Source organism: Cebidichthys violaceus, unplaced genomic scaffold (genome assembly GCF_023349555.1).
Source record: "Cebidichthys violaceus isolate CVI_PGR_0920_01 unplaced genomic scaffold, fCebVio1.0.p SCAF_62, whole genome shotgun sequence".
NCBI classification, from domain to species: Eukaryota; Metazoa; Chordata; class Actinopteri; order Perciformes; family Stichaeidae; genus Cebidichthys; species Cebidichthys violaceus.
The window spans coordinates 995,001-1,099,735 of NW_027176839.1; the positions used below are offsets into that span (position 1 = coordinate 995,001).

At 40.5% G+C, this 104,735-nt stretch overlaps 6 protein-coding genes, 1 long non-coding RNA gene and 1 pseudogene across 11 annotated transcripts in view; 5 read left to right on the forward strand and 3 right to left on the reverse strand.

The window, feature by feature from the left end:
- LOC137890172 (multiple epidermal growth factor-like domains protein 9) overlaps positions 1 to 1,512 on the forward strand; it is a 43,205-nt gene extending 41,693 nt beyond the window's left edge. The window contains exon 6 of the mRNA XM_068734305.1: positions 1 to 1,512. This exon is cut by the window's left edge and continues 544 nt beyond it. The gene's annotated coding sequence lies outside the window, so the exon portion shown is untranslated.
- A 1,873-nt stretch (positions 1,513 to 3,385) lies between these two features.
- LOC137890168 (lymphotoxin-alpha-like) lies at positions 3,386 to 9,301 on the forward strand. The gene is made up of 4 exons (XM_068734302.1): positions 3,386 to 3,755; positions 5,112 to 5,142; positions 5,247 to 5,306; positions 6,895 to 9,301. Exons 1-4 carry the CDS (start codon positions 3,537 to 3,539, stop codon positions 7,311 to 7,313), a joined length of 729 nt encoding a protein of 242 aa, XP_068590403.1. The 5' UTR covers positions 3,386 to 3,536; the 3' UTR covers positions 7,314 to 9,301.
- A 12,222-nt stretch (positions 9,302 to 21,523) lies between these two features.
- LOC137890138 (uncharacterized) lies at positions 21,524 to 29,376 on the reverse strand. The gene is made up of 4 exons (XR_011105269.1): positions 29,318 to 29,376; positions 22,321 to 22,458; positions 21,880 to 21,968; positions 21,524 to 21,616 (listed from the first exon to the last, which is right to left on the reverse strand). It is a non-coding gene; the product is annotated as an uncharacterized lncRNA (long non-coding RNA).
- Positions 29,377 to 29,739: 363 nt separating this feature from the next.
- On the forward strand, positions 29,740 to 30,850 carry LOC137890152 (uncharacterized; annotated as a pseudogene).
- Positions 30,851 to 31,792: 942 nt separating this feature from the next.
- Positions 31,793 to 53,628, reverse strand: LOC137890142 (endophilin-B2-like). Of its 3 annotated transcripts, XM_068734264.1 has the most exons (11): positions 53,496 to 53,628; positions 52,682 to 52,823; positions 47,650 to 47,778; positions 46,727 to 46,860; positions 44,771 to 44,863; positions 42,348 to 42,410; positions 40,559 to 40,582; positions 39,343 to 39,432; positions 37,696 to 37,796; positions 35,150 to 35,348; positions 31,793 to 33,710 (listed from the first exon to the last, which is right to left on the reverse strand). In XM_068734264.1, exons 1-11 carry the CDS (start codon positions 53,556 to 53,558, stop codon positions 33,603 to 33,605), a joined length of 1,146 nt encoding a protein of 381 aa, XP_068590365.1. In that variant the 5' UTR covers positions 53,559 to 53,628; the 3' UTR covers positions 31,793 to 33,602. The 3 variants fall into 3 exon arrangements, with proteins under 3 accessions (XP_068590365.1, XP_068590366.1, XP_068590367.1); XM_068734265.1 differs by lacking the exon at positions 40,559 to 40,582; XM_068734266.1 differs by lacking the exons at positions 40,559 to 40,582; positions 42,348 to 42,410.
- Positions 53,629 to 55,753: 2,125 nt separating this feature from the next.
- Positions 55,754 to 64,108, forward strand: dph7 (diphthamide biosynthesis 7). Its single transcript, XM_068734278.1, has 10 exons — positions 55,754 to 55,795; positions 56,138 to 56,310; positions 56,714 to 56,847; positions 56,928 to 57,015; positions 57,904 to 57,998; positions 58,387 to 58,547; positions 61,394 to 61,466; positions 61,546 to 61,611; positions 61,772 to 61,944; positions 63,024 to 64,108. Exons 2-10 carry the CDS (start codon positions 56,179 to 56,181, stop codon positions 63,431 to 63,433), a joined length of 1,332 nt encoding a protein of 443 aa, XP_068590379.1. The 5' UTR covers positions 55,754 to 55,795; positions 56,138 to 56,178; the 3' UTR covers positions 63,434 to 64,108.
- A 171-nt stretch (positions 64,109 to 64,279) lies between these two features.
- mrpl41 (mitochondrial ribosomal protein L41) lies at positions 64,280 to 65,623 on the reverse strand. The gene is made up of 2 exons (XM_068734279.1): positions 65,572 to 65,623; positions 64,280 to 64,892 (listed from the first exon to the last, which is right to left on the reverse strand). The coding sequence occupies exon 2, from the start codon at positions 64,866 to 64,868 to the stop codon at positions 64,461 to 64,463; it is 408 nt and encodes a 135-aa protein (XP_068590380.1). The 5' UTR covers positions 64,869 to 64,892; positions 65,572 to 65,623; the 3' UTR covers positions 64,280 to 64,460.
- Positions 65,624 to 66,012: 389 nt separating this feature from the next.
- Positions 66,013 to 104,371, forward strand: pnpla7b (patatin-like phospholipase domain containing 7b). 3 transcript variants are annotated; one of them, XM_068734261.1, is made up of 35 exons: positions 66,013 to 66,060; positions 67,018 to 67,058; positions 67,589 to 67,663; positions 71,702 to 71,789; positions 72,212 to 72,288; positions 72,928 to 73,022; positions 73,556 to 73,696; positions 74,159 to 74,318; positions 74,491 to 74,571; positions 75,089 to 75,217; positions 76,252 to 76,332; positions 76,965 to 77,085; positions 77,170 to 77,250; positions 80,154 to 80,233; positions 80,974 to 81,123; positions 81,355 to 81,432; positions 84,063 to 84,268; positions 84,370 to 84,501; positions 85,705 to 85,828; positions 85,937 to 86,126; positions 86,841 to 86,990; positions 88,813 to 88,876; positions 89,143 to 89,311; positions 90,434 to 90,616; positions 90,697 to 90,815; positions 93,188 to 93,344; positions 93,532 to 93,648; positions 94,064 to 94,133; positions 94,504 to 94,620; positions 96,092 to 96,240; positions 96,461 to 96,613; positions 96,705 to 96,821; positions 101,014 to 101,098; positions 101,251 to 101,381; positions 101,520 to 104,371. In XM_068734261.1, the coding sequence occupies exons 2-35, from the start codon at positions 67,020 to 67,022 to the stop codon at positions 101,583 to 101,585; spliced, it is 3,975 nt and encodes a 1,324-aa protein (XP_068590362.1). In that variant the 5' UTR covers positions 66,013 to 66,060; positions 67,018 to 67,019; the 3' UTR covers positions 101,586 to 104,371. The 3 variants fall into 3 exon arrangements, with proteins under 3 accessions (XP_068590362.1, XP_068590363.1, XP_068590364.1); XM_068734262.1 differs by having other exon boundaries at positions 76,965 to 77,076; XM_068734263.1 differs by lacking the exon at positions 77,170 to 77,250.
- The last annotated feature ends 364 nt before the right edge of the window (positions 104,372 to 104,735 follow it).

Sequence of the window (104,735 nt, forward strand, 5' to 3'; positions counted from 1 at the left end):
AACTTTACCGATGACACAAAGCTGCTGGAAAGTACCAAATCCAAAGCTCCTTCATGTATGCCTGCTTGTTGTTACCCCGCTGGTCCGCGGCACTTCACAACAGAGTGAGATCTAGCAGATTCGATCAAAGATATGGAAAAGAGATGCAGAGTTTCCACTTGAAACGTGTTCCCTGTTTGATATGATTTAGTGTGGAATGGGTGATCAGTGAAAAGGGTCCAAAGAAAAACAGTGTTTGGTTGAGTTGTGGCTGCAGAGAGCACTGGTGTGCAGATCAGTTAGGTAATTGGCATGGCGTAACGCCTGTTGGTTGAAACAATGATCCTGACACTGGTTAGAGGACTTACAGGAGCCAAGCATTTCAGATATTTTTTTAAATGGACTCTTGACTGTTTAAGTTATAACTGGATCACATGAACAGTGATCTAAAACTGAGACAATGATTGTTATTTAATTAATTTTTATTCTGTTCTTATTTATTGGTTGACGTTTCATTCTTGGGAGAAATGCTGCACATGTACGGTGTGTTTATTCATGGTGTTTGATCTTATGTGCTGTTGAATGGTAATTTGAATTGCCCAATATGTTTCCATGTATAGTTTGTGTGTTTCGGAGAGAATCATGGGGGAAGATGAAGGGTGCTGGCACAGAGCATTTTAATGACCTCATCTTTTGTTTATAGCTTCCTGTCTTTTGTTAAAGTGTGCCAGCTCACCTGCGTATCTACGAGGAGTGTTTCTTTTGACGCAACTGCCGTTTAAAATGTCTTCGCCACCTAGCACATGGTAGTGACTCAGGCTGGGCTCACATAAACCACCATAATCTGCTTGGGATCTTATCTGCTCTTTGCTACCAGCCTCGACAAAAAGTTGAACAAAGCATTTGAAAAATGTTTCACATTTATGTAGATGCGAGTTCTGTGTTTAAAACATAAACAGTATTCTAGTATTCATACTGTTGTTTTGGAGTGAAACCAGCCTGCACATGGTCCTCATCCGACTGGTCATTGTTATCACCTACAATCCAGTTACATCAGCTGAAATGGCAAGCGGCTTTAAAGTTGATGTGCTTCAACGCGTCACACCCGATCCTGGACACAGGTCCCATGTTTTCTGTGTTGTTTAGGCTACCATTGGTTGGGTGCACTTCATTTTACCACGGATATGAGTAAAGCTAATTACTGAACTAACTCCTCAGGTACTGGCTCTTTCCCTAATGTGATCACTGTAAATATGATTATTGTACAGATGAATGTGAATAGTAGCACTATTATTGTACAGGTAGAATACTGTGTGTACACTGTCACTCAACAAGCTCCCACCTTTCACTCTCCAGGGTGTGATTCTGATCCACAGCTTTTTGTATTTTTATTTCTTTTTCTCAGTAAACTTTGCCATATACGCAGCTGCGGGACTAACATGCATCCCTAGAACTCAAAACAAAGAATAAAATTATGTAAATAATACCCCAAAATCAGAGGTCAACTCTCAAATAAAAATGGTTTTAACTGTTGTCTTTGTGTTTCTCACTTCCAAACCATAAATCACTGCCACATTTTAAAGTTCCCCTCCAGATACTAATACTAATGTAAAAAATACTCTGCTCAGAATAATAATAATACAAGTCTGATGTGGGGGGTTTTTCAACGTAAAAAGTTCAATCTTGGACCTTGATAACTTCGAGTTAGATGTGATGTCACAAATCCTGCTGGATAGCAGACTTCTAGGGTCCAACTCTGCACATACATCATTCTGTACGGTGAAGCTCACACATGCAAGTAACAATAAGCGAAACACATTTTAATGATCAATGATGTATTAATTATTCTGCCTCACCTATTGGATCTGCAGATGACTCATTTATACCGTGTTACCTCTCTTTTTTGCATTTGCTGCAGCAGTGTGAGCACTGCTAATGCCTCTGAAACATCCTGGCTGTTACACTTCCCTCGATCTCCCATTCAGAGTGCAGCTGCTGTGTTTTTTTAATGCATTTTTTGTTTAGATACCTGAAAAAGGTCTGTGTTTAACATATGCTTAAGATACTTTAACCTTTTGTTCTACGATATAAAATAGGTCAGTAAATAGCTCACCCAACTGCAGTCTGCTCCATCCACCGATTGACGCCTGCCGATCTCGTAACGCACAAACGCACTCTTGTTGCTGTACATGCAGTGATGAAAAAGGAGGGATCTTTAACACTTTTCTTATTAATATTTATGGCAATTTCTGTTTCCAAAGTGGTCTGAATTATCTGGCCACTTGCACAACTATGCTGGAGGAATATTTGCTAATTTTACTATTTTTTTTGGGACTTGCCAAGAAGTCATGTGAATTTGAGAATGACAGGTGTTATAGAAGTGGACACTTCTTTCTACATAATGTAAATTGATTTTATAGAGATGCATTAATACATTTTATTTAAAATATAAGAAAAAAAAGATCAGTCATAAATGCCCTGTATGACTTGAAGAGACCGGCTGATAATTTCTTTTCAAAAGCCCAGAATCTTTTATTTTTTTTTAAATATCTCAAACTTTGTGTCATATGGGTCTATGTCCGCCCTAACGTTCTCATGGGAGGTTGTTCTATGTACCACTACCACTACTACTACTACTACTATGCTACAGAAATCTAATCTAATCGAGTAAATGTTCTTCTGTTGACCTGATATTCAGTTCAGAGTATTGAAGACTACAGTTACAAAACATTGTTGGGGATCCTCGATTCAAGATCAGTAATGCTGTAGGTAATTCCTACCTATGTACTGTATGTAATGTAACTTCAAAATAGTAACATCAGACATCTGTAGCCCCCTTTTAGGAGGTAGGAGTGAAAATGAGTCCTCAACATTTGTTGTGTTATGGTTTTAGAATGATGAACTCCCCCAAAAAAATCTTTAACAGGGAGAAAAGAGGAAGAAACCTTAGAGAGCAACAGAGGAGGATCCTCCATCAGGATGGACAGAAGTGTGATAGATTTCATGTGTACAGAATTAACAACATTTCAGAGTTACAACACATTCAATGCATATGACAGAACCACGCAGGAGGCAAGATCATGGCCCAGGTATAACCAGGATCCACGGAAAAACCTGCGGAAAAAAATAGTCAGCCCTGTCTCCTAAAAATGATGTTACCATTCAACAAAACCACCAGAAGGGAAACATATTTCGTCGTGGATTTGTTTTTGATGTAACACAAATGAGAAGATCACAGGATCTTCACCCCAGGAGACTGCTGTGAATGGAGGTAAAAAGGTGTGAACTGTTTGCAGCGTCTGATCTGCCTTTACAGACAAAAATTAATCCGAAACCTATTCGAGTGGGAGTATGAAGGTGTGTTCACCATAATCCTGTAGTGTTTGTAGCCTCCGGAAAGGTAACCTCACAAAGAGGAAGTTCGTGTTTGGGTCACAACACTGAGTGAAACTCGGTAAAATACTTCTACCAATGCACTGGATTTCACGTGGGCGACACCACGCTCATAAATAGAGATGGAAGCCGGCGGCTGATCCGTCAACCGGGACACCGTCTGCATGGAGGAAGAGGGCTGCTACAGCTGCTGCTGCAGCGGAGGGGAAGCAGGACTACACCGGCAGGACGTGTTGATAGAACTTCTCCGCCAGAAAGAGACGCGACATCGGCGAACGGCTCAGCTTTTAGCCGTAGCGCTCATACTGCTGCTTTCGGGAGCTCTGGCTCTGCTCGTCCCGGTTGTGTTCGGAGGGCGAGGCCAGCAGCGAGCGAACAGCCAGGTAACTCTGAACGTTCCATACCTGAACCATGCTTCAGCTAACAGGCGCTGCTGGGACTAGTGTTGTTTAGGAATTACTGACGTTTCTGTCCAATCATAAATGACTAGTTTATTTAAGTAACACAAAGGTATCTATATCTTTTGAATGTTCTACTCTTAATGAAAAATGTCATGCTAATAATAACGTTGGGATATTTTGACCGTAGTTCTAATTCTATACGCTTTATAAATAGGTCAATGTGCATTTCATGTTGGAGTGTTTGCCAAAGTTGCCAAGTCAACTAAAATAAGCCGTAGGCTCGTTTATAACGTTTCTTTTTCAGCGCCTGCGCATTATAGCAAAGTAGGTGGTCCCGCCGCTATATTTCCTACTGGCCGTGTTAAGTCAATGACCACAGTCTGCATGCTAACTCATGTAGTCTACCAATGCCCTCAACCAATCATGCTAAAATAGACACTCAGATTACAGTAACATTCTCTAACAGTAACAAATAATAGTTTCAGAAAGAAAACGCAATTAGCATTTTTATCACAACTGTCCACTTTTTTCTTTTCAGCAAACTATGTGTAAATTCCATTCTCACATTTCTTGCCTAAAGGCCACAGGGGAAAATCTAAAAAATTAAATCTCTATTCATAAAGTCTCTATTACATCGGATTGGCTGTGTATTTGCTGTCTTGTACATGACATAACTTGCAACTGAAGGACTTGAATCACTCACTCTAGACGGGCCTTCTGTGCGGAGTTTGCATGTTTGAAAGATCCCCCTGTGTCAGCGTGGGTTCTCTCCGGCTTCCTCCCACAGTCCAAAGACATACAGCTTTGTTTAATCTGCCCTGCAATGGTCTGGCGGTGAACCCTGCCTTCACCAAAATGTCAGCTGGGATCAGCTCCAGCCCGAAGAGGATCATGATCATATTTGATAAATACATGATTTCATCACGATATGATTTAATTAAAAGATTAATTATCATATTGAAATATTGCCCAGCCCTAGGGTGAAGTCAATCGGATGAATGGTTGTGGAGAGAATCAAAGGACAGACAAAATGATGCCTCATCATGTAGCCTTTTGTGTGCTCTGATAATGGACCTAGAGAAAGTTTCTTTATTACTTAGAACCACGTCATGTCTCAGGCACAGCTTGTGTTTACTGAGCAGTATCATTTACTGTATGTTTAAATCCTTTGTTTTCATAAATATTGTCATATAATAATATTATAATACTACTGTTCTGCTACTACAATGTCTTAGCAACATTTAAATGAACTGTGTTAAAATATTGTAATATACTGTATAATTAGCAATAGCAGTTGGGGTCAGTTCTTATTTTATAATTGTGTTTGTTTCCTTACAGCCGATGATGCAGCCTTACAAGCATTCATCAGGTAAACATCTTGTTCAATGTTCTATGTTGATTTCTGGTCAGGAAAGATAAAAGGTGCAAATCATCCATCGACGTGTTGAACAACACTTTTAATCTCTCTTGTAGGGGTCAGCGTCGAACAGCAGCAACAGAAAGACTTCAAGAATCCAAGTGCCATGCTAACAGGTAAACCATGGAGCCAGGTCACTGTTCTTTCCTAGAGAGTTACTAATGGTTCCTCACTGCGGTTACACCGGCTAACCTATACATGCCAATTATGACTTCATTAGAATAAGAACAACAGTTGTGCGGTAAACACATGCAAACAGTTTTAACATATACAACATAGATTGCAGTAGTCTATAAAACTTTTGTTGGTGTTACATAACATATAAACTATATGAATTTAGAAATCATAATACTGTAATATGAACTTTGTAATTCTACTATAGAGACTGTACTAAGCATGTTTTGCTTTTCACCAAAAGCTGATAAACAGAGGCAGTATTGGGGCAAACAAAGCAGACAGATCATAATAGTAAGACAGTAAGCGATAGTGAAGGAGTGACTAGAATGGTAGAGCTGGAGGAAGAAAGGTAGAAGCACTTTATGGGTTGCATCTTGCAGAACTTGGGTTCTGAAAGTCCCTGGTTTAGACAGCTGCGATGGATTCACTTATATCAAGAGTGTCTGCAGGTTTTCATTTGAACCAACATTCTGCCACCTTCTATGTGAATGACTAATCAGAGCAGATGGTAAATGTAGTATTTCCCAGTAGGTTCTATAACGACATTGAAAGCTGGTCTCTGCTGTCTGTGCTTTTATATACCAGGATGCAGAAAGAAAAATACAACTGTATACCTTCTGAATTTAAGTTTCTTTCTTACACTTCAACAAAGTCAAGCTTAATTGGCTTGTTAACTCATCGTAAAACACACCTCATTCTAACCGGACAGAAACAAATTAAAAGTCACAAAACCTGTTTTGGTTAGTCTATCCACTTTTCAGTAAAAATAAATCTGTAATTCACCAAGTAAGGTGTTAAAATATGGCCTGTCTACACACTGTTTTTCCGCTGCTGTATCGCTCTCTCTCTGTAAAACTTTTATGCATTGCAACACACATGCATCTAGCTCTCTTGGGGTTGTCATCGATGACAGTATCCAACAAAACAAAAACTGCCCACTTTGATATTCATTACAGCAGAATCATTCTGTTTCTGTTGGCCTAGGAGGGCAATTTGAGCAAAGTCAGTGTTTGATCTCAGCAGGTCAGATTCTGGAGGTTCCCCGCTGCAGCTACAGCCTAAAGCCGCCTCTCTATAGCTCAATACTGCTGAACTTAGAAGTCAGCCACAAAACTGTAAAATCTACAAAAATCTTCATCCATGACTTAGTCTGCACTCATATTTTTGGGATTCCAATTTCGGTGTTGGAAAAGTAACACGAGCAAAGAGAAACAAGCAAGTGTTTGAGCGGCATTGCACCCCACAGCTACCAAAGCTGAAATAGCACACTGTAGTTCTTCCTCCCACCATCGCTGTCACTGGATGAAGGAAGAACAAAAGATTTTGCAGCTGCACCCCAGAAACATTGAGAACATGGGCAAGAAGAGCCATTTTCACACTTTATCCCTAACTCAGATAGATAGAGATAAGGTTGAAAATAAACCCTGCCTTTCCCTTAAAAAATGTGACAAATTTCATGTTATGTAGAAATGATATGGAAGCAGGAACACTTCTAACCTTATTTTATCCCTCTGCTCTCATCCTTAGCTCCTAAAGGCGATAACGTTATTGGGAAATATCTTGAATGGGAGAGTGAGGATGGAAATGCTTTCTGTCATGGAGGTTTCAATTACTCCAGTGGGAACCTTTCCGTGCCCAGGAACGGTATCTACAGAGTCTTCCTGCAGATCACTTATGAGAGCAAGGACAACCTTAAGTGTGATGATGAGCTGAGACTCACCAACTCTGTGTTTCTTATCTGGGATGCCTACAATATCAATGTGCCTCTCCTGTCTTCAGTGGACTCGGTGAGTTGCAGTATGGAACAGTGGAGTAAAACCCTCTACACGGCCGGCTTGTTCTCCCTAGAGGCTAACGGCCGACTACGCGTGAAGTCATCCCACCCGGACCTTATTGTGAAGTCAGAATACAAGGTGTTCTTCGGTGCTGAACTTCTGCCTCAGTAGTCAGCTAGAATCCCCTGATTCTGATCTTGAATTTGTTTGCAAGTTCAACTCCATGGAAATTTGAGGGTAGTTCCCATTGTAGTTTTATGGTTTCCTTTAACTATTACGGCTCATGAAAAATCTAAACCCACTGTTGAATTAGCAACATTACTTGTATCTGCTCGACTATAGGTTTGCTTTATCTCATTGAAGTTATAAGCTGCTTAGTTTTTATGTCGTTATTATCAGCTCACAGAGACATACTAATGGCTTAAAGCTTAAAGGCAATATTGGAGAAACCTAAGAGTACACTAGATTTTGAAAGTGTCCAATGTAAAAACCCAGCCCAGTGTTGCAAACTGTTTTCCAATGAAGGTAGCTAGCAGTACTAGCCCCAAAAGTCGCTAAATCTAGCAAGATTATTGCCAAGTCGGCAATACTGACACCTCCCTCGAAAGCCCCTCCCCCCAAATTATCATTATGAACATCAACAACTAACATTACATTACAGTCATTTAGCAGACTTTTTCATAGCAATTTTGTGGTTACGTGTCTTGCTCAAGGACACCTCGACATGTGACTAGCGGAGCCGGAGATCGAACCGCCGATCCTCTGATTGAAGGACGGCCCTGCTCTCCACTTAGCCACAGTCGCCCACTAACCACTAACATAGCTATTAGTAATACTCACAGCTGTCAAGCTAGCAGCTTGTGGAGATCTCTGGTGACGTGCACGGGCAAGTGCTACTTGCCAAACTCGAGACCTAAAAAAGGGGTAGTATTTCAAAACCAAAGTGGGGGGTCTCAAAAGTTTGAGTTTTAGGGTGCTTTTCATAGACAGTATAAAATATGGACCAAGTCTCCGTGACGTCATCCATAGGTTTCTGAAGAGTCATTGAGAAGCTAAAGTGGGTGTCTCCGACTGTCGCCATCTTGGCAGTGACAACTCATGGCTAATCCAAAAAAGGGCAAGGAGATGAATTGTCAGTGGAGCTGAGGCGGCCCAGGTGACACAGCAGGGCAGACTATAGCAGCTAGCTACCTGGTACGGCACCCACCTGTCACTCAAAGAGGCCAAGCCCTCAAATTAAGCCTAACTTTAAGCCTTTATGTAATTTAAACAGGTGAGTTACATAGAAATTCACCTCGTACAGTTCTACACTTCTAACATGGGGGTCTATGGGGATTGACTTGCTTTTGGAGCCAGCCTCAAGTGGCCATTTGAAGATCTGCAGTTGTAGGCACTTCCGAGTTGGCTTCATTTAGCCGCTTGGTGCTTTCACACTTGTAGATGTATTCATTCGGTCTGGACCAAGAGACAAAAATTATACATTTTAGTTCTGGTCTGGTTCCAGTTCACACTGACGTTTTACAAGCAAACCAAGAGGAGTAAACATGACGTTATACAGACTGACAAGTGACTTGTCGATTGGACAGTTTTAGCAATAGTCATCCTGCATCATCAGGACCCACGTAGGGAATTATTAGTATTATTAGAGTCCAACTGGATGTTATGCATTTGACAAAAGCTCCCAGTTGACTGGTGCGAACGTCGGGGAGTGCACAGACTGGATAGCTGTTTCACACTTTTTAATGGACTTAATTAACTGACCAAGTACACAGAGTTGGATATAGGCATAGAAGTTTTAACAGCTTTTAGTCCGGGAAAAGACCTTTGCTGACAAGCAATCATGTACGTGTTGATTTGCATAAATAGATGATATACTGACATGAACCTGTGTGAATCTCTGACATAAGCTAATATTATATCAGTTTTCATGCATTCATTTTTTGCCCCTGCTTGAGTATTTCTTTTAGACACAACGTGAGACACCACTGTGATCTTAAACTATTATTTGACTTTTCGTTGCATTGAGCAAAGCCCAATGGGCGTCCTGAACCCAGTGATGAGCGCAGCTCAAAGCGGTTGTGTCCATGGTTGTGTCGCAATTATGGATGTATAAAGGAAAATATAAAGGATTTATTGGTGTAGCTGTATTGTTATCCGGATGGAATATATATATATATATATATATATATATATATATATATATATATAAGGAAGGCTTGAAGAGTAAACAGTGCAGTTACCGGCAGACGCACAAGCCCATTCCACCTAATTACTTTTTTTATAGTTTGAACATGTTATGGTTTATTTAGTAATAAAGAGATAAAATGCAGAACTACTTTCGCCACTGTAACTAGATTAAAGTAGATGCAATGTGCGAACTAGCACAGTACGATCAGCTCTGTCTGAAAGGTGAGGTCACAACTGGCTGCATGTCTGACTTGAGATGCTTGAGCAATGTCAGAATAGTTGCTGTAGATCTGCTGATGGATTTAAAAGGGATCATTACACTACTGCTGTATTGATGAATTTGGCTTCTGTGCCCGATGTAAGCTGACATATGGAAATGGATTTCTCTGTTATTTATCACATGCAAGGTGCTGTTGATCAAGTATGCTTACATAGGCACATTTAACAAGGGTAAAGATGTGTTTTTGATTAATCATTTAGTTCATTGGTTCATTGGCACTGTGTACTCTAAGTTGGTGCTATGCAAATTGACATTTTCCTGCTTTGACAGACATATTATTTGTGATCATTCATGTTTGTATGTGTGTTGTAAAAGAGAAGTTAAAAATAAAAACGTAAATGACAAAACACCAATCTTTTTCCTTCATTGGGATGTTTTTGATTTTTCTTGAGACATCTCCCAAATGCTTCTCTCACTAGCTCAATAACTCAATTTGGGGATTTTTGCCGCCCTCAGGCTCTGTAACGAATGAATAAAGGAATATTTCTGTAACAATGAGTGGAGATTGTTTCTTCCCAAAAGCCAAACGGCTCTAGAGTTAAAGGAGAAGCGACACATGAGTCTGAGAAACTGGGAAATATATTGTATGGCTTCCTAATGTTCTTGTCCTGACAAAGCTGTGAACAAACACAGAGGGATGATTTATTGTTTAGTAGCACCTGCTGTGAAATAACCGTTGTCATTATAATCATAAATCACTGTGACTCATCAACCTGGTTACAACCATAATATTGTTGTAGAATGGCTTCCTTTAGGCATGCCATGAGCATTTAGTCATCAACATATTCATGTGGCATAAGGTTTGGAATGTTGCTCTTACTTTGCTCTCCCTATTCTGGTTGCTGATTAACCATTGTCTTAGTCATAGGATGTTCCTCAGGATATTTCAATACTTCAGGAAGTTTTGTCAATTTAGAGTGATTTACAGTAATATTACGTGTCTTTGTTTTCATTACATTACATTGCTCTGGATACGTTAAACCCTTGAGGAATAAATAAAGATTTGGTTTAAAATAATTTCTCGAATGAATATTAATATAATTTATATTTAAACCTAATCTAATTTTCTGAATTAATTATTTATGGTATTATTATCATTGAGATATCTGGTTATGTTGTTTCTTACACTGTGGTTGTCCATGAGAGGGCACTTCACTGAGATTTTTTTAAATGTCCACTGGATCATGACCCTTGTCCATTGATGGACTAAGGAAAAGTAAAAAAATAAATCTTAACTTCTATGGAGAGGCTACTATTCTGATCAACTTAAATGAGACTTTGTTAATCATAATTAATAATGTTAAGGTTTTCTTCTGATGGCAGGAACATCTCATTTAGGTGTGTCTAAAGCTTCAAGAAAAAGGTTTTTGAACATAAGCATGGCATTACATGTTTCTGATTGGCTGGCATTAAAGGACACTCCAGCAATTTAATATTGCACTTCCATGAAGCCGCAGAACTCACATGGGTCAAAATAAAAAAGAATGGTCAAAATCAAAGACCCAGAAGGCAAGACATCCTGACTTTTAGTCCCTGATATGGGACAACCTCTAAAAACAGCTTCTTTTGTTGGACCCTACATGATTGGTACATGCCTTTGTGCCCCCCTATACCCCCAGTTTATAACTTATTTATAACACATTAGAAATGTGCCATGTCCAAGCCCAAGTTGATCCAGCTGGTCAGAGTAGCACATCACTCTCTGGAATAATGACCACATGCACAGGCACCCCCCAGGGATGTGTTTTATCATCTTTATTGTTTATTTTATACACCAACAATTAGCACGTTCCCTAATAGATTTCCTGAATACACTAAATATGTTACAAGTACAGTGGGGACTTCTGTGATTGTGTTTTGATGAAATATCTTGTGATTGTGCTGCAAACTAATTTCCCCACAATGACAAATAAAGTATTTATCTATCTATTCTATCTCCTTGGTTTTGGTTATGTTCAGGAGTAGGTGGTTCCCTCTGCACCCCTCAGTGAAGCCCCTGTACTCAACTCCCATCCACCTTTGATACACCTAACTACTGCAGAGCCATCCAAGAATTTACGCAGATGACCGGAGTGTGGGTTGTACTAAACGTCTGAGGTGTATAAAGGAACAGAAGAGGCTACAGGATGGTGGCCTGCGGTGCTCTCGTGTTGCTCATCACCGTGTCAGACACTCAGTTCTACAGCAACACAGACTGCGGCCTGCATCCCGTGAAGCTTCTCACTCAGGTACTGGGGCTGGTTGTTGAAGGCAAAAAGCATGCTCCTTATTAAAGTGTCTGTTCATGTGTAACACTGGTGAAGGGCCCCTTTACACTTGCATATCATACAACCTGAATAATAGTCAAGTGATGTAACAACTGCTCTAAATCAGTGAGCAAGGAAGCATTCTTTCCTCTCTGCTACATGGTGTTATGTATGTAGGGCATACAGCAGGAAGTTTGTGGGCTACACCTCTGGGTCCTTATTTGTGTTCCTAATCTCTTGCAGTTTAAGATTTTTGATTTCCCTACTGTAAAGCGCTAATGCAAAGATGTACATTTGGTCTTGTTTTTTCACAAGATTGTGTGAAGGTAATTAATAGTATATTTGCAGTAACACAAATCATTATTAATTGGAAACATCTAAAAAGTTAGCAACAGATAAAAGATTTGGAGCATCTTCCTTAAACATGGGCCCATTAAGATAGGAGAGAGGGCAGAGTGACAAGATTGCAATGATATTTAAAGAGCAACACCCAAGGACAGATTGTCTCGAGGAATACAGGCAGAGAGTTGATTGGCAAGATTTGGTGATGCTGGAATTTGTGAATGAAAGGAACTTTGACAGCAAGAAAGCATAGGTGAGAGGAAGGATAACAACTGGGGAAACAGAGGAATGGAGGCAAAATATCTTCACTATTAGTAAGCATGTACATTTAATCTCACAAACTGAATGTGATTAGTGCTGCAGGACAACATGGGTTATTTAGTGCACAGCAAGTAACTTGAATAACAGATGTAGTGTAATAAGGCTAATTTGATCTGTGGCACTTAAGTGGGTTTGATAAGGAAAGGTTCCAGAGTAAGCAGTGCAGTTACTGGCAGACACACAAATCTGGCCTACGCCCACACACTGCTGCTGTCATGATAACATTTTATTGTTTGTCTCAACATGTTATGGTTATCAAGAAATAAAGATTAAAATACAGAACTACTTTAACCACTGCAAAGGACAAACAGTTTTTTGTACAGTTTTAAGTTAAGTTATTGGTGTCAATAGCCATGCTTCGAGTGATGCTGGAAAATGTTGTGTTCAACTGTTCTGCTCAAAATGATTCATAATCATTTAATCATTTAATTTTATGTCCTACGAGAAGTGTGTAGTTGACCCACACATGGTGTTAAAATGAAGGGCTAACTAATATCATTTTTTCAAGTCAGGAAACTGTAAATGTGTACTCTCAATTCATTGAAGTTATATAATATTAAAGTTATATTATTATTATTATATTGATATTATAATTACCATTGTTGTGAAACTAGCCCATGAAATAGAATGTGCCAGCAATGTAAACTAGACACAAGTTCAGAATTTTGAAAAAATATTTAAATATATATATATATTTTTTATACCTAGAGATCATCTTGCGAAGGGATCACACCAGCAGCAAAGCAAAATAGAGCCTGGGGTGTAAATGGTGAGGGACCACAACCATCTTCAGACTCAACCTTCATTTTGATATCCCCTTCACACTGGTCAAAGGTGTGCTCACCTTTGTACATGCAGTGAAAAGCTGCAGGAGAAGAACGAAAACGGGCTAGTGCACTTGTCAGCACAGATTTCCCACACCGCAACCAGGAATATGTCTTTTCAACATGCGTCCAGTGCAACTAACTGGAAGAACATCAGCTACTGGTGAGGAAAAGCAGAGACTTTTCTTCATCCTCCTTTCTGTGTTTCACTGAGAGATACTGTGTGTGGAGCGGACCAACCTGCATACAGGCACAAATGAAAGCTCTGTAAACCTGTTGTGAGGAAATCAAAGCAGTGGACCAGTAAAGCTATGGAGGATCTTCAGGCGTGCTTGGACTGTACAGACTGGGATGTCAGAACTGCTACCAACAGTCTGGATGAGCACACAGAGGTTGTGACGTCATACATCAGCTGTGCACCATCATGCACCAGGGTGAGTTATAACAATAACAATACATTTCATTTGCATAACGCTTTAAAAGGTACTCAAAGGCACATTACATGGTCAAAACAGAAACAATAAAAGCAATAACAATACAAACAAAATAGATGACATAACAGTAAGGAACAGTACAAAAACATACATTACTAACTAAATAAGTAAAGAATATTAACTAAGTAAAAAAAGTAAAAATCCACAATAACTAAAATATAACTGTAACTAAAAATATTATATTTACAGACAGAATATTTTTCATTGCAGTGTATTTATATTGCACAGATTTGTAGTGTTGTGTGGTCCACTGGGAGCACAGCTGGTTGTGCAGCCTGACAGCGGCAGGAAGGAAGGATCTGCGGTACCTCTCCTTCACACACCGGGGGTGAATCAGCCGGTGGCTGAAGGAGCTGCACAGAGCTGCCAGCGTGTCCCACATGGGGTGGGAGGTGTTGTTCATCAGGGATGATAGCTTAGCCATCATCCTCCTGTCTCCCACCATTTCCACCGTATCCAGTGGACACCCCAACACACTGCTGGCCTTCTTGACAAGTTTGTTCAGTCTCTTCCCGTCAGCTGCCGAGATGCTGCTGCCCCAGCAGACCACTCCATAAAAAATGGCTGATGCCACCACAGAGTCAAAGAAGGTCTTCAGGAGTGCTCCCTGCACACCAAAAGCTTGTCCCTCAGAAGCAAAGGCTGGATGGTGTTGAAGGCAATGGAGAAATCAAAAAACATGACTATCACACTGCTCCCAGCCTTTTCCAGGTGAGAAAGCTGGTCTGCGCTGGACTTGAGGAGCCGTCTGAACCGAATTCTGGCTTAGTGTGGACGCTCATTTCAAATGGAAACGGAGTAGTGTGCACATGGCCAAAGAGTAAGTTCAGATCATTCACCCACTTTTGGTCCCCCGTAGTCTGTTGATTGGGCCCTTTGTGGCCAGCAGTGGCGGGCCGTGCATTTTATACCTGGGACTTCAGTGCTGTCATACTACAGTTGAACTATCTCCTAATAACCTCATTATGACACCACAGCTACGGGTTATTATTAGTTTTGTGTAAAAGCTGCATATTCACATAACACTGCAACATTTGACATGTGAAATAAAATGTTACATGAAGCTCAACACCTACAAAACATGAACTGCTGAGTGCAGATACATGAATCCGTGCATGACGGGACGCTGCGTCATTAACGGACAATGCATATAGTTAAAATCAATGTAATTAACACAATGACAAAAACAAACTCATAAGAACCAGTCACATATATTTATATGACAACAAAAGCATGACACATCAATCCAGCAAACCTGCAGCGGATCCATGCATTCCACCCACACAAGAGCACAAGCCATTCAAATATTATTCATAAAAACGAAACAATAGACAAATGAACAGTAGTAACATTACTGCAGATGTAAAAAAACAAACGCAGTTTGTCACTTACCGAATGCTGTTCACTTAAAGACAAAGTCCATCCTCTTTTCTTTGTTGACAAAGAGTTTATTCCCACGGTTGTACAGTACATCGTTTCAGTTCCAGCAAGAAGTCCTTCTCGATTCATGGACGCCAGTGATGACAGTCGAGCCAACCCAGTTGTATTCCACCTCCGCCGGCGCACCCACGTAGCGTAGCATAGCTCCAAACACCAAGACGCTCATTTAAAATGAAACACATTCACAGCCGTAAAATGTGCAACGCTTCTCCGACAGGATCACCGTTCATACAAATCCTTTTCCTGGCTGAGTCAGGGCTGCTAGCTGTGGGGTTGACTGACTATTTCTTATGATGTCCAGTTTTTCCTGAAATGTCCTTCTTGAGAAAGGCGTTGTCAGTAACTCCGCCACTAAATCTGTTTCTCCTCCTCCTTCAGCCATTGAGTGTTAAAAAAACCAAAGCTAGGTAAAAAAAATAAATAAACTACACCAAGCAAAACCCTAAAAATGTCATAATTTCTTCCATATCTTTCAATTTGAATTCTTACTACTCCAACAAACCTCTTCTCCTTAAGTTTCACATTCGTCACGCGCTCGCCCACTGACCAATCACGGCGCACGCTGCACCTTTCTACAGAGCTGACCTTAATACTGAGCTGCAAGTTAATGATGACTTATCATTAACAGGCAGGTTAATTGTAGGCCAGCTAGCAGGCTCTGGCACGTCAAAGAATACGACCAACATGTCAAACTAAAGATCTGATTGGTTGAAGACAATGACAATCAACAATATCGTCCCAATTTACTTAAACTGCAGAGGCATTCACTTGTGAGTCTGAAGGCCTTGGGCCTCTCTTCTTACCTAGATACAGCATAGAGGCTAAATCTGATTGGATAAAAGCTCTATATAAAACAAGCTGCGCTGGAAGCAAAGCTACAGAGGAAGACAGTAGCTGTGCAATGAGAAAATCAGCTAATGGGAAAAATAATTAATTAATATACAATATATGTATTAAAATACATGTAGTGTGTTTATGAAAAATTATTAAATTATAAAATAGCTATAAATTTGTGATTCTGTTTAGGCCAGCAGAGAAGGCCTTGAAGGCCCTGACAGCCCACCACTGGTGGCCAAACATCACCTTGAGGCCCTTCCAGACCCCGCTAATGTTATTCTGCTGAAGCTGGTTCTCCATCTTCGTCCTGTTGACTTTTTTCCCTTCCCTAATCTTCCTCCTCAGCTCCCTCTGCACAGTCTTCAGCTCCTCCTTGTTTCCTGATCTAAAATCCCTCTTCTTCTCCTTGAGGAGGGCCTTTATTTCAGGAGTGATCCAAGGTTTGCTGTTGGAAAAACACCGTACAGTCCAGGTGGGAACGGTGTTCTTAACACAGAAGTTAATGTAGTCTGTTATGCAGTGAGTGAGACTGTCAATGTCCTCCCCATGGGCATCACTGCATACTTCCCACACAGTAGAGTCAAAACAGTCTTTCAGAGCCTCCCCGGCTTCCTCGGAGCATCTTTTTACTGTGTGAGTCACAGCTGGCTGCCTTTGTACAAGAGGTTTCTACACAGGCAGGAGGTGCACCAGGTTGTGGTCAGATCTTCCCAGGGGAGGGAGAGGTGATGAAGTGTATGCCTCCTTGGTGTTGGCATAGAAGAGATCCAGTGCAGTTTTGAAAGTGACAGAGAATGTCTGAGGTGGTGGGGGAGAGAGTTCCAGAGGGAGGGGGCAGCAATGGAGAAGGCCCTGTCCCCCCAGGTCCGATGCTTGGACAAAGTAGGGGAGGTAAGGGGGATGGCATCGGTGGATCTGAGGTTGCGTTTGGGAGCGTGTCGATGTAGAAGGTCCGAAAGGTATGAAGGGGCGAGATTATGAAGGGCTTTGTATGTAATGAGGAGAATCTTGAACTGGATTCTTTGCTGTATGGGGAGCCAGTGGAGGTTTTGAAGGACTGGGGTGATGTGATCTCTGGTGGAGTGGGAGAGCAGATGGGCAGCTGAGTTCTGAATGTATTGTAGTTTGTTGATGATTTTGGTGGATGAGCTGTACAGGATGCTGTTGCAGTAGTCCTGTCGAGAGGTGATGAAGGCGTGGTGAGTGTTGCAGCGGCTGTGGAGGAAAAGGAAGGACGTAGACAGGCAATGTTTTTGAGCATTTTTTGTGATGTGATTGACGTGGCGTTCAAAGAAGAGGGTTTGATCAAAAATGAATTCAAGGTTACGGACATGTGTGGAAGCAGGAATAGTGGTGCCATCGATGCAGAGGGAGAAAATGTGGTGGGATTTTTTAGTGATTTGGGGCCGATGATGAGGATTTTAGATTTGTCACTGTTGAGTTTGAGAAAGTTGGCTTGCATCCAGGTTTTTATATCTGTGAGGCAGTTGGTGATGTTGGAGTGGGTGGTGAGGGTGATGGATTTGGTGGAGATGTAAAGCTGGGTGTCATCAGCATAGTAGTGGAAATGGAGACCATAAGTATGATGTCGCCATGGGGGAGCAGGTAGAGGATGAAGAGGAGGGGAGCGAGTACTAAACCTCGGGGGACACCTGAGAGATTGGGCCTGTGTCAGACTTAAATTTATTGATTATGAACTGAACTGTTCGGTCGGAGAGGTATGATTTGAACCAGGAGAGGGCTGTGCCAGTAATGTGGAGGGAGGACTCCAGACGGGAGAGGAGGATGGAATGGTTGATGGTGTCGAAGGCTGCACTGAGGTCAAGTAGTATCAGGATGTTAAGAGAGTTAACCTGTTTGGACAGATACTGTATGCTAACAGGAGCACAGAACAAAACAGAGTGTGGTTGTGAAACCATCAAGTATTTATTTTATGTTGGTAGTGTACCATTTGTTTTTGCTCGGATCAAATTTTTATATTCTCTAAATAATGATTTACTATTATACTTGCTGATGTTACATTTTATTTCCTTATACCTCCTCCTGTCGTCTGATGACCATCAGTCATTGGTGACATTGATCAGGGCATTTTCTGTACTGTGATGAGATCTGAATCCAGATTTAAATGGTTCATACAGTTGGTTTGAGTCCAGGTGGGTTTTTAGTTGGTGAGCAACAGTACCTTCCAGTATTTTAGACAGAAAAGGGAGATTGAAGATGGGTCTGTCGTTGTTGTGGATGTCAGGGTCAAGGCCAGGCTTTTTGAGGATGGGTGTGACTGAGGCTAGTTTGAGGGCGGGAGAGACAGAACCAGTCGACAGGGAGGAGTTGATGATATAGAGGAGGAGCGGGCGGAGGGCCAGGAGACAAGCCAAGACTAAAGTGGAAGGGATAGGGTCCAGGTCACCGGTCAAAGTCCATAACAACGACAACCCCTGGTTCACAGCTAAACTCAGACAGCTGAGGTTGCAAAAGGAACAGGCATTTAGGAGAGGGGACAGGGACAGGTTTAAAGAGTCAAAATACAGGTCTAGCAAAGCAGTGAGAGATGCTAAATGACTGCATTTTGAGAAACTGCAACACCAGCTCTCAGCAAGTGACTCTGTTTCTGTCTGGAGAGGCCCATGACCCCATCCACCAGCTCCAAACCACCAGGTCACCCTCCCTCAGCTCAGCAGGGGCCCGGGCCTCACCACTAAGTCTCTTTGTTATTCCTGCATCGCTCTTTTCTGTTCTTAATGTAGCAACGAAGCCTCTCCCAGCTGTTAGCAGACTTGTAATACCGGTAGCTAGCGGGCTGTACCCAGCATGCCGTTCGGCGGTGTAATTTAATAAATGTACAATTATTAGTGTTACAACTTGTTTATGTGTCACAAACTGTTGTCGTGGTGTTTTGCCCTGTTAAAGAGCGTTAGTTGTGGGTTATTAATTGTTGTGTTATAAAGTTAAAACCATGACACCACCCTCATTGGACCTCTGGTGGGCATAATTCCACCTACAGGTGGGAGATCGACCATCTGGTGACCTGATGCTGATTTAACAACTTGGAGCTCAATTCTGTAAAGCAGGGGTCTCAAACTGTCGGCCCCCCTCCCCCCTCCCTACATAATGCCAAAAATATCATATTATCCAGCCCGCAAAATATTTGTTTTCTTATTATTGTTTGCAGACCCCTTCTCAGCTGATGTGGAGAGCGTCCCTAGTATGTTGCAAATGGAACTTATTGACGTGCAGTGCAACAGTGATCTAAAAGCAGAGAGGCTCAAGAAAAACCAGACATGACTGGACAATTCATGAAAGAATTAGCTTCCCTGACCTGACAAAAATGTTCAGTCGGGTAATGTGCCTTTTTGGAAGCACATACATGTGTGAGAAACTTTTCTTGACTATGAACTTAAATGCACTATAAATGCAAGTACAGGTCCAGGGTTTCAACTGTGACCTCGATCAGGGCAAATGTGGCTCAGCTGTGTGAGCAGAAGCGCTGCCAGGTGTCTGGCAAGAAATAGAATAAAGTACAAATGTATTCACGGATTGCATTTGTTGTTTCAGTGCAATTTTTCAGTAAGTTATATAAAAAATGAGGCAAAAGATATTTGCACTGTTAGAAATTAATATAAAATGTATAGAAACTGCTGGTTGCATTTTCTTTCTTGTAGTGTTTAAGCGTTGAAGTGGCCCTCCTATAAAATGGCAATATCAGCAGTGGCCCCAAGCCAAGTTGAGTTTGAGACCCCTGCTCTAACATTTACCCAAATAGTTTAAGAAGCCTTTATTAAACAAACTATCAATTCCATTGTTCACCATTATTTAGGATCTTTTCTTGCACAGATACCCAACTGCCATTTGAGTTTTGGTTCACATATTTCATGAAGTCAACCTGTTTCAGGATTGTACAGATAAGAAGGTGATGCAACAAATGCAAACCAGCGTACAAAGCCATGTACATTCCTCTGCGTTACATCATGTTGGTGTCTTTGATGAGAACAACTGACTGTACAATACAAAAAATGTATTTACTAACACACCCCGGCAATTAAATCATTAAACTCACTAAACTGCACTGACTTTCATTTTTCATTTTACATACCACACTGTAAATACCTGAAATAGTGGAGCTAAGTACAAAAGGTGTAGGTGGCAAGTGAAACCTAGTGATCGGGATCACTGATAGGATTCTCATGTTAAGAGCAGGCACATGCACTTGGTAAGTAATGTCATGATCATGATGCAGTGCTCAGTAACAACTTATAGGGCCCTATGAAACAAAATGAATAACAATTCATTTTTAGCATTGCACTATTTTTTTTCTTGTCAAAGATTGTGCTTCAATACAGTTGAAAAGCAAAACATGGCCATATATAAAACCAAAACATAGCAACATAGAGCCCTAAACCTAGCAACTGATCTTGAGTTAAGCAGAGTTAAGCTGGTTTCTTTTACAGTAATGTGAAAGTTGTTAAATTTGGATTTGATCATCTGAGAGAGATTAACAGTCATCGAGTTTACATATCTCTGTCTCCCTGCTTATTTCTCTGTCTTTGGCAAGCAGAGAGTAAAAAAATTAGTAGGAATATAGCTAATGTTGCTATACAACACAAAGAATAGCTCTCAGAAAAACATAAAACTACAGAGACCTGAAGCATTAACTTCCTCAGTAGCTGGTACAATGATCTGGCCGTTGGTGGGTGAAGAGCCGGTGTACTGCAGAGGTGAGGAACTGATGAATGACAAGTGTGTGAGCTGAGGGAGGTGATGAAGCCATTGCAGACAGGTGTGTAGATAGACTGGGCCCAGGTTGATGGCAGGACACACAAAGAAAAGGCAAGGACATGGAAGACAAGTGGAGGAGGAACCAGAGATGGGGACTTGGACGCTTACAAGTCAAATCTCTGTGTTTGTGAGGTTAGAGTGGTTGTTGTTAAATTGCAGTATATTATAAACTGTCATCAGCTGAAGACCCAGTGTAATTATACAGTTACAGTTAGTAAATACAGTAATTTATTTTTTAATTGTGTGTTCTTTTTAAATTGCATCGATCATATACCAAAAAAATCAATGCTGATACTGTATGCTAATAGATAACAGAGTGATACAGTATATGCTTTGAATTCCTGACACAAAGCTTTGCAGTGTTCTAAGCAGACCAGATGGCATACAGCAGATGAAAGAACGTTCATTACAACCAAAAGAGACTTGAGACTTGACCTGGAAGAGCGTCTCTAAGATAAGATAAGCAGGGACGCTCACCATGGCCGTGACAAAGATGGTAACAACAAAAAGCCTATTGAAGCATATTGCAGCATTTCTGATTTATTTCTCTGATTGAGATATATATATATATATATATATATATATATATATATATATATATATATATATATATATATATACATACACTGTAAAGAAGCACAATTCAGGCAATCAAAAATAACCCTTCTTTTTGTTGTAATGGAATCTTTGTTTATGCAAAATAAATAACATCTCCTTGATGTCCTGTACACTGAAAGAGAATATGAGAAAAAAGAAAAATGTGTTTATGTTATATATTTAATTACACACAGACAACAGTGATGAGGTTAAATCAGCATTGTTTTTGTTACTCAAAATCACAGACATTTTCTATACCTATTCAACAGATGTGAACTGAGTTCTCTGTGCTGTTGCAATGACTTGTTGTAACTATTAGTGATATTAGGATCTTAAAACATTTTCTGTAATACAAAACAGTACATGTGGCTGGCATATGCAGTTACATTGACTTACCATATACTTCCGAATGAGATGTCCATCATCTTCCTAAAGTGGGATGCCTAGAGGATGGCAGCCCTTTAAGGGTTGAAAGCACTTGTCACCTGTATAAAAAGAGTTACAGTTGTTGAAATATCCCTCAAAACATCAATAATTACAAAAAATGTCTAGAATATATATCGGACCTTAAAAAATACACTGACTTCATTATACATTCTCTTAATGGACTGCTCTCTTTAACTAAAGAACGTTACTAAATTGTGACTTTATTTTCATGAAATGTCAGAGGTCTGAATGTGTAGAGAGATAGCACTATTTTAAATTCTATTCTAAATCTAAATAATCCAGGCTGTTCTTGAGGTCTTCAAACTGAGACTCTATTCTACTATGTACATTTCATGAAGTTGCTCCAGAGAATATGAATATTTGTATACAACATTGTGTACACATATTTACCTCTTGCAAGATTGCCAGATGTTTGGCTAGTTTCTGGACAGAAACACCCCCTTCTTCTGGAAAACGGATGTTTTCTGCAAACTGCACCATGAAGGTGGTTTCAAGTAGAATTGTGATGCGCTGGAATTCTGCATGTATCTGTTTTACACAAAAAAAATCGGAAGACAAAGAGCACTGTGTAAAGATACATTCACAAATTGACCTCCTGATTAACCAAGACAGTCTTTGATAGCATGGATATTGGTGTACAGTGTGTTCAAGTCAAACATATTCCTATTAATCTAAGGTAAATGGGCAAAATCAGAACTGGAGGCTGTGTGGTTATTTAAACATGGTTAGTGACCGTTTGGCCTCAGGAACATGCTAATCTTTGATTACATAAAGCCACAGTAAAGCTAACAAAATCGTTTAATTTAATGTAACTTATAATGTAGGGCAGTGTATCTCATATTAAGCAGAGTAACTAATTAGCTGCTACCATAAATTGAAAAGATACTAACAGAAACAGTAAATGGTTCAGCCTTAACTTTAACATTAATTATAGACACCCACAATTTGAACAAGGTCTGCGACCCTACTACTTTTACTTATAGTTATTCTCATAAAGCACAGCCTGGTGATTACTTTCACTTTACTGAAGTCTGCTTCTCGTGAACACAGACTTAAGACTTACACAAAGTGAGTTGCTGTTGCTCTGTCTGCCACTCAGCTCATTGTGTTGACTGAATGGCAGCTAGCTGCTGCAATATAACGTTAACTTTACCGTGTCAGGGCTGCCATTCAGTTTAAGTTACATTATGAGCGACTGTAACATTAACCCTTTGCTGTCTGACTCTGAGAGCATCTTCAACACCATTTACTAACGTGATTTCACATTCTGCCATACTGAAAAAATTTGAAAACATACTTTCAACCAGTCAGGAATATACAGTTGGCAATCAGCATAGCCAGTCTACAACTCATTAAGTAGTCCATTACATTTTCATGTTAGTGTAACTGAGCGTCCTGGGTTCGTGTATGAGGGGCACTTATAAGTCAGGAATAAGCGGAGTTGGGAGACCAAACATCTTGTTCAGTCCACGGCTTCTCTCTCTTTATTTTTTTGTTGCCCACGTGGGAGTTGTTTTTCCTCTACGGCAACCCTGAAGGGACATATCTCCAATACAGAACAATAAACATGAGACAGTCTGTTACATACGTCCTCCCCTCAATTAGAAACGTCCCCGTTTCGTAACTAGCAAACACATATACAATTACACAAAATCCCAAATCAACAAGAAAAAACAACAAATGACCATAGCTAACAGGAGTACACCAAACTATAAATGGCACCCGAAATAGCAAGGTGAACAACCCACCAACAGTCAAAACAGAACATAGTCTTGGAAGTGCGATGAGGGCCGCACCACACGACCCCCGCGGGACCGTACAGGGTCAGGCTCTGCCACACCCCCTCCAAGGCCAGTGTCCAACTGTCCTAGCACATGCTGCCCCCCCCCCCCCAAGCGAGGCTGAGAAGTCCCCACTTCAGAAGGGGCCGGGAGGGAGGGTGATGTGTCAGTGACAGCCAGTGATGGTAGGGGCAGAGTGTACCGTTTCAGTCTATCATGGTGAACCACCTGGGCCCGGTCCAGCGGGTCAAGTGGGTTGACAATCCGGTATGTCAAGGCCGCCTCACCGCCTGAAGCCAGCGCCTGCTCGACCCTGTAGGGGCCCTTCCAGTGAGGCGCCAGTTTAGTGCGACTGTCGGGTTGTTAAGCCACACTAACGCGCCCTCTCCATAAGGACGATGGCAAACATCCTCATCATGATACAGTTTCTGTCTCTCATGAGCTTCTGTAGCATGAAGCCTCGCTGCACTAAAGGCTCTTTCCAGCCTCCCCACCAGGGATGGCACATATTCCGGCAGGACTCCAGAGCCCTGAGATTTCTCACCTCTGTTAGGAATGAGAACATCAGCTGGAACACGTGCCTCGCGTCCGTGCATGAGGAAGAAAGGGGTAAAATGAGTGCTAGCATGTCTGGATGTGTTGTAGGCAAATGCCACCTGCTTCACATAATCATCCCATTCACCTCCATGTGAGAGCAGCATCTTCGCCAGCTGATCAATCAGAGTCCGGTTATGACGCTCCACCATACCGTCAGATTTGGGGTTGTAGGCGGTAGTGTGTGTCTTCTTGATACCTAACAACTTGCAGAGGCTCTGAATCACCTCTGCCTCAAATTGTCGGCCTTGGTCGCTGTGCAGGACTTCCGGGACCCCATGCACTAGCACATAGTCATCAAACAGGCAGTGAGCCACTGTGTGAGCAGTCTGATTGGGTAGCGCATACATGTTAACAAATTTAGTGAAATAGTCATCCACCACTAATATATATCTGTTCCCCCGTGAAGTTACAGGCAGCTCGAGGATATTTGCAGCCACCCGCTGTAGAGGGCGACTAGCCTGGGACCCTCCCATGGGAGCCCTCTGCCTGGGAACTGGGGCCCTGTGGGTTTGGCAGGCTCTGCACTGCTCACACCATTGTCTAATGTCTCTCAACATGAAGGGCCAATAGTAGGTCTGTCTGGCCTTCTCCCAAACTCGCTCTGCGGAAAAGTGTGCAGCAGTTGGGCCACCATGCAGCTGCTGAAGAAGCTCTGGCACCAGAGATGAGGGGATCACCACCTGAACGTGTCTCTCCCCTGCCGGAGAGAGTATAGTCCTGCACAACAAACCATCAATGACTGACAGATGGTTGAATTCAGTCCATAGTTTCCTGAGGCAGAGTGAGGACCCCCTCAGGTGTCTGCGAGGTGGTCTCACTGCGTTTCGCTCCAACCAACTCAACACCGCCCCAATTTCCGGGTCCTCACGTTGCAACCGCTGCAGCTCAGAGTCACTGTGGCAGAGAGAATATGCCGGCCGCCGTTCCATGAGCGTCTCCTCATCCCCTGGCAGCTCTGATTCGACCACCGATCCTGCAGCACACACATCCGACGGCGAGCCCGCCTGGTCTCTGGCGTCCGAAGACGCAGGCCGGCGAGACAAGGCATCCGCATTTTTGTGGCGTGAACCATCTTTGTGAATAATGGTCCAGTTGAATGGGTCGAGCTCCAAAACCCACCGGCCCCTTCGTCCTGTAGGATCGTTGTCAATGGCCATTTTTCTGAGCCCCAGCAGCGGGCGATGATCCGAGATGATGGTGAATGCAGAGAGGCCCACATAGTGTTTAAATTCACGCACGGCCCATACTACGGCCCAGAGCTCCCTGTCGAAAGTGGACCATCTTTTCTGGGTGTGCGTAAGAGCCTGGCTGACATAAGCTACGACTCGTTCGGGCCCCTCCACCTGTTGAGCCAGTACTGCACCAACCGAGTCTTTGGAAGCATCCGTGTATATCTTGAATGAGAGTGCGAAGTTGGGTAGTGTCACCACAGGAGCGGAGGTGAGCACCTGCTTGAAAAACGTGAAAGCTGTTTCACACTCTGCATCCCATTTGAAAGGCACGTTTTTGCCTGCCAGGTGGTTCAGCGGTGCAGCATACTGGGAAAAATTCCTCACAAACCTCCTGTAGTATGAGCACAGGCCCACAAAGGCTCTGACTTCAGATGAGTTGCAGGGAGTTGGCCAGTTTCTCACCTTTTCGGTATTGCGGGGGTCAGGCTGGAGCCCCTGTCTGGAGACCACGTGGCCTAAGAACACCACATGGTCCCGGGCCAAGTGGCATTTTCTGTGATTGAGTTTCAGACCCGCACCCTGTATTCTGGAAAGGATCTCCCCCAGGTGGGCCAGGTGGTCTTCAAAGGTGCGACTATAAATCAGGATATCGTCCAAATAGACCATGCAGATGTGCCAAGGCAGACCCCGCAGGATCAGCTCCATCATGCGTTGAAAGGTGGCAGGAGAGTTGGTCAGGCCCATGGGCATGGCGCGCCACTGGTACAAGCCCCTGCCTGTTGTGAAGGCCGTTTTTTCACAATCCTCCTCGGCCATTTCCACTTGCCAGTAGCCATTTGAAAAGTCAAGTGTGCTGAACCACATTGAGCCAGCCAGGGCATCCAGGCTGTCATCTACCCGTGGAAGTGGGTGGGAATCCTTGATTGTCACAGCATTAAGGCGCCGATAGTCAATGCAAAACCTCCATTGTCCCCCTTTCTTTTTAACCAGCACCACCGGTGACGCCCAGGGGCTGCAGCTCTCCTCCACTAGCCCATCAGCCAATAGAGCAGCCACCTGCCGTTCTATCTCTGACCGCTTCTCCGGAGACGCCTGATAGGCGCGCTGCTTAATGGGATGATGGTCACCAGTCTTAATGTGGTGTTTAATGCGCGTGCACCTGTCTGTATTCCCCTCCGTCGGGCTGAACACATCACCGAATCTCTGTAGCAGCTCAGACAGTTTTGCTTTCTGTTGCTCTGTAATTGGTGAATCCTCCAGTGTGATGGGGAGAGCAGCAGGCTGTGGCTGAACTGACTCCACTTCTGGGGAATGAATGAGTGGCATAATATCAGACTTTTCAAGTGGGTAGAACTCACCCATGTGCAACCCCTGCTTGAGCTCCACAGTCTTCCCTGTGGGATTGAGGACACGAGCCACAGTCACGCCATCCTTAACGGTGGTGACTGTGTGGGCAACCACTAGTCCAGTCGTTTCTGGGATGTTAGGCTCCAGGTAGCCCTCAAACTCTCTCGCAGGCAAGCCACAAGTGCTAGGCGAGAGCACATTCATTGGCACCAGGGCCTCGCTCAGAGGGGGAATAGTCATAACTCCAGCCAGGGACACGTTACAGCATTCAGGGACTAATTCTCCACCCCGCAACAGGGGCACTGTAGCGTCCCATAACTGCAGCACACCCCGTCCCCAGTCCGGTAGTGCATGGTTCTTGGCTAGGAAGTCCAGACCCAGTAGGACTGTTTGAGTGGACTCTCGCAGGACATGAAATGTGTGTTGCCAACAGGTGGGGCCTAAGCGGAAAGTCGCCACAATAGTGCCCAAAGTATCCAACATCTGTCCATTAACTGCACGCGAGTCGATATAGTTCTTTTTCAGTGTTCGGTTTCGCAGGGCAGGGACTGACGTACGAAAGTCGGCACTAATCAATGACACAGTCGCTCCTGAGTCAACCAATATTGACACTTCAGTGCCTTCAACCACCCCTCTAACGTAGGAGGTAGGGTGGTCCACACTGTCCATCTCAGCAATATTCTCAGATATCGGCGACTGTGAGGAGCCCTCAAGCGGTGTAGCTGGTATCAGGGCCTCGACACCAGCTACTGACCGTTTCCCTGACGATCCTGTTGCTGTGGCAGGAAAGGCACGCTGCGCCTCCTTGGCTCCTCCTCTTGCCGGGCCCGCCACCCAGGACTGGGGCTCCTGCCTCCAGGCCGCCTGGGAGGGGGCGACATCCCTGCATCCTGATGCAGGCTACGTGATTGATAGTCTCTCTGAGGCCAGACAGGCCTGCGGTCAGGAGAGCGGCCCCGGGGCACCTTCGACTGACAGCCCATCTCTCCACAGGTGCAGCTACAACGTCCTCCCGAGGGCGAGCGGGACCCCTGTCCCCTCTGGTTGGAACTACAGGTCGTCAGCCTCCGATTCTCCTCAGAAATATCCTTTATCTCCCTCCTCATAAAAGACATCTCCTCTGTCAGTGTCGACTGATAATACCCTGCAGAAAGCAGTCGATAAACTGACTGCACAGACACACTGTCCCCGAGTCTATGGGTGGCCATATTGTTACTCACACGGTCTCTCTGCAGAGCCTCCCTGGCATTTTCGCACCGTTCCGCGATAATCAGAGCCTCCTCCAGGTCGGTGGCGCCCTGCTCTAGGCATTTGGATCTCAAAGCCGCATCCAAACCGGCAAGGAAGCGTCGAAACTTCTCCTCCCGCTGCGCTATGGTCCCATAGTCCGGGAACGCCTCCAAGACCAGTCGGCTCACGTCGGCGGCATATACCTCCAAGCTCTCGACCGGAGCACGCACGCGAGCACCCAGGCTGGCTCTGAAGCGATCCATAAACTGTCTCTGTCCAAACGCCACGCCGAGTCTTTCTTTAACAGCAGCATAATCCGACTTAACTGCGTCCGGAAGGCTGTCCCACAGTAGAAAAGCCGACTTGCTCAAGCGGGTGGGCAGAAGTCTCACCAGTTCATCTCCGTAATCGCCGCCGCTCCCCACTGACGCTCTGACGGCAACCTCCAGCTGTCTCACCCAGCCGAGAAAACTCTGGCTACCGTCGCCAGAAAACGGAGCAGGCAGGTCCACATGGAAATCCCTGCAGGCCGATCGTCTGCCGAACAGCCCTGAGCTGGGCTTCAACGGGTCTTCATCTCCAACCCACATCCTGTACTTGAACCAGCGGCGCTTTTCTCTTTGAAGTGCCGCGGAATTAGCCTGCTAGCTAAACTGAGACAGCTAAGCTAAGCTAAGAAAGTGCACACTCACAGTCGCCGAAGTGTAAAATAGTCGTAGCGGTCTGTAGTCGGTGCATAAGAACCACCGCTGCCACCAATGTAACCGAGCGTCCTGGGTTCGTGTATGAGGGGCACTTATAAGTCAGGAATAAGCGGAGTCGGGAGACCAAACATCTCGTTCAGTCCACGGCTTCTCTCTCTTTATTTTATTTTTATTTTTTTGTTGCCCACGCGGGAGTTGTTTTTCCTCTACGGCAACCCTGAAGGGACATATCTCCAATACAGAACAATAAACATGAAACAGTCTGTTACATTAGTGAAGTCCACAAGCTACTAAAACAGCCTATAAGCTACTAAAATTGAATTCACCTAGCATCCCACTTGAGAGCAATATCATGTTAGCTTAATGTTAACATACTTATCACCTTCACATTATGTTACTACATAACTAAGCTAGCTGTTGTAACGTTAGCTAAAGTAGCAAACACACAATTGATAGTGTTAGCTAAATTATGTTTTCTATCAAACACTGTTTTAAAGTGTAAAAAACAGTTTTAGAACAAATATAACACATATATGGTTATAAATTGCTTACTTACCGAAAACGTAGAACTGTGGACAGACGGCACTGCAGGAGCTTCTAACAGAAATCCCCCAGAGCGAAACAAATCCCCGCCTTCAGAATTTGAATTTCTAGCACGTCTGCCCATGCGCAGACAGGAAGCGTGTGGAAATTAAATCGTACATATTTCGTTCTCATTACTTTTAACTGAATGGAATTAACTCATTTTAAATGAGCGAAGTACATGTTGAGATTAATTTAAAAAGATACGTAGGATTCAATTACACATTAAAATCGATGAAATAAACTAGATTAAGACATGTAACATTTACAGGGGGGCCGAATCATTTTTTTCAGTGTACGTAACAATAGTTTATTTGAGGATTTTCAGTCAGGATTTAGAAAGCATCATAGCACAGAGACAGCTCTGGTAAAAATAGCGAATGACCTTCTAATTGCATGAGACAAAGGACTTGTCTGTTTTCTTGTCTTGTTAGACCTTAGTGCTGCGTTCGACACCATTGACCATCACATCCTGTTACAGAGACTAGAACATTATATTGGTACTAAACTGGTTTAAGTCAGATTGATCTCAGTTTGTATTTGTAAACAATGAAACCTCGATGAAGACCAACGTTATGGAGTTCCACAAGGTTCTGTATTTGGACCAATCTTGTTCACCTTAAATATGCTTCCTTTAGGCAATATTATCAGAAAACACTCTATAAACTTTCATTGTTATGCAGATGATACTCAATTGTATTTATCGATCAAACCAGATGAAACCAACCAGCTCACTAGACTTCAAGTATGTCTTAAGGACATATAAACCTGGATGACCTGCAACTAATGTTAAACTCAGACAAAACTGAAGTTATTCTACTAGGCCCACATCTCAGAAATCAATTATCTAGTGATATAGTTTCTCCAGATGGCATTGTACTGGCATCCAGCAGCACCGTAAAGAATCTCGGAGTTATCTTTCATGTGGATTTGTTTTTTAATTAACTCCCAGATAAAACTAATTTCAAGGAATGCCTTTTTTCACCAACGTAACATTTCAAAAATCAAACACATCCTCTTTTAAAGCGATGCAGAAAAATCAGTTCATGCATTTGTTACTTCTAGACTAGATTACTGCAATTCCTTATTATCAGGCTGCTCTAATAAGTCTCCTAAATCTCTCCAGTTGATTCAGAATGCTGCACAACGTGTACTAACAAAAATTAAGAAAAGAGATCATATTACTTCTCTGCACTGGCTCCCTGTAAAATCTAGAATAGAATTTAAAATCCTTATCCTCACCTATAAAGCCCTAATTGGTCAGGCACCATCATATCTTAAGCGGCTTATAGTACAATATTATCCTACTAGAGAGCTACGCTCCCTAAATTCAGGATTACTTGTGGTTCCTAGAGCCTTAAAAAGTAGGATGGGAGCAGACACACTCACCACATTTAAGAGTAGGCTTAAGACTTTCCTTTTTGATAGTGCTTATAGGCTGGGTCAGGTTTATAGTTATGGCTGGCTCAGGTTTGCCTTGGACCAGCCCCTAGATAAGCTGCTATAAGCCTAGACTGTTGGAGGACTTCCTAGGATACACTGAGCTTCTCTCTCCTCTTCTTCATCTCTTTTTGTATGAATTCATGTCCCATTAATGCTCATTACTAATTTTGCAAATTTGTTATTTAGCGATACAAATAAAATTGAATTGAATGGAACATTTTAGTCTTGACTAATGCGGAGAACTGATTGATATTGCCATGCCTAGATCCACACTGCTATCATGGCTAAAAACATGGGGTACAGTGCCTAAGGTGGACGATACAGGTGGACCAGAAGTTGCAATTCCAAGGTTTGGCCATAACAAAAGTTGGCTTCAAAGCCTGGTGCACTTCCTGGGGGCATAGGCAATGGCCAGTATATCTAGGGTTCCATTGAAGCGGATATCTGGAAAATGGGTCAAAGATACCCGGACCAAGACGATACCAGATGGATTCCGAGAATGTATTTTGGCCAAACCTTTCCACCTCTTTTGCTCTCATATGCAAATATGATTGGTCAGTACTATTGCCTACAAATTCTGTATTCATATTCAGAATCTGTTCTAGAGATTAGTGGCACCCTAATGTAACAATGACGATCACCACCACATTATAGAGTAATGTGTTCTTGTGGATTTTTTCCCACTAAATGTGAACGTTCAATCAACCTTCTTCAAAACGTTCACTTTTGAACGTCTTTTCACTGGTGACCATAGTCGTTTATTAAGCGTCTTTTCAATGGAAAATGGGAAGGTTTAGATTGAAGAGTTTGAACGTTAAAAAACAGAGGTTTAGCAGTAGATAGATGGATGGATGTGTGTGTGTGTGTGTGCATGTTTGTGTCCAAACAAAATGAGTGCATTTTGGTGCACTTCCTTAAAGCACTTCTGCATTGGCTTCAGCTTTCAACCCTGGTGGTTTGTGTATTTATGGTGTACATTAGCTGTGAAAAAGACCACGAATTCAAATAAATCTTACATTTCATTCATTCAGCATGGTTAAGCAACAGGCAATACATATTTTGACAAAGTATATAATAATAATACAAGATGAGGTAAACAGAGTTACAACAGAATAAATAAAAAAAAAAAAACATTTTTGAAAAGAATTCCTCCACAATCTGTGAAATGAGCACAAGACTAGAGCAGGAAACATGACAGACTACATTCATCTGCCAATCAGAATTATTAGACGTCACTCCCACACAATGTTTTGCGTCAGGTTAATTTCACTTCTCTTTTACTGGCAGATTTTTTGCATTTTCAAAGATTGTGCTCATTTTACAAAAACTCACAATGCTGGTAAAAAAAAAGAAAAGAAAAAAAAAAGAGAGTGCATGCATGTACTACATGTTGGATGTGAGAGAGCACATTATCTTTTGTGGAAACATATTGGTGCTCCAGTTCTGCTACAAACAGACTTAGCTACATCATAACCTCGTATACACACGCTCATGTCCAACAGGACAGGTTACTAGCTGTAGCACATGCAGCACGAAGACTCAAGACACTTTGAATTATTGACATACAGAACAGCGTAAATTCAAAAAACAATTGAAGGCAAACCAAAATCACACAAACAAGCACACGATTAAAAGGAGTTGCAGTCTTGCATGCTGTTAAGTGTTCTCTGGACATTTTGTCGTTGTGAAAAGCACATTCTCATCATTTTAAGGCAGTTAGGACAGGAGTGTTTATGTGTATTTGCTGCACAGGTGTTCATATTGTTCAAAGGGACATCTTCAGTGCCGAGGAAAGTCTGGGAAAGTCTAATCAAGACAAGTGAATGACATGAATTAATCAAGCAAAGTTCCATCCTACTCTCCTTAAAAAGTTATTGTCACTTTGAATAACACTTGAGTTACATTCCTTTATTAGCAGTTAAGGCAAATCTGCTTCCCAAGATTTGAGGATGATTGAACGATAAAGCATCGATGAAAAACTTGATTTGCTGTTTTATAGTTATTGTTCTTTAGGAAGCTAATGTTTGTCATATTTAATGGATAAGAAAGATACAACACATAAGAAATGCAATTATGTTCATGTAGTATTGGAAGACTATGGAAGGGGAACCTGCAGCAAAACTAGGAAGCAGCCACATCTTTCATTTGTATTAATATGTGTCAGCACAACATAATGGTGTTTGTCATGATGTGGTCACACTGATCCGTTGTCTGTTAGTTTATTTTCACTTCTTCTTCCTCAATGAGGAGGAGCTGTCGTACAGAGATAAACTGTACTGACCTGACTTAATTGAAGGACAAGGCTTCATCACTCTTTGATCGGGAAAACCAAGGAGGCATGGTTATTGCATGCTTGTGTTATCCATATGGTTGTCTTCTAAAGACACTATGAAGACAATAAAGACACTTTTTAAAAACAAATCAGATCAACAACACACATTTGATGGAAATACCTCTGCAGACAATGTGGAAGGTCTACCTGAACCATTGGGATGCACAACAATAAATAAGTAATAAATAGGAAAAGAAAACATAATCCACCAACCATATCTAAAAATAATATTAACCATTCATGGGGATTTTCCTGCACTCATTGTAACAATGTCTCCATTATCACTTCTGTCAGTGTCATGTGAATATAGTTCAGTGGGATCTGAGGAGCACACAGCTGAGTGTGTGTTTAAAGTAACACTTTTACTAATGCTTACTGTGGAGGAATGCTATGGAAAGTTACAGGTTAGTGGAAGAGTGTGAAATATAATGAAGCGAATGAAAAATCCTCATGGCTTCAGTAGTTATCAATGGACGTGTGTTCTTTAGCTGAGAAGCTCCAGGTACGTGACAGGCACTTTTCCTTTTTGGTTTCCTCTCTCTCCAATCAGCCAGTCAGAGTCCATTCCCGGCACTGTGTAAACTGTAATGAGCTGCAACACAGAGTACATGGACATTTTTAAGTCAAACATTCAAATCGGAGTCTCTATTTGCACACGGGTGAGAATAGCCACATGGCTGCTATGCGGCTAATTACACCAGGCCCCCCTCATCCCCTGCCTCCTGGTGTTATAAAGAGCGAACAGAGTGCATGCGGGCTTTGTGGTGGATGAAGAGGACAAACAGAAGACTTTCACTCAGCAGACTGGGGTTTGTGTCCTGTGAGAAGCCTATTTTTACACTTAGCTGACTTATTATCTCCACCAGGACAATCATGTGATTGCTCGCATGTGTGCACATGAGTGAGTGACCTGTGTGTCTGTCCGAAGCTTATCTCACATTCTGCTGCAGCAAACCACATTATTTTCTGGGTGGCCAGTTATGACTGCAGGCTCCAGGACCTCTCGTGTTTTTGCGGTGGATCACACTTTCTCAAAACACCTTTTATTGACAACATATGTCATGTATATATAGTATGTATTGACGTATGTAACTATTGCTTAGCAAATGACAGACTGAACCGAGCACGGACTACAACAGAGCCAGTGTCTTCTCATGTCGGTAGGAGGAGAGCTAGTTAGCTGTTAGCAGACGATGGACAGCCTGCGGTCCTGCAGTGTGTTTGGCTAACAGAGCTAATAGGGTTAATACAGTTAACTGAGCTGACAGCTAACTGACCTAAACACACAGCGGGACTGACAGTTCCTATTCTGAGAAAGTTTCAAACAGTCAACATGAAGCTGCAGTTTAACTGCAGTTTAGCTGCCAGTACAATACAGGCAGCTGCATTGATTCAAATGAGAGATGTGCGAGTGAAAAAACGCGTCTGACAGCTGGTTTCTATCATACAATCAAATATTACAGCAGTTTTTGTTGCAGATGCACCTTGAGGAGATCTGCACTCTACGGAGTACACCTTTCTAAGTATCTCCAGTTGTCCATCACGTTTGGTTAGGTTTAGGCAAGAAAAATATGTGGCTAGTTTTAGGCAACAAAACGATGTGCTAATAGCATTGCTGTAGTCATAATAACAGAGGTAAAGGAGGCTTCAGAACATTAAACAATTAAAAAACAATTAGGGCAAGAATTTTACATAACAAAACAACGGCCTGGAAAAGGTGGGGGTATTTGAGGTCATGATTCTTAAAATGTTCTTGAGTGTCCCTGGGTCATCAGGGACACTGCTGACTTAACCCGGGGTTTCTAACAGAGGGAGCCACATCAAGTAAAGACCGACTCCACTATCATAAGAAAAGCTGTTTACAATTAGAAAATAAAACATTAACCTTCAAGGAAAAGGCCCGACGCATTACTTGAATCAGGAAATTCCACAGTGAGGCTAGTCTTTAGACTTAGACCTCGAGCAATTTCTGGCCAATGGCCAATAGCCATTATTCAACTCACCAGCAGCAGGTTGATGATGAAACCTTACCTCATCTGCTAAAAGTGAGAGCTCACTGGAGTCAGCAGCATCGTAATCGTAAAGGACTTTGGCCTTGCGGGTTCCCGTAGCTGGTGCCTGAACTTCCTCAATCTTCAGTGTGTCTGTCTCCACAGGGCTGCTAAGGCCTTCTGATGCAGAGCCGGCGGTAGCTATGGAGTGAGTGTTCAGTGCAAATGCATTGGGAAGCCTGAGGGAAAGCAGGCAGATGATGCAGTGATGATTAGAACATGCATATAAAATACAAACATACAAAAGTAACACAAAAACAGTATTAGCACACAACTGGAAACCAAATATACCATGAGTTATACTCTCCACTGGAATACATGACAAATCATGATTTGTCATGTATTAGTAAAACGGATCCAAAGACAAAGCTCTTTATGACTACAGTCGAACACAATTAGAGCCTTATCTAAACTGTGAGGGCGTCTCAAGCCCACCTGCTATTTTGGTTTATGGCTGTACAGCAGCACAAACAATGTGGAATATGGATCAGAGGGTGTGGTGATTAATAAACACTCTCAGCCAATCAAATCACTGGTCTTATAGCTCTCATACAACTAAGACAAATCAAAGTGAAGTATGAAAAGAACAAGTCAACAAATGGAAAGATGGGGACACACAGGAGCACACATGTTGTCTTTTTTTTCTTTTCTTTTTTTTACAGTTAATTAGTAAAATCAGATGGAAATAAGTAATACAAATTTGTCTGGTTAAGCTGTTGATCATTGATCGCTGAATTAATTCCTCGCTCAATTCAAGTAATAAAGAAATCTCATGATGTCAATTGTCGCATCATATTGTAAAATGTTATAACAGCAGTGTTTGCACTTTAATGCATTTCAAGAATAAAACAAGAAAAAAATTCAGTTCATAAATAGTTTGTCTACATTTTTAAAAGGGCCAGTGTGCAACATTTAGGTGGATCTATAGGTAGAAATGGATTAGAATATTAACTATTAAAATAAAATACATAAAATGTATTTTTGTTTCCTTAGATGAGTCATTTATATTTACATAAGGATTTCTACAGTAACCAGGAAAGTAGTGGAGTAATGTTGCACCAGAAGCAGATGTGGTTATGAGACATCTAAAAATGTTCCCCCCAAAAAACCAACAACTCTATATGTACTGCCTCATCTGAATGAACCTCCCACGTAACCAACACATGTGGCCAAAGTAAATTTCACGGTCTGGAAAATACCAATTTGCAACATTTACTAATTTAAATTCAAAATGGATTTAGGAAGCATTGGAAAGCAAGCACATGTGTGGGTCAGAACATATACACAAAGAGAAAGATCATTGGCATCAGCACACAAAAAGACAAGCCATACTCACACGTCCTCATCAGAACTGAGGGCATGAGACAATGAAAGTGATTCATCATGACTTGACCAAAAATAACACAACCAGCCAGGCATCCATAAGACCTAATTAGAACTGAGGACAAATCCATGGTGTTTTTTTTAATCCTGTATTTAAAACAATCCATTTATCAAATACAAGTATTTCTGGAGCATTAAACAAAGAATAACTTAATTCCTAATGGAATATATTACGTATGCATCTACATGCCTTTTCACAATATGTAATATGAGGATTGAGATGCAATGTTTTCTTTAGCAAGTTGATAATCAAGAAATAACAGATCATTTAAAAATACTAAATTACAAAATGCATATTGTTCCTTGAAGAATCTTATTCAATATAGCATGAGTACACTATATACACTGAAGTCATTCATCTGATTCAGAAAAATTACTATCATTAAATCATTTCAATGCTATTCCTGCTCTGCCTGTTGTTACAAAATTCAAAAGATTATAAAAAAATATATAATAAAATCATAGAGTAATAATGCGGTGCCACTTTAAAACTTCACTAGAGGACTTGAATCAGATGGGGTTAAACACATAGTGCATGTGAAAGTTCTATTATTCTTGTATCAGCAAAAAAGGATGCAGCCTACAACTGCAGATAGCGAATAGCAAGAAATCAAAATAGTAAATATCAAAATAACCAGCAGCCACAGTGAGCTAGACAGATGAAGAGCAGCAGGCAACAGATGCCCGGTGCATTCTGGGTGAACTCAAACGGTGAAAACACCTTTCACCGTGGCATTTCAGTGGAACAGAAAAGCACTCAAGCTGTACTCAGTACACCCATGAATGGATAATATTACTTTTAGATATGGTTGGTGGATTTACGTTATCCCAACACAGAAATTCTGACGCTGAAAATAACTGCAACCAATGTCCCAGGAATGCACCAACTTAGTGCATCTTTGGTTAATCTATATTCTTGATTGATCACATTGTTAATGCTGATTAATCAATCCCTAATCGTTAACATGTTTCGGGTCGGCATACAGCTTGTGCACTTACAGACCTGCAACTTGTAGATACGAAACACTGTTATTTAGTCATTTGATACCATTACACAGCAGAAGTTAGCTTATTTTCCCTGCGTACTGTTTGAAGTACAGAAGGCGCAGTGAAACTTAACCACTTCATCTCTCATCTTCTCACCTTCCCAGCTCTTTCTGTAGTTCTTGCATGTGGAAATGACACTGCTTATAGTAAGCTGCTTGGGCCTCAACAAACTCATGCAGGCAGCGCAAGTGGTTCACCTGCAGATAAGCAACAACACATCATTGTTAAAGGAACATCTCAAGCTCATCTCCATGAAGAAGTACTCAGATCCTTTACTTCCAGGGGACATACGATGAAGAACTCACTTGTTAAGTGCTTGCATCTGTGGCTACAACTCATTCAGTGTATTATAGGCTGCCTGGATCAGAAAACATGTGATCCAACAATCCATTCATATGTGGCTCTCCTTCCTATGGCACATGCAGCCTCATTTGAATATCCCGCCCACAGCTTGAGAACTACAAGGGTGAACCATATTGTTTTTACAAGCCAATCAGCTAACACGGAGGGTCTCAGACTGAGGGTGAATACAAGTATAGTCAGACGTATGAGAAAATAGTTTAAAAAGTGTTTTGAACATCAAAACATGTAAACATAATCTAGTAGAAAGACAAAATACAAGTATGAACCTGAAACTGAGTGTGATATGTCCCCTTTAAATAGAAGTAGTACCACAATGAGAAAAATACACCTCAAGCGAAAGGTGTCGTATACTCTACATACTTTATTATTTATACTGATGCATTCATATGTAGGTAGCCTACGGTATTACTTTTGTGTTTGGTCTTAGTGGAGCTAATTTGAAGTATTCTATATACTGTGTAAATACTGTATTTCATTACGTCCTAACCTTATTTTCTTAAGACAAGGGAAACGTGTCACTGCAGTAAGAATACTGTATTGAACCAGTTTTTATCTTCAAATCAGCTTGTTTAAAAAATGCTGTAAAAAGAAGAGGCTGCAGCTTGAAACAAGGAAAAAAAGGAGGCGCACAAGAATCATAAAAAAATAAATAAATAAATACCTGAAATAGCTTATTCTTACACCGTGAGAAAATAAGGACTTGATTAAAGACTAAAACGACTTGATTAGGAGATTTTGTGCACTGGTCAATGTATGTCACAGTGTAACTTGTAACTATAGTGTGAAAACCATTTTAGGACTTATTTGGCATTTAATTATCAAATTCAAAAGAATAACCTTTTTGAAGAGTGCAGGATTATGGTTTGAATCAAAATTGTTCATGATCAGTAATACATTTATTTTATTAAGGTGTGTTCTTGTTAACAGATCAATTTGCCCTCTTTTTATATCATCACTAGTCAATCTAAAAATTTAAGTTTTTCCAGCTTAAACACGGCAATGTTTACTGCACTACACTGTAAAATAGCTCTACAGAGTGTTTTACTGGGTTTTTGCGATTCAAATTGCGTTATTTACTGTCTCAACTTAATCTCACAGACTGCTAAAATTGTAAATACTATTATTCAATTTTACAGTTTAAAATAAACCCAATCAAATAGTGACTTCACTGCAAACTTTTGAAAACAACTTTGAAGGACGTGTTTTATTTTAACGTCCCACAGGTAAAAAGAAAAGCAAAGCTAGAAATGAAAAGAGAGAGAGAGAGAGAGAGAGAGAGAGAGAGAGAGAGAGAGAGAGAGAGAGAGAGAGAGAGAGAGAGAGAGAGAGAGAGAGAGAGACACACTGATAGAAGTAGTAGAGGGTGTATGGCTGACCTACATGTGTACTACTGATGCCCTCCAAAAGCAGCCGTGTAACCTCTGCCTGGCGGTCAAACTCTGTTTGGGCCACTCGGAGCTCATGTTCAGCCTGAAACAACAAGAAGAGTATTAGTGACACATTTCCTTCATGTCCCTCGGGATTACTTGAATCTGGAGACGTGCTAAAAAATGACTGGTAATGAGTAATGATAAGCCTGGTGATTTAACTGTTATATAGGCCAGGAAGTCTCAAGTGTTTTCATGGCCCAGAACCCTCAGGAGAGACACATTTATGTAATATACCAGGGACGTGCGGTCAGGGGAGGCAGGTGAGGCAGAGCCTCACCTGTCATCATGAAAAGTAAAAAACAAATAATGCTAAAATAAAATACATATTAATATTTCTCTACTGATCTGTGCTATAAATGTAATTTCTGTATGATTCCAATCATTTCAAGCATTTTTATAATCAAAATCGTTGAATTAGCGCATGTCCTGTTCAAACAGAGAGGAGACAGTGATTGCGCAATCCCTCACTAACTGGGTTGAGTGCGTGCCTTTTGCTTTCTCATTGTTTGTCACCACTGTAATATTTGTAGACACTTTTATTATATGTCCTTTCTTTCCATAGAATAGGTACTGTATTTCACGTATGTGTAGAACCTATTTAGTGTTGCTGATCTGACAGAAACCGCAGTGAAAAAGCACACAGGGGAGGCAGACACTACTCTAACTCAAAGAAGAGGGCGTGCTAGAGCCCACGGGTCGGGTTTATGCTTGTTCTGTCATTGCTCTTCTTCTACGCTTTTCTTCTTCTTATATTTTGCTTTGACCACAGAAATGTAAGATTATATATCCAAGCTTAAAAATGTCTCAAAAAACAAGGAAATATGACCAAATCAACAGCAATTCAACGTCGGACAGGTAAAGTGACCTTTTATGTGTTTGTTGTTCTCTTTATACATCCGTGGTTGTTACAGATTATCGCGGAATCTCACGATTTTTGCGGGTGGTGCCCGCGAGCGCTCCGCTTCTGAAACGCTCCCGGTGGGGCAGGTCGGTGGGGCAGATTGCGGCGCACACGCTCCCGGTGGAATCAAATACGTACCTTACCTATGTGTGTGTAAATAATGCTGATATTAAAAACAACCAGTAGTCAATGTGCAAGCTGCCAATCGAATGGTGATTTAAGCTACACTATTGGGTTCCAACAACCACAACATTGCCATACTTACTTTTTCCACTTCCTCACTCCAAAGCTGAGAGGCCAAAGCATTCAGCAAAAGAAGCAGAGAGAAATATGCAGTAAGTTATTACAAGGATTTCCCAGAAGACCTTCACTAGTGTGATGTACAACTATGCCTAACCTCATTACTAAATGCAAAAGCCATTGTTTAAGACCTCCTCTCAGTAGTGGAAGGAGTAAAACTTTGGAGAACGGATTTTCTTGGTTAAGGCTGGGTCAATGTCGGAAAAAATGAGTTTTGCTCGAACCAATCACTAACATATGCAACTGCTGGACACTGTTTCCTTTTTCTGTCCGTGCATTCTTGAGCTTGAGACAGAATCTATGTTGGTTTTGTAATTTGATTCTGACCATTTCAGACATCTTTGTTTGGCAGGCTTAGTTCCTAGGAATGACTTCCTATTTTGTGATGTGCATTCCAAGTTGAACTCTAGTCAGTGCTGACTCAGTTTTGGAAGTTCCCATCCTAGTTCCAAATGCCCTGTGGAATGTTAAAAATGTATTTGTTTGAAATAACGTGCTAATTGACATCTGAATCAGTATCGATTCATCGTAGTTTTTTTTTTTTTATAGGTTACCTCCCAAATCCCAAAAAGCCCATCAAATAAGGAAAAGTAACCTCACATTATTCATTATACACCAATATTAGTTATAATGCTATCCTCAGACAGATAGAGTGTGTGTGTGTGCGTGTGTGTGTGTGTGTTATTGTATTTTAAATGTTAGCGTAGACTACAGTCTATTTATTTATTCATTCATTTGTTTATAGGGCTACATATGAGCAGATTTGTTTTATGGGCTATTGCTGTAATCAATTTGATGTGATTAGTGCACATTTTGTAGCCATTTTGATTTCAATAAAAAGTCAAATTGTTGCCCTCGTCTCTCATTAGACAATAATAGCGGCGTGAAAGTGCCGAATTCATTCTTGACAAAGTTTATTCCTTTTTTGAAAAGATGGCCAAAATGACAGGGAAAATCCAACAGACATGGAACATGGCTTTCGATTAGAGCTACTCCAATATATCGGAAAATATTAGCTCACTGCAGATATGTTGGTTTTGGTATATATGTCGGCCAATAAGTAACGAGTAACGAAATGCTGAAGCAGTTTTGAAGTAATTTAGAAACAGTGTCAACAAGGTGATTTTTACACTGTAAAATGTGCCGCTCAGTATTTTGGCCAATTTTCGACAGAAGTCGACTTTGCATTTATGTTTCCAGACACACAGTTTCTCACTAGCTTCTCTCTTAGCTAAACACACCACTTTTGTGTTCTGGATCACTTCTTAATATCTCTTATGGCTCTGATGCTCCGCCACAAGTAGTGCACTGAACAACGACAAAATAATTTGTCTGAAAAATACTGAGCATAGGCATCAATGAGAAGTTCCTAAGGACAATGTGGTGCCAGTGTGTTTTGTTGTTGTTGCCTTGAGTCTAAACTTACTACAACTGCCACTCTCTGCAAAGGAGCAGAGGAAGCACACATTCATAACATATTTCATTTAACACTTGAAACACACTGCTTTTCAGGCTTAGTACGTATACTTGAACATTGCATTAAGAACCACAATGAAGAGCCATAATAAAAAGGTATGTGATTTTCCCACCCACTCCAGGTGGCCTTCCACAGCCAATGACCTCATTTTCAGAATCTCAGTTTTAAAGCACTCGGTTTCTGACTGAACGGTGCGTACACAGAACCTGATAAGGTTCCATTATTTTTAAGAGATGAGAATGTCCAGCTTTGTTTAGTGAAATAATTGTCTCCTTACCGCAGAGGCACTGGCAGAAAGCACATAGTTTCGGGGTCTGGTCTCCTGAAAATCTGGTGCCATCTACGGAAACAGTGAGTCTTATTTAACATTTATACTACGTAGCAACCATACTCCAAAACACACTGTGTATGAAGAGTGCAGACACAACAATCAGAAAGCACAGCAGATATAAAACCATGAGGTTACACTTTAAGCTACACAACAGCACTTATCACTGTGAAATGGTCAATTACTGATAGCTCGAACTCATGTAGCCCATATATTGATCAGGTAAACACATTATCTGCTTTACACCAAGTTTGAAATCCCCAAAAACAATAACTACACACAGTTATCTACATTAGATAAGACATTCAAAACTAAAAAAGCATGTGTGTGTTGTTTTCTAAACTCTGATAATTGAGTATGGTATTTCAATGGCAGTCCCCTGCACCCAGAATGCACCTGTAACCAATTAGATCACTGAGAAAGCTTAAACCCTATAAATAGGATTCAGCTTTGCTCTTTGGTAAAGTCTTTGTGTATGATTCTGTTATGAGTTTATGAGTATGAGAACAAACACATAGCGTTTGTGTTCATATTCTATATATTTACAACATGCTACAAATGGAAATGCCAAAGACGCTATACAAAAGTGTTTTATACTCAGCACAGTGTGCAGTTGGCCTGTGGTATGTATTTGGTGTTTGAGTGTAAAGTTGTGATGAAGTGTTTGCTTTTGCAAGAGATGTATTGGAGATATTTTGTATTTTGTGCTTATTTGGATTTTGGGTGACAAATTTTCAGAAATTGTGAGTTTGCAATTGCATAAAACCAAAGAGAGGTGATGCAACACAACCGTATCTAAACATCCAGCACCACTGAAACTAGTGACTAATCTGTCCACTTCACTGACCTGACTAATCCACTGTAGATAGGAGTCGTTAATATTACAAGCTTTAAGCAGTAGTTTATCATGCGCATGCTAACATGCATACAGGTGGCAAAAGTCTGACATTGTCAGTCAACAAAATGTGTGACTTTTTTCACACTGAAAACAAAAGTTCTGATAAAAGTCAGACTTTCATTTTGTTGAACAGTTAAATAAAAAAAAGCAGAGTGAAAGCACAATCACTCACAGAACAAAGTGAAATGGGGAAAGAACTTTATAAATTAGGATTTCTATTTCAGGACTATGACTTAATTTGTACTCAAGCAGTAGAAACAAAGTTGCATAATTCACAACAGTCAGACTTAAGCACAAAGTCGTTGGGCTTCTAGCTGACAGTGCTGCACAACCACCTGCTGGCAAAACACAATATCATGTTGTCAGTTTGAAAACTGGTTCTTGGTCTAACGGATTTGTACCCATTTTCCAGAGAAAAAAGGAAGAATTTGTTTTGGTACAAGGCCACATTTCTATTATTCTACAAGTCCACTAATTCTTGAGTAGTAATGCCCTAATGAATGGAGTACTGTTGTCAATCTGTATTTAACAACATAGTTCTATTTTTAACAAAATGTCACATTCAGTCCAAAACATGAGCATTAATCAGAAGGAGGCTGAATCTTGAAAACGTCCAATGTAAAAAAAAAAAAAAAAAAAAAAAAAAAAAAAGGATCGCCATTGTCTTTTTCCTTTGTCTGTCTCCTATGGCCCGTCATTAACAATGGGTTTTGCCATCAAGGTTTAATTTAATCTAAGATTAGTTATTTTCAGAGTCCAGCAAAACTAGATTTAAAGATGAGTGAATCTAGATGTTATTAAGCACAGTGCTTTTACACAATTCAAAACTCATCTCTGTTTAGTAAATCATAATTTAAAACAAAATGAAATAGTGTTTACTCAATATGGATATAATATGGAGATGCTTGCTTATCCAAAATAAAATACATCAATTTGCGTGCTGTTGGGGCCTACTGAGTTAGTTTTGTTGTGATGCAAGAGTTCCATAAACCATTAGACCCCTAGTGACTTGTTAAAAAACGATTAACTATTTAAAACTATTACAATAGAATCTCACAAGCCCAATATTTTGCTAAATTTGTTCAATGGTTGCTGTTCATTTCCCATCATATTGTTGAATATGCCACGGTTTCACAGTTTCAAGCTTTCTCTGCAAAGAGTCAACTTTGAGTCAAACTTGTTTTTCCAGTCCATTGCTTAGCTTTTTTTTTTTCTTTTTTTTTTTAAACCAATGATTAATAGTTTATTGTCACCAATTACTGAATGGCACGAAAAATGTACTCAAAGCAAATGAGACAGGAAAAACTGCCCAATGTGTGCATCCTACTGAAAGTCTTTAAAATTATGTAATACTCACTTCACCATCGCACTGCAAAGGTTACGAATACACAGACAGTTAGTCATGGTCAATGCCAGCACCACCAACAGTTTTGTTACATTGTGGCTGTGGGTTGGGAGGCACAACAGGACTCACCGCAGCCTTGGCCTCAGCCACCTTGGCCTTCTTCAGACGGGTTTTACAGGCATCCAGGTCCAAGCGAAGATTCTCCAGAAGACGTCTTTCTTTCTGAAATACAGACAATGACCCAGGGAGAAGCTGAGCTCAGAGCATCCACGACCACGTAATTCACAGCAATATTAGCAGGCTATAACGGCCACAGGCTTCCAAAGATGTTCAGAACAAAGTATCATGCAAGAGTTAAGCAGCCATGCTGACCTCTGGTGGTTAAGTTAACATTTTATTGAGAAAAGGCTTGAATTCTTATTCTTTTCACTTGTGGGCTGTAAACTGTTAAATTCAATATTTAAGCATATTGCAGGTTGTGTTTTAACCACAACTTCTAAACCTCTAAAGTGGATTTACACTTTCTACATGCTCTGTAGCTACGTCATAAATCATTAACACATTAAAAAAATCTACACTCTTGTCTTCACACTCTGCTCGATCAGAAGCACCTTTGTAAATGTATAAAAACAAAACCCCTGCTCCCCTATATGGCCCACACTCAATCTTAAACCAAATAAATTCCCAGGCACGTGAGGTGTTCACGTCAGAATGGCATTAAAGTTGAAATGTCATTATATTCAAGATAATTAATTCGGTCTTGTCAGAGGGTGAAATACCATCTTCATGGAGAAAAGTAACTATATCCATGATACCAAAACCTAAACAAAGATAAGTTGGACTGTACAAACTATAGACCAGTAAGTGTACTAACTCCAGACTACAAACTTCCCTCCTGCTTAAAAGAATAGAAAAGGTTATGGCTCAAATTATGAATCTCAAATTATGAACCTCCTAGCTACATAGGAAAAACATAAATGTAGATTGTAGTCACATTTTGCTACATAGAAAAAATACAAAAAAACCCTATATTATATAAGGAGGGTGGAGGATGAGTTAAGAAGTCTCAAAGCCAGAGGAAATAACCCTGGTGGACTAAGGACTTTCCAGGAGCTTAAAGACAGATTCAGTTAAAGACCATTTTATATACTAACAAATAAAAGCAAAAACTAAAAAATAACAAAAATGTGACAGTAGAAAATGAGCTAGTCCAGATTTTTAACAGAGAACATAAAGAACATTTTAATAAGTACATTTCTAATCTATACTTAAGCCTTCATCAACTTAATAACGACAATAAATTGAGCATTAAAACAAAATGGGAAACAGAGGGTAATCTGTCAATCTCACAAGAGAAGTAGGAGGATATATTGAGACAACAGTGGAAAACAACAAGCTCTCCTTCTTGAAGAAACTTACAGTAACATATCATTGTCATGTATTTTAGAGTTGTCCTTCAGTGGCTTCATTTTGGACTAAAATCATCCTGGAAACTGTCTTCTTAACTCAAATATTTTTTGAGCTGAAGGACCTGATTAAACTGGTGCAATTTGTTGAGAATACTATTTGTGGCTTGTAAGAAATCACTACTAAGAAATAGCTAGTGTTGAAAAATGGATTGACATGGTTTATAATATTTATGAAGAGGAGAGAATTACTTTTACCTTGAGAACCCATACATTTGCTGTAGTGATGTACAGATTACAGTTATAACCACAGGCATGAGCTTAGTCTGCGGATAGGACGGGTAACCAATACATGCAATTAATAGCGAATGCGGTGGGTTAAATAATATAATAAAAAATTACTTTAGGTACCGCCCAAGTTAAGTCTTTGTGTGGGAATCACAGCCTATTTGTAATATGTCATCACTCTTACACGTACCCTACAGAGGCTGCTAGAGAGGAAGTGTCCAAGTGCAGGTCTAATTCCTTTGTGTGGGTGACAGGTGGATAAAACTGAGCCTTGACTACTGCTGCCACAGAACAGTCTGCAGGACAGTCAGCTTTGTACTAAAACATCAAATGAAATGATGACTTCAAGATTTCTACCGTTAGTAGAGTTGATGTAGTGTTTCACACTCACTGAAATGGTCCTCCAGTCTCCTTCCAGAAAATTCCTGAGCGGAGTGAGAAAGCTTATAGCTGACGTCTGGAGGAACTCCCTCTCTGCTGCTCCTAATCTTCTCTCACATTCCCCCACCTCGATCAAAGTACTCCCTGCAAGAAACAGATTAGATCAATTCACCACAAAGTGTTCTTTTCAAATTTCACTCTTCTCCCAGGCCTCAAAATGTCTTCTGCAGGTGCAGTATAGGTATAGATACTCTATGAGACAAGGCCCTGAAGTAGCACCTGGCTACCTTACCTCAACTACTTCTTCTGTCTGTAGCACACATCTGATGTGCTACGACCGTCAAACGACTCAACACTATGTTACGCAACTACTTTGTGTTGCACCTCTGACTTTGATACGTACAATCAGAATCAGCTTTATTGGCCATTTTGATTATTTTTTAAAGTTTGGTACTTGTTACAGTTTAACACTACGATACTGATCTTAAAATGATTTGTCAATATAATGGTTGTTTTTAGAAACATTGTTTCCCACAGTCATGTGACACAGGCCAGCTAAATATGTCAGGGCTGTTTTGGCACAAACATTGCACAAACGTAGTGAAAACATTTGGAAGTGATGCAGCCACCCAAAATTTTATTCTTTTTAAATTTTATTTTCAATATTTTTTCAAAGGAAACATGTAATTTATGACATCTTCTGGCAGACAACAACAAAGCTGATGCATGTGCAAAGGGGATATGGAGCGATTGACAGGCGGCCAAATTATATCTTACCTTGATGAAAATTACGCATTTCTCTGGGTTTGAAAATTGTTGTAAACATTTGGGATAATACAAGTACACAACTTCACAAAACATACAACATGGGTCTACTCCTATCAAGACATTGTAATGCATCAAAATATACATTATACCTGGATGCATACTTACCATATGGAGTTCCAGGACCAAACTCCTTTGATGCATCCAGCATATATTGACCCAGCAGCTCTCCATTGGTAATTCTGGATGGTGCCTTCCTGTCCAACTTTTCATAGAGAAACTCTTCGATTCTGGCACCTACAGAGAAAGTCAAGAAGAGTTTAATATATAGCACAGCAGTGAAAGAAAGAAACTTTTAGTTAATTTATCACTCATGTTGATTCAATAAGAACTATACACATACATAATAACTTATGTGTCATGTCTATGGTTGTGAATGTTTAGTCCTGATGAGCAGGTGTCACCTTGCATGGTAGCCCCTGTCATCAGTGTATGAATGGATGAATGATGACATGTAATGTTAAAGAACTTTGAGTGGTCAGAAGACTAGAAAAGAGAAATACAAGTACAGGTCAGTTACCATTGTCTACTCCTCAGTGGAGTGTTAGAACGCAGCTCTGCTCTATGAAATTGTTTTGAATTCATGGCTTATTTTTTTACACATGTATAAATATAATATAATATAATAGTTGAGTCTGAGCCACTCCTGGACCCCTGCAGACAGGACATAAACTCTGATAAACATACTGCTCAGCAGGGCAGAGAGACAGAATTACAGGGTGACTGGTGAAGATAATGTAGTAGAGCCTCTAGCAAGATAAACACCTGGTTGTTTTTCTCAGGAACCAATGGACATAGAAAACAGAGCTAAAAGGAGGCACAATTTGGACTTCTTTCCACCGGGGTCCGGTCCATAAAACAAGCTAAAAAGTGGGGCTGAAAGTCCAAAACGTGACTTGAATGAACCTAATAAATCAGGCTAAAGCAGTACCACGAAATCAGACTAATTCGAGGCAGGTTCAAGCAGTCAAAATGATAGAGCGTGCACAGTGCACACTATTCTTACGCAACAGATGATGTGGAACACTGTGATTACTCTATAGAAATCACATCAAATAAGATGACAGTAATTATAGATCTAGATATGCTAGAAAAGCTATGTCCATTGGCATGGTTGGGCGATCTGAACGGGTTCAAATGTAATAATATATAATTAAATCTTGGGCACAAAAGTCCCTTTTACAGTTTTGTAAATATTGACGTATGTAAGTGTGCACACGATGTTTAGCAATGGAAATACAGGAGAGTGCAACGGATTGTCAAGCTATGCAATGGCATCAACCACCAGACATCATGAAGGCAACCTAACAAACTGTATTTCCAGATCTGTGAGCCAGTAGTGACTAGGTAGAATACATAAGCAAGGGGCCCAGTATTTACTGGCAAACTATATACATGGCTTCTAGCACCCAGTGAACAGAAGTGACCATATCTGAACCACGGAGGAGTGACGTAGAGACGCCGTATAACGGCTCTTGTATCGGTAGCGACGTCAAAAGTTTACATACACTTGTAAAGAACATAATGTCATGGCTCTCTTGAGTTTCCCCGTTATTTCTACCACTCTGATTTTTCTCTGATAGAGTGATTGGAACAGATACTTCTTTGTCACAAAAAACATTCATGAAGTTTGGTTCTTTCATGACTTTATTATGGGTTAACAGAAAAAGTGATCAAATCTGCTGGGTCAAAAATATACATACAGCAGTGCTAATATTTGGTTACATGTCCCTTGGCCATTTTCACTTCAATTAGGCGCTTTTGGTAGCCATCCACAAGCTTCTCGTTGAATCTTTGACCACTCCTCTTGACAGAATTGGTGCAGTTCAGTTAAATTTGATGGCTTTCTGACATGGACTTGTTTCTTCAGCATTGTCCACATGTTCTCAATGGGATTTAAGTCAGGACTTTGGGAAGGCCATTCTAAAACCCTAATTCTAGCCTGATTTAGCCATTCCATTACCACTTTTGATGTGCGTTTGGGGTCACTGTCCTGTTGGAACACCCAACTGCGCCCAAGACCCAACCTTCGGGCTGATGATTTTAGGTTATCTTAAAGAATTTGAAGGTAATCCTCCTTCTTCATTATCCCATTTACTCTCTGTAAAGCACCAGTTCCATTGGCAGCAAAACAGCCCCACAGCATAATACTACCACCACCGTGCTTGACGGTAGGCATGGTGTTCTTGGGGTTAAAGGCCTCACCTTTTCTCCTCCAAACATATTGCTGGGCATTGTGGCCAAACAGCTCGATTTTTGTTTCGTCTGACCACAGAACTTTCCTCCAGAAGGTCTTATCTTTGTCCATGCGATCAGCAGCAAACTTCAGTCGAGCCTTAAGGTGCCACTTTTGGAGCAAGGGCTTCCTTCTTGCACGGCAGCCTCTCAGTCCATGGAGATGCAAAACACGCTTGACTGTGGACACTGACACCTGTGTTCCAGCAGCTTCTAATTCTTGGCAGATCTGCTTTTTGGTGGTTCTCGGTTGACTCTTTACCCTCCTGACCAATTTTCTCTCAGCAGCAGGTGATAGCTTGCGTTTTCTTCCTGATCGTGGCAGTGACAAAACAGTGCCATGCACTTTATACTTACAAACAATTGTTTGCACTGTTGCTCTTGGGACCTGCAGCTGCTTTGAAATGGCTCCAAGTGACTTTCCTGACTTGTTCAAGTCAATGATTCGCTTTTTCAGATCCATGCTGAGCTCCTTTGACTTTCCCATTGTAGCGTTTGTGGGCGTTTGTATCCAATGGCCTCAGAGAAGTCACCAGTTGTAGTCACTCATAATCACTCACAAGAAGTTAAGAGGCCATGCTATGAAGCTCATTTCATTGACACAACTTTCTAAGTCACCAAAATTGCTAATTCATGTTGCTGTATGTATATTTTTGACCCAGCAGATTTTGTCACTTTTTCTGTTAACCCATAATAAAGTCATGAAAGAACCAAACTTCATGAATGTTTTTTGTGACAAAGAAGTATCTGTTCCAATCACTCTATCAGAGAAAAATCAGAGTTGTAGAAATAACTGGAAACTCAAGAGAGCCATGACATTATGTTCTTTACAAGTGTATGTAAACTTTTGACCACAACTGTATATACACACACACACACACACACACACACACACACACACACACACACACACACACACACACACACACACACACACACACACACACACACACACACATATATAAAAAACATATTTTGCAGCCAACTTAAATCGTAATACCAAAATGTGCTGGCTTGGTCCTGTTAATGTTCATCAATTACTTCTCTGTCCTAATAATTCAAAAGGCATGAAGGGTTTCCACAGCACGCACTAAGATAGGGAGGCAGAATACTTACCAGTGTGATCAACTGTAGCATGGAGAATCAAAAAGTCACACGTTAGAGCTCCCTATTTTCCAGAGTCATTGCTAATACATATGAGGTGCTTATTCAGAGAAAATTATTATTTTTGCAGTCTTTATTTTATTAAGTTAAGGATCATAACAGGGGTTAAGTGGTTTTAACTACAAATTTATTAGCATTTCATTTTTTGTTACATTTGCAGGATGGCCCCATTTTAAAAGGTACCCTGTAGAGTTTTTGGCCACTAGTGCCGCTACGGAGCAATATTTCTTATGGCTGGGGTCCCCCGTTTTGTTTGTATTGTGACCCACATGAGAACGCACATTCACACTCCATGTTGGTTTACAAGAAGACCTCACAGGGCATCTTTAAACTCTGCTGACAATATCAGTGACGTTTGAAAAAAAGTTGACTTCACAATTGTATCTATAAGAAACATTTACAGTTTGGGAAAAAGCTAAAACTTGTCAAATAAAACAGATACAGGTGAGGGCTTCAGTTGAACAACAGGTGTTTAGGGTGATCCATTTATGTGGAGTAAATCACTCTTTTTGTGTTATAAATGTGCATTGCAGACGGGATGCAGAACCTACCCCATAATAACTGTATTTCTGGTACATTTCAGGTTCAGAATGTTCCTGAACAGACTGACACAATTTCTAGCTTATGGGTCAAAACATGCAATTCCACCAGTGTGGTCCTTTCAGCATTATATGTTTGACGTAAGTATTGAACTGCCTCTTCTACTATTACTATTATTGTATAGTCTAATTGTATAATTGATTTAATTACACTGATGGCAAAAAGAAATGCAGCATTCATTGGGTACTGAGAGTTCATCAAAATCACAATAAAACGTGGACAGGACAGAGAAACAGCTGTGTTGATCATTCTGCACTGTTTGATAACAGCTGATATGTAATCCAGGTCCAACAAGATGTTTCATTTCTCCATCAGTCCAGCTCAGCATTACTTTGTTGGACTTTATATTGTATTATTGTTTCATTATTGATAGAATGAACTGGTTTAATTGTGTTTTGTATTACATGGCAAATATCTGACAATGTATCTCTTCTTAATAAAATCAATAACCTTGGCTAAGAGAATATGGTAATACTTAATAATAACCATCATTAATAAATGGTAAAATTGATAACTTATTAAACTTGTTAATCGTTAGTTTACGGTTAACAAAATAAAAAATAAAAATCCATGAAGTTTATTCATTATTAGTAATGCTATAATTTGTTATTTCATCATTATTTTTGTAATGTATTGTATTGTATCATCAGAGACAATGACAACTACGATCCAATTACTATAGTAAACTATTTATAAACAGTTTATTGTTAAACAAATTATAATATTGTATATACTACAATAAGTATTTGTTAATGTTTACCAAATTCTTTGTAAACTTTTAAGAAACTGTTTATAAAATACCTTTGAACAATGAAAGCAACCATTAACCACTGCCAAAGTATTAACTGTGTATCTGAATAATGTTTATAGGTGCTGAATAAAGTATTTATTTACTTTTTCACAAGGTATTATAATCATCAGTCACAATTAGCCATTCAAAAAAATATAATGTTTATAGATACAAACTATTAACAAATTGTTACAAATATAGGGTCCATCTATTTATGTAATGTTTGAAGATGTTTTACAAACAATGTATTTGGTAATTATTAACCAATACTTTCTACAGTGTAGGAAATGTGTGCAACTGTAAAGTGTTAAAATAAGACCCATTGTAAACAGAATTGAAGGCAGTAGTTACTTGGGTTGGGCTGCAGCAGGGCCTCAGTCTGTCTGTAGATCTTCTCCGTCCACAGCTTGGTGCAGTCTGCACGGCTCATCAGGTTCTCAAAGTGAGCGTCCAGTTCCGTTTTCTCCGCCTGGCCCAGCTTCTCCTCTGTGAACTGAGGCACAGCACGCACCATGTGTACAGAGGCTCAACCAATTATATTATCAGAAACATCTACGGGGAACCACCGCAATAGCATGACGTAATGGAGGTTCCGGTTCACGACCTGGTCACACCTGGTTCTGTCTGTCTGTCTCTCTCTCTCTCTCCCTCCCTCTCTGCCTCTCTCTCCATCTCTCCCTCCATCTCTCTCTCTCTACCTCTCTCCCTCCCTCTGTCTCTCTCCCTCCGTCTCTCTCTCTCTCTCAAACTTGTCCGGATGAAAACAAGTTAATACATGTACGATTACAATTTGCTCTTTCAACAGAGTGACTGGTGCTCTATCCTGGCCCTAAATAAATATAACGTTACATGAACAAAATCACACGGCCATATAGGCTATTGATAGCATTTCGACTGCGCTATGATTACAATGTGACGTTAGGCCTTAACTTTAGCTACGTAGTAGTTAACGAACTGCTAGATGAATACCAAGCATGCGTTCCTACTTGCTACCTTCTAAGTAACGTTACGTTAGCTCGGCAATGCGCTATACTGCGAGCTAAGACAAGATGCGGTCACGTTACCGGTAGCCAGTAACGCCAGTAACAGCTGGCTGTCAACATGGAGTAAAGTGTCAGCCATGGCGTCAGCCGAACCGCAGCACTCTGCACGAGGATGTTGTTACCTGGACAGCTCGCGTGAAAAACACTCCAGCACCGGAGGCTAATTTCTTCACGTTGAAATCCATTCTGTTTGTATCCGTTAGCTAGCGATGTTACACTCGAAGCAGACTAGCTTACTCTACACCAGCGGCTGGACTGTATGGCTCACAGCAAAAATCACGTGACCATTACCACCTCGTTACGTCAAACATATAGCCATCTGACAAAAATATTTAAAAGCACAAAATTGGACGAATTGGACTAACAATGGCAAGTGTCTATAATATAATAACATTGATGATGACAGCAGTGACTTCACTTAGGCTTTGTCAGCTGTTTCACTAAGGTATTGTATTTCCTTCTTTTCCATTAATGCAATACCAAAAGTTGGCCAGCCGATGCCGGCATTTTGCAAAATTTCCATTTTCAAAGTTTTTTTATTTTGTTTTATTTTAACTGGTTCTCAACCTGGGAGGCAAGTTAAGTTATGCGGGTGTCCACATCGTTTTGGAGAAGAAGAAAAATAAAACAACATATTAGAAATCTAGAAACTCAAAGGATTTAAGAACCCCTGCTCTAGTGGTGCAATGGTGAAGCGTGCAAAGGGTGCTGGAATGATTAATGTAACAGGTTGGTTCATATGCATGAGGTATCAGAATCAGAATCAGCTTTATTGGCCGCGTATGCAGACAAGGAATTTGCTCTCCACGTACATACACAGAATTTAGAAACAAACAGGAAAATAATTTAAATATATAAAAAATAAAAACAAAAAATAAAGTAGAACAGAGGTAGGCATACATATATAATCATACAAATATATATCCAATAGTATATATATATATATATATATATATATATATATATATATATATATATATATATATCCCCAATAGTATATATATATATATATATATACACATATACACATATATATATATCCAATAGTATATATATATATATATATATATATATATATATATATATATATATATATACATATACACATATATATATATATATATATACATATATATATATACATACATATATATATATATATACATATACACACACACACACACACACACACACACACACACACACACACACACATATATATATGAACATAACCCTATACAACAATACAACAGTGTCAATGGAATTAAGGTGATAGTGCAGAATGGAGGTCGTATGTCTGATTAATTGTTCATCAGAGTGACAGCCAGTGGAAATAAGCTGTTCCTGTGTCTGGTGGTTTTGGCATACAGTGCTCTGTAGCGCCTACCAGAGGGGAGGAGTTGGAACAGCTTGTGTCCAGGATGTGATGGGTCTGCAGTCATCTTTTCTGCCCGTTTCCTGACTCTGGAGGTGTACAAGTCCAGGATGGAGGGCAAGCTGGAACCAATGATTCTCTCTGCAGACCTCACATTGTGTGGATGGATTTGTATGTGACAGTGATTATATGTGTATGTTAAAAAACAGAATAGACTGGAAGACTGCAGTGTAGCACTGGATGAGCAGCTCTTGGTGCAGGGTGAATTTCCTGAGCTGGCAATATGACAATATTCAAAACTTTCACCCATATACAACTATGTAGTTACACATTTCAAGGCAGTTTACACTCTTGATTGTAAATACATTTGCAAAAACATTTGCTCCTTGGGGACTAATAAAGATCAACCGCTGGCATCAACACAATAATAAAAAATAGACTGATATGTTGTTACACACTGAGGCCACAGGAGGCCAGAGTATATCCATGACTATAACCACCATTCTCATACATCCCATCATATTTACCGTGAGTCAAGGTAGTGGCATGAGCAATATTGTTAAAACAGAAAACATATGAAGACAGACTGAGGACATACCTGTTACCACTAGAAAGTAGTATTATGATTTGGCGGACGTGACCAACACCAATATAATACACTACCATACAGTTCCGGTAAATACCTTCAGAATAAAACAAGCCAAAGCTAACGGAAGTGTAGTAGTTGGATGGTGCCTTTTGTAATGTATTGACTATGAATGCATGTAGTACTTTTGTTGTGATACCTGCAACCACAAACATTATTTTAGCTATCTCTGTAGCTATCTCTGTAGCTGTAACGAGTCGGTATTCAAGACTACGTTATCGATCCAAGCACGTGATGAACCATACACTGTATGTGTGTTAAACTGGCGAGCCGATTCGCCCCAGGCACATACTCTAGTTTCCGATTTATTGTTGCTGTTTCGCAGTGGTCCCTGAATGCACCCTTTCGCCCAGCGGTGACGTAACGACGCATACACTCGTCGGGTCGGGTCTGGCTCCCATGTGAGTTTTGTTGATACTGATTTGTTCTGTGGGTATTCCGTGTTAAAACATGTATCAGCGGAACGCTGGCCATGTTATTCACTCGTTGAATATCAGTTCACTATCTGTAGAGTCTAACTGTTCACAGTTTGGTCTCTGTGAGACTGCAGTAAATTGTAGGTTGCTAGCTAACTGCCAAAGAGATTATTTAGTTAGCTCAGATAGCCTACTGGAAGTTAGCTAAATTTAGATGCTATTACTTAAAGTCCAACGTACGAACTACTTAATAGACTTGAGTCTATACATTGAGTTTACTTTTGATTTTACAGTCCTGGCGTAACGGGACATCATTTTGTTTTTTAGTTATTGCACTAGTACAGTGACGTAATGCAAAGCAGGCGGTCATGGCTTGGAAATCGAAGACCCGCAATCTACAGGTGGTGGACACGGAGCTGAGTGCTGACACGGTGGAGTGGTGTCCTGTTGCATCGAGCCACGACATCCTGGCCTGCGGGACATATCAGATACAAAAAGGGGTGAGATTACATCCGAACAGTCCCGGTACATTCCATTACCTGTCGTTTAAACAGAACCCCAACGACACTTCTATGCTATCTGACCTGTTTTCATGCAGGTGCACCCTGTAATATCCTGGAGCACCCTGTAATCTCCTGGTGCACCCTGTAATCTCCTGGTGCACCCTTCCAGGTGAACCCTGTAATCTCCAGGTGCACCCTGTAATCTCCACAGGGTGCACCTTGTAATCTCCTGGTGCACCCTGTTATCTCCAGGTGCACCCTGGATTAATTGTGCAGCCTGAGTTCTTTGTGACTTAAATGTATGCAGCAGAAACGGGTACATACCGGGGCAGCAGTCTGTCATGCTCCTCTTGGTGTCTGACTGTTGACTAATTATGTCCCTTTTACCTACTTCCTGTAGGCAGGGGAAGAGGATGCCCCCCCAAACCGGACTGGTCGTTTGTATCTTTTTGAATTTCGGCGGGAGGGATCCATGAGCCCTCCTCTTACTGAGCTACAGCGCATTGACACAGCGGCCATTTTAGATTTGAAATGGTAAGAAATCAGGTTTGACCAGTGTGGCTTTTGATGTAACTGTCTGCTTAGTTCTGGTTAATTCTTTTGCATGTTCTCAGGTGTCATGTGCCACTGTCAGGGGGGGCCGTGCTGGGAATGGCAGCTGCCACTGGAGAGCTGCAGCTGTACACACTGTCAGACAGTCAGGTGAGAAATGTGGCATCAGAGGAATCGCAGCAAGTGAGGTCTAATATTTTTTGGTATATAGTTGATGTTAGTGTACAGAATCAGTATGTAAAGTTTTTGACAGGACACATGATCGTTGAATATATCAGCCTCTAAGATCAACACTGGTGGAAGACCGTCTTTTCAACCACAGTACTAAGTCCAAATGTGCCGTTTTCTTATAAGCAAAGAGCATAATTCGAACCAAACTCAGTTATAATACCGATGTGGCATTGCCTGCAGGTGATTTTTTAAATCCTTTCTCATTTATTTTATTATGCAACTTTTAAAGTACATTAAACTGCCAAAGTGTCGGAAATGTGGTATCAAAATAAATTGCATTGCCTTTAAGTCTTTAAGTTAAATGGCCAAACACCAAATTAGATGCTTGAGTGCCCTTGTATCTTACATAAAACGAACATACACAGTGGTGGCCAAAAAAGCTGAAACATTTTACTATAGAAACACAGTGTAATTGCAGTCGAATACAACAGTGTCATTTTGAATTGCTATTTTTCAAGCTGTAGTCTTTGGTTTGTGCTGGACTGCATTATGTTCTGAAGACTAAAGAGTTTGTTCTGGATGGACAAAGGCCTTATAACATACTACTGTCCAATTAAACACTGGACACAGTGTCAACAACATGGAACATGATAAGCTCTCACAGCTGCTGTGCTGTTACTGCTTCCGTCTGTTGGAGACAAGGACAAGCCCAAGTGAACCAAGACATGCTGAAGCTGTTCACTTCACTGCTGATGTAAAATGATGTGGCTGGGCACTGACAAGTGTGTTAGTCTGTTACTATGTATTATAAGACTTAGTGTGATGTGGAAGTCTGTGCGGTCATTAATGAATGTGTGTATCCAATAGGAAGGAGGCCATAGACTGCACCCTCTGTGCTGTGTGGAGGTGGGAGCAGAGCGATTGGCTCTGTCGTTAGACTGGTCCACTGGAAGAATGGACAGGTAACAAACTCGCCATGGTCCAGGTCCCGAGCCCCTGCATCTCTGTTTTTCCTTATAATGGTTTATGTCAAATATTGTACAAAAAACCCTGTTCAGTGTTGCCAGATTGGGCAGTTTTCTGTTGAATGACCGATGACCATCAAAAGCAAATGTTGATTCAGCTTACTAAATCAACTTTATTCCTATTTTTATTATTATTGAATCATATCTCTGTGACTAAAGACTCTATCCATATGAATGTTACATTGTCATTAACATTATGTACGCACATAAAACCCTCGTCTAAAAATGCCAAAAATTGGGCTACTTTTATGACATATGAGTGTATTGGAGGCTCTGGTTGGGCTACTTTTTGTCAACATTGGTCATGTCCCACTCTTTGTGTCAGCAGCAGTGATGTGCGGGTGGTGTGCAGTGACTCTGCAGGCTGCGTCAGTGTGCTCTCCCTGGCTGAAGGCGCTCTGACGGCTCTGTCACAGTGGAAGGCCCATAACTTTGAGGCCTGGATCTCAGCCTTCTCCTACTGGGACACACAGCTGGTTTACTCTGGTAACATTCCTTTAAATCATTAATCTGCCACATTTTTAATAAATACTTGCAGGTCTGTCCCTGACCTCTTAGGAGCCCCAAGCTGAACATTTCTTTTCTTTTTCTTGTGGCTGTCAACCTGCCTAGATTAAATTAGGATGGTTCTATGTTTGGAATAAAAACAGTAACTGTGTTATGGAGGTGCATAGGTACTCCATACCTTAAAGTTAGTGTTGGTAATGTTGGGAAACTAGCAATTCAATTTATTTTGTATTGCCCAAAATCACAAATCACTAATTCTCCTCAGAGAGCTTTACAATCTGTACACATACGACATCCTCTGTCCCAGGACCCTCACATCAGAACAGGAAGAACTCTCCCCAAAAAAAAAACATTCAAGGGGATAAAAAAAGGAAGAAACCTTAGAGAGCAACAGAGGAGGGTCCTCCATCAGGATGGACAGAAGTGTGATAGATGTCATGTGTACAGAATGAACAACATAACAGTTACACATTCAATGCATATGACAGAAATTATTCATATAATGAGAGTAGTAAGTATAATAATGATGGAAAAATGACAGCTACTAATAATAACAGCAGCAGTGGATATAGTATAATAATAATAATAATAATAATAATTAAAGCTGCAAGCAGCGATGGACAGGTCCTCGTACCTTTGCGCACGTCGGGGATCTTGCGAGACCTTGGCTTACGCGGCCGAGAATGTCTGCGACCATCGGACAACGCGACCAAGAGTAAGATGTTTTTTTCCTGCTTGGAGTATTTGACCCTGGAAATTTTGCATTGCAAATAGTCCATCACTTCCTGTAACCACTGTGTGGCGCTAAACAACGTGCATCTACATGCATTATGTTGCTCTATATCAAGTGTAGACAACATCATGTAAATGTCATGTGAATCGGATATTGTTTGTCAAATAACGCTGATTTCCTTTCCCCATTAGGTGGCGCTTTGACTTAGATGGAAAATTGGCTTGTAGACATCCTCAGGCCATGATTGTTATCAAGTATGGCAAGTTTGGGACAGATTTGAGCAAGTCCGGTGGAGATACATCAACTTGCTGTTTCATGGGGAGTCACGTAAAATGGCCGCCACACCACGGCTACACCATTCAATCAAACGTAAAGCTTTTGATAACTTTTAATCACAAAGGTCTTTAGATTGTACTGACCAAATTTGAAATGGATCTGAAAAATTCCCTAGGAGGAGTTTATTAAAGTATAGCGCGTAGAAATGGTCAAAAATTAAGGGAAAATTCACTCAAAGAGCAAAATAGCCGACTTCCACTACGGTTTTTCGAGCAGTCTCAAGAGACTTTTTTTGAAGTCTCCATGTGATACATGTGCCTACAAAATGTCATACATCTAGGTGTAACGTACCACCAAGGTTGTTGCATGAAAACTCATGAGTTTGATAAGTTTTCATTATAAACGTCTTAAGATCGTGCTGAAGCCGATCGCATAAATACTGTAGGAGGACTTTGTGAAAATACAAAGCCTGAAAATGGGGAAAAATGGCCAAAAAGAGCTAACTACTGTAGTGTCCCTTAGTGGCTGAAGGAAATTAAAATGTGAGGGTACATTACAGGCTGCTATGTGGGCATTTGTTTCAAATTTTGTGATAAGCACAATGGTTTTAAAGTTAGATTGATTGATGTACAAAGCCACGCCCCTTATAAGTTCATTGGTCCATCTCTTCTTAACACGATAAGTTATCAACACGTTTTTTTATGACATCGATTCAATAATGATCCACATCAAATTTGGTAGCAATCGGACGCAGCGTTTAGTAGCGGTGCGCTTCAAATTTAGAGTGCATTGATTGTAGAGCAGATGGAGCTGAATATATGTGTCAAATTTCACGTTAATCGGACATGTGGGGTGATGGCTGTGGCCTGTGAAACTGTAGGGGGCGCTATTGAGCCATTTTGTCATATATGAGCATGCAACCCATAAAATCTCAATAATAATAAAGCCCTGAAAAATGCGATTTTAGGGGAGAAATAATAACAATTCTTTGGATTTCAATAGGGCCTAATAAAAGCAGCAATGGTATCAGTAATAGTAATGTGACTACTAATAATAAAGATAGTAGCGGTAGGTGTCAGCAAGACCAGGTTCCAGATATAACCACGATCAATGGAAACCTGTGAGGAGAGAAAGCCCAAAGACTCCGGGGAAGAAGCAAAGTCAGTAATGAGCATTAATGGGCCATGAATTCATACAGAAGGAGAGAGAGAAGAGGAGAGAGGAGCTCAGTGTATCCTAGGAAGTCCCCCGGCAGTCTAGGCCTATAGCAGTTTATCTAGGGCTGGACTAAGGAGAACCTGAGCGAGCCATAATTATAAGCCTGAGCCGGCCCTAACTATAAACCTGAGCCGGCAAGAGTGTGCTAGATTTAAAAAATGATCCAACCGAAAAACCAAACTTTTTCAATGAAAGTAGCTAGCAGCACTATCTCTGAAAGTTGCTAAATCTAGAAAGAAAGTTGCAAAGTCAGCAACACTGACAGCTTGTCCCTTCAGGCTTCCCTCCAAAGCCCCTCCCCTAAATTATCATTATGAACATAAACAACCAACATGGCTACTGTTAGTACTCAGAGCTGTGAAGCTAGCAGCTTGGAAAAGTCCGGTGACACACAATGTAGACAAAGGTAGCTTGTCCAATTTTTGCATCTGGGTCTAATGAAATGATTTGACCTGTGACAGCCACAAATACCGCATTTCTTTGTTTGTCAGAGCATTTGATTCATTGATTGCTGTTGGGATTGTAAAGAGAATTTAAGAAGTCTGTCTGTCTGTCTGTCTGTCTGTCTGTCTGTCTGTCTGTGTGTCTGTGTCAACAGGTGGTGATGACTGCAAACTCAAAGGCTGGGATCTCAGGGTTGGTCCCTCTTGCCCGACCTTCACCAGTAAAAGGTAGTGTCACCAGCAATCTTTTGGTCTGTCCGTTCAGGCGAAGCACACTGACAAGTTCTGGTCTGTTGTTCTCTTGAAGACACTCAATGGGTGTGTGCAGTATACACAGCAACCCCCACCGGGAGCACATCTTGGCTACAGGCAGGTAAATATCGCAGTGACCTCTCTATGGAAAAGTGGTGTTGAGTGAGAATGGCCTTTGACTTCCACGTTTTTGCTCTTCTTGTCTTGAACAATCAGCTGGCTCAGTCTTTCAGTCATGTGACTGTCTGCCCATCTTGTGTTCTGGCCATCTGTGTTTGCAGCTATGATGAGCAGGTTTTGCTGTGGGATGGCAGGAACATGCGACATCCTCTCAGTGAAAGTCCAGTGGGTGGTGGAGTGTGGAGGCTGAAGTGGCATCCGACCGATCAGCACCTGCTGCTGGCAGCCTGCATGCACAATGACTTCCACATCCTTCACTGCCAGCAGGCACTAGGTGAGTATGAAGGAGGAAACACTATGAACTCTGGTTTTTATTGTTGGTTCGTCATTCAGTTAGTTAACCCAGGTACCAAGCTTTAGTTTGGCCTCCTGATTCATAAAATGTAATGACACCAGGGCAAAAACAGTTCATCAGACAGAAAATTAACTGGCAGTTAATCGATAAATCATTTCAGGGATTTTTCAAACAAAAATGCCAAACATTCTCTGGTTTCAGCTTCTCAAATGTGAGGATTAGCTGTTTTTCTTTGTCATATACAATAGTTTACTGAATAGCTTTTGGCTTTAGCTATTTCTACAAACTGGGAATGTTGTTGTTCACAGCATTTGATCATGACAATGATAATTTCTTGCTGCCATAAGTGACTTTTTGATTGGAAATTACTGTGAAATGTAAGTATTCATGGGGGAACAAAGGACTGTTGGAACTTCATTCATCATGCCTCCATGACTTTGGGTCACTTATAAAAAGCGGATGATAGTTATGCTTGAAGTAACTTTAGTAAAATGAGAGCGACAAGAGTGAGTCACATTGCCCTGGAACTTGAAAGAGTAACTGGACACAGGCTTTGTCAGACCCCAAAAGCAGTTTAGCATTGCAGTCCTCCATCTTCATTACTGAATACGTTGGGATCCAGGAGCTGGTAGACATGTTAGTTGGCCTGAGTTATTGTTGTATGAATGAAATGGATCCCGTAAGGACCAGGATGCACCTGTACGAAAACTTTGACCCAGGCATGCGTACGTACGTTATGGAGATGCAGATGGTGAGGCGCTCAATTAAAACCAGACCGTAGAAATGAAATGTAAGAGGTATCATACATATAATTCCACTTTATCATAAACATTCAAACCAGCAGTAATATTTGTGCTAATAAGCCATTACTATTTCATAAACAACTTTCAATTGTAAATCAACTCAAATCTCAAATCAAATTCAGCTCAAGTGTATGAAAGGTTTTATAAATCTGAATATTTTGGATTCTATGAACTGTTTAATAAATAAGAGCAATTTATGATTCTGCCCATAAGAGTTGTTGTCTGAAACATCAATGTTTTTCTGTCTTTGTCCAGAGGGCGGTGGAGGAGCGTGTCCGGTCCTAGCCTCCTACATCCTGCACAACTCCCTGGCGTACGGAGCCGACTGGTCCCGGCTGTCCCTGGAGGAACCGGCTCCCTGCTCTCCTGTTGCTGCAGAACCAAAGCAAAGCCTCGCAGAGAGTGGAGGTCACTTGAGGATTCAGTATGAATCTCCCACCGCCAGCTTTGACACTTCCCTGGAGGATGATGCAGGACGATACATCCCAGAGGGCATTGCAGCGCCCCATTTCTCCCCTACTGCAGGCCCTGCCCCGATTCCTAATGAGGATGCCCATTCACTGTCTTATGTGCTGGCAAGCTGCTCCTTCTATGACCATATGCTGCATGTGTGGCGCTGGGACTGGACTCCAGATCAGGTTCAACTGGAATCAGAGCCATGCTGACCAGGCTGGAGCACTGGCACTATAGAAATATACCAAGTTCTGCAGAATGTATAGCCCAACAAATAGTCCCCAGACTTATCACAGAATATGCAATTAGGAAAACCTTATATTTTCTTAATGACTCTTTATTTGTATAAGCTTGTATTTAAACAAATTGCTTACAATCCTCACTGTTAGCAGAAAGATCAATACCACCATTTTCCCACAAACTTTTTCTTTATTATAGCCGTTTTAAGCACTTTGTGACCGTGTTAAGGAAAATTGTTCTCAAAAACAACTTGCTTGACTCCATGCAATGTGTGAATTGGTCCTCAAAAGGAAATTCTCTTAATTTGCACCCTTCTACCTTTTATAAGGACGATGGGCTCCTGGATTTAGTTCAGCATTGATGACAATGTGGATGGGTTGATGCTTGATGATTTAACCCAGATTAGCAGGTTGAAGGCTCCCTAGTAATGAACCTCATCCATCCATCCATCCATCCATCCATCCATCCATCCATCCATACCCCTTTTTGTAAAGAGTGTTCTGCCAGCATATGTGGTGATCTTCACCTCATGATTTTGTAAACTTTATCACAGTAGTAGAACTACATTTAAAATAGCCACTTGAATTGCTGGTTACATTCATTACACTTCCTGACCAATAAAGCTACATTATCAAGTTCTACGTTCACTGTGTCTTAACTTGGAGTCATGTCTTTAAAATCAAAGGGCTTTGAGAAAAATTAACTACTATATGGTAGTATAAGAGAATGTGAAGAATAACTATGAATAGCCTCAGGACAGTGTTGAGTTGTTACCTATACTTAATAACCTTTACAATTACTAATGCACAACTACAGCATAGATCATAGACCCTTACCATTTATTTTGCCAGATGATGAAGTAACAGAAAAGTCAATCACTTGTAGGAACAAATATTTTTCTAAATATAACAGTCCCATTTGTGACATTATCATCCACTTTAGTCTGCAGCTTTCAGTCTACCCAGCAGTCTTTGCAAATACATAACACTGAGTCCATCTTTAGCGCACATAGTTCTTGGGATAAAGCTTGAAGAGCTTCCCCTCCTGTTTGGGCTCAAAACCATATTTCTCCAGCTGTCCTTTGCTGAAAGTGCCCTCTTCAAAGTCTTTCTTGATCTGAGGGGCCACCACGTCAGCAAACACACTTCGTGCTGTGAGTGGAGGCTCTGTTCCTCGAGGAGAGCGATATGACACATAGGGTTTCAGTTTAAAGCCCTCCAGGTTAGGCACCACAAACTCTGGAATCATGGTCCGTATGGACAGAAACTTTCTGCTGGAGAGCCTCAGTCCAGTGGGCCTGGCGCCTCTGCCTTTATTATGAGTCCTTGATCCCCGCTTGCTGGTGAACTCAGCCATCCTGTCTGCTCCTCTGACCAGACCCCTCATCAACGTGGATAACACACCCATCGTGCCACAGCGTTCAGAGAAACCCTGTGGAGAAGAAATGACTGTTAACACAGTTAACGCATACATGTGTAAACACACCGATTCTGCCACCACCACGGTTGTCATTTTATTTTTCAAAACTGACGAATTATGTATATCCTTGTATGAACGTGGGGATACAGTATGACAACCAGGGAATCATGGGTGTCCAGAAAAGCAATCATCTTCTGACACGCGTACATTAACGTTATCTCAGTTTGTTTGATAACACTTACCCTTACTGAAACAATTAAGACTGTTAGCGTTAACGTTACCTGTTATTAACGCATTGATCGTCATGTAGTCAAATGTGTTCAGGTGATGAAAACCTGCGTAACAATTCTGATTTAACGTTAGCTAACGTTAGGTAAGAGGACCTGTAACCTATTGCTGCTTGTAACAAAATAATTTCCCCTCGCGGGATCAATAAAGTATGTATGTATGTATGTATGTATGTATGTATGTATGTATGTATCTAGCTATCAACTGAAAGCTTTGTTTTATCAGTTAGCTCATTACGTTAGCTAGCTAACGTTAGCTACATAACGATAACTTACGAGCCTGCTAACGCTGTTATATCACCTGCTTGCAAGCTAACTAACATTTGACGTTACTAAAATAGTCGTTATAGTTAAAAAAATTGCCCATAAGTTCATTCATTGTCACAAAATTGAACTCCTCTCACCTTGAGTTCGCTGTTGGTCCGATGAGAGCAATGTGCCGAACTGTCCAAGGAAACGCTCAGTGATTGGCCGAAAGGCAAAACCAACCACCAATTACAATCAGAGATACTAGTATCTAGACTGTTACTGATGGAGGTATGTCAAGTTAGCCATAGCTACGTAGTACACAAATTAATTCCTCTTCAAAATAAATGTTTAAAAGGCACAATTAGTATGCGCAAAGCAAGTATATATCTAGTTCTGTGGTAATGTTAAGCAGAACTATAGCTATAATATGTACCACTGAAGAGTAAAATCTAGCTATTAAATTGCACCGTACATCCTCTTTAAACACAGTCCACAATGCCTTCATCACGTCTGGGTCATCTAGATTTTCGTCAATACGGATTTTACTTTGAAAGCCCTTACAGGATATTGAGATTGTTTTACCACACAGGCTTAACACTCTTCTCAGGCATGTAGCAATAGACACAAACTTTGATACAAGAAAGGTACGTGGGAAAATTGTTTGGTCGGTTCAGTCAAAAGGGGTAAACGTCAGTTATATTGCTGAAGCTTTATTTATTTATTTGTATTTGTTGTCATTGCATACTTGTTTGTTTGTTCAGTTTTTCGCTTGCATTGTTGCGGACTGCCCCCGCGGACATGTGTCTGAGAATGAACGGTAACGTTACGTTAGCTATAACAAAGTTACATTTATGTTAACTAATTGTGGAATTGCATGTTGGCTCTCTTCGTACTGTTAACGTGTTAGCTATCAGTAAATATCAAACTATAGAAGTGTGAGTTATTTTGCTTTATCACTACGTCAAGCAGGAATATGATGCTCCGTGTTGTCGCCAAACTCATTAAATATGTGGCTCTGGTGCTCTCCTGCAAACGCACTCACGTCGACCAAAATAGGATAAGACTATTACTAAAATCCACTTTTCATTTCGGCATATATAATTCACAAAGCACTAACAAAAACATCTTCCATATTTGATGGAGTGTGGCTCAAGAAGACCCGGGACACATGCAAAGTCAACAAGTGTCTGGTAAACAAACTAAACATGACAGCCGACATCTTTCCTCTCGTCCCCTGAACGACCTGTGCACCGTTTTGCAGACTTGTGTGGCAGCCTGTTGGTAGAGCTCAGCTGTGAGTGAGTGGAGAGCCAGTGTCTGGTTACGAGCATTGAGCTTGTGACCTCTGTTTCTGGAGCGGAGCAGCTGATCTTTACCCCAGATTCTCTGTGCAGCAATGCATCAGGGTCCAGGGTTCGAGTCCCGGGCTATTTTGATCTCAAAGCTTCATCAAAATATAATTCCAGAATAGCAACAAATCATCTTAAGTTAAATGCGCATTAATTTCCCTTGTGAAATGAATGAATGTCTGTAGTTTAAATTCTTTCATTTCACTGTTATAGATTGTGTTGTTTTATTGCTGCATTATCTTTTTTGAACAGAAATGGAAGACAACGGTAAAGAGAAGAGCTGCAGTATACCGGTATGTTGTTCCTATTCATTGCACTTCTTTGGCCTAATGTTAAGATCAGTGTCCCATGCAAATACCAAAGGCCAGGCACAGAGACTCTATACTTGTTTAGTCTTTGTTTGTTGTTGTTTTGGTCTTTTTGTAGTTCTTTTTTTGTCTGGTTGTTTTGACCCTTTTTTTCATTTTGCATCTCTTAGTAGTTGTTTTGTGTATCTTTGTAGTAATTTTTGTGTCTCTGTGGTTGTTTTTCCTCTTTTCTTAGTCGTTTTGAGACTCTTTATAGTTCTTATATCTCTTTGAGGTCATTTTTAATCTCTCGAGTGTCTTTTGAGTGACAGGTGAATGCCAGGGGTGCCCCTGACACATTGGGCCCCTGGGCCTGTGCCTGTAGACCCAATATTCCATCCATGCATGTCTTTGTCCTCAGCGAGACATTTAGGCAAACGATTGTCACAATTTAACAGTTTTTACAACTGCTCTGATTGATCCCATGTCCAGTTGATTTCATTCTCTCAGTGTTGTTCCTGTTCTTGATGTTTCAGAGCTTGGTTCCGTTCGGTACTGAGATCGGGGCCAAGATGACGCAGCTTGTCGCGGAGAGGACAGAGGCCAACATGGTAACCACCAACAGTCAATCTCTGACTCCAGAGGTTTGACTGCGACTTTGGGCCTCATTCATTAACTGTTCTTAGGGAGACACACTGGGTGAATACGGTAAAAAACAGTGAACTAATATATATCACCATGAAACGTCCCCAGTTGATTACTTACATTAAGACAATTATTTATTGTATTATACGTTTTCTGAAAATGTTGTTTAAATATGCAAATGAGGCATTGTCTTATCATAAATGTTTTAATTTGCATACATATCCTGAACAGATTTCTGAGCATTGGATAAAGCCAGGTTCAAACATCTTCTTTCATTTTGTTGACAAAGTAGATTCAATTGTTTTGTTCAGGGAATTTTTGATATCTCTCCTTATCACTGCATGAATCAGGAAATACTGTCAACAGTCATAAAATCCATTTTCTTCTTGTTTTTAGTAATACAATGTTATATAAAACAGGCTGTGAATGATATGTGAACAATCCCCTTCAGAATATTGACAAGAATGAGACACTCTGGTGTATTTACATTACATTACAGTCATTTAGCAGACGCTTTTATCCAAAGCGACTTACAATAAGTGTATTCAACATAGGTATTCAAGAGAACTACTAGTCACCAGAAGTCATAAGTGCATCTCCTTGTTTACACAAGCATCTAAGAGCATGAACCAGAGCAAAAGAGCTACTACAGTGGATATTTCTGGCTCAGAGTCTGAGAAAAAAAAATATTTTGAGAAAACGGCCTTTAGAGATATATATTTTAAAATGTCATACATATTGAAGACACTACATGTGAATCAGATACAAAAACATGTAACTAATAGACATCACCATGAAATCACTGACATTAAGACAAAATGTGTTAAACAAATAATGACACAATGCACATGCATCAGAAGTGGTGGAAATGTGTACGTTTTATGGGTCTTGTGCATGGGTGTGCCAAGATGGCTCAATAGTGTCCCCACACATTTTTAAAGTTGCTGTACCCACCCCATTTCATGTAAATTTGGGAGGCAGAGTTACAGAAAAGTGTCTTGGAGATATACCCTAAACCAGAGGTATTCAATTAAAGTCCAACGAGGTCCAGTTAGAGAGAATTTCCTAATCAAAGGTCTGACATCACAGTAATGTCTAACTTGCTTGCTGATTTAGTCCTTTATATATTGAAGTAGCCCAACAGTTGTATTAATGTCTGTATGTAATCAACAACTGGCTGTCATTTCAAATATAAAAAGTTAAATTGAATAATATCTCAACAATATTTATTGTCCGATTTCAAATTTAAATCGATGAATTATAAATAATAAATACTCTAATAATAAAGAAATGTTCTTCTTTTGTTAAATAAGGGCTGGAAAAAATAAAATAAGTGTCACTCTTAAAATATAGTACTTCTTTTTAGAAAAAATTATTTCTCTGAATTGTCCTGCAGCTTAAATTTTTTTTTTAATAGAAACATTGCTGTCTACGCACCAGAGTTAGGCAAGAGGCTATTTTTCATCTGTAGTCAAGACAGATGTTACAAAGTAAACCTAAAAACAGAATATAAGATTACATTTACAAAGTTATACAATGTTGACAGTTTACAATGGGTTAAAATTCCTATAATTCAGATGTGAAGTGATTCTGATCATATTGGACTGGAGATTTATTTTTCTGTGACTTCATTTCAGATGTGAGTGGGTGCGTTTGCTCAAAAGAATTGTGCTTTGTCTCGTAGTGGCGCTTCACATTACCGCTTTTAATAATCGTCACGGTCTCTGAACATATGAGACACACTGGTTTTAAACTGCCTGTGGGAAGAATGAACATGTAAGAGTCTGTCCATTCTTGGTTAAAGACTCTGGCCTCTCTGGTCTCTCTGACCACTTTTCTCTTTTTGGAGAACGTCATGTGAAATAACTTCTCTGACTCCCATATTATTCTCAGACTACTCGTTCTCTCTCCCCGTCGCGCCCGTGTGTCTAAATCTCACTGGAGTTGGGAAGTTTATCAGAATACGCATATTTGATTGGCTGAGTAGCATCACGTGACGTAATTTACAACACATGTAATTGGTCGGTGTGTTTCCTGAACCGCTGAACGAGTGCCGTAAAGGCTGGAAAAGCTGCACCGGTTAAAATAGAAGTGCTCCGTCAAAATTTAATAATTCACAATTATCTATCGGTTTTAGGTCCAGGTACGGATACAACGGCGCCTGGTTTGATCACTACAATCTTAAGACCTTTGCAATGCTACATTTTGAAGCCTTTTAATTTTCATGGAAATATGATGCCGTGAAAAACATCTCTGCCATGAAACAGGAGTTCTTGCAACTTGAGCAGAGCGGAGCACTTGCGGGCACCACCAGCGAAAATCGTGAGATTCCGCGATAATCTGTGTAACAACCACGGATGTATAAAGAGAACAACAAATGCATAAAAGGTTGCTTTACCTGGTCGACGTTGAATTGCTGTTGATTTGGTCATATTTCCCTGTTTTTTGAGACATTTTTAAGCTTGGATATATAATCTTACATTTTTGTGGTCAAAGCAAAATATAAGAAGAAGAAGAGAAGTGTAGAAGAAGAGCAACGACAGAACAAGCATAAACCCGACCTGTGGGCTCTCGCACGCGAGTGTGCTTTTTTCACTCTGTCAGATCAGCAACACTAAATATGTTCTACACAGATGTGAAATACAGTACCTATTATATGTAAAGAAAGGACATACAATAAAAGTGTCTACAAATATTACAGTGGTGACAAACAATGAGAAAGCAAAAGGCACGCTCTCAACCCAGTTTGTGAGGGATTGCGCAATCTGAGGTGAGGCACAGCTCGTTGCTGCCTCACCTCACGTGTCTCCTCTCTGTTTGAACAGGACATGCGCTAATTCAGCGATTTTGATTATAAAAATGCTTGAAATGATTGGAATCATACAGAAATTACATTTATCGCACAGATCAGTAGAGAAATATTAATATTTATTTTATTTTTAGCAATATTTGTTTTTTTGGTGACATGATGGCTCTGCCTCACCTGCCTCCCCTGGCCGCACATCCCTGGCTGGATTAGAGTCCAGACCTGAAGACATCGACAAGCAAATTGACTCATAGTCATAGCAACACCTACTGGCAACTGGAAAATTATATTTTTTATACTTTTACATACTCCTCCTAGCAGGTAGGCCAGTTCCACCTCAAGTGTTGTCAGGTAAGCCTTAGGACCTTCACTAAGCTGTGTTACAAAGCTTTTGCGTTTTTGGTGAATGGCGTTGCCATGGTAGTGTAGCGAATTTAGGTGTTTTGCAAAAAACTAATTGTTCGTACTCCACTCTGCACAGTTGCATCTTTTTCATATTTTACACGTTTGAGAGTCCCAGCCTGAAGACATCTACAGGCCCATTTTGCATCAATTCTACAGTTGTATAATATTATAGGATTTAAATGACAATATTTTGATCATTATTCATATTTAAAAATAAATATTTTTGTTATTCTATAAAGCATTATAATCTTTAAAAAACACTAACACTTAAAAAACTGAATGAGAAATAGCATCCCATACATCTTTGTTTTATTCTATATTCACTACTGATTCTTCTAAATATGACAGCTCATTTGGTGTTCACCCCTTGCAGAAGTACCTTCACTTCTTCTAAAGTATTTAAGTTTTTTTTACATAGTATTAGTACTAATCATTTATTTTGGTCCAAGTGATCGGTAAGGGTAGCTGGTTAAGTCAGCATCAATGTTTTATAACCCACTTCCACTCCTCGCTGATTGGTTGGGATGGCTCTTGGTATGACAGACCCTCCACGCCAACAAATTGAAGACCAAAATTTAGGAAGATATTGGTGAATGAGGCCCGTTTTTGCATGAATGTAATTAAATGCATCTTGAAGTGCAGTGGAGAAAAGGATGAACTGGTAACACATGAATGACTCCGGTGTTCCTGCTCTTGTCATTCAGCACATTACATGTGGATTGATATTTTAGAGTTGTTTCTTTTAAAGAACTGAGTAGAGCTCATTTTAATGTGTTGTATGTTTTTCTTCCAGTGGACAGCTGTGCTGATTGGAGCGGCGACAGTTGTTTCTATCATTGGAGTTGTTGTGTTCCTTCTTTACAGAAGATACAAACTGTCAAGTCAGTGCCTTGCACACTGTGTAAACTGTTCTGTTTCAGAGTACATTAGTATCTAAAATGATGCAGTATATAAAGATGTGCAAAATACACCCAAATACTCAGTTAACATATTAATATGGGTTGTGTCAGAGTGACTGTTACGATGATGTTTTTATCATATATCAGAGACAATATAAATGTCGTTCACAGTTCATATAAGCATGCATTTTAAGGGTTAAGTCTAAACTGTTTTTTATCTTTATTTTTGTATTCACTGTATCAATAATTTTACTGTTTGTCCTATTCAAAAAAGAAACCAAGTTGTCACTGAATTAGTTATTCTCAGGGATTAAAAGCAGGGGGATCTAACTTGACAGATGTACTGCATCAGTTCATACAGGAGGTTGCAAATGGTTTTACAGAAGATGTATGGTATGTTTCAGAGGAGGCCGGCGCTCCACACTATCGCTTTAGGAAGAGAGACAAGGTGATGTTCTACGGGCGAAAGATCATGAGAAAGGTAGGTGCCTTCTTCAGCATGCTACTCGGTGTTGCTCCTTTTGCAGACATTTTACACACTTTGCAGAGGGCCACGTCTATCATTGACTCTTCAGTCACAATTATTGTAAACCAATAAGGTTGTTTAAAGCTACAGATTTAAAGCCAAGATAACCATTGTCACTGTAGTACATGAGATAGATCATCTATTAAAAAAAAAAAAGTTCTGTCCTCTGTTTCCTTAAGCTTATAATCACAGTTTATCATCTCAAATCTATGCAATATTGATTCTGGCACCCAACAACACATTTTGGAAGTGTAACTTTAGCCCACTACTCTGAGGTGATTTGTGCTTGCCTCCCGTCTTTCTTTCTTGTTTTGCCTCCTGCTAACACCGTGACATAATCATGACGTCTGCTGTAAAAGGTTATATTGTAACAGCAAAATAATTCAATTTTTTTTTTTGTAACAATTGTCTTTATTGTCTTTAATTCTGCAAGTTCAATAGACTAAATATCCCTCTCTGCTGCTGATGTTTTCATTACATTTTAACTGATACTTTGTTGGTATCTTTCTTTGTTGGACGTGTTGGACAGACGAACGGACAGAAAGAGGCAATTTACTACAAACATGACAAATCCCCAAACCTTTCCTGTTGCAGGTTCAGACGTTGTCCTCAGCCCCCGCCTCTACTTCAAACTCAGCTTCCCGTCAGAGAGTGAGGAAGAGGACCAAAGTCCTGTCTATAGCTCGCAAGTGCGTCTCTTTTTCAGCATGTGGTGTAGACAGATAGTCTATAAGCTGACAGTTGAAAGTTCATTCTTCAACTTAGGAACAGTTGTTTGATAAAATATTATTATATTATTTTGTCAAAGAAGATAAGTTGGTATTTTAAGATACAAAGGAACAGGGACAAATACATAGTCAGAGCCAGTCTCCACTAAATATTGGATATTTTTTCAATAATATACAATATGTAAACCCTTGTTAATGTCATTCAGAATTTCCTTTAAAAACAGAAATAAACCAACATAAATATATTGATGAGAAAGATTTGTAATATGAATGCACAGAGGTGTTGTGTTTTAGAAAAGAGGTAAGTTTCAGTTTAAATGATAGAAACTTGGTTTAGAGAGCTGCAACTCAAAATAATACATTTTTGCAGTATGAAGAATAACTTTTTCACGTGTGTGTGTGTGTGTGTGTGTGTGTGTGTGTGTGTGTGTGTGTGTGTGTGTGTGTGTGCGCGCGCGCACATGCACATGCACATGCGTGTGTGTTTGTTTAAGGATCCTGCGCATCCGGAGGGAGCCCCCCACCCTGCAGCCTAAAGAGCCTCCTCCCTGTCTACTGGAGGCTGACCTGACTGAGTTTGATGTGAAGAACTCCCATCTGCCATCTGAGGTGCTGTACATGCTGAAAAATGTCAGGTAAGTAAAATGTCTGATGCTTCATTTCCATCTTCCACATGAACAGGAGCACAGTTTCTATGCAGTCCCATTGGGACATATAGATGTAATGAATGCCAGTGTACTGAAATGGGATTTTCAGTGCTGAAAAGATCAGTCAATTAGTCAACTGTCTTGAAAATCCATTAATCGTTTAAGTCATTTTTCAAACAAAAATACTAAACTGCTTAAAGTATAGTCGTTTTTTAGGATTCACATCACCCTTCTTTCTCCACACACCATAGTATCTAGATTTGAAATTGAATCGGTGCATATATAGCACATCTATGTTGTCGGAATCATAATTGGGTTTGTTTTATCTTAGATATGATACAGTTAAACTAGAATTTCCATAGTGTGACATACTGTGACTATTGTCTCAATGTGGTTATTATCATTAGAAGTAATATAACTACTTTGTATGTGCACATGTCTTGTAACCAGGGTGCTCGGCCACTTCGAGAAGCCTCTTTTCCTGGAGCTGTGTCGTCACATGGTGCTGATCCCGCTGCATCAGGGAGAGGCGCTCTTCCGACCGGGTGACACCGACGACAGTATTTACGTGGTTCAAGATGGCCGCCTGGAGCTGTGCATCCATGAGAGTGTAAGACCAGAGGGTGGACCACAACACCTACTGCTTCACAGAATATTTCACACTCAGCGATCAATTAGTACATGTGTTCTTTGCTGTTTTGTGTTGATTAGTGAGGAACCCTTACCTGTGTTGCTGTGACTACTCTCTCATGTTGAGATGTGACTGTATTTTCTTACTGCAGGATGGTACAGACGCTGTGGTGAAGGAAGTTCTACCAGGAGACAGTGTTCATAGTTTGCTCAGTATACTGGACATCATCACTGTACGTCTTCATCCTCATATGTAATAGGCCTCTATTTTAGAACAGATAATTAACAAATATAACATACAATTAGATCAACTCTAATTTTGGTCAGTATGTAGAGTGAGCTGAGTGCTTTGCCTGATGGAGATTTCTAGTTTATGGTACTAGGTTCTGTTTTTGGCCGTAACTCAAAATTCATATGCTAATTGTGACAAATTCATACATATGTCTAATAGGATAAAAAGATAAAGTGATAACATTTTGAACTGACATGGATTTAAATTGCAACCTCACTGCACTGTGTGGAGGCACACAACTAAGAGGCTGTAATTCTAGTTCGACTGGGTTTAACTTTAATTTTGGACAAATTCTCTATCTTATCATATTATGTTTCAATCATTCAGTACTGCCCTTCTTTTTATTCATTCATGTTCGCATTTTGTATATCTTGTCATTGGATTTAATTCTGTTTTGTGAAGATTTATATGACTCACAACATCGTTATTTCTTCACACACTGTATTATCTGTAATCAGGGCTATCCTGCACCTTACAAAACAGTGTCTGCAAGAGCTGCAGTTCCCTCCACTATCCTGCGTCTTCCAGCTGCAGCCTTTCAGTCAGTCTTTGAGAAATATCCTGAAACTCTGGTCCGTGTCATCCAGGTAAAGTGTTCACTGACAATGATGAATATATAGCCCTTAATAGTTGAGGAGGTCGTCTGTGATCTTAATCCTGTGCAAATCTGCCATGTTTGTAATTTGTCAAGTTCCACCACAAATTACCCACTATATTTTGCAAAGCACAGGTGATAATATTAGTCCTGTGTGAATTGGTATCATGGTGATTTGGGGTTGTTTGTGGGATTTTTTTCTGGCTCTTCCCTGGTCAGGAATTTTTGAGGCTGCGTACACAGCATTTTGGGTGCTAATTCAGGAGGCTCGTACATAGCATGGAGACCCATTCACACCAGAGCGAGACATATTTTTGAGTATTCTATAAACATAAATAGGCCTACATAATATAATAATATTTATAACATTAAATCTAAATATCATAGTGTAATATTTTTGATAAAAGTGGATCTTTCGCAGAGCCTGGACACTAAGCCAAGGGATCATGTTAGTAAAATACAGAATTCACATATCCCGTGCTAATGCGCGGCACAAAACACAAACACAGGGGATCATTTCTAATTCACATGAGGTCCCCTGGTAATACTGGTCCCGTGCGAATAGGGCTTTTGATTCTTTAAGTGAGCTACCATCCTAAGCCCTATTGGCTTGGGACGAGTACTACCAGGGGACCTCATGTGATTTAGAAATTACCCCACACATCGGTGTTTCCTGCAGAGCATTAACACAGGATTAGTTAAGTCTGTATTTTTCTCAAATTTGCTGTCATCAACCAGAAATGAGGAACGAAAGAAACCAAAAACCTTGTCAAAGAAAAACAAATCCAACCCCAAGTCACTGAAATGCAGTTTCACACGGGACTAATATCATCACTTGACCTCTGTGTTTGGCGAAATATGGTCGGTGATTTGCAGTGGAATTGTTTCTTGACAAATTTCAGACAGGATCAAGATGATGGATGACCTCTGCATTTACTGTATTACAAATTACTAGAGGTCCCCATCTTGTACTCGTCCCCTTCTGTTGCCATAAACAGTGCTGTCTGTATGTTCTGTCCTCTGTAGATAATCATGGTGCGTCTCCAGAGAGTGACCTTCCTTGCCTTACACAACTACCTTGGCTTGACCACTGAGCTCTTCAACCCGGTACTGTTTTATGGTTTTGACTGATTGGGACTCACACTTTGTCCTGCTCTCTGATATGCAACACTGTCTTAAAGCATAGTCTTCTTAAGAGCATGAGTAATGTTTAACAGCAGGTTACGCACAAGAAGATACCGATACAAGATATCAAGACAGTAACCTAATTCTGCACAGCTGTAAAACCAACCACACCCAGTGGATGTGCAGCTAACAGATAGCCACAAGCAGCAGGGAAAGAGACAGAGGAGTGAATACCTTACATCTGTAGCAGACCAAGGCATAATAATTGGAGAGAGAATACAACAATAATGTAATTTATCAAAGATCAAATTAGTGCAGGGAAGAGGGATGGGGTTATCTTCATACAAACTTTTTACATTTTCTATATGTCAGCTTTACATAACGCATAGATTGAGCCAATCAAGCTAATGTTTGGTGCCACGAGTCAATACCACAGACGTAGAGAGGGACTTGATTTGACAACAAATAAACAACAAATAAAGTTCAAACTTCATATCCATCATGTCACGGATAGAGAATAGCTGATATCAGAATTCCACTATATACATTTAACCTTAGCACATATCTAATTAGAGAGGGTTTACAAATTAAATATTGATTTATGTGTGTTACAGGAGAGCCAAGCCATTTCCTTGGTGTCGGTGGCCCATGTTCTGGGTGACGGTCATCCACACAGAGGCCTCCGCAGGCAGCCTTCCCATTCTGATGATCTTGGCTCTGAAAAAGGTGACGCAGGTCAGAAACAACAACATTCCCTCAAAATTTCACAGTTTGGCAGTAGTACTGTGTGTAGCGATGTTTTCTTGTTACACATTACAGCAGAAAAGTCCAGCATATCTGACATGTCCACATCTAAATACAAGAAATCTCGCTCTGCCTCCACCCCGCTGGCTGTTACAGGTGTACACACACACACACACACACACACACACACACACACACACACACACACACACACACACACACACGGTATGCATTTTATACACATACATACTTATTTTATATTTTCTTCCCTTTCTTGTATCGATAAATCTGCATGCTACTGGATTATCTAAATAGATTAAAGCTACGTGTAATGTTTTTAATTGAAAGCCCTGGAACATGTAGAAAGACAAACATTTAGAATGTCTACAGTTGTGGTCAAAAGTTTACATACACTTGTAAAGAACATAATGTCATGGCTCTCTTGAGTTTCCAGTTATTTCTACAACTCTGATTTTTCTCTGATAGAGTGATTGGAACAGATACTTCTTTGTCACAAAAAACATTCATGAAGTTTGGTTCTTTCATGACTTTATTATGGGTTAACAGAAAAAGTGACAAAATCTGCTGGGTCAAAAATATACATACAGCAACATGAATTAGCAATTTTGGTGACTTAGAAAGTTGTGTCAATGAAATGAGCTTCATAGCATGGCCTCTTAACTTCTTGTGAGTGATTATGAGTGACTACAGCTGGTGACTTCTCTGAGGCCATTTAAATAGGGCTCATTGGATACAAACGCCCACAAACGCTACAATGGGAAAGTCAAAGGAGCTCAGCATGGATCTGAAAAAGCGAATCATTGACTTGAACAAGTCAGGAAAGTCACTTGGAGCCATTTCAAAGCAGCTGCAGGTCCCAAGAGCAACAGTGCAAACAATTGTTTGTAAGTATAAAGTGCATGGCACTGTTTTGTCACTGCCACGATCAGGAGAAAACGCAAGCTATCACCTGCTGCTGAGAGAAAATTGGTCAGGAGGGTGAAGAGTCAACCGAGAACCACCAAAAAGCAGATCTGCAAAGAATTAGAAGCTGCTGGAACGCAGGTGTCAGTGTCCACAGTCAAGCGTGTTTTGCATCTCCATCGACTGAGAGGCTGCCGTGCAAGAAGGAAGCCCTTGCTCTAAAAGTGGCACCTTAAGGCTCGACTGAAGTTTGCTGCTGATCACGTGGACAAAGATAAGACCTTCTGGAGGAAAGTTCTGTGGTCAGACGAAACAAAAATCGAGCTGTTTGGCCACAATGCCCAGCAATATGTTTGGAGGAGAAAAGGTGAGGCCTTTAACCCCAAGAACACCATGCCTACCGTCAAGCACGGTGGTGGTAGTATTATGCTGTGGGGCTGTTTTGCTGCCAATGGAACTGGTGCTTTACAGAGAGTAAATGGGATCATGAAGAAGGAGGATTACCTTCAAATTCTTCAAGATAACCTAAAATCATCAGCCCGAAGGTTGGGTCTTGGGCGCAGTTGGGTGTTCCAACAGGACAATGACCCCAAACACACATCAAAAGTGGTAATGGAATGGCTAAATCAGGCTAGAATTAGGGTTTTAGAATGGCCTTCCCAAAGTCCTGACTTAAAATCCCATTGAGAACATGTGGACAATGCTGAAGAAACAAGTCCATGTCAGAAAGCCATCAAATTTAACTGAACTGCACCAATTCTGTCAAGAGGAGTGGTCAAAGATTCAACAAGAAGCTTGCCAGAAGCTTGTGGATGGCTACCAAAAGCGCCTAATTGAAGTGAAAATGGCCAAGGGACATGTAACCAAATATTAGCACTGCTGTATGTATATTTTTGACCCAGCAGATTTGATCACTTTTTCTGTTAACCCATAATAAAGTCATGAAAGAACCAAACTTCATGAATGTTTTTTGTGACAAAGAAGTATCTGTTCCAATCACTCTATCAGAGAAAAATCTGAGTTGTAGAAATAACGGGGAAACTCAAGAGAGCCATGACATTATGTTCTTTACAAGTGTATGTAAACTTTTGACCACAACTGAACAGTATGTTTTCCTTCTTATTCGCTCATGTCAAAAAAGCAAACTCGAATTTTGATTGTTTTTGCGGGTCACCAATAATAACTAAATATCAGCAAATTAGTAATACTTCAATTTATTTGGTGTGCGTGAATAAATCACCATGTAGACTAAGATTTCCAGGACCATCAGAGCAGCACCTAAATAACAGCGACAGGGTAGGGTACTGTTTGAGAAAATCCCTGTTGTTTCCCTGCCTGGGGATTGCTACAATGAGGAAAAATAGAATTAGAGAATGTATAAAGAGAACTGGATAAATAGTTAGAGGAGAGGCCCCATTCACTTGAACGACTGACGGAAAATACTGTATGTCTGGATTTTGCTATGAGGGCATTTTACAACTTTTTGGACCTAATGATTTCAATAACTGCGATTCAAGTATTCGTACCAGGAAGTTGAAATGTTAATCAGTGTTTAAAAAGTATTTTGGGGCCCATAGCATCCCGTGATGTATCTGGAAGTTGTAATTCCTCGGTTTGCAAGCAGGCTTAGAAACTGTGTGTCTGCCTTACTGTTTCAGTGCTTTGGACAGCACACACACACACACACACACACACACACACACACACACACACACACACACACACACACACACACACACACACACACTTACTCACAACTACCAGCCCTGTCCTATCATTATGAAACAACAGCTAAGCGATAATCTCATGTACCTTTTACTTTTTAAAATAGAGCTTAAACAGAGGGGGAACAATGAGTGAAAAAAAATCAGTTGGCAATACTTGATCAGTTAGATTTCAGTCGGGGAGCCCCTTTCTAGATAAGAGAGGCTTTCACAAGATATCTGAATTGTAAAGAAACATGAATAATCAGTTTTTTGGGTGCTGCTCCAGTAAAAACTAGCCGCAACAGTAGAAACAGCAAGTTTCTACACAGCAGCCTCTAAGACACATCGGCACAATCAGGAGATGCTTATTATTGCCGATACTAAAGCCTAATGAGCAATACGATGACTGCATGTTTTTGTGTTATGCAGGTGAAATGTCAGCCGACCTCAAGAGAGTATATGAACGGGCTCAAGTTTCCAAAGAAGACACTCTGCCTCACACTGTGAAGGTCTCTGGATAAGGATGTTCTTTCTTGCACTTCCTACTGGTTGGAGTCCAGGTTTTGAACATCTGGAGCCATTTACACAAATATCATTTAGACTAGTCTGTAGTGACCGGTCTTCAGTTTGCTCCTAGATTAGTGTGATTGCAAGTCAACAATGTTGTGGAGCAAATAAGAGAAAGGAAAGAGTTTGAGAGTGCAGTAACAGGCTGGAAATCCACAGCTGTGAGTACAACATCAGTCATTCAGGACATTTGATGTCCCCATCCCGACAGACACGTTAACGGATGTACTGATTCCGCTCTGCTACAGAGCTGCACGTCTCTGAGTGTTTTTATTTTATTTTAGTTTGTCTTTGTAACTTCCTCCAGAAGACTTTGAAAGGAGCTGAGCATCAGCCGTGTTTGTTGGTTACAAACTGCATCTAATGGAGTCAGTTCAGTTATATAGTTCAGGGTAAAGCATCTCTCTGTTTTCCTGCCATTGATTTAGTTGGTTTAAGGATCAGAACTGGCAGGTGTTTGTTGTATTCATGTATATTGATATGATGGAGCAAATTAAAATGCCATTTTAATGTAGCCCAAAAACATAACCATTTATTGAAGCTGTACACTACAATGTTACACAGTAGAAACAATGGATCCCTTTAGCACACTGCATAGGTATAGACCGGGTGTTGTTACTTAGAATGAGCATTTAGTTTGTGCTTCCGTGTTTTTCTTAAGGACACTTTTCTGTCTCCTCAGTCTATCCTAAAGAAGACTGTGACGATGCAGCCCGCTCCATCTGCTGTTTACCACTATAGTGATGCTGGAGGAGGAAACGTCCAGCACAATAAAGTTAACGCCATTTTCCAAGCTGCCAAAAAGGATCTGTTGCAGGTCATCCAAATACAGGTAGAGTGCACATTTTATTGATTTGTTTCACATATTTAATCCCAGATCTTGGTTTACATATGGAAGAATTGAACAGCAATGGTGAAATACTGTTAAATTTGTGAAATATTATACTGCTGATAAATGCGGTTTGTTTAGGTGATTTGGCAGTTTTGTAATCATGAATCCATTTTTGTTGAGGCAGTTAAAACTGACTTCAGACAGACTTAACATTTACTGTTATTTCATCAGAACCCCAGTCTGCTGGAGGGGAGGGTGAATCTTCGGCAAGTCAAAGCTGGTTCTGTTGTGGCCCACCAGGGAGACCAGGTCAGTGTGTCGGGCAACACTTACACAAACTCGCCTCTCCATGTGTTGCTCTTTGGGGGACAGTTTATTAAAGCACCAAATGCATGTGTTTCTTTGAACAAACAGTGTCCAGGTTTTCCACACAGTGACACAGCTGGGTGGGCATATGCATTAAGACAGAAAAACAGATATTACTACTGAGTGGTTACACAGCACTTTTGTAGTCCCACGCACTGGCCAGGTGCCAGGATGTTTCTGTCATCAAATATAATTCTTAGATTTATCCATGCAATAGCCTCAGAACTACATATGGCTACTGTTTCAAAATGAAAGGGTACATTCATTAAGCACTCATATAAGCACTAATTATATTCATGAGCGATGGCCCTCAAAAGAGACCACGAGAAGCAAAAAGCCGGCAGGCTAAGAAACCAAAACAAAGAAATAGTGTTCTGTCAATGGAGCTCCTTCTCTCCAGTTCAGTACTACGGACAGCAGTGCACCTACACACACACGATGGAGGACACACACACCCCCTACACACAGCAAACACCTACACACACCATGGAGGACACACACACACAGCAAACACCTACACACGCCATGGAGGACACACACACCCTACACACAGCAAACACCTACACACACCATGGAGGACACACACACCCTACACACAGCAAACACCTACACACACCATGGAGGACACACACACACACACACACACACACACACAGCAAACACCCTACACACAGCAAACACCTACACACACCATGGCGGACACACACACACAGCAAACACCTACACACACGCCATGGAGGACACACACACACACACACACACACACACACACCCTACACACAGCAAACACCTACACACACCATGGAGGACACACACACACACCCTACACACAGCAAACACCTACACACACCATGGAGGACACTGTAACGTGAGTGGTTCCTGCCCCGTGTCTAAGCGGGGAAGGATTACGCACCTAACACAGTGGTCACTCCGTCGGCTGTCCCTCCTGATTAGGATTAGGTTCCTCTCTTAGGGGTCGGAACAATATCGTCGGCCTTTTATCTCACCCCTTAGCTAAATTGTTAGGATTTCGGAATTATTGTCTTCTTAAGAGTCTTTTACGGCAAAGCCCTAGGCGCTCTTAATGAGATGTAACCCTAACACCCTTTATGAATAGTTATGTACATCGTCTATACTTTACTAATGCCTATTGTGAACATCTCACCAATTATGACTAACACTGCCAAGTCTTCACCCAGGGAACTTACCTCAAGCTCCTCTGATTGCTTCAGTCGTCACTTCTGATCACACCATTTATGGACAAGGAAGAGGTTTAAATTGTTTTAAAGAATCAGAATACTTTATTTGGCTTCAGACACTTACGAATTGTAAGGCTGTGTTTTTATTCAAGTTTTTCACATAACAATCACTTACAACAATTTCAAGTCAATGAAACAGTCTCTGTGTCACAAAAACTAAGTCTAACACTCCTTCGAAGGGGTCTTTCCTCTACTCAGTTTTCACTGATTTGCTATGCTATATAATCCAGGTATCTCCTGGTATCTCCCCCTCCTCTTCTAAATGTCTGCTCTGTTCTGCTGCTTTTATTCTGTTCTAAGGCTGGAACCGATTCTGAAGAGGAAGAACTGTATAAGTTTTGAATGACTACTTTATGTAAGGCACATATGCAGTTTATATGGTTAAATCACATCTATCATGAATTACAACAGTTTATAGGTTTAATCACCTCTATCAAGAAATAAAACAGTATGTTTAATGGTTATACTTTGAATCAAAAAGGTTACAGGTTATAATAGTTATACTTTCATACTTTTCTACGATCTCTCAACAACACACACACTCACACACACAGCAAACACCTACACACACACACCATGGAGGACACACACACACACACCCTACACACAGCAAACACCTACACACACCATGGAGGACACACACACACACGCACAGCAAACACCTACACACGCCATGGAGGACACACACACACACACACGCACAGCAAACACCTACACACACACCATGAAGGACACACACACACACACACCTTACGTATAGCTTTTATATATGATGATTTTAATGTAAAGTGTCTTTGAGTACTATGAAAAGCGCTCGATAAATACAATGTATTATTATTATTATTACACACAGCAAACAGCATTTACCATGCTTGTATTGTTGATAAACAATGCACGTGATAGGTCAGTGTCAAATTGCATCGTAGCAGTCAGTGTGAGTGGGTGATGGTGTCCAATATTGTTTGGCTCGTTTAAAGTACACATTTTAAGAAAAAAACAGATACAATTCAGGTTTTAAACATAAAAATATGATATCAGACTCTAAATGTTACATATGGAGCTGCTGATACCAAAAGAATTTAGTCTCTTCATCTTCTCTCCATTTTTGTAAAACGCTTTGAATTACATTTGATATGTTTGAAAAGTTCTATGTAAATAAGACTTGATTGATTGAAAAGTTACCCAGGCTACCCACTCATTTGAGAAATATTCTTGACACTCATTGAACACCATTGAAATAACATTTCCCCAGGCTTCTAAGGGAGGCACCACATTCCCGTCTTCCAGACCATTTCTTATATTTCCTCTCCCCAGGATGTGAGCGTGGAATTTGTCATCTCTGGGTCGCTCCATGTTTACCAACGTATGATAGACCGTGAGGAGGAGAACTTGCTGTTTGTCACCCACCCAGGGGAGATGGTGGGTCACATGGCTGTTCTCACGGGGGAGCCCCTTATCTTCACTGTCCGAGCTCACAGAGACTGCACCTTCCTCTCCATATCCAAGGCCCACTTCTATGAGTAGGATCAAGCTCATAGACAAAACATTCAGGCTTTTTTGGGGGTTTTAAAGTAGCTTCACACTCTAGGATGTAATCAAATCTGTGTTTTTGACTTGGCAGGATGATGCGTGAGGAGCCCAGGATGGTGTTGAACGTAGCTCACACTGTGGTGAAGAGAGTGTCACCATTTGTCAGACAGATTGACTTTGCCCTGGACTGGATGGCTGTGGAGGCTGGCCGTGCCGTCTACAGGTATCTACTCTATGGAGCTGTTGGTACCAAAACAATTAATGTGTCACTAACATTGACAGTAATGAGATATATTTTAATAAACTTTATTACACCGTGGAAGCAGTAATTTGTTTAGCCACTCCTTCATTTATGTAAATTGGGTCTTATGCAAGAACCATTCATATTTTGAATATTCTATTAGGTTTGAACACAATTTGTGGTCCAGACCTGTCGTAGGAGTCATGTACTATTAGCGTGCTGTTATCCAAGCCTACATTTTTCACTAAAATTGTTGAGGACAAATATACAAATGAGGATTGTATATTTCATTAGCATTTTTGAGTTTGAAAACCCTTACTACATACACTTCACAATTAGGTTGACATTATGTTTGACGTTTAGGCTAATATAATTCTACATGTATTCATAGAGCCTAAAGATATCACCATTAACATTAGCTATTGATGCTATTGTGCTCAAATACTAATATGAGCTTGTTAAATGTTTTGACCTCCTCTTGTCACAGCCATCAATCACTTTGCTGTGGTGAGATGTTTTTCATATGGAATCATTTCTTCTTTATTTCAGTGACAGTTCGACCCTCAGGTGAACAGCATTAACAGCTCTGTTGTTTCCATCGTTCTTTGTCTTTAGCAGGTCTCTTAATTCTGCTGCTGAGGCTGTTTAAAACTTTATGAGTCTCTGAAAACAGGACCTCTATATGCGGGCAGCATGTGTAGCCCTATATGCTATTATTGGGAAAATGACTATGCCAATTTACTATATTCATGGTGTGCGCTCATTTACTCACAGGTGGCATTCCTCATGCTCACGCTGGTCATTTACACAGATATCTGAAGTTAGGAGCGTTTGCTGAATCTGACGTGGCTCATTCAAATTAGCTCACTGTACGAAAAAAAGGAAGAGCAAGTTAAGATAAGAATACCAAAATGTTCTTGCATGAATCAATGTTCTTGTGTTTTGGAGACACTAGAAAAACATGTGAAAGGATACAACAAAGAAAATACATAAAGAAGTCTATTATGCATGTTACATTTAGGCAGGGAAAATGACAGCAACAGAGTATACTGCAATAATTATACAAATTCTGAAAATCAATGTATATAGATGTGTGAAAGAAAAATGTATTATAATAAATAAATGAAATCATACATGTGGATAATGTTTGATTTGGTTGCTTTCTGATCGCCTGGTTGTTTTTAGACAGGGGGACAAGTCAGATAGCACCTTCATCGTCCTCAGTGGCCGACTGCGCTCTGTCATTGCAAAGGATGATGGGAAGAAGGAACTGGCTGGAGAGTATGGCCGTGGGGATCTGATTGGTGTGGTGAGTGGTCAGAAACTGCTGATAAGACACGATTTAAAGAAACACTGGAGCAACGCATTTTTAGGCAATGCACATTGCAGTACAATATCTGTGTTGTGGATTGTCCAGGTTGAGGCCCTGACCCACATGAACCGAGCCACCACGGTCCACGCCGTCAGGGACTCTGAGCTTGCCAAGCTACCTGAAGGGGCTCTGAACTCCATCAAGAGGAGGTATCCTCAGGTCGTCACCAGGCTGATTCACCTGCTGGGACAGAAGATCCTGGGCAACATGCAGCAGGGCAATGGACCCCTGGCTGGTAATTACACACCCTTTTTGTTAGTGTGTTTCAGGATGGGACTGAATTGATATACTCTACTAAAAATAGGAACATTGCCAGTTTTCATATGGAGATTTTAGTATGAAATGAGATCCAAATCAAGATATATGCAGGGGTTTAGTGCTATTTGTTTATGTACCGGAGCGCACCTAACTGTTAAGTTGTAGCCTGTTTTGAAGGTTATGTAACCACTGTTCCTATGGTGGCAAGTTTACACACATCAATCAACTATAACGACAGGATCAGATGTTAGACAAACTTCATGAAGGACTAATATGTAGATAGCAGTGTGCTTACTCACGGCTGCTCACTGTGTTTACCTTTATTTAATCTCCTGAAATCAGACTGGTCGGTTATAACTCGATTTTCTACTTTTTTATCAAGGAGACGTCCGGTTCACATCAGAGCCTCTTTTCCACCTTTCTTTTCAGCAAAAGTAGTGTGACATGTTTTAGCCTTGAAACACATTTCTGTTTGCTGAGCTGTCCTTATCACGTTTAACTGGGAATAGCGCAGCTATGAGTATTTAATAATAACCACACCTGCTGATCTATATTCGCCTCCACCCTATTGGATGCTAAAAGTGGCAGAGCCTCACTCTGCATATACAAAAAAAAGCATATATATACACTATGGAATATATACAACATTTAAATCTGAAATGTCCAATGAGAAAAACACTCTGTCCTGCAGCTCAAAGTCTTGCTCTCCACACCCCCACCAGCAAATGGGATGCTGGAAATCCAGCTTCCAACCTGTCTACCGTGTCTATCCTGCCTGTGTCTGAGGAGGTCCCCCTCACGGCCTTCACTCTGGAGCTGCAGCATGCTCTTAGTGGCATCGGTACATGCACGCACACACACACGCACACAGTACTTACTTCACTTCGACAGGTTACCTGAAGAGCCATGGTTCACAGAGAGACCACTTCACAGAATTTGTTCAACATGAACACATCATTTTCATGCCACGTTTTATGGGAAAAGCCATAGTAATGTTTTTTTGGGATGTCCCGCCATACGTACGCCTTGAGGGAACTTCTTTAAATTTGGCACAAACATCCACCCACACTAAATGTTGAACAGATTAGAATTTAGTGGTCGAAGGTCAAGGTCTCTGTGACCTTACCTCAAAGAGTCACGCTAATTATGACAATTTCACACTCCTGTCTAATAGGATCAAATGATGAAGTAATGACATTTTGGACAGACATGGATGTAAACTGCAACTTGACTGGTTGGCTAAGGCATACAACTGTATGGCAATAATTCTATCTGGAAGAGCATATTTAGGTCAATGTCAGAAATCAGTAATTTTCTACTGATGGTTTTGGATTTTCACAGAACAAAACTTTTCTTTCTACTAACCCCAGGGAGCAGAATGGATCACATTCAGTGTCTAAAGCCCCCCCCCCCCCCACACACACACACACACACACACACACACACACACACACACACACACACACACACACACACACAGGTGTTTTCTACCATGTTGCCTGATTAAACCTCCTATCGGGACACTGTGTGGATGTGTGCAGACTGGGTTCAATTGACAGCTCCCTCACTCCTCCTGTGTTGATCTGTTGTTCCTCCTGTTAGAGTAGGACAGTTTATACTGTGACCAATGGCTGTGCTCCACTACATAGTGGCAAGGATGGGGAAACACATTTAAATGGCGTGCACTGTGTATAAGGAGATATGTATGGTGTTGTGGCGAACATGAATCTTTTCACAGATTTTTGAAGTGTTGAATAAGATTTGGATTCAGCCACAACAAGCCATCTGAAATGTGTTTATTAGTCTGTATTGTTAACAATACTGCTGGTGGTCATTTTTAAATTGCTGCATATTTGATTGAATTTGGTGTAAAAAAAAAGGTGTTTGAAAAGGTGTTTTTTTGGAGGGCAGAATTCTGTTTTTTATTTTCCAAATTAACAGTATAACAAACAATGAGAGGACTATGGGATACACTTACCTAGTATCCTTTGGGTTTAAATGAGGAATTACTCCAATCTTTTTAAGAATACAGATGGTTATTATTGATGTGTATGTATTTATGCTCATGCATGCATTTTCCCATTGTTAGTGTACAATTCAATTGGCCACTTATCTGGTTGTTGCATTGACAGACAGCAATATATTTTTTCTACTACTTTTCTTACGAGAAGGGGTGTCTCGACTAAGAGTTTACAATCTGATTGGTCAAGTCTTGCCTATCGTCAACTGATCATTGAATCAATCTTTTTTTTCTTTCTGCTCATTGATCCCCCTCTGTTTAAGCTTTATTTACCTATAGATAAATGGTAAAAACAACAAACCTATTGGCTGAGAAACATGTGACTATTGCTTAGCTGTTGTTTCAAAACAGTTGACAGAGCTGTTTGTTGGTGTGTGTCGATGCGCCGCTGTCTGTAGACCTGAAACGTTAGTCATCCCCATTGTGAGGATGAAACATGCACTACAAACTAAGCACAGATGAAGAGTAGGGAAGTGAAGAAAATGTATTGCAAAGACATACTAATACTATACCAATATCCACTTTTAGGGGTTAGGAGGATCTACTTTAGAGTCTGCACTGTGATACATTTTACTAGAATTTCATTCACTTTGTCTTAGGTCCTATTTTAAAAACTCATTTGATGTGTTTCTGTTTTCTGAAGGTCCTACTCTACTCCTGACCAGTGACATTATCAAACAGCGCCTAGGCTCTGCTGCTCTGGACAGGTAAACTGTGTTTGAGTGATTGAAACGTAGGAATATAAGTAATGCATTCAGATTCTTTGAAGTTCATAAGGCATTGTTGGTTATTATGTTTGGTTCTCTCTGAAAACAACACATTGATTAAGAATGTCTATATACACAGCAATACCACTGTTACTTCATTTTAAGTTACATACTTCATGAGAAACAGACATGATTTGTTTAACAGATCTTATGTAATGTACATGGTCAACAGTTATATACATACGGTTGTTCTTGTTATTTTAAAGTGTCCATGAGTACCGTCTGTCCAGCTGGCTCGGGCAGCAGGAAGACATCCATCGCATTGTCCTTTACCAGTCTGACCCTAGCCTCACGCCTTGGACCCAGCGCTGCATTCGCCAGGCTGACTGCATTATCATTGTGGGACTGGGTGAGCAGGAGCCCACTGTGGGTGAGGTCAGTTTAAATACACTCACGACAGGTCAGCTGCTGTAGCTCTTTTAGCAGAAAGTACACGGGATGTTCTCATTTAAAAAGTTAAATAATACCAACAAATTCACTTCAGTGAAGAATGTGATGCGCTAACACACATCAGCCTGGATTGATATAGTGGGACTGGAGCTGTCACACCCCAACTTTACGATGCCTTGCATACGAACCATTCTCTCAAGTTGGGATGACTAATATGGGTGTGGAAATCTCCACACTGGAAGTGACATAACAAAACTCGAATGAACAAATAAATTAAATCAGAGAATGTATTTCACAAAAGAGAGATTTGTATTTCACAAAAAAATATTCATCAGCCAATGGAAGGATTGAAAAAGACAGAATTAGAAATTAAAGGGTAACTTCGACGTATATTGACGGTGAGGAGTTACGCTGTGCTATTACATTACAGCCTGTTTAGTAGCTGCCAGCTGCAGTGTTCTCCCTCAATACTGGACCAATTTAAAAAATTCAAAACACAGTTGAATAACAAAGTTACCTTTTAAGTTTATTTAAAGCATTTTACTTTTTGTAGTCTTCCTTAATGGTCACAAATAAGATGAGTGTGTGCGGATAAGGTAGCTTAATGACATATTAATTATGCTAATCAGCATAAGAAGTTTTTAGTGGGGCAGAATGTCTGAGGCTCAACTGTACACTGTGTCATTAAGATGAGGAGAAAGATTTCTTCTCAAGTTGTAGTACTATTCCATATTGTTTGCAAAAATCGCATGCGCATATTCAGTTTCAGGGGGAATTCAGAGAAAAATTTGGAATTTCAAAGTTGAGGAATTAAGACTCATTTCCCTACCTTGAAAATACTATTGAAGCCCTACGGAGAAAGGTTGCAAGTTTCTAGCAGTTTTGTCAGCAGTTTCTTTGCTAAATGAAATTAGTTAATCTTTACAAACTGTAGGTAAGTACGCCAACCCCTACAATTTATTGTAAAGCTAAACCAGAGCTAATCAGCCTTATTAGACTATTCACTTTGACTTCAGCCATACCAGCACATTTCCATTCTGCAATGGATGTCCACGATGAGCTGAGTGGAAGGTATATCTGCTTCGTCTTCCTGTTATCCACCTGTAGTTGGAGCGAATGCTGGAGGGAAGTGCAGTGCGTGCTCAGAAGCAGCTGGTGTTGCTGCACAGGGAGGATGGCCCGCCGCCCAAAGGGACGGCCGAGTGGCTGAACATGCGGAGCTGGATCTCCAGACACCATCACCTGTCCTGCCCCCGCAGAGTCTTCTCCCGGAGGAGTTTACCTAAACTGGTACTAACTGCCAACCAACTGAGTATTTTATGGGCAATTCTGGTCCAGTTAGCAAATGCTTCATTCTTGGGTGTTTTCAGAGAGAGTTGTACCAGCGCGTGTTTGAGAAGTGTCCAGATCGTCATTCCGACTTCTCTCGTCTGGCCAGGATTCTGACAGGAAACAGCATTGCCCTTGTGCTGGGTGGAGGGGGTGCCAGGTACACAAACACATCCAATACACCAGCATTGTAAGACTTAACCTCAAGTAGCAATTACATACCCTGCAATCACAATCAAGTACACTATACATAGTAGCTATGTTTTCATCCAATTATTGAGGTCAGACAAAAGTATCAATACGAAACAGAAAACAACTGATAGTCAATTTTAATTAATACATGTGTGTGCAAATATGTATATTCCAATAAGCAGGTATATTCTCACTGTTTCTATTCTGTCTCTCACTGCTCTGCCTTGTCCTGGAGCTTTGACGAGGTAGGTAGTGTATTCCTCTCAGCTATGATCTGACACCTGGTAGACACAAGACTACAGGAGATATAATGCTAATAAAGTGTTACTGCACCCATATATTTACTAGCCTCCAGTATTTGAATGGGTTTGTGTTGTTACTGCCACTTGTCTGTTGACCTGTAACTCTGTAAACCACTTTACTTCCAATGTATCAATTTTAACAAAGTCATTTAAAACAGCGGAAACTGTGACATTTTGTGACATTTTCTTACTTAAACTATTTTACATTCATTTAGCTGTTTTTTTAGCTTTTATCCAAAGAGACTTACAATAAGTGCATTACACCATGTGGGTACAATCCCAGAGGTGCAAGGATCATGCAAGTACATCAACCTCATCAATTACCTTTTCATTGCTATTCTGTTGCTATGGCTGCTTTGGTCCAAAGCTTTGGTCCAAAGCAGTCAGACAGCTGCATTCTGGATGAGGTCAGATGGTAGTCAGACAAGCAGAAATTCTTTCTAGCATCCTGAAATTCCACGGGACCATTAGATCAGCCCACTGTGGTGCTGGAGCAGCTCCTCTTGTGAATGTACACGTGGGAGTGGCAGTCTTTCTGGCACTGTTTGTAGGTGAATGGGGTGGTCTTTCAAATTGGCTTGTCTGTGGGCCCTCTTCTCGTCCCAGTGAAGCTCTTGAAGTTCTTGAAAGCTCTGCATACCCCTCTGGATTTCAAACCCCCACTTGCTTTTTGCCATGGCTTCCCAAGTATTTGTGTAAATGTTGTTGGCTTTCTGGTCACGTTTACATACGTCTTTGTAGCGTAGCCCTGGTGGCCTTTTCCCTGAAGCAAGCTCTCTATAAGGGAGGTCTTTAGGGATCCTGCCATCCTCCATACGGTGCCCATGACCAATGCTAGCAAAGGTGTCTCTTCTTAAGGAGTTTGGACATGGATGTGATCTTTGCCCAGGACAGAACATCCCTCTTAGGCACCTCATCTTTCCACGAGATGCAGAGTACTTGGCTTAGGCAGCACATATGAAATACATGGAGACTCCTATCCTGGTGAGACTCAAGAAACCAAGTCTCGCTGGTATACAGGAGCCTGCATTTTGGTCAACCTTGATAGGCTTTTCCAATCTGTCTGCTGAATTCTGTCTCCAATGACAGGTTATCTGAGATAAATAGAGTAGGGGCGAGTAAACAGCCTTGCTTTTCTTCGCCGCGGATGTCGAATGCTTTACAATTCTGTGTGTTGAGTATGGGTTTGAGTAAAGATTGTTTCCTCTAACTGCTTTTAGAGAGAAACAACCAGTTATCAAAGAGGTATTGATGAGTTGGGTGAGGAAAAGAAGGTCAGGAGCAATAGACTCCCTCAGGGTGGCTCTGTCAGTATGCACAACCGCAGTGTTGAAAAGGTTGGGGAGCGTACCAGGACTGAGAAAGTCCAGAAAAGAGAACAATGTAGAGAGAAGATGGTCTGTGGCAGAGTCGGGAGGCATGAGTGCGAAGAAGTCAGGTGAGGGGAGAGCTGATAGGACAGATGAGGCAAGAGAGGCAGAGACAGGTGGGAAGATTATGGTGGATAGGAATAGTATGTGTGGAAGAGTGAGGTTTGGGAGTTTGAGAGAGGGGGAGAGATTAAGATGTGAAGAAGTGGTCAGAGCACAAAGAGGTTAGTGGTAGAGATGTTTCTGGTGAATATCAGGTTGAGTTGGTTTCCAGAGTAGGAGGGAGGTAAGAAGGTAGAGAGTGAGAGAGCAAGAGAGCGACAGAAAATGGGAAAGGTGGTTGGTCAGATGTAAACGTCTCTGTCTGGATGTTGAAGCCACAAAGAAATACAAGCGGGTGGCCATCTTCAGGGATGTTAGATAGGAGGATGTCTAGTTACTCAATTTCTGAGAGGACCTGGTGGGCAGTGGAGCACAACAAGGTTTTATTTTAACAGGTTTTTTAAAAGAAAAGTCAAACTCTCAAATTATCACTACTGGCGACATTTTACAGATCCTTAAAAAAATCTGATTGTAAATATAAGACAGATGAACTTGTTAGAATTTACTTTTTTGATAATGGTTGATCAAAATGAGATGTTATTTGATGGAGGACTGTCTCTTTTTAGGGGTTGCTCTCAGGTCGGTATCCTGCGGGCTCTGAATGATGCCGGGATCCCGGTCGACATGGTGGGCGGCACCTCCATCGGCTCCTTCATGGGAGCGCTGTATGCTGAGGAGAAGAACAACAGTCGCATGAGGGTCCGGGCTCGTGAGTGGGCCATGGTGTGTTGACATTATACTGAAGTTTCATTTGAAAATGTTCTTGACAACTGCTCTAATATTTATTTATATAAGACTTTTCTCTTCTTGACACTAGTTTTCTTTATGTAAATTCCATTTCTCAGAGAGACTTTTTGGGGAAAGCTAACACTTTTCTTCACTTCCCTTTGCAAATTCCTTTCATTCTCAGGATATGACCTCATACTTTAAGAAGATCTTGGATCTGACCTACCCTGTTACCTCCATGTTTTCTGGAGCTTCCTTTAACTCTGGCCTTAGCTCGGTCTTCAAGGGCAAACAGATAGAGGTAAGGTGAGGGGTTCCCCAAAAAGACATGGAATAAGAGCTACGCATTGAGGCAGAGGAATTATTAGACTTAGCTAAATTTAAGGGAACACTGGTTTTGTTCCAAATCACTTAACAAGGAAAGTGTTACCTGCCTCTAATACATCTGTTCTGCTGTGTGTGTTTATCATCGTGTATTTTATGTAGCATTATCATTTGGATTCAGTTACCACAGCTGAATGTGCAGTACGTCTTTATACCTTTATTTCACACTCCATTATTATTCTGGGATATAACATATACAGTATTTACCAGTTAGCACATTTCCTTGTGTTAAAACAAGTTGTAGTTGTAAAACAGTAAGCGCTTGTGAGATTGCATCTTTCAATAATATTGGTCTGGTACTTAATTACAGATTATATTTCTGCTTTTGCTAGGACCTGTGGCTACCGTACTTCAACATTACAACAGACATCACAGCTTCCTCCATGAGAGTTCACACTGACGGTCTGTGCAACTTTGGACTTTTTATTTATTTATTTTTCTTCTTTTTAAAAAATATCCAGCTTCTTTTTTTCATGATATAAAATATATAATTCAATATATTGAATACATTTATATTTTTAGAATCCCTCTGAAACCTTTTTTTTTATTATAAAGAAAGACTTGTTACTGAAATAAATGAGTTAAATGTTTACCTGAGTGGTGGAGAATAATGGGCAGCAAAGCAAATGTACATGTAATTAACCAAAACATTAAATAACACTCCTGTGGTCTCTATATGACTTGGATATGTAAAGCATGTTCTAATAGTACTTAAAGTCTTTTCTCTCTTTTTGTAAACCTGTTAACAATTCACTTCTCTCTCCTTCTCTAGGTTCGTTGTGGCGGTACGTCCGAGCCAGTATGTCACTGTCTGGTTACCTGCCACCTCTTTGTGATCCCAAAGATGGACATTTACTTATGGACGGAGGGTACATCAACAACCTGCCTGGTGAGAGACACTAACATGGTGGTAGTGGACCTAACTGCATATGCTGCACATGACTGGGAATTATATATTCCATAACCAAATATTTAAATAGCACCTTTTTTTTCAGCAATTTGTTTATTAGTTTTCCCTTACTGATGACAATAGTCAAATATATAAAGTAAAATAAATCAAAGTGCAAATCAGAAAAAAGTGGCATTGCTAAATGACTGCTCCTGATCTCTTGGTATTTAACAAAGGTTTTTTTTGGAATGTTGTGTTTCTTCTCAAATGACACAAGGGCTCTATTATTAACGACATCTTGGAATTTTGAAAGACCTCGGTCTGCCCATAGTCGGAAGCCTCCGTCAGATCTACCAGGCACAAAGTCCTCATTACCCTATATTTGACTAAAGCAAGAACAAGCCACCCAACAATTCACCCAGATATTTTTTCACAGCATGCCAGAAATCAATCATATTCAAATACCTGTAGAGCACATGTACAAGTGGAGGGTAGACTAAAGGACACTGCATAAATCTCAAGCCAAGATGGAGGATATTTTAGATGAGAAATAAAACTAAATGCTTCTCTGCTGGGCTGCCCAGCAGAGAACCAACTCTACAGGAGATTAGGGCAGCGTAGCCCCTCTCTATCATACGGTAGGTACAAGAGAGATAGACATAATGTGGGACATTTTTTATTCCATATAAAGTTGATGAATAACATTTTCAGTTTTGGAAATAGATGTGGAGGTGGTGTTAGGGGAATATTCTGAAATAAATACAAATGTTTAGAAAGAATATTCATTTTCAGCATGATAATCCTGCCAATTAGTGAGATTGGTAGAGAGCTCCATCGCTCTAATGAATTAGTGATCTAGTCTACAGTAGAATCATAATTACATTGAATTGTGTCATCTATATTAGGTACTATTTGTTTGCCTAGATTTGTGCAGTGGTCTGTGCATGCCTCATGTGTACATGTGTGCATGCCTCTGACCAGGACTACTTCTCTCCTTTCCATTTATTAGCGTAATTAAAGATTTAGAATTTTTGATTTTATAACCCGATGTTTTGCATTGGGTTTAGTAATGCAGGGATAGAGTTTCCCAAGTGACAAAAAAAATGATCACCTCATTGGCAGGCAGAACAATCCGGTGCTCAAAGTACTCAACCAGTACAGCAGATTGTCTCAGCAGTAGTGCTACTCTATATAATAGACTTACCCAGTACCCACAGAGTGTCAAAGGTGAAGACTCAACAATAACAGAGATGTAAGACAGAGGCTACTATTTATGTCCTTTTTTCATTGACAGATACCTTCATAACTCCTACATGTAAAAACTAAATATAAATCTGTCTTGTGAAATTGCCAAATAATTTTGTGATCATGCCAAACGTCAATGCTCACAATAAGAAGCTGATTGAGAAAATATGTTTTCTGGGCCTCTAAAAACTGAAAATAAATGTGTTTCTCTCATTTTGGGATCTAGCTGATGTGGCTCGTTCTATGGGGGCCAAGGTTGTGATTGCAATCGATGTTGGAAGTCGGGATGAAACCAACCTAACCAACTATGGTGACTCCCTGAACGGCTGGTGGCTGCTGTGGAAACGCTTCAACCCTCTGGCTGAGAAAGTTAAGGTACTCTTTCATGAAAGATGTCCTCTGTAGTTATTCTTGTTTCCATTTTCCAAAAATAATTCAAACATGTAAAGTGGGAAAATTTCAAAATTATCACCTGCTGAACTTATTTTAGAGAAATGGTTGAGAGTCTATATGAGAATGGTAAAATCTAAGTACACTGAATATACCAGTGCCAGTCTTCACAGCCCTGTTAGACTCAGCTAATTTTATCTTCCAGGTCCTGAACATGGCAGAGATCCAAACCCGGCTTGCTTACGTGTGTTGTGTGCAGCAGCTGGAACTGGTAAAAGACAGTGAATACTGCGAGTACATTCGGCCGCCCATCGACCACTACGGCACACTAGAGTTCGGCAAGTTTGATGAGATTGCTGTGAGTACACCCTCGGTTTCTCATGTTATTCATGTCTCTTCCACCTGATGGCTAAGAATCTCCCACTAATCCTTTTTCACTGTGTCTGCAGGAGGTGGGATACCAGCACGGAAAGACATTATTTGATGTGTGGCAGCGCAGTGGCGTGATGGACAGCATGCTTAAGGACAGACATCAGGAGGAGTTCCACAAGACCAAAACTGGCCATGTGAGTACAAACTACAGACACTACTAGTCCAGACTACTAGATTTTAAAGCCATGATCATGTTGTTTTGTTTCATCATATTGCAGACCGGTATGGACTTTGTGTTGATACAATTCAGAATATATGGAAATGTCCTAAGAATGCCCAAAATCAATAAATCTGCCAGGAGGTATGTGAAATGTTTTCAGATTAATTAATTAGGGCCCGAGCACCGACGTAGTCGGAGCGGAGGACCTATTGTTATTCTAATGTTTTTTATTATTAGGGCCCGAGCACCGACGTAGTCGGAGCGGAGGACCTATTGTTATTCTAATGTTTTTTATTATTAGGGCCCGAGCACCGACGTAGTCGGAGCGGAGGACCTATTGTTATTCTAATGTTTTTTATTATTATTATTATTATTATTAGGGCCCGAGCACCGACGTAGTCGGAGCGGAGGACCTATTGTTATTCTAATGTTTTTTTTAATTATTATTATTATTGTTATTAGGGCCCGAGCACCGACGTAGTCGGAGCGGAGGACCTATTGTTATTCTAATGTTTTTTATTATTATTAGGGCCCGAGCACCGACGTAGTCGGAGCGGAGGACCTATTGTTATTCTAATGTTTTTTATTATTATTATTAGGGCCCGAGCACCGACGTAGTCGGAGCGGAGGATCTATTGTTATTCTAATGTTTTTTATTATTATTATTATTATTATTATTATTATTATTATTATTATTATTATCGTACCAGTTTCATCGCAAAAAGGAGGTGCTTGGGATACTGGGAATCTTTTGAAATTTGGCACAAAATTCAATCGTGGTGAAAATTCCAGTATTATTGGGGTGTCCAGCTGCGGCATGACATTTTGGCTCGATAGCGCCCCCTACAGAGTAGCCCCAACTTTGGGTTTCACCTAGCTGTATGAAATTTGGTAGGTATGTGGAACGTGATGGGACGTACAAAAAAGTCAAAAGGAGGTATATTCTAAACCAAACAGGAAGTCAGCCATTTTGAATTTTATGACGTTTTTGGACCGTTTCAAGGCGCCGTACTTTAACGAACTCCTCCTAGAGATTAAACCCGATTGCCTTCAGATTTGGTCAGTATGCTCTTGAGACCTTGGCAGTGAAACGATACTCAAAGATCAAAAAGTTATCGAACTATGTGTCCGTGGCATGGCGGCAAAAAAACACCATTCGCCATGAAACAGGAAGTTGTTGTAACTCGGCTGTACATTGCCTAATCTGCTCCAAATTTCTCATATGTCATAACATCCTGACCCTGAACACATGTATATGACAATTTTGAATCATAGTAATAGCGCCACCTAGTGGCAACAGGAAGTCATAGGTTGTGTACTTTGACACCCTACTGCTCACAGATTAATCGGATCCCTCTCAAATTTTGTCACAAAAGCCTTAAGACCTTGATAATGCTTCATTGTGAAAATTGTAGGAAGTTGTCGAAGCGTGGCGACGTGGCGGCTCTGCGAATTTCGATCCTTCGCCATGAACGAATAAACTGATGTAACTCGACTCCGCATCATCAGATCTTTACCAAATTTCACATGTTTGATTAAACTCCAGGCCTGAAGACATCTGCAAGCCAATTTTGAATCATAGTCATAGCGCCACCTACTGGCAACAGTAAGTTAAAGTCTTTATACTTTGGCTTGTTTCTCTTAGTTGGAAAATCAGATCAACATCAAATTTGTTCCACACAAATGTAAGAAGTTCATAATGCCAGTTCTCTAAGCTTTTGATGTTTCGTCGAACGCCGTTGCCGTGGTAACGCAGTCTTCGCCGTGAAAAACGATGGTCATTTGGAGAGGTTAAAAAAGCTCGAAACACAAGCAAACTTGACACACAGATCACAAGGCCAAAATGTAGTTCTATAATATGATTTTATTCAATCAGAGTGTTAAATCGGCTCAATAGCGCCCCCTACAAAATTTCGATGAAGCAGCCCTCGCAGTACGTTTCACATAGATTAACAAAATTTGGTAGGCACATGTATCACATGTGGACTTAAATAAAAGTCTCTTGGGGCCATGCCCTAAACCCAACCGGAAGTCAGCCATTTTGAAATTTGTATGAATTTCTAGTGTCGTTTTAGACATTTCCAGGGGCTTTACTTTAACGAACTCCTCCTAGGGAATTAATCAGATCGACTTCAAATTTGGTCAGAACAATCTAAAGATCTTTGTGATGAAAAGTTACTCAAAGGTTGTTGTTTCGTGAAAGGCTGTTGCCGTGGCAACGCATTCTTCGCCACGAAAAACAAAAGTGTTTTTGAGGGGCTAAAAATGCTCAAAACGTAACCAAACTTGTCAAACACATTTAAAATCCTGAATGTAGTTATCTGATGTCATTTTAATGCTTCAGAGCGGCAAGTCGGCTCGATAGCGCCCCCTACAATTTTTTGACGATGCAGCCCTCGCAGTACGTTTCACCTAGCTGTATAAAATTTGGTAAGCAGATGTATCACATGTAGACTTAACAAAAAGTCTTAGGGGTTCATGCTCTAAACCCAACCGGAAGTCAGCCAATTTGAATTTTGTATGAATTTCTTGTGGTTTTATTTCCTTTTCCAGGTGCTGCACTACGAACTCCTCCTAGGGAAATAATCCGATCAGCTTAGAATTTGGTCAGAACAACCTAAAGACCTTAATGATTAAAAGTTACTAAAAGCTTGATGTTTCATCGGATAACATGGACTTGGTGTCGCGGCAATTTTACATGATTCGCCATCATCCATCAAGCTTTTGTAACTCAACCTTACTTTGTCAAAACTGCCCCAAACTTGACATGCTTGATTGCTGTCGAGATTTTAGGACTTCTGCATGCCAATATTAACTCATAGTCATAGCGCCACCTACTGGCAACCACGGACGTAAACAGAATTCTATAATAACAGCGGCCCAAACAGGGTTTGTGGGCACACCATGAGAAAAAGACTTCTCTGATCTAAATATGTGCAAACTAAGATGCTTGGAGAACAAAAGTTAATCAACAGTGTTTTTCAAACCATGTCAGTGGGCATTAGTATAAATGATCTGTCTAGAGCTTCTACGTGAGAATCAGGTTAAATGTTACAATGAATGCTTCACACTACAATCTAAAGTTACAGAAGAGCTTAAAATGAAAACAGTGTCAAATTAAAGTGTTCAAGTAAAAACAAATGACACTGCTGTTCTGTTAACTTTCATGCAAGTCCAAATACAATCAGTAGGACACTGCAGGGAGTTGAACTCCATCCCAGTAACCTGACAGTCTGTTATGTTACAAATACTGAAGCACATTCACACGTTCATTTTCTTAATGATCTTAACAGGCTTACATTTATGATTGTATCGGGGGTACACTCAAAACATTTGAGGCTTAAGACATGGCAACATGATCTTGCTACGCTGCTGGTCGACGCAGGAAATATCATCTAACTTGTGCATGCAGTGTATGATGGTCACAGAAATGCATTGCCGCATCAACCAGAGTCCTGCCAGTACCCTTGACGTGCGTGAAGTTGCGAGGGCCCGATCAATGCTGCTTGCAGTTTTAATTTAAAACTATTATTATATTACTATTATTATTATTTATAAAAGGCTTCAAATAAATAATTTTTACATTTTTAAATCTGAAATAGCTCACAGATTACCTTCCAATTAACAAATCTGTAACTCTTAGAATCTGCAAATATGTTATACACTAGTATAATATCTTTGAAATACATTTCTCTTGTGTTCTTCTTTCACATAACTAATAGAATATAGAAGTGTAAAAAATATGCAAAACCAAATTATTCCAAGGAACATACATTAGGGCTTTCTCTGTAAATTCTTTTATCTTGTAAGGGGTCCTTCCTCAGCTGAAAAAAAAGTGGGGTTGCCCATTGTTTTGGTGAAGAAGTGTCTACTGTGCCTCCCTCTACCCTCCACCCTCTACCCTCCTCCTCCCTCCGATCAGGGGCCTCGTCCCTCTTGATGATGTGTGTCTTAAAGAAATATCCACATCAATTGCTCCATTGGGATTAGTCCCTGCACATATGGAATATGTATATGTTTGGAGAGATAGTCTCTTCTCTCAGAGAACCAAGGTTACAATGTAACCAAGTGTTCTAAATCATCAGTATCTTCAAAAACAGTGGGATTAAACTGAATTGAAGCTGATTTAAAATCATCTTTGTAATGATGCGGCTTGTCTCTTTCAGGTGGTTACCTGTCCGAATGCCTCCTTCACAGACCTGGCAGAGATAGTGTCGAGAATCGAACCTGTAAAGAATGCCTTAATCAATGGTTAGTTATCAGTAAAATATTGAAATCCCAAACCAATGCATAAAAAATGTTATATATACATTGAAAAAATCTTAATATCAAAGCCTACTTTGACTTCGGGTGTATCTCTGAGTAGTATAAATAAAAATGGGTGCTCATGTTGTCTCATTCAGAGGAACTGTCTGATGAATACCAGACAGACTATGATGAGGAGACGGTGGAAAGCGCTCTATCTGACTTTGAGGCGTTCACTGCCGGCAGTGAACACACAGAAGGAGAGGAGACGGCAGACACTGCTGAAACTGTATGTATAAAACCAACATAATTTATTCCTTGTAAATCAATGCCGATCCATCACTCCTTATCTCATTGGCACAGATACAATCATCCTTAAGTAAATGGAAGACAGTGATGACTTTTCACTTGTTTTCCTGCTCCACAGGATGAGGAAGTTCAAGTCCGAATTCGACACCGGCCAAAGAATGCCCAGCAAAGTCCGGGGCCATGACACCCATCAAAACCATGACTGCCTGTCAGGGTTGCTAAAGATGGTCCACAACAAGCGCATTTCAATTCAATATTTCTGGAAACCTTTGATAGATTCACTGAGTTTGCATTACAAACATGTGGCCTGTACTCTTATCCAATGAGCAGCCAGGTAGCATGCTCAGTGTCTTCCTCAAAGACACATAGCAGGAAACAAAACAGTTGATGGATACAGTGACTTGTTGTTAGGCTCAAGGGAGGTAGTTTTGACAGAGTGAAGAGCCTCAATGTTTCGTGTACCTTCTAGACCTAATATATTTCAGTGGTTTAAACAGTTAAGTGCATAGAAATAAAATAGGAGTAGAATGGACATTCCCATTCAACTCAACGTAGCTGGATGGTCAGATCTGCGGCCATTTTCATATATACCTTTGCAATTGTGACCGCTGTAGCAGGCTAACATCCCTATAAACTAAACTGACTTATGGTAAGTCGCAGACTTGGTGAGGTTTTGCATAAATGACTATAACAAGAAGTGACATAGTAACGTTACAGTAGTAGAGAGGCAGAGTAAATGAGTCAAATTTAAAAACTGAATGCTTCATCCACACTCTTTTCACAGCGTAGGAAAACACATTACTATCGCCAGATAGGTGACAACTTTGTTTGGCTGTATTTTCTGTAACCACTGAAGCATTTAAGTATTGTGGAATTAGGAGGCTGGCTAGCTAACTGGTGGACAGCTGGCTAGTTAGCTATTTTGCTTACTCCGCCATACTAAACTGGTCACAAACAATTAGTTGAACAGTGAGCTGGTGGGTGGCTGGGTCCAACGTTCACTCCACCTCACTCCCAGTCGCTCCTGAGAAGGACAAGCGAACATTCGTTACCTAGCTAACTAGCCAGCCATCCGTCTCCGGAGCTGCGTCCGTTCTAATCCCTGGCGAGAGCTGCGACAACACTTTGCGGCCCCACTGATGTGTGTTATCACCATAACAACTAGCAACAATTGCCATTTTCTTTTTTACTAGTCAAATGACCGCTATAAACAGTTCAATGTTTGTTCTACTCCTATTCTATTTCTATGTGTCAGTGACAACCAGGGTTCCTGCTCCTAAAACATCATGGAGATTCCAAAAAGGGAAAATATCTGACTTCTGTCTTGGGAACATCAAAGAATTTTACAGATTGGTTAATTAATAATAATAATAATAATAACTTTATTCATATAGCACCTTTTAAAAACAGAGTTTACAAAGTGCTTTGACAGACAAAGCAGCAAAAGCAAGGCAATAATAACAATAAAAGAAAGCTCAGTGAGGCAGTCGATACGATAAAAATAAACTAAAATAAAAAAATTATTTAAAAAAAATTGTAAAATAATTTTGTGAAATCAACAAATAAAAATAAAACAGAAAAGCGATGACATCACATTAAAGCCAGTCTGTAAAAATGGGTTTTAAGAAGTGATTTAAAAGAGATTACTGATTCTGAGAGCCTTATCTCCTCAGGCAGCTCGTTCCAAAGCCGAGGGGTCACCTTTACGGTCACCTTTAGTTTAAAACTTCAACTTTGGAACAGACACCTGAGGATCTGAGGCTGCGAGCTGGCTCATAAGGCGCAACATTTCCTCTATATAGGTTGGAGCCAAACCTATACGTGCTTTAAAAGTGATCAGTAAAATCTTAAAATCCATTCTAAAACGTACAGGGAGCCAGTGAAGAGAAGCCAGGATTGGGGTGATGTGATGTCGTCTGTTAGAACCAGTGAGAAGCTGCTGCTGCGTTCTGAACAAGTCGGAGGAGAAAGAGTGACTTTTGGTTGATGCCCGAGAGAAGGGAGTTACAGTAGTCGAGTCTTGAGAAGATGAACGCATTAATGACTTTTCCAGGTCAGGGTGAGAGAGAAGTGGTTTGATTTTGGAGATGGTTCTAATTTGAAGAAAACAGGACTGGACAACTTTTGAAATACTACTCCTAAGTTTCTGACAGTGGACTTTATGTTAACGGGCAGGGGGCCAAGAGCACTTTTAATGGGAGTGATAGGGTTTGGGGGACTAAATATTATGATTTCTGATTTTGAGTTGAGTTGAAGAAAATGTTGTGCCTTCCAACAGTTTATATCATTCAGACAGTCTAAAATAGCAGCTAGGCTTCTGGGGTCATCAGGTCTCAAGGGAAGGTTGTGTGTCGTCTGCGTAGCAATGAAAAGAGACGTTATGACATTGGATGATTTGACCAAGTGGGAGCATGTATATAGAAAATAAAATGTGACCTAAAATTGAACCTTGTGGTACACCACAGGTAATGTGAAATGTAGAGGATGCGTAATTGCCTATGGTGACCGAGTGGGTTCTATCTAAAAGGTAAGAATAAAACCAACTAAGTGCAGTGTCTTTGATGCCAACCCAGGTTTTAAGACGGTTGATTAAAATATTGTCCATTGTGTCAAAGGCTGCACTTAGGTCTAAAAGAATTCAAATGGAGCGCTCCTCCCTGTCGGCTGTTAAAAGGAGATCATTGGATACCTTGAGGAGGGCGGTTTCTGTGCTATGTAAAGCTCTAAAACCTGACTGAAACTTCTCAAAGACGTTATTAAAACACATGAAAGCTAAAAGCTGGGTTGAAACCACTTTCTCTAAAACTTTCTCTAAATCGGAAGTTTAGAAATGGATCTAAAATTGCTAAGAACAGAGGAATCAAGGTTAGGTTTCTTTAAAAGAGGTTGGAACACAGCATGTTTAAGGGTTGATGGAACAGTTCCTGTTGCTAATGAGCTATTAATAATCAATAAATAACTGGGCCCAACTGTACTACTAAAATGTAGTTGGTATAAAAACAAGACAGCACGTGGTTGATTTCATATGGGATATGATTTATATATATATATATATATATATATATATATATATATATATATATACACACACACACACACACACACACACACACACACACACACACACACACACACACACACACACACACACACACACACACACATATATATACATACACACATATACACACATACACACATATATACATACACACATACACACACACACATATACATATATATATACACACACATACACACATATACATATACATACATATACATATACATACATACACATACATATACATATACACATACATACACATACACA

What these genes read in the sequence shown, in the direction of transcription:
- LOC137890168 (XM_068734302.1), top strand. Translation starts at nt 3,537, where the DNA reads ATGGAGGAAGAGGGCTGCTACAGCTGCTGCTGCAGCGGAGGGGAAGCA. An exon ending in GCCTTACAAGCATTCATCAG is followed by an intron (nt 5,143 to 5,246) that starts GTAAACATCTTG and finishes TCTCTCTTGTAG; the next exon opens with GGGTCAGCGTCGAACAGCAG. An exon ending in TCCAAGTGCCATGCTAACAG is followed by an intron (nt 5,307 to 6,894) that starts GTAAACCATGGA and finishes TCTCATCCTTAG; the next exon opens with CTCCTAAAGGCGATAACGTT.
- pnpla7b (XM_068734261.1), top strand. Translation starts at nt 67,020, where the DNA reads ATGGAAGACAACGGTAAAGAGAAGAGCTGCAGTATACCG. An exon ending in GGCGAAAGATCATGAGAAAG is followed by an intron (nt 72,289 to 72,927) that starts GTAGGTGCCTTC and finishes TTCCTGTTGCAG; the next exon opens with GTTCAGACGTTGTCCTCAGC. An exon ending in GGGCAATGGACCCCTGGCTG is followed by an intron (nt 86,127 to 86,840) that starts GTAATTACACAC and finishes TCTGTCCTGCAG; the next exon opens with CTCAAAGTCTTGCTCTCCAC.
- mrpl41 (XM_068734279.1), bottom strand. Translation starts at nt 64,868, where the DNA reads ATGGGTGTGTTATCCACGTTGATGAGGGGTCTGGTCAGAGGAGCAGAC.
- dph7 (XM_068734278.1), top strand. Translation starts at nt 56,179, where the DNA reads ATGGCTTGGAAATCGAAGACCCGCAATCTACAGGTGGTGGACACGGAG. An exon ending in CACACAGCTGGTTTACTCTG is followed by an intron (nt 58,548 to 61,393) that starts GTAACATTCCTT and finishes CTGTGTCAACAG; the next exon opens with GTGGTGATGACTGCAAACTC. An exon ending in CACATCTTGGCTACAGGCAG is followed by an intron (nt 61,612 to 61,771) that starts GTAAATATCGCA and finishes CTGTGTTTGCAG; the next exon opens with CTATGATGAGCAGGTTTTGC.
- LOC137890142 (XM_068734264.1), bottom strand. Translation starts at nt 53,558, where the DNA reads ATGGATTTCAACGTGAAGAAATTAGCCTCCGGTGCTGGAGTGTTTTTC. An exon ending in TTTCTGCCAGTGCCTCTGCG is followed by an intron (nt 40,583 to 42,347) that starts GTAAGGAGACAA and finishes TTGGCCTCTCAG; the next exon opens with CTTTGGAGTGAGGAAGTGGA. An exon ending in CTACAGAAAGAGCTGGGAAG is followed by an intron (nt 35,349 to 37,695) that starts GTGAGAAGATGA and finishes GCTTTCCCTCAG; the next exon opens with GCTTCCCAATGCATTTGCAC.